We start from the raw sequence: 144179 nt of genomic DNA, 5'->3' as shown, positions 1-144179 counted from the left end.
AAAAACCCACCCAATACCCCCTTAAAAAAAACCTAACACTAACCACTTGAAGATCACCTTAGCAGGAGAAGTCTTCACCCAACTGGGCCGAAGTCCACAACAAATCCGGCAGAAGTGGTCCTCCAGATGGGCAGAAGTGGTCCTCCAGATGGGCAGAAGTCTTCATCCAGATGGCATCTTCTATCTTCATCCATCCGGCGCGGAGCGGGTCCATCTTCAAGACATCCGACACGGAGCATCCTCATCTTTCCACGGCGACTGAAGAATGAAGGTTCCTTTAAGTGACGTCATCCAAGATGGCGTCCCTTAGATTCCGATTGGCTGATAGAATTCTATCAGCCAATCGGAATTAAGGTAGGAAAAATCCTATTGGCTGATGCAATCAGGATGCTCCACGCCGGATGGATGAAGATAGAAGATGCCGTCTGGATGAAGACTTCTGCCCATCTGGAGGACCACTTCTGCCCGTCTGGAGGACCACTTCTGCCTGATTCGCTGAGGACTTCGGCCCGGTTGGGTTAAGACTTCTCCCGGTAAGGTGATCTTCAAGGGGTTAGTGTTAGGTTTTTTTAAGGGGGTAATGGGTGGGTTTTAGAGTAGGGTTGGTTGTGTGGGTGGTGAGTTTTAATGTTGGGGGGGATTTTTTATTTTCTTTACAGGTAAAAGAGCTGATTACTTTTAAGGCCCATTTAAGGGCTATTTGTAATTTAGTGTAGGGTAGGTTTTTTTATTTTGGGGGGGCTTTTTTATTTTGTTAGGGGGATTAGATTAGGTGTATTTAGTTAAAAAATCTTGTAATTTGTTTATTATTTTCTGTAATTTAGTGTTTTTTTTTTGTACTTTAGCTAATTTATATAATTGTATTTAATTGTATTTCATTTAGGGAATTAATTTAATTATAGCGTAGTGTATGGTGTTATTGTAACTTAGGTTAGGTTTTATTTTACAGGTATTTTTGTATTTATTTTAGCTAGGTAGTTTATTAAATAGTTAATAACTATTTAGTAACTATTATACCTAGTTAAAATAAATACAAAATTTACAGTAAAATAAAAATAAACCCTAAACTAGATACAATGTAACTATTAGTTATATTGTAGCTAGCTTAAGGTTTATTTTATAGGTAAGTATTTACTTTTAAATAGGAATAATTTAGTTAATTATAGTAATTTTATTTATATTTATTTAAATTATATTTAAGTTAGGGGGTGTTAGACTTAGGTTTAGGGGTTAATAAATTTAGAATAGTGGCGGCGACGTTGGGGGCGGCAGATTAGGGGTTAATAAATGTAGGTAGGTGGCGGTGATGTTAGGGACGGCAGATTAGGGGTTAATAATCTTTAACTAATGTTTGTGATGCAGGAGTGTGGCGGTTTAGGCGTTAATATGTTTATTATAGTGGCAGCGACGTTGGGGGCGTCAGATTAGGGGTTAAGGAGTGTAGGTAGGTTGCGGAGACATTGGGGAAGGCAGATTAGGGGTTAATAAATATAATGTAGGTGTCAGCGATGTTGGGGGCATCAGATTAGGGGTTCATAAGTATAATGTAGGTGGCGGCGGTGTCCGGAGCGGCAGATTAGGGGTTAATAATATAATGTAGGTTGCGGCGATGTCGGGAGTGGCAGATTAGGGGTTAATAAGTGTAAGATTAGGGGTGTTTAGACTCAGGGTTCATGTTAGGGTGTTAGGTGTAAACAAAAATTTTATTTCCCCATAGGAATCAATGGGGCTGCGTTAAGGAGTTTTACACTGCTTTTTTGCAGGTGTTAGACTTTTTTCAGCCGGCTCTCCCCGTTGATTCCTATGGGAAAATCGTGCACGAGCACGTTACACCAGCTCACCGCTAACGTAAGCAGCGCTGGTATTGGAGTGCGGCAATGAGCTAAATTTTGCTCAACGCTCACTTCTTGTCTGGGTTGTAAAAACCTGTAATACCAGCACTGTCTGTAAGCGAGCTTGTTAGCATCGCATAGCCTCTAACGCAAAACTCGTAATCTAGGTGTAATTAATCTAACCTAACTATTATAATAAAATTACATTAAGCTATATTAAAATAATAATTAACCTACCCTAACTGTTATAATAAAATTACATTAAACTATATTAAATTAATAATTAATCTAACCGGGTAGCGGCCATGTCAGCTGACAATATTAGAAGCTCTGTTTAAAGTCTGGATAATCCTTGTAAAAGCGGCATATTACATAAGAGCTAGATATCACTGAAGGAGGAGTTGCTTCAGATGGTGCTGTTGAAAATTTCTTGAGCTCAACTTTTTTTTTCTACAACACTAACCACCATATCTATATTCTCCGCAATGAATCCAGAGACAACTACTGGAAATAGATCTGACATAATGGTAGCTGTGCAGTTGTTGGAGCGGAGTATACAGAGTTTCAACATCTTGAGAGCAGACTTACATCAGTGCTGACTCTCCTACGCTGAGATTCACAGATGTTAGCTAGACACTGACTGCAGAGGTAGCTGAAACTCTTGACACCGCAAGTACAATCAGCGCTATTATGCTATATGCACAAGCGGATACACCATTCACACAGAATGTGCAACATAACTCCTTATGCAAAGCTCAACTATAGGAGACTGCCATAACTTTGACCGATCCTGAGCACTTGAGGATATGGAGCCATCCAATGCAATAAAAAGGAGATAAAAGAAGGCGCCAACATAGTGCGATTACCAGTGAGATGGGACACGCAGTGCAAGTAAAATCAAATACTCACAGGATAACAGACACTTGAGAAGTGTCACAAAAGCATCCTGGACCCTCTGAGTCGTCAGCTGGACGACTCAGAGGGTCCAGGATGCTTTTGTGACACTTCTCAAGTGTCTGTTATCCTGTGAGTATTTGATTTTACTTGCACTGCGTGTCCCATCTCACTGGTAATCGCACTATGTTGGCGCCTTCTTTTATCTCCTTTTCTGTTTAGTATCTACCCCCCCTGGGCCACCAACAGGGATCGTTTGAAGAAGTGCTTGCCTCATGTGATTTGGAGAATAAACCCATTACATTTATAACCTCAAGAACTTTGTTTTTTGGGACGATATCACTATATCATTGTGTCTATTAGTGACCATTGTTTTGCATTTTAATGTTAGTACCCCTTTTATGCTAAGGAGTATATTGATATGACCATATTAATCCACTAGCATTCAATGTTATCTGAGTGTTTACTTAGGAATCACTTTAAATTAATTTTATTTTATCAACCAACACTATTTTGATTGTTTTTTCACAAACACTTTACAATTCATTGTATTAGTGTCAGTAACTTCTTGACCGCTGGCGCACTAATTATATTTTTTATATATAGTTTTCAATGCAATAAAAACCTTGCACACCGATGTGAAGTAGGATCGGTCATACTCCGCTCCAACAACTCCACAGCTACCATTATGTCAGATCTATTTCCAGTAGTTGTCTCTGGATTCATTGCAGAGAATATAGTTATGTGGTTAGTGTTGTAGAAAAAAAAAAGTTGAGCTCAAGAAACAACTCCTCCTTCAGTGATATCTAGCACTTATGTAATATGCCGTTTTTACAAGGAGATAATTGGTGGATTATCCAGACTTTAAACAGAGCTTCTAATATTGTCAGCTGACATGGCCGCTACCCGGACACCCCCCCAGCTTTCTCTTTTTATAAATGCCCTTTTACAAAAAAAAAAATATTTAAAACTTTTGAGAGAGAGGTATAAATTCGTGGATACAATGTTACCATGCTGATGGTGCACAAACAAGTTGATCAGAGAGGACTGTGTAGTTAGGGAAATACAATAAGAATAAAACATTTCTCTCTAATCTCAGAGTATTAATTAAAGCACAGACCATCATATCGCTGCCTGCCCGGCACTCACTACTAGTGATGTCCCGAACTGTTCGCCCGCGAACGGTTCACAGCGAACATAGCTTGTTCGCGTTCGCATTTGTGGGCGAACACATGGCGATGTTCGATCCGCCCCTATGTGTCATCATTGTGGAAACTTTGACCCTTTATGTCACAGCCGCCTGACACATTAGAGCCAATCAACATCAGACACTCCCTCACAGACCCTCCCAGCTACTCGGAATCCGCCATTTTAGACTCATAACGACCTTGCTTTCTTAATGAGAGGACGTGTTGTGTTTTTGCTCCTGACATTAATAGGAAAAACATAGCTAGGCTAGTGTATTTACAGTCCAGAAGGACTCCACTCATCTCTGCTGCAAGCACAGCACCCCAAAAAGCCCTTTTTAGGGCTATATTTCGTGCCGTTTTTTTTTTTATTAGCATTTGCCTGGCTTTCAGCTGTGTGTTTAAGGCTCACAGCATATGCTGTGACTACTGCCACCACTGATATCTCCCTAACAACATTAGTTTAAATTTAACTAACCAAAAAAATTAATTATTTTTCTAGTGTAATTTTTTTTCAATTTCTATCAGGCCAGTGTCACACAGCATATACTCTGGTTCATTGCTCTGTGCCAGCCAGCAGCCACCAGTGTTAATATCCGTTTATAACATTATTTTAAATTAAAAAAAAAAAAAAAAAATATTTTGCTAGTGTAATCTAATTACATTTACTATCAGGCCTGTGTCTGTCAGGCTCACTCAGCATTAATATACCTAATTTTTTTTCAGTCTTTTGGTTTATTGGTCTGTGCCAGGCAGCCACCCAGCACTCATATCTATTCTTCTTCACCTTAATTTTAATATAAAAAAAAAAAGTTTAAATTTGTTTGCTAGTGTAATCTAATATAATTTTCTATCCGGCCTGTGTGTTTTGCTGACATACAGAGCCTACTGTGTTTACTTGCTGCCCTCCCTAGTCTATGAGCCACGACTCATATGTGTTTAACCTTTTTTTAATTCCCCCCCCCCAAAAAATAATTTCAATCATTTTTCTAGTGTAATCTAATAGTATTTTCTATCAGGCGTGTGTGTATCCGACTTACAGAGCCTACTGTTTTTAATAGCTGCCCTTCCAAGGCTATCAGCCACGACTCATATGTATGTGCTTAACCTTTTTCTTAAAATTTCCAAAAAAAAGTCTTTAAATCATTATGCTAGTGTAATCTAATTGTATTTTCTATCAGGCCTGTGTCTAACTGTCTATCTGACGTACACAGCATACTGTTGTTATAATTGCTGCCCTACGTAGAAGCCAGCCAGTGCGACCACTCATAGAGTCATATGTGCATTGCACTTCTTAACATAATTTTAATTTTAAAATCTAAAATTTTTAAATATTTTGCTAGTGTAATCTAACTTAATTTTCTATCAGGCCTGTGTTTTTGTCACTTACACAGCATACTGTGTTAAATTGCTGCCCTACCTACCATCCACGACTCATATCTGCCAGCCTGTGTGCCAGGCCCAACTAGCCAATTAGTGGCACCAATCACAATTCTTGTAACAGTAATTAAAAAAAAAAATCATAATTTTTTGGACTGCAAATATTCAGTCTCCTAGTGCCATTGAATTGCATTTACCTCCTGCCTGCCACTGCCAGCCTTTTGTGCCAGGCCGTCTAGCTAACTATTTACACCAATCATAATTGTTGTCACAGACAGTATAGTTACTAATTTAAATTAAAAAATTTTTTATTGTTGATCTTAATCCTCAGTTTGCTCGTGCCCTAGAATTGCACTTTTCTACTGCCTTCCAAGCCTGTGTGCCAGGCCTACTTGAAAAATATTTACACCAATCATATTTGTTGTGACAGTATTCTTAATAATTAAAATTGTTGGTAATAGTTGTTGAGAATCCTCAGTTTGCTGGTGCCATTGAATAGCACTTTCCTGCTGACTTGCAGCCTGCTGTGAGCCAGGCCCACCTAGCCAATTGTTGCCAGCAATCATATTTCTTTTAACAGTATTGCAAAAATTGTCAATCATCACTGTTTTGACTGTCAGTAATCAGTCACCTTGTGTCCTTGAATTGTATCTACCTCCTGCCTGCCAGCCTTTTGTGCCAGGCCGTCTTGCCAACTATTTACACCAATCCTAATATTTTGTCACAGTATAGTTACTAATTAAAATTAAAAAAATCTTGATTGTTGATGATCTTAATCCTCAGTTTGCTCGTGCCCTAGAATTGCACTTTTCTACAGCCTTCCAAGCCTGTGTGCCAGGCCTAGTTGAAAAATATTTACACCAATCATATTTGTTGTGACAGTATTCTTAGTAATTAAAAATTAAAATTTTTGTTAATAGTTGTTGTGAATCCTCAGTTTGCTGGTGCCAGTGAATAGCACTTTCCTCCTGCCTTGCAGCCTGCTGTGTGCCCGGCCCACCTAGCCAATTATTGCCAGCAATCATATTTGTTGTCACAGACAGTATAATTACTAATTTAAATTAAAAAATTTTTTATTGTTGATCTTAATCCTCAGTTTGCTCGTGCCCTAGAATTGCACTTTTCTACTGCCTTCCAAGCCTGTGTGCCAGGCCTACTTGAAAAATATTTACACCAATCATATATGTTGTGACAGTATTCTTAATAATTAAAAATTAAAATTGTTGGTAATAGTTGTTGAGAATCCTCAGTTTGCTGGTGCCATTGAATAGCACTTTCCTGCTGCCTTGCAGCCTGCTGTGAGCCAGGCCCACCTAGCCAATTGTTGCCAGCAATCATATTTCTTTTAACAGTATTGCAAAAATTGTCAATCATCACTGTTTAGACTGTCAGTAATCAGTCTCCTTGTGTCCTTGAATTGTATCTACCTCCTGCCTGCCAGCCTTTTGTGTCAGGCCGTCTTGCCAAATATTTACACCAATCCTAATTTTTTGTCACAGTATAGTTACTAATTAAAATTAAAAAATTCTTGATTGTTGATGATCTTCATCCTCAGTTTGCTCGTGCCCTAGAATTGCACTTTTCTACAGCCTTCCAAGCCTGTGTGCCAGGCCTACTTGAAAAATATTTACACCAATCATATTTGTTGTGACAGTATTCTTAATAAATAAAAATTAAAATTTTTGTTAATAGTTGTTGTGAATCCTCAGTTTGCTGGTGCCAGTGAATAGCACTTTCCTCCTGCCTTGCAGCCTGCTGTGTGCCCGGCCCACCTAGCCAATTATTGCCAGCAATCATATTTCTTTTAACAGTATTGCAAAAATTGTCAATCATCACTGTTTTGACTGTCAGTAATCAGTCTCCTAGTGTCCTTGAATTGCATTTACCTCCTGCCTGCCAGCCTTTTGTGCCAGGCCGTCTTGCCAACTATTTACACCAATCATAATTGTTGTCACAGTATAGTTCCTAATTAAAATTAAAAAATTCTTGATTGTTGATGATCTTAATCCTCAGTTTGCTCGTGCCCTAGAATTGCACTTTTTTACTTCCTTGCAAGACTGTGTGCCAGGCCTACTTGAAAAATATTTACACCAATCATATTTGTTGTGACAGTATTCTTAATAATTAAAAATTAAAATTTTTGTTAATAGTTGTTGTGAATCCTCAGTTTGCTGGTGCCATTGAATAGCACTTTCCTCCTGCCTTGCAGCCTGCTGTGAGCCAGGCCCACCTAGCCATTTGTTGCCAGCAATCATATTTCTTTTAACAGTATTGCAAAAATTGTCAATCATCACTGTTTTGACTGTCAGTAATCAGTCTCCTAGTGTCCTTGAATTGCATCTACCTCCTGCCTGCCATCCTTTTGTGCCTGGCCGTCTTGCCAACTATTTATACCAATCCTAATTTTTGGTCACAGTATAGTTACTAATTAAAATTAAAAAATTCTTGATTGTTGATGATCTTAATCCTCAGTTTGCTCGTGCCCTAGAATTGCACTTTTCTACAGCCTTCCAAGCCTGTGTGCCAGGCCTACTTGAAAAATATTTACACCAATCATATTTGTTGTGACAGTATTCTTAATAATTAAAAATTAAAATTTTTGTTAATAGTTGTTGTGAATCCTCAGTTTGCTGGTGCCATTGAATAGCACTTTCCTGCTGCCTTGCAGCCTGCTGTGAGCCAGACCCACCTAGCCAATTGTTGCCAGCAATCATATTTCTTTTAACAGTATTGCAAAAATTGTCATTCATCACTGTTTTGACTGTCAGTAATCAGTCTCCTAGTGTCCTTGAATTGCATCTACCTCCTGCCTGCCAGCCTTTTGTGCCAGGCCGTCTTGCCAACTATTTACACCAATCCTAATTTTTTGTCACAGTATAGTTACTAATTAAAATTTAAAAATTCTTGATTGTTGATGATCTTAATCCTCAGTTTGATCATGCCCTAGAATTGCACTTTTCTACTGCCTTCCAAGCCTGTGTGCCAGGCCTACTTGAAAAATATTTACACCAATCATATTTGTTGTGACAGTATTCTTAGCAATTAAAAATTAAAATTTTTGTTAATAGTTGTTGTGAATCCTCAGTTTGCTGGTGCCAGTGAATAGCACTTTCCTCCTGCCTTGCAGCCTGCTGTGTGCCCGGCCCACCTAGCCAATTATTGCCAGCAATCATATTTCTTTTAACAGTATTGCAAAAATTGTCAATCATCACTGTTTTGACTGTCAGTAATCAGTCTCCTTGTGTCCTTGAATTGTATCTACCTCCTGCCTGCCAGCCTTTTGTGCCTGGCCGTCTTGCCAACTATTTACACCAATCCTAATTTTTTGTCACAGTATAGTTACTAATTAAAATTAAAAAATTCTTGATTGTTGATGATCTTAATCCTCAGTTTGCTCGTGCCCTAGAATTGCACTTTTTTACTTCCTTGCAAGACTGTGTGCCAGGCCTACTTGAAAAATATTTACACCAATCATATTTGTTGTGACAGTATTCTTAATAAATAAAAATTAAAATTTTTGTTAATAGTTGTTGTGAATCCTCAGTTTGCTGGTGCCATTGAATAGCACTTTCCTCCTGCCTTGCAGCCTGCTGTGAGCCAGGCCCACCTAGCCATTTGTTGCCAGCAATCATATTTCTTTTAACAGTATTGCAAAAATTGTCAATCATCACTGTTTTGACTGTCAGTAATCAGTCTCCTAGTGTCCTTGAATTGCATCTACCTCCTGCCTGCCATCCTTTTGTGCCTGGCCGTCTTGCCAACTATTTATACCAATCCTAATTTTTGGTCACAGTATAGTTACAAATTAAAATTAAAAAATTCTTGATTGTTGATGATCTTAATCCTCAGTTTGCTCGTGCCCTAGAATTGCACTTTTCTACAGCCTTCCAAGCCTGTGTGCCAGGCCTACTTGAAAAATATTTACACCAATCATATTTGTTGTGACAGTATTCTTAATAATTAAAAATTAAATTTTTTGTTAATAGTTGTTGTGAATCCTCAGTTTGCTGGTGCCATTGAATAGCACTTTCCTGCTGCCTTGCAGCCTGCTGTGAGCCAGACCCACCTAGCCAATTGTTGCCAGCAATCATATTTCTTTTAACAGTATTGCAAAAATTGTCATTCATCACTGTTTTGACTGTCAGTAATCAGTCTCCTAGTGTCCTTGAATTGCATCTATCTCCTGCCTGCCAGCCTTTTGTGCCATACCGTCTTGCCAACTATTTACACCAATCCTAATTTTTTGTCACAGTATAGTTACTAATTAAAATTAAAAAATTCTTGATTGTTGATGATCTTAATCCTCAGTTTGCTCGTGCCCTAGAATTACACTTTTCTACTGCCTTCCAAGCCTGTGTGCCAGGCCTACTTGAAAAATATTTACACCAATCATATTTGTTGTGACAGTATTCTTAGCAATTAAAAATTAAAATTTTTGTTAATAGTTGTTGTGAATCCTCAGTTTGCTGGTGCCAGTGAATAGCACTTTCCTCCTGCCTTGCAGCCTGCTGTGTGCCCGGCCCACCTAGCCAATTATTGCCAGCAATCATATTTCTTTTAACAGTATTGCAAAAATTGTCAATCATCACTGTTTTGACTGTCAGTAATCAGTCTCCTTGTGTCCTTGAATTGTATCTACCTCCTGCCTGCCAGCCTTTTGTGCCAGGCCGTCTTGCCAACTATTTACACCAATCCTAATTTTTTGTCACAGTATAGTTACTAATTAAAATTAAAAAAATCTTGATTGTTGATGATCTTAATCCTCAGTTTGCTCGTGCACTAGAATTGCACTTTTCTACAGCCTTCCAAGCCTGTGTGCCAGGCCTACTTGAAAAATATTTACACCAATCATATTTGTTGTGACAGTATTTTTAATAAATAAAAATTAAAATTTTTGTTAATAGTTGTTGTGAATCCTCAGTTTGCTGGTGCCAGTGAATAGCACTTTCCTCCTGCCTTGCAGCCTGCTGTGTGCCCGGCCCACCTAGCCAATTATTGCCAGCAATCATATTTCTTTTAACAGTATTGCAAAAATTGTCAATCATCACTGTTTTGACTGTCAGTAATCAGTCTCCTAGTGTCCTTGAATTGCATTTACCTCCTGCCTGCCAGCCTTTTGTGCCAGGCCGTCTTGCCAACTATTTACACCAATCATAATTGTTGTCACAGTATAGTTCCTAATTAAAATTAAAAAATTCTTGATTGTTGATGATCTTAATCCTCAGTTTGCTCGTGCCCTAGAATTGCAATTTTTTACTTCCTTGCAAGACTGTGTGCCAGGCCTACTTGAAAAATATTTACACCAATCATATTTGTTGTGACAGTATTCTTAATAATTAAAAATTAAAATTTTTGTTAATAGTTGTTGTGAATCCTCAGTTTGCTGGTGCCATTGAATAGCACTTTCCTCCTGCCTTGCAGCCTGCTGTGAGCCAGGCCCACCTAGCCATTTGTTGCCAGCAATCATATTTCTTTTAACAGTATTGCAAAAATTGTCAATCATCACTGTTTTGACTGTCAGTAATCAGTCTCCTAGTGTCCTTGAATTGCATCTACCTCCTGCCTGCCATCCTTTTGTGCCAGGCCGTCTTGCCAACTATTTACACCAATCATAATTTTTGGTCACAGTATAGTTACTAATTAAAATTAAAAAATTCTTGATTGTTGATGATCTTAATCCTCAGTTTGCTCGTGCCCTAGAATTGCACTTTTCTACAGCCTTCCAAGCCTGTGTGCCAGGCCTACTTGAAAAATATTTACACCAATCATATTTGTTGTGACAGTATTCTTAATAATTAAAAATTAAAATTTTTGTTAATAGTTGTTGTGAATCCTCAGTTTGCTGGTGCCATTGAATAGCACTTTCCTCCTGCCTTGCAGCCTGCTGTGAACCAGGCCCACCTAGCCATTTGTTGCCAGCAATCATATTTCTTTTAACAGTATTGCAAAAATTGTCAATCATCACTGTTTTGACTGTCAGTAATCAGTCTCCTAGTGTCCTTGAATTGCATCTACCTCCTGCCTGCCATCCTTTTGTGCCAGGCCGTCTTGCCAACTATTTACACCAATCATAATTTTTGGTCACAGTATAGTTACTAATTAAAATTAAAAAATTCTTGATTGTTGATGATCTTAATCCTCAGTTTGCTTGTGCCCTAGAATTGCACTTTTCTACAGCCTTCCAAGCCTGTGTGCCAGGCCTACTTGAAAAATATTTACACCAATCATATTTGTTGTGACAGTATTCTTAATAATTAAAAATTAAATTTTTTGTTAATAGTTGTTGTGAATCCTCAGTTTGCTGGTGCCATTGAATAGCACTTTCCTCCTTCCTTGCAGCCTGCTGTGAGCCAGGCCCACCTAGCCATTTGTTGCCAGCAATCATATTTCTTTTAACAGTATTGCAAAAATTGTCAATCATCACTGTTTTGACTGTCAGTAATCAGTGTCCTAGTGTCCTTGAATTGCATCTACCTCCTGCCTGCCATCCTTTTGTGCCAGGCCGTCTTGCCAACTATTTACACCAATCATAATTTTTGGTCACAGTATAGTTACTAATTAAAATTAAAAAATTCTTGATTGTTGATGATCTTAATCCTCAGTTTGCTCGTGCCCTAGAATTGCACTTTTCTACAACCTTCCAAGCCTGTGTGCCAGGCCTACTTGAAAAATATTTACACCAATCATATTTGTTGTGACAGTATTCTTAATAATTAAAAATTTAATTTTTTGTTAATAGTTGTTGTGAATCCTCAGTTTGCTGGTGCCATTGAATAGCACTTTCCTGCTGCCTTGCAGCCTGCTGTGTGCCCGGCCCACCTAGCCATTTGTTGCCAGCAATCATATTTCTTTTAACAGTATTGCAAAAATTGTCAATCATCACTGTTTTGACTGTCAGTAATCAGTCTCCTAGTGTCCTTGAATTGCATCTACCTCCTGCCTGCCATCCTTTTGTGCCAGGCCGTCTTGCCAACTATTTACACCAATCATAATTGTTGTCACAGTATAGTTCCTAATTAAAATTAAAAAATTCTTGATTGTTGATGATCTTAATCCTCAGTTTGCTCGTGCCCTAGAATTGCACTTTTTTTACTTCCTTGCAAGACTGTGTGCCAGGCCTACTTGAAAAATATTTACACCAATCATATTTGTTGTGACAGTATTCTTAATAATTAAAAATTAAAATTTTTGTTAATAGTTGTTGTGAATCCTCAGTTTTCTGGTGCCATTGAATAGCACTTTCCTCCTGCCTTGCAGCCTGCTGTGAGCCAGGCCCACCTAGCCATTTGTTGCCAGCAATCATATTTCTTTTAACAGTATTGCAAAAATTGTCAATCATCACTGTTTTGACTGTCAGTAATCAGTCTCCTAGTGTCCTTGAATTGCATCTACCTCCTGCCTGCCATCCTTTTGTGCCAGGCCGTCTTGCCAACTATTTACACCAATCATAATTTTTGGTCACAGTATAGTTACTAATTAAAATTAAAAAATTCTTGATTGTTGATGATATTAATCCTCAGTTTGCTCGTGCCCTAGAATTGCACTTTTCTACAGCCTTCCAAGCCTGTGTGCCAGGCCTACTTGAAAAATATTTACACCAATCATATTTGTTGTGACAGTATTCTTAATAATTAAAAATTAAAATTTTTGTTAATAGTTGTTGTGAATCCTCAGTTTGCTGGTGCCATTGAATAGCACTTTCCTGCTGCCTTGCAGCCTGCTGTGAGCCAGGCCCACCTAGCCATTTGTTGCCAGCAATCATATTTCTTTTAACAGTATTGCAAAAATTGTCAATCATCACTGTTTTGACTGTCAGTAATCAGTCTCCTAGTGTCCTTGAATTGCATCTACCTCCTGCCTGCCATCCTTTTGTACCAGGCCGTCTTGCCAACTATTTACACCAATCATAATTTTTGGTCACAGTATAGTTACTAATTAAAATTAAAAAATTCTTGGATGTTGATGATCTTAATCCTCAGTTTGCTCGTGCCCTAGAATTGCACTTTTCTACAGCCTTCCAAGCCTGTGTGCCAGGCCTACTTGAAAAATATTTACACCAATCATATTTGTTGTGACAGTATTCTTAATAATTAAAAATTAAAATTTTTGTTAATAGTTGTTGTGAATCCTCAGTTTGCTGGTGCCATTGAATAGCACTTTCCTACTGCCTTGCAGCCTGCTGTGAGCCAGACCCACCTAGCCAATTGTTGCCAGCAATCATATTTCTTTTAACAGTATTGCAAAAATTGTCAATCATCACTGTTTTGACTGTCAGTAATCAGTCTCCTAGTGTCCTTGAATTGCATCTACCTCCTGCCTGCCAGCCTTTTGTGCCTGGCCGTCTTGCCAACTATTTATACCAATCCTAATTTTTGGTCACAGTATAGTTACTAATTAAAATTAAAAAAATCTTGATTGTTGATGATCTTAATCCTCAGTTTGCTCGTGCCCTAGAATTGAACTTTTCTACAGCCTTCCAAGCCTGTGTGCCAGGCCTACTTGAACAATATTTACACCAATCATATTTGTTGTGACAGTATTCTTAATAATTAAAAATTAAAATTTTTGTTAATAGTTGTTGTGAATCCTCAGTTTGCTGGTGCCATTGAATAGCACTTTCCTGCTGCCTTGCAGCCTGCTGTGAGCCAGACCCACCTAGCCAATTATTGCCAGCAATCATATTTCTTTTAACAGTATTGCAAAAATTGTCAATCATCACTGTTTTGACTGTCAGTAATCAGTCTCCTTGTGTCCTTGAATTGTATCTACCTCCTGCCTGCCAGCCTTTTTTTGCCAGGCCGTCTTGCCAACTATTTACACCAATCATAATTTTTGGTCACAGTATAGTTACTAATTAAAATTAAAAAATTCTTGATTGTTGATGATCTTAATCCTCAGTTTGCTCGTGCCCTAGAATTGCACTTTTTTACTTCCTTGCAAGACTGTGTGCCAGGCCTACTTGAAAAATATTTACACCAATCATATTTGTTGTGACAGTATTCTTAATAAATAAAAATTAAAAGTTTTGTTAATAGTTGTTGTGAATCCTCAGTTTGCTGGTGCCATTGAATAGCACTTTCCTGCTGCCTTGCAGCCTGCTGTGAGCCAGGCCCACCTAGCCATTTGTTGCCAGCAATCATATTTCTTTTAACAGTATTGCAAAAATTGTCAATCATCACTGTTTTGACTGTCAGTAATCAGTCTCCTTGTGTCCTTGAATTGTATCTACCTCCTGCCTGCCAGCCTTTTTTTGCCAGGCCGTCTTGCCAACTATTTACACCAATCATAATTGTTGTCACAGTATAGTTACTAATTAAAATTAAAAAATTCTTGATTGTTGATGATCTTAATCCTCAGTTTGCTCGTGCCCTAGAATTGCACTTTTTTACTTCCTTGCAAGACTGTGTGCCAGGCCTACTTGAAAAATATTTACACCAATCATATTTGTTGTGACAGTATTCTTAATAAATAAAAATTAAAAGTTTTGTTAATAGTTGTTGTGAATCCTCAGTTTGCTGGTGCCATTGAATAGCACTTTCCTGCTGCCTTGCAGCCTGCTGTGAGCCAGGCCCACCTAGCCATTTGTTGCCAGCAATCATATTTCTTTTAACAGTATTGCAAAAATTGTCAATCATCACTGTTTTGACTGTCAGTAATCAGTCTCCTAGTGTCCTTGAATTGCATCTACCTCCTGACTGCCATCCTTTTGTGCCAGTCCGTCTTGCCAACTAACAATCATAATTGTTGTCTACAGTATAGTTACTAATTAAAAATAAAAATTTTTGATTGTTGATCTTAATCCTCAGTTTGCTCGTGCCATTGAATTGCACTTTTCTACTGCCTGCCAGCCTGTGTGTCAGGCCCAACTATCCAATTAGTGCCAGCAATCATATTTCTTTTAACAGTATTGCAAAATTTGTCAATCATCACTGTTTTGACTGTCAATCTGCAGTCTACTAGTGCCCTTGAATTGCATTTTCCTCCTGCCTGCCTGCCTGTGTGCCAGTCCCAACTAGCCAATTAGTGCCACCAATCACATTTATTGTATCAGGATTGGAATTTTTGTTAATCATAACTGTTTTGACTGTGATTCTTCAGTCTCCTAGTACCATTGAATTGCAGTTTCCTTTCTCCCAGCATGTGTGCCAGACAGGCCCATTTGCCAACTAGTGCCAAACAATCATATTTGTTGTCACAGTACTTGTAATATTTTAAAAAATTAACAATTTGTGATTTTTAAAACATCTGTCTTTTTTGTTGTTGTCAGTCTCACAGTGTATACTGTGCCCACTTTCACAGTGCCACCACTCAATTGGTGTAATAGTATTGTTAGTGCCAATTTTAAAAAAAATGACAGGCAGAGGCAGGCCACCCCGCAGGTTCCGTGGTCGTGGTTGTGGTGCTGTGATTCCTTTAGACCCTACAAATATGCACATTGTTCAGACGCCGGGTGCCAGGGGGGACGCAAAATCTTCTGAGGAGGACCTAGCTGAATGGCTAACACAGGACACCCAATCTTCTTCAGCTTCCGCTGCTAGTCCTCCTAACCTTGACACACCATCTAAGTCCAGCTGTGCTTTGGGCAGGTCTCAAGTGGCCAGTGCAACTCCCCCGCCTGTCGCCACCACCAACACTAGCACCACAGCCACTTCACTTGATCTGTCACAGGAGTTATTGACACATCATTTGGAAGAAATGAGTGATGCGCAACCATCATTGACAGAGGATGTAGATAATAGTGATCAGTCTCAGTCAGGCAGCATTACCGACATGGAGGTATGGTGTGATGATGATGATGATGTTGTACCCGCTGCTGCTTCCTTTCTTGATGTTTCAGATACAAGTGAAGCGGTTGATGATGATGTGTCGGTGGATGTCACGTGGGTGCCTGCTAGAAGAGAAGAAGAGGGGGAAAGTTCAGATGGGGAGACAGAGAGGAGGAGGAGGAGGAGACGATTTGGAAGTACGGGGAGGTCGTCTCAAGGAGCTAGTGGCACAGTCAGACAGCATGCATCGTCACCAGGGATCAGCCAGACAGCACACCGACGCCCATCAACGCATGCTGTTGCCACCACCAGAATGCCGTCATTGCAGAGCTCAGCAGTGTGGCATTTTTTTTGTGTGTCTGCTTCTGACAACAGCGATGCCATTTGCAACCTGTGCCAAAAGAAACTGAGTCGTGGGAAGTCCACCAGCCACCTAGGTACAACTGCTTTGCGAAGGCACATGGTTTCCCATCACAAAGGCCGATGGGAAGAACACATGAGTAGAAGCAGCACACAAAGTGAAAGCCGCCCTCCTCCTCCTGCTCCAGCATCTTCAGCCACGTCAACCAGTGCTGTCCTCCTTGCCCCCTCTCAACCATCCTCCACTCAGTCTCTCTTACGTAGCAGTTCCTGGTCATCTACCCACAGTCAGGTGTCTGTCAAGGACATGTTTGAGCGTAAGAAGCCAATTTCTCAAAGTCACCCCCTTGCCCGGCATCTGACAACTGGCTTGTCTGAACTCTTAGCCCGCCAGCTTTTACCATACAAGCTGGTGGAGTCTGATGCTTTCAAAAAATTTGTATCTATTGGGACACCGCAGTGGAAGGTACCTGTCAGAAATTTCTTTTCACAAAAGGCAATCCCAAACCTGTACTCTGTTGTAAGAAAGGAAGTTATGGCATGTCTGGCACACAGCCTTGGGGCAAGGGTCCATATGACCACGGATAGCTGGTCTGCAAAGCATGGTCAGGGCAGGTATATCACCTACACTGCGCATTGGGTAAACCTGCTGAATTCTGACAAGCATGGAATGCGTGGATCTGCAGAAGAGTTGGTGACACCGCCACGACTTGCAGGCAGGCCTGCTGCTACCTCCTCTACTCCTCCTACTCCATCCTCTTCCATAACCTCTTCCTCGGCTGAGTCCTCTTCAACTTCTGCATCTTGCTCCACATCTATGGCACCCCCCCCAGCTCCCCAGGTACTATGCTACATCCCGGGTACGGCAGTGTCATGCCGTCTTGGGGTTGACTTGCCTGAAAGTGGAGAGTCACACCGCACCAGCACTCCTGACCGCCCTGAACGTACAGGTGGATCAGTGGTTGACTCCGCACCAACTGGAGATTGGCAAGGTTGTTTCTGACAATGGAAGTAATTTGGTGGCGGCATTGAAATTGGGCAAGTTGACACATGTGCCGTGCATGGCACATGTGTGTAATCTAATTGTACAACGATTTGTCCATAAGTACCCAGGCTTACAGGACGTCCTGAAGCAGGCCAGGAAGGTGTGTGGCCATTTCAGACGTTCCTACACGGCCATGGTGCACTTGTCCGATATCCAGCATCGAAACAACCTGCCAGTGAGGCGCTTGATTTGCAACAGCCCGACACGGTGGAATTCAACACTCCTAATGTTTGACCGCCTGCTCCAACAAGAAAAAGCTGTTAATGAGTATTTGTATGACCGGGGTGCTAGGCCAGCCTCTGGGGAGCTGGGGATATTTTTTCCAAATTAGTGGATGCTCATGCGCAATGCCTGTAGGCTCATGCGTCCTTTTGAGGAGGTGACACACCTTGTCAGTCGCACCGAAGGCACCATCAGCGACATCATACCATTTGTTTTCTTCCTGGAGCGTGCCCTGCGGAGAGTGCTGGATCAGGCAGTAGATGAGCTTGAAGAGGAAGCCGGAGAGTTGTGGTGTCCATCACCCCCGCAAACAGCCGAATCAGCATCGCTTGCTGGACCTGCGGCAACGCAGGAAGAGGATTGTGAGGAAGAGGAGTCAGAGGAGGAATGTGGCTTTGAGGAGGAGGAGGAAGACCGAGCACAACATTCATCTCAGGGTGCTCGTTATTGTCACCTCTCTGGTACCCGTGGTGTTGTACGTGGCTGGGGGGAAGTAGATACCATATGTGAGATCAGTGAGGAGGAGGAACGCGACATGATTAGCTCAGCATCCAACCTTGTTCAAATGGGTTCTTTCATGCTGTCGTGCCTGTTGAGGGACCCTCGTATAAAAAAGCTGAAGGAGAACGACCTGTACTGGGTGTCCACGCTCCTCGACCCCCGGTATAAGCATAAAGTGCCTGAAATGTTACCAAATTCCTGCAAGTCGGAAAGGATGGAGCATTTTCATAATAAATTAAAAACTATGCTTTACACAGCATATAAGGGTGATGTCACAGCACCACGGGAATGTAACAGGGGAAGAGATGAAATTAATCCTCCTCCTCCTCCTCCCACGACCACGGCGGCAAGGACCGGACGCTTTCCTGACGTCTTGTTGATGGAGGACATGCGTACCTTTTTAACTCCCATGCACCATCAGAGCCTTTCGGGATCCAGCCTTAGAGAAAGACTCAACCGATAGGTAGCAGACTACCTAGCTTTAACTGCGGATCTCGACACTCTCAGGAGCGATGGACCCCTTGACTACTGGGTGTGCAGGCTGGACTTGTGGCCTGAGCTATCCCAATTTGCAATGGAACTTCTGGCCTGCCCCGCTTCAAGTGTCCTGTCCGAAAGGACTTTTAGTGCAGCAGGAGGTTTTGTCACTGAGAAGAGAAGTCGCCTAGGTCAAAAAAGCCTTGACTATCTCACTTTTATAAAAATGAATGAGGGCTGGATCCCGAAGGGACTGACATTGGGCGATACATTTGAATAAAAAAGGCCTGATGATGAGATGAGCTGCCTTGGGCTACAACTGGTACTCAGGCTGGCCTTTTTTTTTTTTTATAAAGCCGGAGGACTTGCTTGACTTATCCGCCAACAACTAGTGTTCAAGCCACAAGCTTTTAGGGCACTTTATAAATGTTTTACAAACATCGATTTTTCTGGCCGCTGCTACAGCAGTTGCTACAACAATACCCCAATTTTTCAGTCATTTGTACATTCCGAATTTTAATGGCCTCTGCTGCAGCTCTGTGGGTACAAAACTCAAATAAAAAAAATAAGGCACATAACACTAGTGATTAAACTGTTACAAATTGTACAACTTAGCACACCACTCATATCTGGTGGACCATTAAATTGAACGCAAAATGCCACAAATTTGAAAGAGTAGGACCGACCAAGCATCTTTATCCGTCTCTTGGTTGCTCTAAATTATCTCCGTGTTCCATCTATGCCATACCTGTACTCTATTGTGCAAAAGGGTGGCATATGTGGTGTTTCATGCTGTTGTGCCTGTTGCGGGTCGTGGCCCATGGTATAAAAAGGCTGAAGGCGAACGACCTGTAATGGGTGCCCCATCAAATTTTTAGAAAAATGTTCCTGGTTCCTCTCAATTATCTCTGGGTTTCTAAAATGGATGCCATACCTGTACTCGCTTGTGCAAAAGGATGGCATATGTGGTGGTGTTTCCTGCAGTTGTTTCTGTTGTGGGTGCTGGACCCTCTTATAAAAAAGCTGAAGGAGAACGACCTGGAGTGGGAGTCCAAGCATGGTTTTTGGGGCTATTTCACTTTTCCAAACAATTATCTGTGGGTTTCTAAAATCAATGCCGTACCAGTACTCTATTGTTCAAAAGTATGCCATATGTTCTCTTTCCTTCTGGTATTTTGTTTGAGGGTCCTGGACCCTCTTATAAAAAGGCCTAAGGAGAAAGAGGTGTACTGGGTGTCCACTCATTTTTTTTTTCTATTTAACAATTGACCAAAATGATCTCTGGGTTTGTAAAATCAATGCTGTACCTGTACTCTATTGTTCAAAAGGATGCCATACGTCCTCTTTCCTGTTGGTGTTTTTTTTGAGGGTCCAGGACCCTCTTATAAAAAGGCCTAAGGAGAAAGAAGTGCACTGGGTGTCCATCGAATCATTTTTTTTATTCAAATTTCCATTTGCAAAAAATTATCTCTTGGTTTCTAAAATCAATGCCTTTCCTGTACTCTATTGTTCAAAAGGATGCCATATGTCCTCTTTCCTGCTAGTGTTTTGTTTGAGGGTCCTGGACCCTCTTATAAAAAGGCCTAAGGAGAAAGAGGTGTACTGGGTGTCCACTCATTTTTTTTTTTTCTATTTAACAATTGACCAAAATGATCTCTGGGTTTGTAAAATCAATGCTGTACCTGTACTCTATTGTTCAAAAGGATGCCATACGTCCTCTTTCCTGCTGGTGTTTTTTTGAGGGTCCAGGACCCTCTTATAAAAAGGCCTAAGGAGAAAGAAGTGCACTGGGTGTTCATCAAATCATTTTTTTTATTAAAATTTCCATTTGCAAAAAATTATCTCTGGGTTTGTAAAATCAATGCCTTTCCTGTACTCTATTGTTCAAAAGGATGCCATATGTCCTCTTTCCTGCTGGTGTTTTGTTTGAGGGTCCTGGACCCTCTTATAAAAAGGCCTAAGGAGAAAGAATTGTACTGGGTGTCCATCTAATCATTTTTTTTATTCAAATTCCCGGTTGCAACAAATTATCCCCGGGTTTCTAAAATCAATGCCTTTCCTATAATCTTTTTTTCAAAAGGATGCCATATGTCCTCTTTCCTTCTGCTGGTTTTGTTGAGTGTCCTGGAGCCTCTGCTAAAAAGGCCTAAGGATAAATAAGTGTACTGGGTGTCTATTCAATGTTTTTTTAAATTTCCCGGTTGTAACAAATTATCTCTATGTTTCTAAAATCAATGACTTTCCTGTAATCTATTTTTCAAAAGGATGCCATATGTCCTCTTTCATGCTGTTGTTTCTGTTGAGGCTCCGGGACCCTCTTATTAAAAAGGCCTAAGGATAAAGAAGTGTACTGGGTGTCCAATCAATGTTTTTTTCTATTTCCCGGGTCATATAAATGATCTCTGTGTTTCTAAAATCAATGCCTTTCCTGTAATCTAATTTACCAAAGTATGCCATATGTCCTCTTTCCTGCTGCTGGTTTTGTTGAGGGTCCTGGAGCCTCTGCTAAAAAGGCCTAAGGATAAAGAAGTGTACTGGGTGTCTAATCTATGTTTTTTTAGATTTCACGGTTGGAACAAATTATCCCCGGGTTTCTAAAATCAATGCCTTTCCTGTAATCTATTATTCACAAGGATGCCATATGTACTCTTTCATGCTGTTGTTTCTGTTGAGGCTCCGGGACCCTCTTATAAAAAGGCCTAAGGATAAAGAAGTGTACTGGGTGTCCAATCAATGTTTTTTTCTATTTCCCGGGTCATATAAATGATCTTTGTGTTTCTAAAATCAATGCCTTTCCTGTAATCTAATTTACAAAAGTATGCCATATGTCCTCTTTCCTGCTGCTGGTTTTGTTGAGGGTCCTGGAGCCTCTGCTAAAAAGGCCTAAGGATAAAGAAGTGTACTGGGTGTCTAATCTATGTTTTTTTAGATTTCACGGTTGCAAATAATTATCCACAGGTTTCTAAAATCAATGCCTTTTCTGTAATCTTTTATTCACAAGGATGCCATATGTACTCTTTCATGCTGTTGTTTCTGTTGAGGCTCTGGGAGCCTCTTATTAAAAAGGCCTAAGGATAAATAAGTGTCATGGGTGTCTAATCAATGTTTTTTTCTATTTCCCGGTTGCAACTAATGATCTCTGTGTTTCTGAAATCAATGCCTTTCCTATAATCTTTTTTTCAAAAGGATGCCATATGTCCTCTTTCCTGCTGCTGGTTTTGTTGAGGGTCCTGGAGCCTCTGCTGAGCATAATAAAAAATAAAAAAATTAATTTAACTTGACTTAATAACTGAAGCATGACTTCAGGAGTCAGGTGTGGTCGTAGGTAGTGGTTGTTAGCCGATTCTTTTTAATGCAAATTGCAATTGCCACAGCATGCATAAAATGTGCGTCACTAGTCACTCTCCAAATCTTACCTTTTTTTTTCATTCTGGATTATTTTGGTGACCAACGCCATATTGGAAAGGCAAAATACAGGTCTCCGTACCCGTTGATATAAGGGGTGACTAGTGCTTTTCCTTCTCTTTGTCAATAGTTGTGATTAACTAGTTGTCCAGTTACTATAGAACTGGTTTGATAACCCAGGGTCCTGGGGGGGTATATTGGCGTCAGCTTTGACAATGACAGCATTATCAGGCTAGAGAGGCCTCTCAGTGTCGCGGCTAGCTGTAACGCAGTCAGCTGAGGAACATAGGTAAGCCGATATGAGTAAGGTATCTCCAGGCTCCTCTTGGATAGCCCCAGAAAGTGTGACTATGAATCCCAAAAAGAAAATTAAATTAAGGTTGAAAACTAACTCCAAAGTAACTTGTAAGACCTGGAGCTCCTCAAACACACATTCTACCGCAACAGCTGTAGGCTCTGCCACCCACAAATCTTAAATTTTTAATGCCAATTAATATTGCCACAGCTGGAACAACAGTAAATAACATGTGCGTCACCACAGTCTCCGAAGCTGTTGTCGGATGTATACAAAAACACTGATAAAGTATTCCTTTCGGGGCGCAAAGAGATGGCTACCGGAACACTCCAGGAACTTCACAAGAGTCGCTGTCTTGTGTTTCTGGTGATGTTTGAGACATCTGGGTAGTGTACAGGGAGGCCCAAAATCCTCTCCATCTCTGTGCACCACAGGACAGGACGTCCTTGTCATCCATAAGCACATGAAATTGCTGGCATTTTCGTTGCTTCAAGAAGTTCAGCTTTTGTGGTGATAGTACAGAATTAAATAAACTTTGGTTTCCTACCATACTCAAGACAATCTTGTAGTTCAAGCTTCGGACTTGCTGTGGGAAACAGTGGCCTGTCTATACCAGGAAGATGATTTAGACAGAAGTAACGAGCTCTGCTTGCAGGTGACACATGTTTATCGTCAATCATCAAAGGGGTTGCGTGCAGAATATGGCTGATGGCCCCTTATTCACATGTTTGTCCAGAGCCACAACATTTGCAAACAGCCAGAAGAAAGGTCGGTTCTCACCAGCCTTAAGTTGAGCTTCATTTACCAAATGCTGATATTCAAAAAATAGACAAACATTGCCTTAAATAACATATTTGCAATATGGATTCACCAGAGCAAGGTCATTGCAAGTACTAAGTTCCAACGATAACAAAATTAAAATGCCACAACTACGCAATCTTCACCTTCACATTATTATTGTCACACTCCATTGTACTCCTATGCCCAGCTCCCTGCTCTTGTTTTTGTTGAGGGTCCTGGAGCCTCTGCTAAAAAGGCCTATGGATAAAGAAGTGTACTGGGTGTCTGTTCAATGTTTTTTTAGATTTCCCGGTTGCAACTAATTTTCTCTGTGTTTCTAAAATCAATGCCTTTCCTGTAATCTATTATTCCAAAGGATGACATATGTCCTCTTTCATGCTGTTGTTTCGGTTGAGGCTCCGGGACCATCTTATTAAAAAGGCCTGAGGATAAATAAGTGTACTGGGTGTCTAATCAATTTTTTTTTTCTATTTCCCGGGTCATATAAATGATCTCTGGGATTCTAAAATCAATGCCTTTTTCAAAAGGATGACATATCTCCTCTTTCATGCTGTTGTTTCGGTTGAGGCTCCGGGACCCTCTTATTAAAAAGGCCTGAGAATAAATAAGTGCACTGGGTGTCTAATCAATCTTTTTTTCTATTTCCCGGTTGAAAATAATGATCTGTGGGTTTCTAAAATCAATGCCTTTCTTGTAATCTATTATTCAAAAGGATGACATAGGTCCTCTTTCATGCTGTTGTTTCGGTTGAGGCTCAGGGACCCTCTTATTAAAAAGGCCTGAGGAAAAATAAGTCTACTGGGTGTCTAATAAATGTTTTTTTCTATTTCCCAGTTGCAAATAATGATCTGTGGGTTTCTAAAATCAATGCCTTTCTTCTAATCTATTATTGAAAAGGATGACATATATCCTCTTTCATGCTGTTGTTCGGTTGAGGCTCCGGGACCCTCTTATTAAAAAGGCCTGAGGAAAAATAAGTGTACTGGGTGTCTAATCAATGTTTTTTTCTATTTCCCAGTTGCAAATAATGATCTGTGGGTTTCTAAAATCAATGCCTTTCTTCTAATCTATTATTCAAAAGGATGACATATGTCCTCTTTCATGCTGTTGTTTCGGTTGAGGCTCCGGGACCCTCTTATTAAAAAGGCCTGAGGAAAAATAAGTGTACTGGGTGTCTAATCAATGTTTTTTTCTATTTCCCAGTTGCAAATAATGATCTGTGGGTTTCTAAAATCAATGCCTTTCTTGTAATCTATTATTCAAAAGGATGACATATGTCCTCTTTCATGCTGTTGTTTCGGTTGAGGCTCCGGGACCCTCTTATTAAAAAGGCCTGAAGAAAAATAAGTGTACTGGGTGTCTAATCAATGTTTATTTCTATTTCCCAGTTGCAAATAATGATCTGTGGGTTTCTAAAATCAATGCCTTTCTTCTAATCTATTATTCAAAAGGATGACATATGTCCTCTTTCATGCTGTTGTTTCGGTTGAGGCTCCGGGACCCTCTTATTAAAAAGGCCTGAGGAAAAATAAGTGTACTGGGTGTCTAATCAATGTTTTTTTCTATTTCCCAGTTGCAAATAATGATCTGTGGGTTTCTAAAATCAATGCCTTTCCTGTAATCTATTATTCAAAAGGATGACATATCTCCTCTTTCATGCTGTTGTTTCGGTTGAGGCTCCGGGACCCTCTTATTAAAAAGGCCTGAGGAAAAATAAGTGTACTGAGTGTCTAATCAATGTTTTTTTCTATTTCCCGGGTCATATAAATGATCTCTGGGATTCTAAAATCAATGCCTTTCCTGTAATCTATTATTCAAAAGGATGACATATCTCCTCTTTCATGCTGTTGTTTCGGTTGAGGCTCCGGGACCCTCTTATTAAAAAGGCCTGAGGAAAAATAAGTGTACTGAGTGTCTAATCAATGTTTTTTTCTATTTCCCGGGTCATATAAATGATCTCTGGGATTCTAAAATCAATGCCTTTCCTGTAATCTATTATTCAAAAGGATGACATATCTCCTCTTTCATGCTGTTGTTTCGGTTGAGGCTCCGGGACCCTCTTATTAAAAAGGCCTTAGGAAAAATAAGTGTACTGAGTGTCTAATCGATGTTTTTTTCTATTTCCCGGGTCATATAAATGATCTCTGGGATTCTAAAATCAATGCCTTTCCTATAATCTATTATTAAAAAGGATGACATATCTCCTCTTTCATGCTGTTGTTTCGGTTGAGGCTCCGGGACCCTCTTATTAAAAAGGCATGAGGATAAATAAGTGTACTGGGTGTCTAATCAAAGTTTTTTTCTATTTCCCGGGTCATATAAATGATCTCTGGGATTATAAAATAAATGCCTTAAGTGTAATCAATTGTTCACAAGGATGCCATATGTCCTCTTTCATGCTGTTGTTTCAGTTGAGGCTCCGGGAGCCTCTTATAAAAAGGCCGAAGGATAAAGAAGTGTTCTGGGTGTCCAATCAATGTTTTTTTTTATTTCACAGTTGCAAAAAAATTATCTATGGCTTTGTAAAATCTATGCCTTACCTGTCATCTATTGTTCAAAAGGATGCCATATGTCCTCTTTCCTGCTGTTGTTTTTGTTGGGAGTACTGAGTGTCTAATCAATGTTTTTTTCTATTTCCCGGGTCATATAAATGATCTCTGGGATTCTAAAATCAATGCCTTTCCTGTAATCTATTATTCAAAAGGATGACATATCTCCTCTTTCATGCTGTTGTTTCGGTTGAGGCTCCGGGACCCTCTTATTAAAAAGGCCTGAAGAAAAATAAGTGTACTGGGTGTCTAATCAATGTTTATTTCTATTTCCCAGTTGCAAATAATGATCTGTGGGTTTCTAAAATCAATGCCTTTCTTCTAATCTATTATTCAAAAGGATGACATATGTCCTCTTTCATGCTGTTGTTTCGGTTGAGGCTCCGGGACCCTCTTATTAAAAAGGCCTGAGGAAAAATAAGTGTACTGGGTGTCTAATCAATGTTTTTTTCTATTTCCCAGTTGCAAATAAGATCTGTGGGTTTCTAAAATCAATGCCTTTCCTGTAATCTATTATTCAAAAGGATGACATATCTCCTCTTTCATGCTGTTGTTTCGGTTGAGGCTCCGGGACCCTCTTATTAAAAAGGCCTGAGGAAAAATAAGTGTACTGAGTGTCTAATCAATGTTTTTTTCTATTTCCCGGGTCATATAAATGATCTCTGGGATTCTAAAATCAATGCCTTTCCTGTAATCTATTATTCAAAAGGATGACATATCTCCTCTTTCATGCTGTTGTTTCGGTTGAGGCTCCGGGACCCTCTTATTAAAAAGGCCTGAGGAAAAATAAGTGTACTGAGTGTCTAATCAATGTTTTTTTCTATTTCCCGGGTCATATAAATGATCTCTGGGATTCTAAAATCAATGCCTTTCCTGTAATCTATTATTCAAAAGGATGACATATCTCCTCTTTCATGCTGTTGTTTCGGTTGAGGCTCCGGGACCCTCTTATTAAAAAGGCCTGAGGAAAAATAAGTGTACTGAGTGTCTAATCGATGTTTTTTTCTATTTCCCGGGTCATATAAATGATCTCTGGGATTCTAAAATCAATGCCTTTCCTGTAATCTATTATTAAAAAGGATGACATATCTCCTCTTTCATGCTGTTGTTTCGGTTGAGGCTCCGGGACCCTCTTATTAAAAAGGCCTGAGGATAAATAAGTGTACTGGGTGTCTAATCAAAGTTTTTTTCTATTTCCCGGGTCATATAAATGATCTCTGGGATTATAAAATAAATGCCTTAAGTGTAATCAATTGTTCACAAGGATGCCATATGTCCTCTTTCATGCTGTTGTTTCAGTTGAGGCTCCGGGAGCCTCTTATAAAAAGGCCGAAGGATAAAGAAGTGTTCTGGGTGTCCAATCAATGTTTTTTTTTATTTCACAGTTGCAAAAAAATTATCTATGGCTTTGTAAAATCTATGCCTTACCTGTCATCTATTGTTCAAAAGGATGCCATATGTCCTCTTTCCTGCTGTTGTTTTTGTTGGGGGTCCGGAACACTATTCTAAAAAGGCCGAAGGAGAACGACCTGTACTGTACTTGGTGTCAAATCATGTTTTTGTTTTCAATTTCACGGTTCATAATAAATGTCGCTGTGTAACTAAAATCAATGCCATACCGGTACTCTGTTTTTCAAAAGGATGGCATATGTGGTGTTTCATTCTGTTGTGGTTGTTGAGGGTCGTGGCCGTGGGACAGCGTATAAAACGGCTGAAGGAGAACAACCTGTACAGCCTTGCTCCTCTTTTTAGGCAGGCCAGCTCTTTGCATACATGCCCACAGACTCTGTAACGCATGCCTCTTTTAGGGAGAGGTGCAGCCATAATGCAGGGTCAGAACCTCTGCCTGCAACTGTTATACTCGATTTTGCGAAAGGAAGTAACCTTACCATGGTTCCCTGCATGCACGTATTGTTGTTATATTTTTGGTGAGGGTAATCATGATGGCCATGTAGACCACCACCACTGAGAGTCCTGAAAGTAACAGGGATGAGATGAAAGAGCTAAGAATAGTAGAACTTGAAACAACAGAGTTAGCCATGGGTGTTAGTGCAAAACCGCTTGACTTTTTTTTTACTTTGGGTGCGGCTATTCATGCAGGCCATATAGAGCTGCCATCATTCGGTGTTGTATCAGCTATTAAACTAATAAGAACAGTACTACCAAAATACAGCCAATGAAGGGCCTTAGGAAGACTGAGCCAAGGTTGGATTGTAGTATTTGGTTAGGCTAATCATGATGGCCATTTAGACCACCACCGAGAGTCCTGGAAGTAACAGGGATGATGAGATGAAAGTGCTAAGAATAGTACTACTTGAAACAACAGATTTAGCCATGGGTGTTAATCCAAGACCGCTTGGATTTATTTTTGTATTGGGTGCGGCTAATCTTGCAGGCCATATAGAGCTGCCACCATTCGGTGTTGTATCAGCTATAAAAATAATAAGAACTGTACTATCAAAATACAGCCAATGAAGGGCCTATGAAGACTGAGCAAAGGTTGGATTGTAGTATTTTGTTCGGCTAATCATGATGGCCATGTAGACCACCCGTAACAGGGATGAAAGTGCTAAGAATAGTTCAAATTGAAACAACCGAGTTAGCCATGGGTGTTAGTCTAAGACCACTCGGCTTTTTTTTGGGTTTGGGTGCAGCTAATCATGAAGGCCAGATAGACCTGCCACCATTTGGTGTTGTAACAGGTATTAAACTGCAAAGAACAGTACTACTTAACACAACCTACTTACCATGGGTCACAGAGCATATGTTTGGTTATTATATTTTGTAAGGGTAATCATGCAGGCCATATAGACCTCCACCGATGGGGTGAGTATGAGTAACCGCTATTAAAATGCAAAGGACATTACTAATTAACACAACATAGTTACCATGGGTCGCAGACCAAGAGCAGATGTCTTATTATTATATTTTGTATGGGTAATAATCCAGGCCGTATAGACCTCACCAAATAGGAGGAGTTACAGAGATTAAAGTGCTAAGAATGGTAGTACTTAAAACACAACCTAGTTAAAATAGGTACCAGACCGCATGTCTTATTATTATATTTTTTCAGGGTAATCAGGCAGGCCATATAGAACACCCCCGATAGGGGGGGGGGGGAACAGGGATTAAAGTGCTAAGAAAAGTACTAATTAACACAAGCTAGTTGGGTCCAAGAACGCATGTTTAATTATTAGACTTTATTAGGGTAATTATATATCTAACAAATCTATTTCTCTTCTATCGATTCTATCTAACTATCAATCTATGTATATCAATCTATCCTATCTATCAATCTATCTTCTGTCCGGGATGTTTTGAGACAGCCACTTTGGGAATGTTAGTTGATTTAGGCCCATTATGGCTTAAAAGCAGACTCTGCATAAACTATGTAATTTTCCATGGGAGTTTTGCCAGGGATCCCCCTCCAGCATGCGACAGTCCAGGTGTTAGTCCCCTTGAAACAACTTTTCCATCACTATTGTGGCCAGAAAGAGTCCTTGTAGGTTTTAAAGTTCGCCTGCCTATTGAATTCAATGGCGTTTCGTGCGGTTCGCGGGTTCGCAAACAATACCGGAAGTTCGAGTCCGCCGTTCGCGAACCGAAAATTTTAGGTTCGCGACATCACTACTCACTACCTCTCATTCTCTGTAACACACACAGTGCACAGCATGGATGAGAGGCAGTGAGTGCCAGGTATGAACAGCTGTTAGCTGAAATTGCAGGAGCACGCATGGACGAGACTACTAGACTCGAGAAAAGGATCCTGTACTAGTGCAAGCTTTTGGAAGACATCAGAGAAGGAGGGGTCAGGCGGCCATTTCAAAACTGCAAGATGAGATCTAGTAAGTTTATTTTCTGCCAAAGTTTATTTAGATAGAAATTTGGCTACAGTTTACTGTAAAGATTGCTATTTAACTATTTAACTAATCTAAATAAGTTACAGTAATTTTTTGGGTTGACTGTCCCTTAAGTTACAAAAAAAAAAAGAAATTATCAAAGCTTTAATCTAATTACACCTATTCTAAGGGCCCTATGAAAATAAAAAAGCACCCCCCCAAAATAAAAAAACCCTAACCTACAATAAACTTTTGCGGGGCATTGCCCCAAAGAAATCAGCTCTTTTACCTGTAAAAGAAAATACAAACACCCCCTCCCCATAGTAAAACCCACCACCCACACAACCAACCCCCAAATTAAAAGCTATCTTAAAAAACTAAGCTCTCCATTGCCCTGAAAAGGGCATTTGGATGGGCATTGCCCTTAAAAGGGCATTTAGCTCTTTTGCAAGTCCTAATCTAAAACTAAAACCCACCCAATAAACTCTTAAAAAAATCCTAACACTAACCCCAAAAGATTTACTTACAGTTTTGAAGATCCGACATCCATCCTCCAAGAAGCCGGGAGAAGTCCTCATCAAAGCCGGCAGATGTCTTATCCAAGCGGCCAAAGTCTTCATCCAAGCTCGCAGAAGTCTTCATCCAGACAGCATCTTCTATCTTCATCAATCCGGCGCGGAGCGGCTCCATCTTCAAGACATCCGACGCGGAGCATCCTCTTCCTTCCGATGACTACCGACGAATGAAGGTTTCTTTAAATGACACCATCCAAGATGGCGTCCCTTAGATTCCGATTAGCAGAAGTCTTCATCCAGACGGCATCTTCTATCTTCATCCATCCCACGCAGAACGGCTCCATCTTCAAGACATCCGACGCGGAGCATCCTCTTCCGACGATTACCGACGAATGATGGTTCCTTTAAATGACGTCATCCAAGATGGCGTCCCTTAGATTCCGATTGGCTGATAGAATTCTATCAGCCAATCGGAATTAAGGTTGAAAAAATCCTATTGGCTGTTGCAATCAGCCAATAGGATTGAGCTCGCATTCTATTGGCTGATTGGAATAGCCAATAGAATGTGAGCTCAATCCTATTGGCTGATTGGATCAGCCAATAGGATGAAAGCTCAATCCTATTGGCTGATTGCAACAGCCAATAGGATTTTTTCAACCTTAATTCCGATTGGCTAATAGAATTCTATCAGCCAATCGGAATCTAAGGGACGCCATCTTGGATGAGGTCATTTAAAGGAACCATCATTCGTCGGTAGTCGTCGGAAGAGGATGCTCCGCGTCGGATGTCTTGAAGATGGAGCCGTTCCGCGTGGGATGGATGAACATAGAAGATGCCGTCTGGATGAAGACTTCTGCCGGCTTGGATGAAGACTTCGACCGCTTGGATGAAGACTTCTGCCGTCTTCGATGAAGACTTCTCCTGGCTTCTCGGAGGATGGATGTCGGATCTTCAAAACTGTAAGTAAATCTTCTGGGGTTAGTGTTAGGATTTTTTTAAGGGTTTATTGGGTGGGTTTTAGTTTTAGATTAGGACTTGGGCCTGCAAAAGAGCTAAATGCCCTTTTAAGGGCAATGCCCATCCAAATGCCATTTTCAGGGCAATGGGGAGCTTAGGTTTTTATAGATAGCTTTTTATTTGGGGGGTTGGTTGTGTGGGTGGTGGGCTTTACTATTGGGGGGGTTGTTTGTATTTTTTTTTATAGATAAAAGAGCTGATTTCTTTGGGGCAATGCCCCGCAAAAGGCCCTTTTAAGGGCTATTTGTAGTTTATTGTAGGTTAGGTTTTTTTATTTTGGGGGGCTTTTTTATTTTCATAGGGCCCTTAGATTAGGTGTAATTAGTTTAAAGCTTTGATAATTTATTTTTTATATTTTTGTAACTTAGTATTTATTTTTTGTGTAACTTAGTGTTTGTTATTTTTTGTAACTTAGTTTTTTGTAACTTTGTAATTTTTTATTGTAGAATTAAATTATTTGAGTAGGGTTAGGTGTTTAAATATATAATATAGTTATTTTAATTTGTAGTTTTATGTTATTTTAGTATAAAAGTTAGGTTAGATTAATTATTAATTTAATATAGTTTAATGTAATTTTATTATAACAGTTAGGTTAGATTAATTATTAATTTAATATAGTTTAATGTAATTTTATTATAATAGTTAGAATAGGTTAATTATTAGTTTAATATAGTTTAATTTAATTTTAAATTTATTATAAGATAGGAATGAGTTAATATTTAATATAAAGTTAACGGCTGTTAGGTTTAGGGCTTAAAAGGTTAATTTAGTTTATGGCAATGTGGGGGCTGGCGGATTAGGGGTTAATGCATTTATTCAATTCTGGTGGGCTCCGGGAGCGGCGGTTTAGAAGTTAATAAGTTTATTTAGTTGTGGCGGGGTCCGGGAGCGGCGGTTTAGGGGTTAATAAATTTATTTAGTTGTGGCGGGGTCCGATAGCGGCGGAATAGGGGTTAATACCTTTTATTTAGGTGGCGACGGTGTAGGGGGTGGCAGATTAGGGGTGTTTAGACTCGGGGTACATGTTAGGGTGTTAGGTGTAAACATAACTTTTATTCTCCCATAGGAATCAATGGGATATCGGGCAGCAGCGAACATGAGCTTTTGCTGCTTTCAGACTCCCATTGATTCCTATGGCATCCACGGCCTCCAGGGCGGCGGATTGAAAACCAGGTATGCTGGGCGGAATAGCTGCGAGCGTACCTGGTAGTTATTTGATAACTAGCAAATGTAGTCAGATAGTGCCGAATTTAAATTCGGAACATCTGTAGTGACGTAAGCATCGATCTATGTCAGACTGAGACCGGCGGATCGTATGTTATGTCACAAAATTCTACTTTTGCCAGCCTGTAGGCTTTGATAACTAAGGCAAATCAAGCTCTCCACAATTACGCTGCGGAATTCCAGCATATTTGCGATTGACGGCTTGATAAATAGGCCCCATAGTATTCAAATGTTTTCTATCTTTCATATGAAAAGCAGCATGTAATTGTGTTGAATGAAATTTATCTGAAAGAATATGATGTAAAAACTTTAACCACTACTATAGCATTCACTGTTTGACAATCACTTCATACTAATGCTGATTGGGTGTTTTCTACCTATCAGTTAATGGGCGTTACTAGGTTGAACCTATCCGTCAATGAGTATTAGTAGGAAATAGACAACTTATGCTGCAGTAGTTTCATTTCAAATGTAAACATATTTAAATAACATTATTCAGGTAGACTTTTGTTTTTTTAATCGTAGCTCTTTCATATGGATGATAAAATATTTTAGTACAATGTCCTTTTAAGTTAAATGTGCTTGTATTTAAGCCTATGCAGACTGCACCATTATCTCAGTTCTTTTGACAGAGTAACATTTTATCCAATCAGGTCTGTCTCATAAATACCTTAACAGGAGTGAGCACAATGTAAGCTATATGGCACACATGAACTAGCACTGTTTAGCTGGGACATGCACTGAGATAAGAGGCGGCCTTCAAGGGCTTAGAGATTAGCATATGATCTTACATAGGTTTAGCCTTCAGCCAAGAATACCATGAGAGCAAAGCAAATTTGATGATAAAAAATAAATTGGAAAGTTTAAAATTGCATGCCCTATTTGAATCAAGAAAGTTTTGAGTAGACTGTCCTTTATTATTGGGATTCAAAAAAGCTATACTGAGCCACCAAACTATTATTGTATAAAGGAAATACCCCTTTATTTGCAGGTTTTCCATCCATGATGCAGAAACTAATTTAGCACTTAAATCACATTTAATTTGTGATGCTTCTAATTTTCTGTATACACAAACAGGGTGTTGGGTCTCCATCTTCATAGAAATGTTACTACTTTCATCCTTGTTTTCACAAATTGAATTATTAAACATCATGCATTGCAGAATGATGTCTTATAAACTAGCACTTCTCAATTCCAGTCCTTGGGACCCCTATCATGATATAGTTACTAAACTACAGAGGTTTACAATGGCACTACTGTGGCAATCCCCACAGATATTTGGTCAGTTAACGTCCTACTTGTTGCGTTTTAATTCTGCCTCAAGTGGAGTGAATTCCATGTACAAAATGTGGGTTGGTGCTCAGCATTAATTAGAACTATAGCAAAAAGGAAGTGGATAGAGATCCACTGACAGAATGCAGGTAGCACTCTATGCCTAGGCTGAAAGGCGTACGATCCGGATATAGTTAAAACATAACTTTTATTAATAAATTGATTAAAATACGCACAAACATACATACATATATTAAAATAACCACTCTGTTGTAAGATTCTATATAAGGGTGATGGCTATATATTACTAATGTGGGCCTAAGGTGTTTAATGCCGTCACCTATAGAAATATAATAATGTAAATTTAGTAAATTGGGGGACTCATACTGGTCACCTAAAATCAGGTAAATATGGTATAGGGAGACAGAGTTTACCTACTAGTGTTACGTATATCAAATATATATTATGATAGTGCTAAGTCAGAACTCAGCTCCCCAACATGTATATGCCTGTTAGTAATATGGTATACACAATATCTCTCACAGTGGGTCTTACAGAAGAACCAATACTTAGTATTGTAATAGATTAAGTATTCCTGACTGGTAATTCTGTGAGTTTAGGATACCCTGGTATCAGACACCTTAAGTAAATGAGTGTATGTATTGGCACCTGTACCATTCAGTAAAGAGTAGATATTATGATCCACTGACAATTGTCGTGTATATTATGATTGTGTTAGCTTCCTAAGTGAATACATTCAATGGGTGACCATTTGGTTCATTTTAAATGGATAACGAATATTATTCCAGTTGTTAGGGGTTGTTAGGGTAAGATTAATTCAATATCTGTGGTGTTGTGTGTGTGAGAATCTGAGAAGATTGTATTTCAGTTGTACCTTCTAAATAAACGGTACTTAGTAATATGATGTCTCATCACATGCCAGAATTAAAATATAAGTCTTTGTTGCACAGAGTTGATTCTGCTTAATACCCACTCTTTTTCTTCGATCATATAATATATTCCTGTTTATGTACACAGGTTATAGGTTTTAAATCTTTATTGCACAGAGTTAATTCTGTTTAACATTCACTTAGATTCTTCGATCATATCATATTTTCCTGTTTATGAACACAGGTTATAGGTTTTACATCAATGAGTCAAATCCACTAACTGGGTTTGGTACTGACATGGAAAAAGTCCCTGTAATCTGTGTGCGCAGGTTATAGATTTTACATCAATAGTTCATATCTATTGACTGTGTTAGGTACCTACATAGGAGAGTCCCTGTTAATATAATCGTTCTCAGAGACACGGAACTAATAGTGTGCTTTATTTTGTGTAATCACAGTATCTGTCAGTATCAATCTGTCAGTTTCTATCATATAATTCGAACTCCTTAATGATATGCTATATCACAGTTCATGTTTTATTTTGGTAAGCACTTAATCTTTCTAAATAGCTATGTGTGAATAGGATTAACTAATCAGATGGTTTCTAGATAATCATATGTTTGTTATAGTTCTACAATATCTAGATAGAATCATATAACAGTGGTAGTTAGAGCGCTACAACTTCATGATACGATTAATGCCTAAATATTCACCTATTGCCATCTATAATCCGAATTCTATGTAGTGAGATAAAAATGCTTACAATATTGTCATAAACTTCTTAGTAAAAAAATATATATATATTACTTATGAATCAACTACGGTTTAGGATCACTTAAGTTCAACTATGTGGTTAGATAGATTAACTTTAAAGAGCGTCGGTATTTCTAAATGGGTATTGCAGATATCTGACAGTATTCTATCAGGTAAATGTAATATAGAATACCGTTCTATGTAGCTGAGAGACTAGTAGTTCTCCCCTTAGATAGAATATTGTATCCTGGTACTAACACAATGTTGAGTTCCAGTACTTTAGGAATGCTACGTCGACTAATAATGTCGTTTCTTTATAATATTGTGTACTTAGTTATATACCTATTTCAGTATATTAGAGATTGTCACGTCTCTCTGCCTAGCTAGACAATGTGTTACCGCTGATTGCGGTTCAGCGTTATGAGTAGCAGGCTGTAGTGACCGAGTAGTTTAACGAGTTACCCCAGCATGTTATATTAAACTAATACATTTAGAATTGTAGTTATCAATGAGTTTACTAAATTTTAACGGAGTGGTTCTAAAAGAGCGTCTTACTGCTGACGCGTTTCGCCCAAACTGGGCTTTTTCAAAGGCAGCGAGCCCCCGATAGTGACCTTATTTAAGGCGCCGTAAACCGGAAGTTCCGCCTTCTCGTAGAATCTATTGGTTATCCACTTGTCCATCATAAGGATTCCATCGTTAAGGTGGTGTATACCATTGTTAATGACGGTAACTCAACATTGTGTTAGTACCAGGATACAATATTCTATCTAAGGGGAGAACTACTAGTCTCTCAGCTACATAGAACGGTATTCTATATTACATTTACCTGATAGAATACCGTCAGATATCTGCAATACCCATTTAGAAATACCGACGCTCTTTAAAGTTAATCTATCTAACCACATAGTTGAACTTAAGTGATCCTAAACCGTAGTTGATTCATAAGTAATATATATATATATTTTTTACTAAGAAGTTTATGACAATATTGTAAGCATTTTTATCTCACTACATAGAATTCGGATTATAGATGGCAATAGGTGAATATTTAGGCATTAATCGTATCATGAAGTTGTAGCGCTCTAACTACCACTGTTATATGATTCTATCTAGATATTGTAGAACTATAACAAACATATGATTATCTAGAAACCATCTGATTAGTTAATCCTATTCACACATAGCTATTTAGAAAGATTAAGTGCTTACCAAAATAAAACATGAACTGTGATATAGCATATCATTAAGGAGTTCGAATTATATGATAGAAACTGACAGATTGATACTGACAGATACTGTGATTACACAAAATAAAGCACACTATTAGTTCCGTGTCTCTGAGAACGATTATATTAACAGGGACTCTCCTATGTAGGTACCTAACACAGTCAATAGATATGAACTATTGATGTAAAATCTATAACCTGCGCACACAGATTACAGGGACTTTTTCCATGTCAGTACCAAACCCAGTTAGTGGATTTGACTCATTGATGTAAAACCTATAACCTGTGTTCATAAACAGGAAAATATGATATGATCGAAGAATCTAAGTGAATGTTAAACAGAATTAACTCTGTGCAATAAAGATTTAAAACCTATAACCTGTGTACATAAACAGAAATATATTATATGATCGAAGAAAAAGAGTGGGTATTAAGCAGAATCAACTCTGTGCAACAAAGACTTATATTTTAATTCTGGCATGTGATGAGACATCATATTACTAAGTACCGTTTATTTAGAAGGTACAACTGAAATACAATCTTCTCAGATTCTCACACACACAACACCACAGATATTGAATTAATCTTACCCTAACAACCCCTAACAACTGGAATAATATTCGTTATCCATTTAAAATGAACCAAATGGTCACCCATTGAATGTATTCACTTAGGAAGCTAACACAATCATAATATACACGACAATTGTCAGTGGATCATAATATCTACTCTTTACTGAATGGTACAGGTGCCAATACATACACTCATTTACTTAAGGTGTCTGATACCAGGGTATCCTAAACTCACAGAATTACCAGTCAGGAATACTTAATCTATTACAATACTAAGTATTGGTTCTTCTGTAAGACCCACTGTGAGAGATATTGTGTATACCATATTACTAACAGGCATATACATGTTGGGGAGCTGAGTTCTGACTTAGCACTATCATAATATATATTTGATATACGTAACACTAGTAGGTAAACTCTGTCTCCCTATACCATATTTACCTGATTTTAGGTGACCAGTATGAGTCCCCCAATTTACTAAATTTACATTATTATATTTCTATAGGTGACGGCATTAAACACCTTAGGCCCACATTAGTAATATATAGCCATCACCCTTATATAGAATCTTACAACAGAGTGGTTATTTTAATATATGTATGTATGTTTGTGCGTATTTTAATCAATTTATTAATAAAAGTTATGTTTTAACTATATCCGGATCGTACGCCTTTCAGCCTAGGCATAGAGTGCTACCTGCATTCTGTCAGTGGATCTCTATCCACTTCCTTTTTGCTAATGATATAGTTACTAACCTGCTGTCACCCATCAGCTGACTATTTCACCTGTGCTCTAGTTCAGATATCATGAATAATGTAAGCTTATTAGAAACATAAAGGATTCTACACTGATGTAATAACATATATTTATGCTCAAATACTGTAAACGTAGTGAGTACAAGTATCGTATGGAAAATATTCTTAGAAGACTTACACACGCTATAGTAAATATACAATTAGATTATTATGGAGCGCAAAATAACTATAAGATGCCTTTTATGATACTATAAGGTGCTGGTTTAGTGGTATATAGTTATGTCCTCATTATGTTTTTTTGTATGTAGTAATGATTCCAAATCTAAACTTGTACATATTTTCAATTTACAGACCAGGACTTTCCACCACTTTTTGCCATTAAATACAACATCAGGGAATAATCATCTACCTTTTTACCTAAGGCAGTGATCAATCTCCCTGATGTCAAATCACGGGTACACGGTGGACTATATATGTTAATTCAGTTCATGGATTATGTTTCAATGCTCACAAATTATTTAGATATACACCCAATAATTGTTAAATTCATTCATACCATTGGGTATAACCGAGTTCAGATTGAAAATCCATTTGGTTTCCATTTTTAACAATCTTTGCTCGGTGTCCCCACCTCTTATCCCAGGTTTAAGTTTTTCAAGCCCCCAACATTTCATTGCATTGGTGTTCCCCTTATGAGACATTAGGAAATGTTTGGCTACACTAGTGATTTGTTTCTTCTTTTCTATATCTTTCTGGGCTGTCCTGATATTGCTAAGATGTTCAGTCATACGTGTGCCCAGGCATCGTGTGGTCATGCCAACGTAGAGTAAATCACAGCTGCAGGATATGCAATAAATCACATTAGTGCTTTGACAATTAATATGTTCTTTTATTGCCCATTTTTTACCAAACCTATCCATTGTATATTCTTTTTTAACCATATGTTGGCACACTTTGCAGTGTCCACATGCGACTGAGCCTTTGTGTATAGGGTCCCTTTTAGCATTCCTATCGTAATGACTAGTTACTAATTTGTCATTAAGGTTGCTAGCTCTCCTATAAGTCACCAGTGGTCTATCTGTTAACAATGGTTTCAATAATGTATCCTGGGTCAGAACATGCCAGTGTGTTTTCAGAATGTTGGTGATCTTATCACTCTGGGGTGAGTATGTCGTTATGAACCTGATAGGGTTATTACTTTCTCTTGATCTTGGAGTGAGTAACTCCTTTCTATCTTTCAGCAATGCATTATTGTATGCCTTAGCTAGTATCTTTCTTGAACAAGAAAGATACTAGCTAAGGCATACAATAATGCATTGCTGAAAGATAGAAAGGAGTTACTCACTCCAAGATCAAGAGAAAGTAATAACCCTATACATACGATACGAATGCTAAAAGGGACCCTATACACAAAGGCTCAGTCGCATGTGGACACTGCAAAGTGTGCCAACATATGGTTAAAAAAGAATATACAATGGATAGGTTTGGTAAAAAATGGGCAATAAAAGAACATATTAATTGTCAAAGCACTAATGTGATTTATTGCATATCCTGCAGCTGTGATTTACTCTACGTTGGCATGACCACACGATGCCTGGGCACACGTATGACTGAACATCTTAGCAATATCAGGACAGCCCAGAAAGATATAGAAAAGAAGAAACAAATCACTAGTGTAGCCAAACATTTCCTAATGTCTCATAAGGGGAACACCAATGCAATGAAATGTTGGGGGCTTGAAAAACTTAAACCTGGGATAAGAGGTGGGGACACCGAGCAAAGATTGTTAAAAATGGAAACCAAATGGATTTTCAATCTGAACTCGGTTATACCCAATGGTATGAATGAATTTAACAATTATTGGGTGTATATCTAAATAATTTGTGAGCATTGAAACATAATCCATGAACTGAATTAACATATATAGTCCACCGTGTACCCGTGATTTGACATCAGGGAGATTGATCACTGCCTTAGGTAAAAAGGTAGATGATTATTCCCTGATGTTGTATTTAATGGCAAAAAGTGGTGGAAAGTCCTGGTCTGTAAATTGAAAATATGTACAAGTTTAGATTTGGAATCATTACTACATACAAAAAAACATAATGAGGACATAACTATATACCACTAAACCAGCACCTTATAGTATCATAAAAGGCATCTTATAGTTATTTTGCGCTCCATAATAATCTAATTGTATATTTACTATAGCGTGTGTAAGTCTTCTAAGAATATTTTCCATACGATACTTGTACTCACTACGTTTACAGTATTTGAGCATAAATATATGTTATTACATCAGTGTAGAATCCTTTATGTTTCTAATAAGCTTACATTATATTATTCAATTCAAAGTGCAGGCATTTCATGGATAAGCTCAATACCACTCGATATTCCTCCAATCACATCACCACTTTTGATAGGAGTGTGCCGAAAAACGAGCTGATTGGTTGTTGCGGAGGTGGAGGTCCCGGAAGTGTACCGGATTGGTAGAGAGAAATTGTTCTATGAATATTTAAGTCCTGCACTCCGAAGCCTCTGCTTACTCATTTTTCTAAAGAAAGTGTAACATTGAGAAAGGCGATATTAGAGCCGAAACGCGTTTGTTCCGCACTTTTGATTATAGGTCGACCACTCACTCCAGCCACCTGAAGCCGATGTATCCAGCTCTCGGCCAGGAAACAGAGGAGTGTTTGGCGGCCATATTTTAGTTTTAGTTTAATACATGGTTGTGGGTAATTTAAAGGTTCCTAGGGATTTTTATCCCAGATTTTAAACACAAATAATAAAGTATGTATTTTAGTATATTCTTTTGACCGATATGAGTGAGAGTGAGTGCTATAGTAACCCCTTAGCTGCCTAATTCTTTTTAGTCCTTTAGTTATATTACAAGGGGTAGCACCGGAATTTATTCTATATTCCAGTCTCACCTAGTCTATGGTGTAGTGCCAGTTTTTCCTTTTTTTGTTCTAAGGCCAGATAATAGGCCAGTTAATGAAGTGATAGGGGATGGGTGGGGGGCCACTTGGGAATAATGTCTCAGGAGTTCCCAGGAGGCTAGGCATTCTCGGACCACCTGATTCTCAATGCCTAAGGTTTTTCGGCAGTGTGGAGGGGTCCAGATCAGGTCCCTCAGGGCAAGGTCGAAGGGTAGGGAGGCCTGTTCGATTGACCTCCATTTGCTATCAGAATCTTTTATACCCCATTGGGAAATGTGTGTGAGCATGGCGGCCTCATAGTATCTAAGTATGGACGGGGAGGCCACTCCTCCATGCATTCTGGGGTATTGCAGGAGTCTGTGGGCTACCCGTGGAGGTTTGTTTTGCCATATATACTTGGTACAGGCGCCCTGAAACTGAGTGAGCAGGGCTCTAGGTACTCTAATAGGGAGGCAGCGCATGATGTATGTTAATTTTGGAAGAAAGCTCATTTTAAGGGCTGTTATCCGACCTAGCCAAGATATGGAGCGGAAATTCCATTTATTGGACAAAGTGTGTAATTCTGTTAAAAGGGGCTTATAATTATTTGAGATGAGGTTGGGGATGGAGTTGGAGAGTTTAACTCCTAAGTGGGAGACATACGTATTGTTGATAACAAATTTGTATGTGTCTCTTAACGAATTAGTGACAGATTCCGGGAAACCCTGAGTGTAAAGTACGGTTTTATATTGATTTAGCTTATAAAAGGATAGGCTACTGAATGCATCTAGTGTAGATAAAAGTTTAGGAATCTCACTGAGGGGGTTTGCGGAGAGTATGGTGGTGTCATCTGCGAACAGAGCCACTTTGTGGACCGTTCCGTGTAAGATAACTCCAGATATCTCTTTGTCAGCTCTAATGGCAGCAGCGAGTGGTTCAATGACCAGTGCAAACAGGATGGGCGATAGGGGGCAACCCTGCCGGGTGCCATTTGAAATAGGAAAGGGGGAGGAATGGAATCCTAGGCCCTTAACTGAGGCCGTAGGGGCCGAGTACAAAGCTTGTATTGCTTGAATGATGGAGGCCGGGAAGCGAAAGACCTTTAGGACTTCCCATAGGAAGTCCCATCTGACCCGGTCAAATGCTTTCTCAGCATCGAGAGAAAGCACTGCAATTGGTTTGTTGAGTCTTTTGGCTTCTAGAAGAATATTAAGGATCCTTCTCGTATTGTCAGGACCTTCTCTTCCAGGGATGAAGCCAACCTGGTCGGGGTTAATGAGTGAGGGGAGGAGTCTTGCGAGTCTATTCGCGAAGATTTTAGCATATATTTTAACATCGGTATTAATCAAAGATATGGGCCTATAGCTAGTGCAGAGTGTTGGGTCTTTGTTGGGTTTGAGAATTGTGGTGATGGAGGCCTCTAGGAACTCTTTTTTAAATTGTCCTTCGTCTCTAGCCAGGTTGAAGAACCTGGTCAGGATGGGGACAATCTCCCGGAGGTATGTTTTATAGAATATTGCGGTAAAACCGTCTGGTCCAGGGGCTTTCAGGGACTTCAGATTTTTAATAACAAATTTAATCTCTTGGGACGTGACCGGGCCATCTAAGCTATCGGTGAAAGCTTCATCTAGTGTGGGTAATCCAAGGGAGCGTAGGAAAGGGCCTATAGCCTCTGATGGGGCTGGGTGGAGTGAGGCATCTTTCTGGATGTTATATAGTGTTGAGTAATACTTGTTAAACTGCTGGCCTATCTGTGACGGAAGTTTGTAGGATTGGGCGTCTTGTTTAATTTCATGAATGCGAGAGTTGCTAGTGCGGTGTCTTAATTTATTCGCTAAGATTGTGTCAGCTTTATTACCTTTAGTATAGAAAAGTTGTTTCAGTTTGAGCAAATTATTTTGGGTTTTGGTGTATTCTAGCTTGCATATATGTCTCCTTACATTTCTGATCTCCTCCATGACTTGTATGTTATCTGTTGTATGCTTCTGGGATTCGAGAACCCGGAGTTTATGATGGGCTTGAGACATAGAAAGGCCTGCCTGTTTCCTCAAATGGGCTTGTTTTTGAATAAAGAAGCCTCTAGTGGTGGCCTTAAAGGCTCCCCACAGAGTATCTTCCCGGATTCCGGGCGTGTCGTTAGTTCGCAGAGTGAAGTTTATCTCTTTCCTAAGCTCCTCTCTAAGGGGGATGTCGGAGAGAAGGGTGTGGGGTAGTCTCCAGTTGGGTCTGGACCTAATGGTGTTCTGTGACTCTATGTCCATTAAAACCATGTCATGATCTGACCATGGGCACGCACAGATCATTGTGCGAGAAATAATGTCTAAGGAGTCTGGGTGACAAAATATGTAATCTAATCTAGAGTGTGTGGAGTGGGGTATAGAATAGTGAGTATAATCTCTGTCCAGAGGATGTAGAGATCTCCAAACATCAAAAAAATTAAATTGTGACATGAGCTCTCGGAATCTGCGACTAACAGTCTCTGGGCAAGAGGGTCTTTTTTTAGATGGTTTTGTTTGTCTGTCAAGGCCACCATCCCACACCATGTTCAGGTCACCCGCCACTATCACTCTGCCCTGTCTCACTAGGTCAACTTTATGCAAGATTTTTTTCAGATATCTGGGCTGGAGGGTATTAGGTAAATATACAGATACTAAGGTGTAAGTGACATGGTCAAGATTGCATATCAGGATAAGGAATCTTGCTTGTGGATCTCTGAATTCATAAATCGGTTCGAAGGCCACTCCTTTGTTAATGAGGATAGCGACACCTCTGGCTTTCTTAGAGTAAGAGGCTGTTTTTACTACGGGATAATCCCGAAATGACGGGCTAGGGGAGACATCTCCTAAAAGGTGCGTTTCCTGAAGAAAGGCGACATCCGCCTTATGAAATTTTAGTGTTCTAATAAGCAAACTACGTTTACCAAAAGTGTTTAGACCCCTAACATTCAGTGTTAGAAACCTGAGGGGTGTCATTTGTGCGCTCTAAAGCTCATAAGGGTAGGGTAGATGGGGAAATCGGTAAAGGAGATAAGGAGTATGAAAGGGAAGGTAAAAGAAAAGGGACTGGTGGAAATAGTCCACCTAAGTGGGACCCAAGCGTGGGTTCCAAAGTCTGGGGGGGGAGCTAAACCAAATCAACAAAGTGGGCTATTGAACGTATAGCCCCGCTCTCCAAGAAAATGCAGGGAGGCTAGCCGGCTGCCCGGACCGCCACAACATGCATGGAAATTTTCCATGTGGGCGCTGGTCAATTTCAAATCTGGCGGTCCAACCAGAGGCCAGCCAACCCGCATTGTTCTGAACAAGTTAATACAAACATTTGTATATAGACAATAAGTGTTAGCAAAAACTGATTAGCATATGAGCATGAGTCCAGTGGGGTATCAGGTAGGTGAGGCTTGAGGCCTCGGGATGTGGTCAGGTGGATTAGGTTTTTGGCGTTTGGGTCTCTGCTCTTTAACAGACCAAATTGGGGCTGAGACACGAAGCTTGGATTGGGTAGCTGTCTGAGGTTCAGCCGCTGGTTGTAGTCCCCAGTTAGCTAGAAGTGCCCTGCCTAACGAAGGAGAGGAGACAACATGAGATTGATTGTCCTTTGTCACTATTAATTTAGTGGGGAATCCCCATCTATATTTGATGTTGGCCTTTCTAAGTTGTGCAGTGACAGGAGCATACAATTTGCGCTGTTGTAACGTATGCGATGAGAGATCAGGCAGGAGTTGAATATCTTTGAAATCATCGGGTAGGCTGGGTTTGCCATAAGATGCCTGCATCAATCGATCTTTGAATTTGAAGTTATGAAAGCAGACCACCACATCTCTCGGTTTGTCAGAAGACATTGATCTCGGCCTCAGGGCCCTGTGAGCTCGCTCCATGTTGTGACTATCCCCCTCCAGGGGGCCAAGCAAAGCAGTGAAGAGGTTTATGAGAAACTCATGCAGGTTCCCCGGCAAGACTGACTCGGGTATACCTCTGAATCGTATATTATTTCTTCTGGCCCTATCTTCTACATCTGCCAGCTTTAATTCGAGTTGGGAGATCTGTTCTGCAAGGTTTTCGGCATACGCAAGGATGTTGGAATTGTCTATGGCTAGGTCATCATGTTGTCTCTCTAAGGTGTCGATCCTGTCACCCATCTCCCCGATATCCTTCCTGAGTTCAGCTGAGCTCCTCTGAATTTCAGCTGTGATGGATTTGGTTTGGGCTGCTAGCATCTTTTGTAGTGTGCTCTCTGTAATGTAGTGATTTAAGTGGGCTCCAGAGTGGGAGCTTGACTGGGAGTCCTCGTCTTGGGATTCTGGGTCACTCATTTCCTTCTGCAAAGGGAGAGAGTCTTTAGGGGGTTGAGAGAAATGGTCGAGCACCGTTTTCTTGAGTGCAGCGGGAGTTCTAGGGTTTCTTTTAGATGCGTGAGGCATGGCTAGTGTTTCCTTGGGGAGTATTTGTTGTTTTGAATGATAGACCACCTTGACCACCTTGACCACTGTGGGACCTGAGAGAAAAGTTGCTAACACATAGAAACTGACTCGGAAGAGTTACAATCACAAAGGAATAGTGTTTCAATACTGTAATACATAGGTGAGATAGAGAGAGCGGGGCCAGGTACAACCCATAGGAGTTATTCACATTTAATACATGACAATGGTTGTCTAAACAAGCTGTTTAGAATAAATTGGCTCAGTAGCCTCCTAGAGGAGATGAAGAGGGGGGGGAAGGGGGAGGGCCCCAGGATCCCCCCACGCACCTCAGGGAATGGGATACGACCAGAAGGAAGGGGGAGGGGTATGGGAAATGACCAATCCAGACAAGCTGGATCGGAGCGGGTGAGGTGCGATAGGGGAGCCAGAAAAAAAAAAAACAGACCCTATCCCCCGCCCCCCCTGTATCAGTGTGCCTAAGTCAGTGGTTATAAATCTAATCAACTAATAATAGTACAGTGGCAACACAACGTTTTTATGTAGAGACAAATAAAGTCAGATAGTAAAATTTCTAACCTGTAAATTGCAGATAGTAAATGTACTGCTGTAGGTAGGGCCTATAGGAAAAAGTGGTGGTTAAACAGACAGTTAAATAGAATAACACTCCACTTTGAGCTAAAAGCCCAAAGGCACACAGGCTGGCGCAGCAGCAATAGTTTTGCACAATAGTGGGACAAGTTGTCACAGCAGGATGTATACTGAAGTCTCACTGAGGATATGTTGTTTAAAAGTATCTGCTGAGAAACCAACAAACAGTGGCAGCAGGGTCAGAGAGGCAGACTTTCTAGATATACGGTAAATACCAATCCAATATAGAAATTGCTTTAGGTATATATCAGCAACAGTAGGTCTGTGTGGGAGTTTTATGCAAAACAGTAATAAACGGCAAAATGTCCAGCAATATGTCCACCTTGATTATGTTGATGAGAGCAACTGTTTATTAGGAGATTTATTCAGGATACCCCTGTCTCTGAGTTGCTGACAACTGTAAAGTTCAATACATTTACCCAGCAATAAAGGGCTGTGGTTGCTGCAACATAAAGATAGATATGTGTCTGGGTGATATTAACTTTGTAGACACAGGTTTGCAAAGAGTGAGGGTGTTATGCTACCCAACGCTGCTATGCTTGAGATATTTGAGGAGTGTTAATCTTAAATTCTTTTATCAGCATTAATCCTCTTAGTTTAGTAGCGTGGAGCTGTGAGTGGGGCAGAGGTTGAGGAGTGCAGTCTTACTTATATAGTCAAATACATGTAGGTTGCATCACAATACAGCTTTTATAACTTTGAGGCACAACTCCTTCTAAGTGGTGGGAGGACAGTGAGAGGGATGCGTATCAACTTGTCCTCTGTGTGTGCAGGCTGTTACCGGGGCCCAATGTCATAGGTAACGTGATTTAAGGGGCTTGTGTAAAGGGGCCGCTTCTATAAAGTCTCCCTGGTTAAGGCTAGGCAGGGTATGGGCTCTTACCGGATCCAGGCAGTCTTCACCCGTGGCGAGTCCTTGTTCCTGGGCAGCTGTGAGCGCAAAGCTCCGTGAGGAAGAAGCCAGGAGGAAGGAAAGATGGCGGCTCTTCGCGCCAATTTGCATACACCGGGCTTTCTAAGGTGACCTCCTCAGCGAGGTCGCCCCGATGTAAATGTCCGCTCTGGTTGCCCTCCTGACTTCTTCGGCAGTTCGGCACGGGCAACGGCAGACACTTGAGGGACCTTAAGGGGTAAATCACTGACCCGCAGCTAGTGGTCGTCCCAGCGGGAACCTTGTAAGTGTGGCCTCAGGTGGGAGGTGTATTCCTCCACTCGATGCAGCCGGGTGTAGATAATGGAGCCCAGATATCCGTGGGCTCTGAGGGCTGCACTATGGATTCCGGCTGCCGACACCGGAGTCTTCTAGTTGGTTTGGTTGGGGACGCCTCTTGTCCGCACAAAGAGAGCTGGGAATTTGCCTCTGGCCAGATAATCACTCCGGAGCGGAGCCCCGACCCTCCGGAGTGAGGAAGCAGATGGCCGGTTTAGTATGGGGGGTTCCGGTGCAGGCAAGGACCAAGTTGTCAGGCAGGGAGGGCCACAGCGTCTCACCCCAAATTCAGGCTTCAAAAATAGGTCTGTCGACAGATAAGGTCTCCAGGTCGTTCAGGGGATCAATCTCGCCCTGATAGCAGGCGTTTTACAACAGATCTGTAGTAGAAAGTCAACGTTTTGTTGTTGAGAAGCACAGAGATCTTTCAACATGCGTCTGAACAGTATGGCGGTTAGCTCCGCCCCCCTGCAGGATCATTTTAGATCATCTCACCTGAGCTAAGAGCTTTAGATGATAAGAAGGTTTGTTAAAGATACTAGCACTCTTTACTCTAATTAGCTACCCCAAATGGTGAGTAGATCTCCTAACTACTAACCAATAAAGAAAAAAGTGAAAAATACAAGTATGGGGTAGCGCTAAAAAAGCATAGAGATAAGGAAAACTATTTAAATGCAATTATATGCAAATATAGTAGAATGCAAATGTTTTATACAAATACTAAAAAGAACTAGTTATTAAATGATGAGTGTAAACAGACACCTAATATTGTTAGTGTAATTTTAAATATCAGTGATAGGTGCTAAAATGGTGCTAAAAAAATCCTAGAGGAAACTAATAATTCAAATTCAATTAATGTAGAAATATAGTTCAATTAGTTCATACAGGAAACAAAATAACCAGTAATAAATGTCTACTAAAAACGTGAAATATAATTGTAAAAAGATATTGAATGCCAAGTGTAAACAACGATTTATGTAATTCGTGAAACTAAGTAATCAGTGATCAGTGCTAGAATTGCGCTCAAGGGGATGTCTAAAAGAAAAAATAGTCCTAAATATAAAATAATCCTAAAGAAAAAGCATCCTATAAAATCATGAAAGGAATAAATAAATTAAGTTCATATCTGAATACAGTGACTAAATCAAAAACACGTGTAATTTCCAATATAATATGTGATAGTATGGGCGGTGATGATTATTTAAAAAATAATTTGCGACAATGAATGTATAGAAATAAAATGAGTAACAGAAAATTAAATAGATAACTTTTATATGAACAATTAATTATATTAAAAAACAAAGTAAGATGCCGGCATCAGGTTAAATTAATTATATGACAATAATACATACAATTATGCAATAGTAGATAAAAACATTAATACGTGGATAAAGGGCTAAAAGTTGATGTAAAAAAATGAATGTCCGTAACTATGCTGGCACGGAGAACACAAGGAAATTGATTAGAAGTTCTATATGGGTGATTACAATGTTACCGTGATTCCAGCGTTACCGTTACTCCAGGTGTTAGCGGTCTCACCAAATAGGAATGTCTCTCTAGCGTTTTTTAGAAATGTACTAGTGGTTAGACTCATGGAGGACAATTTCCAATGTTGTAGGTATAGTAGGTAGATGATGGGACCGAGATATTTGTTGTGGCAATGTGATACCGATGCAAACTGTAGTTCTTGGTCCTACTACCTGTTCCGGTGTTAGAGGTCAGGATCTGAGTTTAGAATGTGGATCACACAAAATCCCAGTAAAGTGCAAATGCAGTTAAGTTTGAGATATGTCCTTCACGCTAATAGATCCTGGGTAAGGAATTAAGCATATGGAGCTTGCTTTAGAAAATTTAAGCGGCTCTATGCACCTTACCTACTATTAGCGAATTCAGTAAACTTTCAGTTAACTTTCAGTTAGAAATGACCAAATCTACGTGTTTCAGCCCTGTAGGCCTTTATCAAGATAATATTTTTCACTAAGAGCTTTAGATCTTTGGGTCCTTTGTGTTAAACCTAGAAAAGGACTGCTCTAGAGTGACTGCACTTTTATTCAGAGGTAGACGTGGCCAGTGATTGGTAGCTTTGCACAAGCGCCACTCCTGGTTGGCTCACCAGAAGCATAAATTATTTGCATTTTACTATTACACTATTTCATCACCATTATCTCTCTTTATATTCTATAAAAATATATAAAAAGAGAAAGATGTTCCATAATATTTAGGAAAACATATTAAAATAATAAGAATATGAACAGATTAGTTTAATCCTCTTGTATATGCAATACAATAAAAACTGCTGCTACTTTCAGCAATGAAAATATTTTATTCACATACAAACACAAGTGATATGATAACAATTAGCGTTTAGTTATACATCCACCTGATTTTTGGACAATGACTTTTTGGTACCTATAGGTCGTGGTAATAGCAATTTCAACATGACATCAGCAATCACAGCTGGTGCATAAGACAAAGGAAGCCAGAATAACTTTGCATCCCATCCAGCTCCATATCGTGTCTTGGGATATCTTGCTGTCAAAGCATGTTCCATGCAGTTTGTAACTTTAGATATATCCGCATCACAAAATGTGTTCATTGATAATCTCTGGACTTTTAAATCTAAGAGAGAAAAAACAAAAAATATGTCTGCAATGAAAGTTTTTTTAAAATACATAATTTACTTTAAAACACTATTTTCAGATATTTTGATATTTTTATTCATGGTTTGATATTAGGCAGTGGACCTTTCTAACTGAATCTCATATTTGTCCCCTACCAAATTTACTGTAATTAAACACCAATGATATTGTCAACTGTGAAGTTTGGCTTCAATTCAAAAATTCTTTATGGTGTCAGAATATCCAGTTTATACATCCTCATTACTTGGCACAGCACAAAAAAAATGTTTAAAGAGACATTGTAGTAAAAAATAAAATGCTCTTTTATTATATTGGATTTTTTATTAAAACTAAAGCCCTTGTCACGATGGACTTGATGTTAAAAGCATCCTGGTAACAGTGATATTTTAGAAATGGAACCATCTTGCAATTGCTACTGGTTGTGAAATGTTATAAAGGGATAAAATCATTTGCCTAGATTTAGAGTTCTGCGGCCAAAGGGGTGCGTTAGCTATGCATGCTTTTTTTCCCCCCGCACCTTTTAAATACCGCTGGTATTTAGAGTTCACAGAAGGGCTGCGTTAGGCTCCAAAAAGGGAGCGTAGAGCATAATTTACCACCACTGCAACTCTAAATACCAGCGGTGCTTACGGTATCGGCCAGCTTCAAAAACATGCTCGTGCACAATTCCCCCATAGGAAACAATGGGGCCGTTTGAGCTGAAAAAAAAAACCTGCAAAAAAGCAGCGTTCAGCTCCTAACGCAGCCCCATTGTTTCCTATGGGGAAACAGCTTCTAAGTCTGCACCTAACACCCTAATATGTACCCCGAGTCTAAACACCCCTAACCTTACACTTATTAACCCCTAATCTGCCGCCCCCGCTATCGCTGACCCCTGCATATTATTATTAACCCCTAATCTGCCCATCCGTACACCGCCGCAACCTACGTTATCCCTATGAACCCCTAATCTGCTGCCCCTAACACCGCCGACCCCTCTATTATATTTATTACCCCTTAATCTGCCCCCCCAACGTCGCCGCTACCTACCAACACTTATTAACCCCTAATCTGCCGACCGCAACCTACGTTATCCCTATGAACCCCTAATCTGCTGCCCCTAACCCCCGCCCACCCCTATATTATATTTATTAACCCCTAATCTGCCCCCCCAACGTCGCAGCTACCTACCTACAATTATTAACCCCTAATCTGCCGACCGGACCTCACCGCTACTCTAATAAATGTATTAACCCCTAAAGCTAAGTCTAACCCTAACCCTTACACCCCCCTAAGTTAAATATAATTTTTATCTAACAAGATAAAATAAATCTTATTAAATAAATTATTCCTATTTAAAGCTAAATACTTACCTGTAAAATAAACCCTAATATAGCTACAATATAAATAATAATTATATTGTAGCTATTTTAGGATTAATATTTATTTTACAGGCAACTTTGTATTTATTTTAACCAGGTACAATAGCTATTAAATAGTTAATAACTATATTACCTAGTTAAAATAATTACAAAAGTACCTGTAAAATAAGTCCTAACCTAAGTTACAATTAAACCTAACACTACACTATCAATAAATTAATTAAATAAACTACCTACAATTATCTACAATTAAACCTAACACTACACTATCAATAAATAAATTAAATACAAATACCTACAAATAAATACAAATAAAAACACTAACTAAAATACAAAAAATAAAAAAAGATCTAAGTTACAAAAAATAAAAAAAAGAACTGTTACAAAAAATAAAAATTTTTTTTACAAACATTATAAAAATATTACAACAATTTTAAGCGAATTACATCTACTCTAAGCCCCCGAATAAAATAACAAAGCCCCCCAAAATAAAAAAATGCACTACCCTATTATAAAATAAAAATTGAAAAGCTCTTTTACCTTACCAGCCCTTAAAAGGGCCTTTTGCGGGGCATGCCCCCAAAAATTCTGCTCTTTTGCCTGTAAAAAAACATACAATACCCCCCCCAACATTACAACCCACTACCCACATACCCCTAATCTAACCCAAACCCCCCTTAAATAAACCTAACACTAAGCCCCTGAAGATCTTCCTACCTTGTCTTCACCACGCCGGGTATCACCGATCCGTCCAAAAGAGGGTCCGAAGTCTTCCTCCTATCCGGGGCTGAAGAGGTCCATCATCCGGCTGAAGTCTTCATCCAAGCGGGGGCTTGTAACTTAGTTCTTTATTTATTTTTTGTAACTTAGATCTTTTTTTATTTTTTGTACTTTAGTTAGTGTATTTATTTGTAGGTATTTGTATTTAATTTATTTATTGATAGTGTAGTGTTAGGTTTAATTGTAACTTAGGTTAGGATTTATTTTACAGGTACTTTTGTATTTATTTTAACTAGGTAGCTATTAAATAGTTATTAACTATTTAATAGCTATTGTACCTGGCTAAAATAAATACAAAGTTGCCTGTAAATTAAATATTAATCCTAAAATAGCTACAATATAATTATTATTTATATTGTAGCTATATTAGGGTTTATTTTACAGGTAAGTATTTAGCTTTAAATATGAATAATTTATTTAATAAGATTTATTTTATTTCGTTAGATAAAAATTATATTTAACTTAGGGGGGGTGTTAGGGTTAGACTTAGCATTAGGGGTTAATACATTTATTAGAGTAGCGGTGAGGTCCGGTCGGCAGATTAGGGGTTAATAATTGTAGGTAGGTAGCAGCGACGTTGGGGGGGGCAGATTAGGGGTTAATAAATATAATATAGGGGTCGGCGGGGGTTAGGGGCAGCAGATTAGGGGTTCATAGGGATAACGTAGGTTGCGGCGGTGTGCGGTCTGCAGATTAGGGGTTAATAAGTGTAGGTAGGTAGCGGCGACATTGGGGGGGCAGATTAGGGGTTAATAAATATTATGTAGGTGTCGGCGGTGTTAGGGGCAGCAGATTAGGGGTACATAATGTACATACATAATGTAGGTTGCGGCGGTGTGCGGTCGGCAGATTAGGGGTTAAAAAATAATAATAGAGTGGCGGCGATGTGGGGGGGGCCTCAGTTTAGGGGTACATAGGTAGGTTATGGGTGTTAGTCGCGGCTGGAAAGTGAGCGTTAGACCCTTTCCTGACTGACTCTAAATACCAGTGGGCGGCCAAAACCAGCCTTAGGACCCCCTAACGCTGGTTTTGACGGCTAACGCAGAACTCTATATCTAGGCGTAAGTTTGAAGGCGGTCTCGCCAAGAGGCGTTTTACTATACTTCTCTATGGCAGGTGATGCGTCTCTGAAACTGATGGAATTTAAAACCAGCATCGCCAAATGCATTGAAAGTGTAATGTAAATTATTCCTTTACACAGTATTGAATAACAATACAAGTTACATGTATCAACAGAAACTCAACCCCATTTGTTACAATACAATAGCGAAACTACGACATGAATAATAAACCAATAGGAGCTAGTATATTGTACATGTTTATTATATATATGCATTATATGTATTATATACTATAACATTTATATAAAGTCTTTTTGTTATTTAAATAAATATGTTTTTAACTTTTGGTGAGTTCTTTTCTTTTTAGGAAGAAGATTTTGTGTACAGTATATTAATATTCCATAGAAGACAGTAGCTGCAGCTTTTTTTAATTTTACCAAGGGGCATTTTTTCAGTATGGAAAAGTGTTTTTTTTGTAATTGACTTTATTAACCCCTTAACGACCGAGGACGTGCAGGTTAACGCCTGAGGATGTACCCTGCAAGTCCTCGGTGTGGAAAGCAGCTGGAAGCGATCCTGCTCGCTTCCAGCTGCTTTCCGGTTATTGCAGTGATGCCTCAATATGGAGGCATCCTGCAATAACTCTAGATGGCCATCCGATGCAGAGGGATCGGGGGCGGGGCCGGTGGGTGTGCGCACGGGCGCGCGCGTGCACAGCAGGCTGCGGGCGGGCGCGTGCACGGGGCGGGAGTGGGTGGGAACCGCTACACTACAGAAAAGACTGTAAGCAAAAAGTGTAAGCAAAAAGTGTTTATTTAAAAGAACAAACAAAAAATTAAAGGTATCTAGGAGGGGGTGGGGGTTTGTTCTTTGGTGGGGGGGGAGCTACACTACAGAAAATGGGGAAAAAATAAAAAAGCACTGTTTTATTCTAAACTGGGTACTGGCAGACAGCTGCCAGTACCCAAGATGGCGGCCATTAAGGCAGAGGGGGAGGGTTAGAGAGCTGTTTGGTGGGGGATCAGTCAGGTTGGGGGCTAAGGGGGGCTCCTACACAGCAGCATATGTAAATATGCTTAAAAAACCCCAAAAAAGCTTAAATATATCTTTTATTTTAGTACTGGCAGGGTTGCTGCCAGTACTTAAGATGGCGGGGACAATTGTGGGGCGGGGGAGGGAAGAGAGCTGTTTGGGAGGGATCAGGGGGTCTGATATTTCAGGTGGGAGGCTGAGCTCTACACTAAAGCTAAAATTAACCCTGCAAGCTCCCTACAAGTTACCTAATTAACCCCTTCACTGCTAGCCATAATACACGTGTGATGCACAGCAGCATTTAGCGGCCTTCTAAGTACCAAAAAGCAATGCCAAAGCCATATATGTCTGCTATTTCTGAACAAAGGGGATCCCAGAGAAGCATTTACAACAATTTGTGCCAAAATTGCACAAGCTGTTTGTAAATGATTTAAGTGAGAAACCTAAAATTGTGAAAAATTAAAAAAAATTTTTAATTTGATCGCAATTGGCGGTGAAATGGTGACATGAAATATACCAAAATGGGCCTAGATCATTACTTGGGTTTGTCTACTACACTACACTAAAGCTAAAATTACCCCAAAAAGCTCCCTACATGCTTCCTAATTAACCCCTTTACTGCTGGCCATAATACACGTGTGGTGCACAGTGGCATTTAGCAGCCTTCTAATCAGTGGCGTCACTAGGGGGGGGGCGGGGGGGGCGGGCCGCACCCGGGTGACACTCTCCAGGGGGTGACACCAAAAAAAAAAAAAAAATTTTTTTTTTTTTTTTTTTTTTTTTTTAATTTTATTGAAATTCAAAGAAATACAATGTTGAGATGCATAGATTATTTTATTAGAGGCTGGCATTTGTGAACATTAGTGGGACTGGGGAAGTTGTAGACACACAATTTGTTTGCCCCTTGAGCCAGTGCTGCAATTTCAACAAATAGTTTTCCCGGCTGCTTTTGCTTGTTTGTACTTTGCTCCTCCCCTGCCCAATTTCACTATGAATGTTGTGGGTGTGCCGTGGGGCTTGTAAAGTTGCGCTGCTAGCCTAAACCTGCCTGCCTATCTGTGCTCACTGCTCAGTGACATGCGGCCCAGGGCTGTGCACTGACAGACTTGGAACAGAGTCAGAGTGCAGAATTTTCATAGTTTGCATGCCTAAACCTTTTCTTCAGTGATTTATTTTAGAGTGCTCTGTTTATCTTTCATTTGATGTTCTGCTGAGCCAGGGAGCAGCTCTAGGCATGAGCTTCTTAATTAATGCAGTGCAGTTTACATATTTTGTATGTGTGTGTCTGAGTTTTTGTGTGTCTCAGTGTTTTTGTGTGTGTGTTTTTGTGTGTGTGTCTGAGTGTGTTTCCAAGTGTTTGTGTGTGCATCTGAGTATGTTTTTAAGTGTGTCTGAGTGTTTGTATGTGTGTTTTCCTGTGTTTTTGTGTGTGTCTGCTTTCTGGGGGGGGGGGGTGACACCATGACTTACCGCACCGGGTGACACCAACCCTAGTGACGCCACTGCTTCTAATTACCAAAAAGCAACGCCAAAGCCATATATGTCTGCTATTTCTGAACAAAGGGGATCCCAAAGAAAAATTTACAATCATTTATGCCATAATTGCTCAAGCTGTTTGTAAATAATTTCAGTAAGAAACCAAAGGTTTGTGAAAAAATTTGTGAAAAAAGTGAACGATTTTTTGTATTTGATCGCATTTGGCGGTGAAATGGTGGCATGAAATATACCAAAATTGGCCTAGATCAATACTTTGGGATGTCTTCTAAAAAAAAAATATATACATGTCAATGGATATTCAGGGATTTCTGAAAGATATTAGTGTTCTAATGTAACTAGCGCTAATCTTGAAAAAAAAATGGTTTAGAAATAGCAAAGTGCTACTTGTATTTATTGCCCTATAACTTGCAAAAAAAGGAAAGAATCTGTAAACATTAGATATTTCTAAACTCAGGACAAAATTTAGAAACTATTTAGCATGGGTGTTTTTTGGTGATTGTAGATGTGTAACAGATTTTGGGGGTCAAAGTTAGAAAAAGTGTGTTTTTTTCCATTTTTTTCTCATATTTTATAATTTTTTTTATAGTAAATTATAAGATATGATGAAAATAATGGTATCCTTAGAAAGTCCATTTAATGGCGAGAAAAACGGTATATAATATGTGTGGGTACAGTAAATGAGTAAGAGGAAAATTACAGCTAAACACAAAGACCGCAAAAATGTAAAAATAGCCTTGGTCCCAAATGGACAGAAAATGGAAAAGTGCTGTGGTCATTAAAGGGTTAATGTTCTATTCGTATAATTGATGTAAGTTAAAGGGGCAGTCAACATCAGATTTGTTGTTGTTTAAAAAGAAAGATAATGCCTTTATTACCCATTCCCCAGTTTTGGATAACCAACACAATTACAATAATACACATAATTACCTTGTATCTAAGCTTCTGTTGACTGCCCCATTATTTCAGTTCTTTTGACAGACTTGCATTTTAGCCAATCAGTGCTCACTCCTAGGTCACTTCACGTGCATGAGCTCAATGTTATCTATATGAAACACATGAACTAATGCCCTCTAGAGGTCAAAATGCATTCACATTAGAGGCAGTCTTCAAGGTCTGAGAAATTAGCATATGAACCTCAACCTCCTAGGTTTAGCTTTCAACTAAGAATACCAAGAGAACAAAGCAACATTGGTGATACAAGTAAATTGGGAAGTTGTTTAAAATTACATGCCTTATTTAGATAATGAAAGTTTTTTTTGGACTTGACTGTCCCTTTAACACTGTACTGAACGTATTTTACTTCTAATATTGCGACTGCACTGTATTAACCATGTTCTATATTAATAATAACATGTTTTTTAAAGTGTAGCTGCAGTATTAGAAGTTCAGTATTGTGTGAACTTATATCACATTTAAAAATAGAATATTAAAAAAAGCTGTCAATTCCAAAAAATGTTTTACATAGTGCAAACCTGAAAACATGCACCATGGTAAAGCAAAAAAACTAATTTTTATTTAGATAATAAAGATACATTAAATAAATACTATAGTATTTAGCAGTAAAATACATAATATAATAAACTGAATACACATGTATAATATACGTACATCCCTCAAGCCCCTAAAGATTAATTATTAAGATTTGTTTTATGTTGTTCTTTTTTAACAATGTTGATTGCATATAGCAAATATATAGGGAATATCCGGAATTCTGCAGTGTAATTGTTGCGAGCTTGATCCGACCTAGTTATCAAAGCCTACAGACCAGCAAATGTTGAAATTTGTGACATAATATACGATCCGCCGGTCTCAATCCGCCGCAGATCGATGCTTACGTTATTACAGATGTTCCGAATACACATTCGGCTCTGACACTTTTTCCCATTTACCAAATAGTTAACAGGTACGCTCATGACTATTCCGGCCCAGCGTACCTGGTTTTCAAACCGCCACCCCGGAGGCCGCGGATGCCATAGAAATCGATGGGCGTCTGAAAGCACAGAAAGCTTATGTTCGATGCTGCCAGATAGTCCATTGATTTCTATGGTTGAAAACAAGTTACGTTTACACCTAACACCCTAACATAAACTCTGAGTCTAAACACCCCTAATCTGCCTCCCCGAGATTGCTGCAACCTAAATAAAGTTATTAAACCCTATCCCGCCACTCCCCGACATCGCCGCAACCTAAATAAATTTATTAACCCCTATCCCGCCACTCCCCGACCCTGCCGCCACTAAATAAACTTATTAACCCCTAAACATCTGGCCTCCTACATCACTACCACTAACTAAACCTATTAACCCCTAAACCGCCAGCCCCCCACATTGTCAAAAACTACATTAAGCTATTAACCCCTAAACCTAACAACCCCCTAACTTTAAATTAAAATTACAACATCCCTATCTTGAAATAAATTTAAACTTACCTGTAGAATTAAAATAAACTATATTAAACTATTAATTAACCTATCCTAACTATTATACTACAATTAAATTAAACTACCAATTAAATTAACTAAATTACATATTAAAAACTCCTAACCCTACTCAAATTTTTAAAATATACTATTAAACCTTATTAAAAGTACTACATTACCAAAAGAAAAAAAAAATAAGTTACAAAAACAAAACAAAACAGAATTACACCTAATCTAATAGCCCCATGAAAATAAAAAAAAAAACCAAAATAAAAGAAATCCTAGCCTACAATTAACTACCAATGGCCCTTTTTCGTTTGGTAATGTAGTACTTTCAATAAGGTTTAATAGTATATTTAAATAATTTGAGTAGGGTTAGGGTTTTTTAATATGTAATTTAGTTAATCTAATTGGTAGTTTAATTTAATTGTAGTATAATAGTTAGGGTAGGTTAATTAATAGTTTAATATAGTTTATTTTAATTCTACAGGTAAGTTTAAATTTATTTGAAGATAGGGATGTTGTCATTTTAATTTAAAGTTAGCAGGTTGTTAGGTTTAGGGGTTAATAGCTTAATTTATTGTTTGGCGATGTGGGGGACTGGCGGTTTAGGGGTTAATAGGTTTAGTTAGTGGTAGTGATGTGGGAGGCCAGTGGTTTAGGGGTTAATAAGTTTATTTAAGTTGCAGCTGGATAGAGGTTAATAAATTTATCTAGGTTGCGGCTGATTCAGGGATCGGCTGGATGGGGTAAATAAATGTATTTATGTTGCGGCGGGGTCAGGGAGTGGTGGGATAGGGGTTAATAACTTTATTTAGGTTGGGGCAGGGTCGGAGAGTGACCGGGTAGGGGTTAAACATTTTTGTATAGTGGCAGCGTTTAGTGACAGGGTATAAATAAAAGTTGGGAAAAACACGAATAGCAGCGTCATCGATGACTGTTAGTTTACAACAGTCCAATGTTCATCGCCCCATACTTGGTGCGTGTGTTTTTGACGGCTTTATTTATAAATATGGAGAGCGTATTGAGATACGCGGCCGCGATGTTTGGTGATGTTAGGCGAGCGTATTGGTGCCAGCGAATGCAACACAGTTGACGGCTTGATAGATATCCCCCGTAGTCTAGAGGCATTCCATGGAGGTTTCATAGGTGTTCCATGGTAGTAATCTGCATTTTAATTTTAAAATCACTATCCTCCATCTTAGGTGCACATTTTCACCCACACCAGTCTCACCAGCCTTTCAGTGGTGAGATTTTCAACTGTAAAAAGAAATCTACTAAATGTACAGTGAAGCTTAGTTTACATATATATTATATAAACTGTTACTACACAGAAACCAATTTGATATTTATTGAATGCAGGATATATTTTGTATTAACATGGTTTGAATACACTCCCACACCCTACTGCTGAGATCCCATATCACTGGCGATGTGGGCGGATTTTTGCTCAGAAAGCGATCCTTAATTTTCTATGGAAGGCGTACTGCTGCACTTTGGGACTGAGGGACAGAGAGGGTCAGCCCACTTTTTTATAAAATATCGCTGGACACATACGGCTAGATTTAGAGTTTGGCGGTAGCCATGAAAACCAGCGTTAGAGGCTCCTAACGCTGGTTTTAGGCTACCGCCGGTATTTGGAGTCAGTCAGGAAAGGGTCTAACGCTCACTTTTCAGCAGCGACTTTTCCATACCGCAGATCCCCTTACGTCATTTGCGTATCCTATCTTTTCAATGGGATCTTTCTAACTCCGGTATTTAGAGTCGTGTCTGAAGAGAGCGTTAGAATTCTAACGACAAAACTCCAGCCGCAGAAAGAAGTCAGTAGTTAAGAGCTTTCTGGGCTAACGCTTCATAAAGCTAACGGTTCATAAAGCTCTTAACTACTGTGCTCTAAAGTACACTAACACCCATAAACTACCTATGTACCCCTAAACCGAGGTCCCCCCACATCGCCGCCACTCGATTAAATTTTTTTAACCCCTAATCTGCCGACCGCCACCTACGTTATACTTATGTACCCCTAATCTGCTGCCCCTAACACCGCCGACCCCTATATTATATTTATTAACCCCTAATCTGCCCCCCTCAACGTCGCCTCCACCTGCCTACACTTATTAACCCCTAATCTGCCGACCGAATCTCGCCGCTACTGTAATAAATGGATTAACCCCTAAAGCTAAGTCTAACCCTAACCCTAACACCCCCCTAAGTTAAATATAATTTAAATCTAACGAAATAAATTAACTCTTATTAAATAAATTATTCCTATTTAAAGCTAAATACTTACCTGTAAAATAAACCCTAATATAGCTACAATATAAATTATAATTATATTATAGCTATTTTAGGATTTATATTTATTTTACAGGTAACTTTGTATTTATTTTAACCAGGTACAATAGCTATTAAATAGTTAAGAACTATTTAATAGCTACAATAGTTAAAATAATTACAAAATTACCTGTAAAATAAATCCTAACCTAAGTTACAATTAAACCTAACAGTAGACTATCAATAAATTAATTAAATACAATACCTACAATTATCTACAATTAAACCTAACACTACACTATCAATAAATGAATTAAATACAATATCTACAAATAAATACAATTAAATAAACTAACTAAAGTACAAAAAATAAAAAAGAACTAAGTTACAAAAAAATAAAATAATTTACAAACATTAGAAAAATATTACAACAATTTTAAACTAATTACACCTACTTTAAGCCCCCTAATAAAATAACAAAGCCCACCAAAATAAAAAATGCCCTACCCTATTCTAAATTACAAAAGTTCAAAGCTCTTTTACCTTACCAGCCCTGAACAGGGCCCTTTGCGGGGCATGCCCCAAGAAATTCAGCTCTTTTGCCTGTAAAAAAACACATACAATACACCCCCCCAACATTACAACCCACCACCCACATACCCCTAATCTAACCCAAACCCCCCTTAAATAAACCTAACACTAAGCCCCTGAAGATCTTCCTACCTTATCTTCTCCTCACCGGGTATCACTGATGCGTCCTGGCTCCAAAATCTTCATCCAAGCCCAAACGGGGGCTAGACATCCATCATCCGATGGCTGAAGAAGTCCAGAAGAGGGTCCAAAGTCTTCATCCTATCCGGGAAGAAGAGTAGATCCGGACCGGCAATCATCTTCTTCCAAGCGGCATCTTCTATCTTCATCCGATGAGGACCGGCTCCATCGTGAAGATCTCCAGCGCGGACCCATCTTCTTCCGACGACGTCCAACTGAAGAATGACGGTTCCTTTAAGGGACGTCATCCAAGATGGCGTCCCTCGAATTCCGATTGGCTGATAGGATTCTATCAGCCAATCGGAATTAAGGTAGGAAAATTCTGATTGGCTGATGGAATCAGCCAATCAGAATCAAGTTCAATCCAATTGGCGATCCGATCAGCCAATCAGATTGAGCTCGCATTCTATTGGCTGATCTGAACAATCGGATTGAACTTGATTCTGATTGGCTGATTCCATCAGCCAATCAGAATTTTCCTACCTTAATTCCGATTGGCTGATAGAATCCTATCAGCCAATCGGAATTCGAGGGACGCCATCTTGGATGACGTCCCTTAAAGGAGCCTTCATTCGTCGGTAGTCCATCGGGCCAGCAGGATGTTCCGCGTCGGAGGTCTGCAAGATGGATCCGGAAGAAAGGAGATTGAAGATGCCGTTGATAGAAGACTTCAGCCGGATCATGGACCTCTTCAGCTCCCGCTTGGATGAAGACTTCAGCCGGATCATGGACATCTTCAGCCCCCCGCTTGGGCTTGGATCAAGACATCGGAGGAGCTCTTCTGGATCGATCGGTGAACCTGGAATGGTGAAGATAAGGTAGGAAGATTTTCAGGGGCTTAGTATTAGGTTTATTTAAGGGGGGTTTGGGTTAGATTAGGGGTATGTGGGTGGTGGGTTGTAATGTTGGGGGGGGGTATTGTATGTGTTTTTTTTCCAGGCAAAAGAGCTGAATTCTTTGGGGCATGCCCCGCAAAGGGCCCTGTTCAGGGCTGGTAAGGTAAAAGAGCTTTGAACTTTAGTAATTTAGAATAGGGTAGGGCATTTTTTTATTTTGGGGGTCTTTGTTATTTTATTAGGGGGCTTAGAGTAGGTGTAATTAGTTTAAAATTGTTGTAATATTTTTCTGATGTTTGTAAATATTTTTTTATTTTTTGTAACTTAGTTCTTTTTTATTTTTTGTACTTTAGTTAGTTTATTTCATTGTATTTAATTGTAGGTATTGTATTTAATTAATTTATTGATAGTGTAGTGTTAGGTTTAATTGTAGGTAATTGTAGGTATTTTATTTAATTAATTTATTGATAGTGTAGTGTTAGGTTTAATTGTAACTTAGGTTAGGATTTATTTTACAGGTAATTTTGTAATTATTTTAACTATTTTAGCTATTGTACCTGGTTAAAATAAATACAAAGTTACCTGTAAAATAAATATAAATCCTAAAATAGCTATAATATAAATATAATTTATATTGTAGCTATATTAAGATTTATTTTACAGGTAAGTATTTAGCTTTAAATAGGAATAATTTATTTAATAAGAGTTAATTAATTTCGTTAGATTTAAATTATATTTAATTTAGGGGGGTGTTAGGGTTAGACTTAGCTTTAGGGGTTAATACATTTATTAGAATAGCGGTGAGCTCCAGTCGGCAGATTCAGGGTTAATGTTTGAAGTTAGGTGTTGGCGATGTAAGGGAGGGCAGATTAGGGGTTAAAACTATTTATTATAGGGTTAGTGAGGCGGATTAGGGGTTAATAACTTTATTATAATAGCGGTGCGGTCCGCTCGGCAGATTAGGGTTTAATAAGTGTAGGCAGGTGGAGGCGACGTTGTGGGGGGCAGATTAGGGGTTAATAAATATAATATAGGGGTCGGCGGTGCTAGGGGCAGCAGATTAGGGGTACATAGGGATAATGTAAGTAGCGGCGGTTTACGGAGCGGCAGATTAGGGGTTAAAAATAATATGCAGGGGTCAGCGATAGCAGGGGCGGCAGAATAGGGGTTAATAAGTGTAAGGTTAGGGGTGTTTAGACTCGGGGTACATGTTAGGGTGTTAGGTGCAGATGTAGGAAGTGTTTCCCCATAGACAACAATGGGGCTGCGTTAGGAGCTGAACGCGGCTTTTTTGCAGGTGTTAGGTTTTTTTTTCAGCTCAAACAGCCCCATTGTTTTCTATGGGGGAATCGTGCACGAGCACGTTTTTGAAGCTGGCCGCGTCCGTAAGCAACTCTGGTATCGAGAGTTGCAGTGGCGTTAAATTATGCTCTACGCTCCCTTTTTGGAGCCTAACGCAGCCATTCTGTGAACTCTCAATACCAGAGGTATTTAAAAGGTGCGGCCAGAAAAAAGCCAGCGTTAGCTACGCGGGTCGTTACCGACAAAACTCTAAATCTAGGCCATAGAATGGGAGACTGGTGAAACTAAAAAGCCTTTTCTTGTTGGCCTGATGATCCTTTTATCATCAGGGCCTTTAGGTTTAACCCCTGATTTGTTAATATATTATATATACTATATATGTACAGAGATGCACAGTGTTAGATACTCTAAATAACTGATAAACTAAGTTTAGCAATGATAATTCTACATTGACATTAAAGGGACAGTAAACCTTAAAAATAATGTTATATAATTCTGCACATAGTGCAGAATTATATAACATTATATTAGCCAAACATTATTTAAACGTAATTTCCCCTATTAATTTTTAAAAGAAAGCGCTGTTTCACAGACCCGCTCTCTGCTCTCTGCTGAGCGGGTCTGTTATATTTCCTCAGCGCATCGGGCCAGCTGTATAGTCACAGCCTGGCCCGACCGCGCCATAAGACTAACTGCAGCTTAATTTAAATTACGTTTAAATAATATTTGGCTAATATAATGTTATATAATTCTGCACTATGTGCAGAATTATATAACATTATTTTTAAGGTTTACTGTCCCTTTAAAGGGACATGAAACCCATTTTTTTCTTTCGTGATTTAGAAAGAGCATGTTTAAACAACTTTCTAATTTACTTCTATTATCTAATTTGCTTCATTCTCTTGATATCACTTGCTGAAAAGCATATCTAGATATGCTCAGTAGCTGCTGATTGGTTGCTGCACATAAAGGCCTTGTGTGATTGGCTCACACATGCACATTGCTATTTCTTCAACAAAGGATATCTAAAGAATTGAGCAAATTAGATAATAGAAGTAAATTGGAAAGTTGTTTAAAATTGCATGTCCTATCTGAATCATGAAAGTTTAATTTTGACTAGACTGTCCCTTTAAGGGATTGATCAAAATTCTCAGCATGCAGAATTTAAAGAACCACTACATACAGTAGAATTGCATCATGAACAAGTGCATAATAAAAATACAATGCAATAACCCTTACTCTGAATTTCAAATAAGCAGTAGATTTTTTTCTGACAAATTTACTTTTCCCCCCATTTGCTCCTTGTATCATGTGACAGCCATCAGCCAATCACAGACTAGTATAGTATACCCTGTGAACTGGTGCCTCAGAAAGTGTGAATATAAAAAGAAAGTACAACATTTGATAATAGAAGTAAATTTGAAAGTCTCTTAAAACTGCATGTTCTTCCTGAATCATGAACGTTTTATTTTGACTTTAGTGTTCCTTTAACAAAGAGATATAATTGCCCTGGTTAAGTATCTTGTCTTGCTATTTCAAAGTTGATAACATTTTACTTTTTGTTTGTTGCTTTTATTACTCTCCAGTTTTATTGCTGTATTTTTTCTGCTGTAATAAGTCTGTGTAATACTGGTTTGAGGGCACTTTCCTGATTCCAGTATCATTGACTGTGGAACTCATAAGGAATGGAACTTAAAGGGACAGTAAAGTCATAATTAGACATTCATGATTTAGACAGAGCATACAATTTTATGCAACTTTCCAATTTACTACTATTATTTCATTTGCTTACTTCTCTTGTTATCCTTTGTTGAAATGTTTATCTAGGTAAGCTCAGGAGCAGTAAAGAACATAGGTTCTAGCTGCTGATTGGTGCACTGCTGCTCCTTCAACAAATGATACAAAGAGAATGACGCAAATTTGATAATAGAAATAAACTGTAAAGGTATTTAAAATTGTATGTTCTACCTAAATCATAAAAGAAAATTTTTGGGTTTCAAGAATTCTGCCATTTTCGAGTGATGAAGTTGTGGTACGTTTTTTCAGAGAGATATCAGTTTTACAAACCAGTTTAGTTAAATCTAGGCCTTTGTCTGGTGGGGTTGAATTACAAAATGTTAAGTGAATAAGGAGTACAGAGAATGTTTTAAGTGGCATGCAGGGACACAAATCAATCCCTGGACCCTGAAGTGCATCTAGGTGCCAATGAAACAATAATGTGTATGTAGGCAATGGCATTCGATGGAGCTAAGTTTGTATTGTATATTACTGTATTGATTAGATATGGGCAATTTGGTTCGGTTCGATTCGGAAATTCTGAAAATTTGGAAAATTCGGTGATTCGGATCGAACCGAATTTCCGAATTAAAATACTGCCGAATTTCTTCGGATTTATTCTGTAAATTCGGATGGCCATGGATTACACTAGTATTGTACAGTATATTAGGTTATATCACTCTGCTATGGGTTACACCTAATATACAGTACATAATACTAGTCTAATCCTACCTAACACTTACCGAAATTCCGAATTTCCGAACCGAACCGAATCGAATCGAACTGAATTTCTTCGAATCCGAATGAATCCGAAACTAATCAATTAAAAATTTTCCGAATTCTAATCGATCCGAACCGAAGTTCGAAAAATTCCGAATCGAACCAAACCGAATTTTTTCGCCATGCACATGTCTAGTATTGATTGAGGAGATTATTTACTTGTCTTTGACAATACAGATTTGAACAAATCTTCACATAGGATGCTTAAGGTGACTGAATAGGCAAATGCAAGTGCAACCTATAAGTTCCAGAAACAATATACTTAGTGTGCAAATGGAGGAAACTTCAAATGGATATAGATTTCTGTAAATAATCACACAGAATTGGGTGCCAAAAATGAAATATTAATCACATGCATCTCTACATTTACTTACAGTTTGTAAAGTATTTATCTCCATATGAACATTTGACCTCTGGTGTTAGTCGATCCCAAAGTCGATGTAAATCCTTTTCAATGATTTCAAGGCTTGTTACTCCAGTCTTAAAGAAACCAGGCTCAATAATGCTGACTTTTACTCCAAAATGCTGCATGTCTCTCCTACAAATAATGTATGTAGATATTTATTAGTACAATACTACAATAAACTAAATATATACAGTCAGCTTAAAGGGACATAATACTCATATGCTAAATCACTTGAAACTGATGCAGTATAACTGTAAAAAGCTGACAGGAAAATATCACCTGAGCATCTCTATGTAAAAAAGGAAGATATTTTATCTCACAATCTCCGCAGCTCAGCAGAGTAAGTTCTGTGTAAAAAAGTTATACTCAACTGCTCCCAACTGCAGGTAAAAAAATAAATAAATGAAGAAATGAACAGCAGCCAATCAGCATCAGCAGTGCTGAGGTCATGAACTTTTACTGTGATCTCATGAGATTTGACTTGACTCTCATGAGATTTCATTGTAAACTTCCTTTACCTGATTGGTGAAATAATATGAGAGTGCACGAGGCTCATCCCTTCAGCTGTCCTAGGACAGACACACTAAAATGCTGCTTAGAAATCCTTTACAATGGGAGGTGGCTACTGAGGAACTTTTGAGGTAAAATATCTTTCTTTTTTACATAGAGATGTTCAGGTGATATTTTCTAGTCAGCTTTTTACAGCTATGCTGCATCTCTTTCAAGTGTTTAAACATTTGGGTATTATGGCCCTTTAATAATGCTATACATCTATAGCATAAAAATGTGTATCTTTGTCTGCTTAAAACAAAACAGTTGTACTATTTTTTGCTTAAATTTGATGACGCAATGTAAAATTACATGGAGAAATTGTCTGTTTTCAGGTCGCCAATGTGATCAAGGTACAAATTAGGGCTAGCAGCAGGGTTTGTGGTTTTGGATTGGGGAACATAGCTGTTAGGTTTAAGCTAAGAAAATTAAAGGGACAGTCTACCCCAGAATTGTTATTGTTTAAAAAGTTAGATAATCCCTTTATTACCCATTCCCCAGTTTTGCATAACCAACACAGTTATAATAATACACTTTTTACCTCAGTGATTACCTTGTATCTAAGCCTCTTTTGACAGCCCCCTGATAACATGACTTTTTTATTTAATATCTAAATAAGGGAGAGAGCACAATGTTATCAATATGGCAGACATGATTTAGCAGTCTCTTGTTGTGATTAAAAAGCATGTGCTAGGAGGCTGTATGTAGTGGCTTAGAAACAGGCAGAAATGTAGAGGTTTAAATGCTATAAAGTATATTAATGTAACAGTGTTGGTTGTGCAAAGCTGGGGAATGGGTAGTAAAGGCGTTATCTATGTTTTTAATTAGTAGTGTGGGAGACAGCACCTGTATATATCTGTCCTGTGGCACGGAGCAGGACTAGCCAAGTCCCAATGTAGTATTCAAATAAATGGATTTCCAGCCTCCAGGATATCATTTAAAATACCTTTATTTCTTTTCCACAGGGTCCATAAAGAAATTCCACAACATTTCAAACCACACACTGGTTCTTAGAGGAGGCTGGAAAGCCATCTATGTTTTTAAACAATAACAATTTTGCCGTAGACTGTCCCTTTAAAGAAGGAGATAAATGAAACGTACCTTGGCCCAACCCACTCCCTGTCTCTGAGAGCACTTTTGCCACCATTTCTAACCGTTCCCACCAAAACAAAATTAAAGGGAAATAAGAAACCTCTTGCCTTTGTGTAAAAATAAACAAAACAAAATATAATTATTTCATTTTCATTTTGAAAACATAAGTTGCAGGTTTTGCTTTTTGTCCTCTGTAGGAAGCACTGGATAAAATACATTTTAACACAAAAGCAAGAGGTGTTTATTCTGCAATATGATTTATTTAGTTTAATAATCTCATTCCTAATGTGAATGCCATGCTACTTTTTTTATATATAATACAAATATCTTTTTTTTCCGACATAAAGGTTTTGCTTTTTTTTACTATTTGGGGATCTATTTGTGTCTTCAGGATGCCATTCTCCTTTTTTCACCAAACAAGTAGCACTGAAATAATTTAATGAAATTTATATGTATTTCTGTCACATAGGAAATTATTTTCAGGAACATAGTAATGATTTATTATTTTTTCCAATAAATATTTCCAAAGAAAAATATACATATAGAAGAAATAGCAATAGGCTACATTACATGTGGTGTGCTGCTAATAATAGTGCAGGATGCGATAAGCAATATGCGACCACGCCAATGTGCATGTTATAAGTAAACAATTGCGCTCGAGTGCAACAAAAACTGTGCTTAAAGTGTTGGTGCAGCTTCAGATCTAGCATAAAGTGTAAGGGTTATTTTTTTTTTTAATATATATATATGTATGTGTATATATGTGTATTTATGTGTTAATATGTGCAAAAATGTATATACATACATAAACACATACAGTATATACATATGTATACACACGTATACACACACACACACACACATATATATATATATATATATATATATATATATATATATATATATGTATATATATATATACAGGGAGTGCAGAATTATTAGGCAAGTTGAATTTTTGAGGATTAATTTTATTATTGAACAACAACCATGTTCTCAATGAACCCAAAAAAACTCATTAATATCAAAGCTGAATATTTTTGGAAGTAGTTTTTAGTTTGTTTTTAGTTTTAGCTATTTTAGGGGGATATCTGTGTGTGCAGGTGACTATTACTGTGCATAATTATTAGGCAACTTAACAAAAAACAAATATATACCCATTTCAATTATTTATTTTTACCAGTGAAACCAATATAACATCTCAACATTCACAAATATACATTTCTGACATTCAAAAACAAAACAAAAACAAATCAGTGACCAATATAGCCACCTTTCTTTGCAAGGACACTCAAAAGCCTGCCATCCATGGATTCTGTCAGTGTTTTGATCTGTTCACCATCAACATTGCGTGCAGCAGCAACCACAGCCTCCCAGACACTGTTCAGAGAGGTGTACTGTTTTCCCTCCTTGTAAATCTCACATTTGATGATGGACCACAGGTTCTCAATGGGGTTCAGATCAGGTGAACAAGGAGGCCATGTCATTAGATTTTCTTCTTTTATACCCTTTCTTGCCAGCCACGCTGTGGAGTACTTGGACGCGTGTGATGGAGCATTGTCCTGCATGAAAATCATGTTTTTCTTGAAGGATGCAAACTTCTTCCTGTACCACTGCTTGAAGAAGGTGTCTTCCAGAAACTGGCAGTAGGACTGGGAGTTGAGCTTGACTCCATCCTCAACCCAAAAAGGCCCCACAAGCTCATCTTTGATGATACCAGCCCAAACCAGTACTCCACCTCCACCTTGCTGGCGTCTGAGTCGGACTGGAGCTCTCTGCCCTTTACCAATCCAGCCACGGGCCCATCCATCTGGCCCATCAAGACTCACTCTCATTTCATCAGTCCATAAAACCTTAGAAAAATCAGTCTTGAGATATTTCTTGGCCCAGTCTTGACATTTCAGCTTGTGTGTCTTGTTCAGTGGTGGTCGTCTTTCAGCCTCTCTTACCTTGGCCATGTCTCTGAGTATTGCACACCTTGTGCTTTTGGGCACTCCAGTGATGTTGCAGCTCTGAAATATGGCCAAACTGGTGGCAAGTGGCATCTTGGCAGCTGCACGCTTGACTTTTCTCAGTTCATGGGCAGTTATTTTGCGCCTTGGTTTTTCCACACGCTTCTTGCGACCCTGTTGACTATTTTGAATGAAACGCTTGATTGTTCGATGATCACGCTTCAGAAGCTTTGCAATTTTAAGAGTGCTGCATCCCTCTGCAAGATATCTCACTATTTTTGACTTTTCTGAGCCTGTCAAGTCCTTCTTTTGACCCAATTTACCAAAGGAAAGGAAGTTGCCTAATAATTATGGGTGTTGATGTCATTAGACCATACCCCTTCTCATTACAGAGATGCACATCACCTAATATGCTTAATTGGTAGTAGGCTTTCGAGCCTATACAGCTTGGAGTAAGACAACATGCATAAAGAGGATGATGTGGTCAAAATACTCATTTGCCTAATAATTCTGCACTCCCTGTATATATATATATATATATATATATATATATATATATATATATATATATATATATATATATGTGTGTGTACTTATGTGTTAATATGTGCAAAAATGTATATACATACATAAACACATACAGTATATACATATGTATACACATGTATACACACACACACACACACACATATATTTATATATATATATATATATATATATATATATATACACACACACTTTGGTGCCCTTTCCAATCAAATACCTTTAAACATGAAATATATTTTTTCTTTAATTTAAATATTTTTAAATGTGTTTTTAATAGAAATACTTTATATTCCAATGTTTTTCATTGGTCTATGTATTTTCATATATATATATATATATATATATATATATATATATATAAAATAGTTGTATCACTGGATTTGGATACATCAAGTGAAGTTTAATTTATGGTTAAACATCACTTTATTTATGCAAATCCAGCAACACTACTATATATATATATATTTGATTTATCCAAATCCAGCGAGGGCAGTCCCTGCTTATACTACTATTGAAGAATTTAACTTTGCACCCAGGTTGACCAGTAAGAATTGTGAGTGCAGACACTTGAGGATAGTAGGATAGTATATATATATATATATATATATATATATATATATATATATATTCATATAGGTATAGATACATATTTAAAAAAAAAGAAATTTTTCTTTCGAACATTGGATTGTAAAGTGTTCATAACTATCTTTTGGCTTTAGCGCTGTTGGTTTAATGTGATGTCAGGTTAGCGGGGCAGCGATAAGTGTTAGCTTTTAATAGCCAAAGTCCTGAAGTTAGCACGAATGATCTTTTGCTTGTGCACTAACTTTTTACTTTCAACTTTTAATATGAGCACTAAACTGCCCGCATTAAAATTTTACTTTGAGCGATGTTAGCGTTGCGAGCGTAAAAAAAACTTACTGTCCCTCTTGCAATCTGGTCCAATGTATATTTCTCTAATACTCTAACACAATAATGTAAATCTAATTCTTCAATATATTTTAACCTTGATGAATAAATGTCAAGTATGAAAAGCTACTCAAATATGTCAATTTGATCAGCTAAATAAAGAGCAGTCTATGTTGTATTTGTTGATAATTGAAGGTACATGGAAATAAAATTAGACTTTCTCGACTTAGAGTGTACATTTAAAAAAATATCTATGTCCCTTCAAATAAACTATATAATTGATAAAGAGTGTTTAATTTCTTTAAATGGTTACTTACCTTAAGCTATCTGAAAAGGACTCCACACCACATTTTGACAAGCAGTAACCACCACCCCCAAATGCCAGTCTTCCCATAACACTGGCCACATTGACTATACGTCCTTGGGCTTTTTTTATAAGAGGTAAAAATTTCAATGTGACTTCAATGAGGCCAATGAGATTGACATCAAGAACTCGATGGAAATCCTCCATGTCCAGCCAGTCAGTAGGTCCAATAGGGGTTGATCTTCCTGCATTATTGACCAGGCCATACAATCCTAAGTATAGGGGAAAGGTATATAGATATAAAAGTATCAGATGGAAACATCTAAGTTAACGCTTATATTTAAAGGGACATAAAAGTAATTTGTATGCTGAAGCTGTGCAAAAATTGGGTAAAAAATAAATAAAAGGAAGAATTCTAACCTACAAGGTCATTCCTTATTCATAAAGGTATTGCTTTTACTTATACTGAACTGCCTGTAATGAGATGTTTCATTGAATCCTGTTTAAAATGTTAATCTGTAAATTGCACAAATATTTGGCTTGTATGTGAGAACTGTATTTAATACTCCATAACTTTCACAATTATATAGTCAGAAAAATATAATCCATAATCTCTATAAACCCAGCTCTTAGTCATATGGATACTACAACCCCACCCTAAGCACCCACCAAGTGACACAAAAGGACCTCTTCAGTCCGATATTAACATTTTAATTTTACACAAATAATAATTTAAACCAGCAATATGCAAGTATTTCTAGCTTTCAAAATTATATAAATGGTATTATACAGTGCTTACAATATTTCAAAAGACAAAGTTTAAATAACATGGTCAAAAAAGGAAAGTCTTACGGCTAGATTACGAGTTGTGCGTTAAGGTAAAAAAGCAGCGTTAACAGGTCCTAATGCTGCTTTTTAACACCCGCTGCTATTACGAGTCTTGCAGGTATAGGTGTCCCGCACACTTTTTTGGCCTTACCGCAAACCGACTTACGTAAAGTTCGTGAACCCTTTTTTCTATGGGACTTCCATAGCACCGGTATTAGAAGCTTGGCCTGAGAGGCCAAAAAGTGAGCGGTACACCCTATACCGACAAGATCCGTAACGCAATCTAAAGTCAGTAGTTATGAGTTTTACACTACAACGCCGTAGCATAAAACTCATAACTAAAGTGCTAAAAAGTACACTAACACCCATAAACTACCTATTAACTCTTATACCGAGGCCCTCCCGCATCACAAACACTATAATAAAAATTTTAACCCCTAATTTGCCGCTCCGGACATCGCCGCCACTATAATAAACATATTAACCCCTAAACCGCCGCACTCCTGCCTCGCAAACACTAGTTAAATATTATTAACCCTAATCTGCCGCCCCTAACATCACCGCCACATTGTACTTATTAACCCCTAATCTTCCCCTCCAGACATCGCCGACACCTACATTATATTTATTAACCCCTAATCTGCCATCCCCAACGTCGCCACCACTATTCTAAATGTATTACCCCTTAAACCTAAGTCTAACCCTAAACCTAACACCCCCTAACTTAAATATAATTAAATTAAATAAATATAAATAAAATGAACTAAATTATTCCTATTTAAAACTAAATACTTACCTATAAAATAAACCCTAAGCTAGCTACAATATAACTAATAGTTACATTGTAGCCAGCTTAGGGTTTATTTTTATTTTACAGGCAAGTTTGTATTTATTTTAACTAGGTAGAATAGTTACTAAATAGTTATTAACTATTTAATAACTACCTAGTTAAAATAAATACAAATTTACCTGTAAAATAAAACCTAACCTAAGTTACAATAACACCTAACATTACAATTAAATAAATTCCCTACATTACACCCTGTTCCAAATTATTATGCCAATTATATCTTTCTCATTTACCTAAATAATTGATGTAAACAACAGTCAGCATAATTCTCATGTCATCAACTATTAAGAGTACAATTCAAATTTTATTGAACAAACCTCCTAATGATAACAGTATTTTTTTTCAAAATAAAAAACTTACAATGAACTGTTCCAAATTATTATGTACAGTAAGTTTCAAAACACTTTATAGGTTGTAAAGAACTGAAAATTGTCATTGGTTGTGTTTGCAGCATATTTACTGAAATCAAAAGCTATTTCAATCAAACTTTGAATAACATTTTAACTTTTTAAACATTTTAACAGGTCACGTTATATTTTAACATAGGACCCCTTATTCGATAGCAGCTTCACAAGTCTTTCATCCATTGAACTTGTGAGTTTTTGGACAGTTTCTGCTTGAATTTGTTTGCAAGATGTCAGAATAGCCTCCCAGAGCTGCTGTTTGGATGTAAACTGCCTCCCACCCTCATAGATCTTTTGTTTAAGGATGTTCCAAAGGTTCTCAATAGGTTTGATGTCAGGGGAGGATGGAGGCCACACCATGACTTTCTCTCCTTTTATCCCCATAGCAGCCATTGATACAGAGGTATTCTTTGCAGAATGAGATGGTGCATTGTCTTGCATGAAGATGATTTTATTACGGAAAGCATAGTTCTTCCTTCTGTACCAGGGAAGGAAGTGGTCAGTCAGGAACTCCACATACTTTGCAGAGGTCATCTTTACACCTAAAGGGGCCGACCAGCTCTCTTCCCATGATTCCGACCCAAAACATGACTCCACCACCGCCTTGCTGACGTCGCAGCCTTGTTGGAACAGTGTGGCCGTCCACCAACCATCCACTACTCCATCAATCTGGACCTTCCAGGGTTGCACAGCACTCATCAGTGAACAGGACTGTTTGAAAATTAGTCTTCATGTATTTTTCTGCCCAATGCAGCTGTTTCTACTTGTGAGCATTGGTTAGTGCGGGCCGAATGGAAGGTTTATGCACAGTTGCAAGACTCTAGAGGACTCTACACCTTGATGTCCGTGGGACTCCAGAGGCACCAGCAGCTTCAAATATCTGTTTGCTGCTATGTAATGGTATTTTAGCAGCTGCTCTCTTGATCCGATGCATGGATCTGGCAGAAATCTTCCTCAATGTGCCTTTATCTGCACGAACCCGTCTGTGCTCTGAATCAGCTACAAATCTCTTAATAGTGTGATGATCACGCTTAAGTTTTCGTGAAATATCTAATGTTTTCATACCTTGTCCAAGGCATTGAACTATTTCACTCTTTTCGGCAGCAGAGAGATCTTTTTTTCTTCCCCATATTGCTTGAAAATGGTGTTCTGCTTAATAATGTGGAACACCCTCCTTTAGTAGTTTTTCCTTTAATTGGGCTCACCTGGCAATCTAATTATCACAGGTGTCCGAGATTGTTTTCAGTGTTCAAAATAGCCCTGAGACACAATGCCATCCATGAGTTAAACTAAAAAAAAAAAATTTAATCTTTGTGACACTGAAATAGAATTTGCATAATAATTTGGAACAGGGTGTAAATACTATTACATAAATTAAATTAGCTAAATCACAACCCCCCCCACTAAATTACAGAAAATAAAAAACAAATTACAGATCTTTAAACTAATTACACCTAATCTAAGTGCCCTATCAAAATAAAAAAAAAAACCCAAAATAAAAAAGCCCTAGCATAAACTAAACTAACAATAGCCCTTAAAAGGGCCTTTTGCGGGGCATTGCCCCAAAGAAAGTAGCTCTTTTACCTGTAAAACAAAATACAAACAACCCCCCAAATAAAATACTAACTAAAAAAACCTAAGCTCCCCATTGCCCTGAAAAGGGCATTTGGATGGGCATTTCCCTTAAAAGGGCATTTAGCTCTATTGCTGCCCAAAGCCCTAACCTAAAAAATAAACCCACCCAATACAACCTTAAAAAATCCTAACACTAACCCCCCCAAGTTTCACTTACCGGGAGAAGTCTTCATCCAAGCGTCAAGATTTCCTCAACGAAGCCGGCAGAAGTGGTCCTCCATATGGGCAGAAGTGGTCCTCCAGTTGGGAAGAAGTCTTCATCCAGAAAGCATCTTCTATCTTCATCCTTCCTTCGCGGAGCGGCTCCATCTTCAAGACATCCGGCGCGGAGCATCCTCTTTAAACGATGGGAAGCTTAGTTTTTTTAATTAGGCTTTTATTTGGGGGGTTGGTTGTGTGGGTGGTAGGTTTTACTGTTGGGGGGGTTGTTTTTATTTTTATTTACAGGTAAAAGATCTGATTTCTTTGGGGCAATGCCCCGCAAAAGGCCTTTTTAAGGGCTATTGGTAGTTTAGTTTAGGCTAGGGTTTTTTTTATTTTGGGGGGGCTTTTTTATTTTGATAGAGCTCTTAGATTAGGTGTAATTAGTTTAAAGATCTGTAATTTTTTTTATTTTCTGAAAGTTTTTTTGTGATTTAGCTAATTTAATTTAATTTATTTAATTGTATTGTTAGGTGTAAGTGTAACTTAGGTTAGGTTTCATTTTACAAGTCAATTTGTATTTATTTTAGCTAGGTAGTTATTAAATAGTTAATAACTATTTAGTAACTATTCTACCTAGTTAAAATAAATGCAAACTTGCCTGTAAAACAAAAATAAACCCTAAGCTAGCTGCAATGTAACTATTAGTTATATTGTAGCTAGCTTAGGGTTTATTTTACAGGTAAGTATTTAGTTTTAAATAGGAATAATTTAGTTAATTATAGTAATTTTATTTTGATTTATTTAAATTATATTTAAGTTAGAGGGATTAGGGTTAGATTTAGGGGTTAATAACTTTAGTGGCGGCGACGTTGGGGCGGAAGATTAGGGGTTAATAAATGTAGGTAGGTGTCGGCGATGTTAGGGACGGCAGATTAGGGGTTAATAATATTTAATGTTTGCAAGGCGGGAGTGCGGTGGTTTAGGGGTAATGATAGTAATTTTATTTAGATTTATTTAAATTATATTTAAGTTAGGGGTGTTAGGGTTAGACTTAGATTTAGGGGTTAATACATTTAATATAGTGGCTGTGACATTGGGGGCGGCATATTAGGGGTTAATAAGTGTAGGTAGGTTGTGGCGACATTGGGAGCAGGAGATTAGGTGTCGGCAATGTTGGGGCAGCAGATTAGGGGTTAATAAGTATAATATAGGTGGTGGCGGTGTCCGGAGCGGCAGATTAGGAGTTAATAAGAATAATGCTGCTTTATTGCAGGTGTTAGACTTTTTCTCAGCCGGCTCTCCCCATTGATGTCTATGGGGAGATTGTGCACGAGCACGTACGACCAGCTCACCGCTGACTTAAGCAGCACTGGTATTGGAGTGCGGTATGGAGCTCAATTTTGCTCCACGCTCACTTCTTACCTTTTAATGCCGGGTTTGTAAAAACTCGTAATACCAGCGCTTTAGGTAAGTGAGCGGTGAGAGAAAAATGCTTGTTAGCACCGCACAGCTCATAACGAAAGACTCGTAATCTAGCCGATAGATCTTAATAAACATGGGGCAGCATAAATGTTAAACTAAATTATTTATATAAATCATTCAACATTTTTGGTTGTTTGAACTTTAACACAGAGATTTAGTTAATTTTGGGCCAGATTATGTGGAGTGGAGTGATATAATTTGTGCATGTTATATTGTGTTTTCTGGTTCATTTGCACGCAAGTTAAATTGCGCTCATATTACAAGTTGAAATTACATGCAAATGCATGAGCGCAATTACGATTTATGCTAGAATACGCCGGATAACTGTCCCACAAAATAAAAAAAAATTGGCACAAAACACATCAAAAGTACACTAAGTATACTTACACTCATAATAAGACCATCTAATAAAAAATATTTAAAAAATATTGCACAAAAAATGTATAAAGTTTCAAAGATATGAGATCAGGTGTTAGGAAAAAAAGGCAGGCAAAGGGCTTTAACATTGATACATACTTAGACGTCTAAATATCTATATATATGTGTATATATATATATATGTACACATATGTATTTATGTATTTATATGTGTATATATGTATTTACAGACATATATATATATATATATATATATATATACACACACACATATAAACACATAAAAACATATGTACACATATATAGGCATATACTATAAAGTGCATTGTAGCCATTTGCTGTTAAGTAGATGAAAACATGTAGAAGCATATTTATGCAATATTAATTTTTAATTAATATTTTAACTATGTATTTACTGTAAATATTTCACATTCCAATGTTCTTAACATAGAGGAATATGTTCTTTGTATTTTTAAATAGATATTCCTATATATATATATATATATATATATATATATATATCTGTATTTAACTATAACTATATATAAGGGGTGTCAAACTCATTTGAGTTGCGGGCCATTTTCCATACAAGTACAGCTCACGCAGGAGGCACACTACCTACATATCTTGCCATTGCTATGTTTGTTGTTTATGAACTTTATCGAGAGTCTTTTAAGGTTATATTCTTTGGCAACAATAATCGATTCTTTGCAAATAATGCCAGTTTGAGACCCTATGTATAATCATGTATATATATATATACACGTTGATTGGAGTAGCCATGTTAGTCCAGAGATTTAGATATCAAAATAACAAGAGTATTGCATTGAGCAATGATACTTTTTTTATTGGACTAACTATACATTTATAAGTTGACAAGCTTTCGGAAGAGTTCCTTCCTTTATCAAGTCTGAAGCAATACTGACCAATTCAATGGAATTTACAGATTGTATCTGTATGTATACTTTCGCTACATTGATGATATTTTCATCATATGGACAGAAGAAGGAGAAAAAAACCTTGAACATTTTCATAAATCATTTAATCTATTTCATGCATCAATCAAGCTTAAAATTAACTTTTCTAGAGACTGTGTCAGCTTCCTGGATACAACAATATCCATCACAAATGGAAAACTGCACTCATCTGTATACAGGAAACCAACAGATAGATGCAGCTACCTCCACAGCTCCAGCTCCCACCCCAATCACATTAAAAAATCCATAATCTACAGTCAGGCTACAAGATACCACAGAATTTGCTCAGATACCAAGGACGGTGACAAACACCTCATCACACTGTCCTAATCATTCAGAGAAAAAGGTTACAAAACAAGGATTATAAATAAAAAAATTAACTCTGCCCTCAATACTCCACGTGAACACTTACTACAATACAGGGAGAAGAAAAACATATCACGTATCCCACTAGTAGTCAAATACAACCCTGCTGTGGAAGGGATACGAAAAATCATAAAAGACTTACAGCCACTACTCTTAGAGGATCCCAGACTCAAAAAAATCTTTACAAAACCCCCAATCCTGGCATACAGACAACCACCAAACCTAAAGCAGAAACTGGTACATAGGAAGCTACCCCTTGAGAAAAAGAACACTCAGAATGGAACCAAGTGCTGCTATAAAGCACTCTGCTAACTGTGTCAACATTTTTGTGAAAGCAGCACAGCAAATCACAATAATAAATCTTATAACATTAAAGGGGCATATTCATGTATATCTGCAAATGTGGTATACATGATACATTGCACTGCATGTGAAATGGGATGCTATATTGGAGAAACAAGCCAAAAACTGCACCTTCGAATGAACTTACACAGACACTCAATCAAAAACCACTGTGAAACTAAATACTGCACCCCTGTTGGTCACCATTTCACCCAACCTGACCACTCCATCCAAAACCTCAAAATCAAAATTCTCAGAGGCAACTTCAAAAACACCATAGAAAGAAAAACCTTTGAAATGAAAATGATAATGCACTTCAACCTGTTTAATTCTGGACTAAATGTGGACTCTGGATTCTTAACACATTATCAAAAATTTTTGTAATGTACTTTCATTTAGTCAATTACATTGTATATTCCACATTCTTTATACATAGGTACACAGGTAAGCCTATGTCCACACTTTTGTCTTTTTTTAACTTTTGTATTCGCCCTGTATATACAATTTCACATCTTTATAGATATTGATTCAATGTTGATATATAACTTTATGTCAGTATATGCTCTATGTATAGCTATATATTCCCCTGTCTGTTCTCCTACACTGGACACTGTCTGCCTGTTACCTAAGCCCCCCTCATGATTTTTACGACACCTCCTCCTCTCCCTGCACTGTCTTCTTAGCTATTCTGTGTTTTAAGATATAATCTGTAAATTCCATTGAATTGGTCAGTATTGCTTCAGACTTGATAAAGGAAGGAACTCTTCCGAAAGCTTGTCAACTTATAAATGTATAGTTAGTCCAATAAAAAAAGTATCATTGCTCAATGCAATACTCTAGTTATTTTGATATATATTTATATATATATATATATATATATATATACACAGTCGGTATAGATATATATTGTACCAAAATAATTTTAGATATATGTAGAAATATGTATTTATAAATACATAGAACATTTTCTTCTATGTGAAGAACATTGGAATGTGAAATATTCATATTTTTATGTCGGGTTAGCACACTTGAGAATATGTGTTCGGGTTTGCACACGAGTAAGGTGTTAGTTTTTTTTCACTCCGTTGACTTCCATTCTAAGTTCGGCTTTTTGCCTGCATCGAGATAGCGAAATAGTTTTTCTTTAATCTTGTAATATGAGCACAACCTGATGCACGCAAACGTTTACTTCTAGCACAGTTAGCGCAAGATCAAAAGCGCTAAATAGTGCTCCACTCATAATCTGGCCCTTTGTTGGCATTTAACTTGGCTATAGTATATAAAGACCTTCAACATAAAACTAGCAACAAAGTGTCTTGCTTAAAATATTCTTCTACTTTGGATGATATTTAGTTATTGTAAATCACACCTGATTTTTTTCTCCTAGCCTTAGGTATGTTTAAGCAATTTTTTGTTAAGTTTACCTTTGCGACCAGTTTCCGTTGCGACAAATTCTACGGCACTCTCAATGCTTTTGGGGTTTGTTACATTCAATAAGACAGTCTTCAGTGAAGGGGATGTACACGCTTTCAGTTCTTCACTACCTTTTTCTGTTAAACAGGCTGCAATGACACCAAATCCTTTTCTATAAAGTCTTTGGGCCAGTAAGTTTCCAAAACCAGAATCACATCCGGTGATCAATATATGTTTTTCTTGAATGTCTTTGATTTTTAGGTTGTCTTTGATAGTCCAACATACAATTAAGAAGACAACTGATGTGACAGTTCCTATTAATGCAGGATTACCCATCCAGAACTGAAAAGAAATTACATTTGAAAGTAAGTTTTTTAAAAAGATCAACTTTTCAAGTATTTATTTATTATGCCTTTTTAAAGCATTTCACATTGTTACCTCTTTAAACTTTTCAAGAAAGTCTTCTTCTGGGGGTTCCTGAAAAAGTAATAAAACATTCTGTGAGCACTTATCATAACATTAATGTTGTGGAACTGGTAGCCACCCCATTTATTTAACTTTATTTGTGAGTTTTGGAGAACAGTAGTGAACTATTTTGTGTTACTGAGAACGACTCATTAAAATCCTGTACTTTTGTAATTGATCAAATTACATGTTTTCATTATTAAAGCTGTATTTATTTGAAAAAAATAAATAATATTCTGGTACTAGTATTCACAATGATTTACTCCAGCTGACAATATTCAATACATATTAAATGATTTACCCTCTTCAATTTAAAATACACATTTCTTTATGTATGGGCAACCAAAATGTGTAATAAAATCCCATTTTCACCAAACATTTCAAATAAATAATTGTAAAGCTCATAAAAAACACACACTTTGTGTGTTCAAGTGTTTCAGTTTTCAGAATGTATGGCATATATGGTAATATAGTTGTTTGCCTTTTTTGTTTCTTACAAAAGGGCAATTGTAGAAATACAAGGAATATTTTCTTACTATAGTTTGTAAATTTCAACAATAATGAGTAATACAAATGAATTATAATTGTACATTTCTATAATCACTAATTTTATTATGGACCTCTACTATAAGAAAAATGTTTTATAATATTTTTCAATTTAATACAAATGTTGTTAATATTAAATATCTGATAAGAACTTAAAAACTGTTGTTTGATTTTGTGTATATATATATATATATATATATATATATATGTTTTTGCCTCAAAAATAATTATAAAAATTAATTGGGAAGTTATTTAATTTCCAAAACCGTGTTTCAATATTTTAAATTACTAACTAATTGACCTACATTAAAAAAACAACAACAAAAAAAACAATATACTGCACATATAAATATAAAATTATGTTTTGATTTGATGTCTCCTTGAGAATTCCAGAAATAAAAGTCAGATGTGTGTACTTAAATTGATTTTAACAATCTGTTTAGTTGTAATAGGTGTTTTGTTTATAGCAATTAGAGCTTAAACACAGTAAAAACATTGCAATTTGAAATGTATTTTCTCATCCTAACTAGACCATATATTTTATGTTAAGTATTTCTGTGTACAAATCAGCTAAGTAAATAAAACACAAAATTACTATATGCACATACTCATTTTTTACTGTAGCTGCTATTATTTTCACAGACATGAATACAAATATGAACAACTAATAGAGCTGCCGCACTAATAATACTTACATTGAAGTCAGACATTTGATGATGCATCAGGCAGCGTGAGATAAAAAGAACAATTTTAAATCTCACCAGAAGTGGATTTTCCTGCTTGTCGCATTGTGTTTACCCCAACAATGTTCTTTAAAAATGTGTTCTTCATTCTAAGGCATTCTTTGAAAAAAACATCTTCAGGGTTTTGCAATCTAGGCCCATTATTTTTTCATTGGTCCAGGAATAAGCTAAGTGCTGCTGTAATTATTCAGATGTCACTTTGGTACTTTGTGTCTCCTTGCTCAGATTATTTTTGTAACGTAACAGTCTAATCCTTATTAGTGACGATTAAATCACAAATATCTCAGTGCATCTAGTACTGGAGAAACAAGTCTTTAATTATAAATGTGGTTATGCAAAGCTATCTAGGGAATTAACTTCAGCAGCCATCAGGCTTCCTCATTTGAGGTTTTCTAGGATTAACTAGAAACAGTAACACCTATGCCCTTTTTACACTTTCACTCTGCGTTCATAGGTCTCAGATTTGTGTTCAATTATGTCTGTCATTTTCTTCATGAGAGCTAGAAGTAATTTTAACTCATGTCAGTAGCAGATTTTATCTATCATGAATATGACGTTTAAATGTGTTGAAAATATTTTACCTGAAATTTTTTTAAAGGGACATTAAACACTACATATATTTTAGTGCAGTGTAACCTACGTTACATAATAGCTGCACTCATGATTAGAGGGAAGTGCATGAAATGTGTTTAGAGTTTAGTGTCCCTTTAAATAAAAGCTGTTTAAAATTAAATTGTACTAATGGGTAAATTAGACTTTTTCCTAGATGTTAAATTTTACTGGCACAAAGATTCTTTGGAGCATCAGAGGACATAGTTGGTGGCAATCTTGCCTGACGTGTCTTTTAAACCATTAACATTGCTTAGTCCAAAACCCTTTCCATTTTATAATCCTTGCATAAACATATTATAAACATAAACGCACATTCAAATTGTAACAATAGCTAAAATGTATCGATCACCCATAAAAAGCGAAAGTATGAATGTACAGCACGATAATGTAAATGTGATCAACCAATTTATTATTATTTATTATTATTATCAGGTATTTGTAGAGCGCCAACAGGTTCCGCAGCGCTATGAACATAGGTGGTATATAAAAATGATTACAGGTATCAAATGGGGAGAGAGGGTCCTGCTGAGAGTTGCACTGTTTTAGTCGGCTCTTATGAAGATGAACTACAAACAGCTGGGCTCATAGCAGTGGAGATAGGAAGGTTAGTGTAGGTTGTAAGCGTCCCTGAATAGTAGAGTCTTCAGGGAGCAATTGAAACTTTTAAAACTAGGGGAGATTCTTGTGGAGCGAGGCAGAGAGTTCCATAAGATGGGAGCCAATGTGGAGAAATCTTGAAGTCGGGAATGTGAGGAGATAACAAGAGAGGAGGAGAGGAGGAGATCATGAGCGGAGCGAAGGGGATGGGAGGGAGAGTATCTGGAGACAAGGTCTGAGATGTAGGGGGAGCAGTGCAATTGAGGGCTTTGTGTGTCAGAGTGAGAATTTTGTGTTTAATCCTGGAGGCAAGTGGAAGCCAGTGAAGGGATTGGCAGAGAGGTGCGGCAGATGAAGAGCGACGTGCAAGGAAGATGAGCCTGGCAGAGGCATTCATTATGGATTGTAAAGGAGCTAGGCGGCAGCTAGGGAGATCAGAGAGGATAGAGTTGCAGTAGTCGAGGTGGGAAAGGATGAGACAGCGGATTAAAATCTTTGTTGTGTCTTGTGTAAGGAAATGTCAAATTTTAGCGATGTTTTTAAGGTGGAAGCAGCAGGCTTTAGTCAAGGACTGAATGTGAGGAGTAAAAGAAAGATCTGAGTCCAGTGTGACCCCAAGACATCAGGCATGTGAGGTTGGGGTAATGATGGAGTTATCAACAGTTATAGAGACATGGGGGGTAGAGATTTTGGAAGAAGGGGGCAAAATAAGGAGCTCAGTTTTGGAGAGATTTAACTTGAGGTAGTGAGAGAACATCCAAGATGAGATATGAGAGAGACAGTTAGTGACACAGGTTAGCAAGGAAGGAGGTAGTTCTGGTGCAGAGAGGAAGATTTGGGTATCATCGTTGTAAAAATGATAATGAAACCCGTGGGACTTTATTAAGGAACCTAGTGAGGACGTGTAGATTGAGAAGAGAAGGGGACCGAGGAAAGAGCCTTGTGGTACCCCAACAGAAAGAGGTAACGGGGTAGAGGATGCCCCAGAGAAGGCTACACTAAAGGTATGGTTAGACAGATAGGAAGAGAACCAAGAGATAGCTGTGTCACAGATGCCAAAGGATTGGAGGGTGTGGAGCAAAAGAGGGTGGTCGACAGTATCAAAGGCTGCAGACAGATCAAGGAGGATAAGTAGAGAGAAGTGGCCTTTTGATTTTGCTGTAAGTAGGTCATTGGTAACCTTAACAATTGTTGTCTCTGTTGAGTGAAGGAGGCAAAATCCAGATTGCAGTGGGTCAAGGAAGGAGTTTAGTGTAAGGAAATGGGATAGACATGCATATACTAGCTTTTCAAGAAGCTTTGAGGCAAGAGGTAGTAAGGAAATAGGGCAGTAGTTGGATGGGGAGGTTGGTTCGAAAGAAGGTTTTTTGAGGAGAGGTGTGACTAATGCATGCTTAAGAGATGTGGGAACTATACCAGTGCTGAGAGAGAGTTTGAAGATGTGTGTGAGTATAGGGGTAAGAGATGGAGGGGAGTAGTTGTGAGGGGATGGGGTCAAGGGAACAGGTAGTGAGGTGAGAGGATAGTATAAGGGCAGAAACTTCATCCTCTGTAATGGGGCAAAAGAGCTAAATTTATGGCTATGTGGGTTTTGGATGATTGTGAGCTTTTGAGGAGGAGGGAGACCGGTAGTATGTTGAGAGATGATTTCATTTCTAATGGAGTCGATTTTGGTGTTGAAGTAGCTGGCAAAATCGTGGTCTGAGAGAAAAGTTGTGGTGGGAGATGGGGGTGGGCGGAGAATAGTATTGAATGTGGAGAACAGACGTTTTGGGTTTGAGGAAAGAGTAGAGATAAGAGTGGAGAAGTAGTGTTGCTTATATAGATTAAGGGCAGAATAGTAAGAGTTCAAGATGAACTTATAGTGAAGTAAGTCAGCAGAACTCCGAGATTTCCTCCAGTGTCACTCAGCAGTATGGGAACATCTGCATAGGTACCATGTCAGAGGATTATGCCAGGGCTAAGGATGAGTGTTTGTTTTCCGAGTTATGGTAGGTGGGGCCAGGTTATCAAGGACCGATGTAAGGGTGGAGTTATAGTGGCAGATGGATTCATCAGGACAGTAAAAGGAGGGGATGGAAGAGAGAAGAGGTTCGAGAGAGCTAGCGAGCTGTTGCTAATCTAATGACTTGATTCTTCTGTGAAGTTTAGTGTGAGGGGTAGAAGGAGGGAGAGTTGTAAGGAATGAGAACCAATTAGGAAATACTTCTAAATCCTGATTGGTGAATGACTAAGATTACGCTACTTACAAATGATAGGTAGTTCAAGCATTGACAGAAAGGAAAATCCTAAAATAAACAAATCACACAACCCCTATGAGCACCTATCAATGAAGGGATTTGTATACCAATAAATAACAAATGAACCGGCTGACGCGTACCCCTCTGAAGAATCGTTACGTGAAGCATGCGTCAGGGGCACATATATTTGGAACGAAGTCTCCTATTTTTTTAACCGCTTACTCTTGTGCTTTATGGAAAACTAATTGGTAGACAAAGCTAGTATAATGTTAATTATAGCTCCCACTATAGAAGGAGCTTAGCCACAGATAGATATTAGATAAAATATTCCATAATAGCTGCTCCTCTTAGCGGTGACAACAATAATTAAACAAGCATTACAAGTCTTTGGCTAGCATTGGATAATTATTTTTTGCACAAAGTGTTTAAGTATTTTTAACCTGGTATTTGTGTGTTGTGCCTATAGATACAAAAAAAGATGAATGAATGAGAATATAGTATGCAAATGTTTTCCTGTCTAGTACTTGCACTTTAAAATATTATAAAGAAAGGCACAGCAATCTTTTTTGGCACACAACTATGTGCTTTTAGGCTAATAAAATTGTATTTTATTGCTGGTAACCCTTTCAGAGAAATCACTCCATAACAAATAATTAGAAACAAGATATATTTCTCAAAACAATAAGTACAAAACCCATAAATATTTCATAAAAAAAGATTATTTAATAGACTCAGCATTAGTAACATGGTCTGGTGAGACAGTCACAGGCATAGATTTACAGGAACCCTGCTGGAGACTTGCTTCATTGATTTCTGAGGGCTTTGAAGATACAGTCCCAATCTTATCTTTACATTGGTGCAGAAAGTGCTCACACAGACCTCAGCCTTAGGTGCATCTAAAACATTGTTCAATATAGAATTATTCTTTGCTGCCACCCCAACAGAGGAGCCAGGGTCACAAACTGGAGCTGGGAACTCTTGAGCTGAACTATTAGGCGGTCTCACAGGACAGTAGGAGATGACATGACCAGAGCCCACATATTAAAGGCAGGGTCCTATAACTCTTCTTCTGGTTTTATTTTAGCAGCTTCATAGAATATTATGTTGTTCACTGCAAAAATGAAATGTATCACAATAAATAAAAGTTGAATGCAGTGAACAATATAATAATCTATGATGCTGCTAAAATAAAATCTATTTTGGTACAAGTACATACTTATATAAAGAATGCTAATGTAACATTAAGCACAGTATATCTTTAAATACTATATATCCTCCTCTACAAAAATATATCAATAAATGTTCAGTCAATAGGTAGATACATGATGTACGTATGCAACAGTATAGAACATAAAATGTAATACTCAATTGTAGCGTAAAACCTTCTACATATGCAACTAAAAAATAGTCAACTCAGCACTTTGTATGATTTGATAACATATGAAATCCTAAACGGAATGTAAACAAAGATTCAAATATTCATCAAATGATTACTGTTCAATATATTTGACTGACACTTTATGCAAATAATAGGATACAGCGCAGATCTTCCCTTCTAACCAATCGATACGACGAAGAACGACCTGTGAGTTAATAAAAGACCCAAACAAACGGCCAGCACTTATCCCCTCTAACAAAGCGTGATAGTGAAACACATGTCGGGGACCGGCCAGTGAGAACTCTGTCTCTCGTTTTTAAAACTGCTTGCTCTGCCTGCCTGCTAATAATTTGGATGCATGGTTGATATTTATTTAGTTTACCTTATTTGTGGTGTGTGAGATTGTGGATCTAGGTTATCACACCAAGATTTGTATCTGTGTTTAAGAAACAGGGAAAGATAATTGTAATACAACTCCCGCTATAGAAGGAGTTTAGTTGAGAACAATTTATTAGGGTTTCTGAATGGGTGTTATTTTAAAAGATCAGAACTTTATTAACAAAAATTACCTTACAATTGGACCCTATATTTCTACTCGACTATATCTATACCCAACCTGTAGTATTATTCTCAGAGACTAATCACACCGTACTAACCATTACCCAACTAGTCAATATTAGGCAGCAGAGTTCAAGTGTTTTTAAATTGTATGTTTGCATTCTGTTTAATAAAGTTAGGATCCCAATAGTAATATTCAATTCACTTTGTTTTTATAAAAGTATTCATCAGTTCTTACTATCTATTTTTTTAGGGGGTTAGCAATCTTTTTTGTTGCTACTTCTTTGCAACTTATGTATAAATCAGTCTCTTTAGTGCAATCAACCCCCTATAGATGCATACAGTAATTTGTAATAATATATTGCACCTACAGTAATAATTATTATTAAATTTGCCTTGTTACCCTCTTTATTCTAATGTATTGATTGATACATGATAGATTAGATAGAAGTATAGATAGACAGAAAGAGACAGACAGACAGAAACACAAATAGATTAGATAGATAGATAGATAGATAGATATATAGATAGATAGATAGATAGATAGATAGATAAAAACAATGTAGCAATAAATTGGGAATATTGGTTCCACCATTATACATCACAGCATTTTCCCACCTCTACCAAAGTTTAATTAAGTCTGCTGATGACTGAGATATTTGCTTGCCATTTTCCGAGTATCATTTTCAGCTCAGCTGGTAATATGTTTCAAATTCACTATGTTTACGTGTAAGAAAATGAAAAAAATATTAGCAAATTTCTGAAACGTGCATTAACATTTACCAGCCACTAGGTGGCAATAAATCTGTTTTATTAACAGTTATTTTACTACACTGTGACCATAACGTTTGCATAAATTGTTTTGTAGAAATTCTGAAGTAAAATAAAATTGGAGAGTATTTTTATACACACACACTTAACACACACATAAAAACACACACATAAGGTGTGTCTATAGACAACTGGTTTGTACATACTAGCAAAAGTAATGCTGGTTGCATAGCTATCAAAAGCTTGTAAAATAATATTACCCTTGTGCTTTTTACTAGAGATGTGCATTTGGGCTTCGGACAAATGCAAAGTCCTCTAAATTTTGCTGATTCATCATGTTGTTTGATATACTGTATGAACAGCCGAATACATTATAGGACGAAACGGATAAAAAACTGATTGCTTGCCAAAATTGATTAATTAATTTGTTCATGTTGTTTGGTGCCAAGAAAATGGTTCAGGAATAGGGGAAGGAGTTATATTGTTTGGTTAATAATCTCCTTTTTTGTAATGATGCACAGGGGTTCTGTCCAATCCTGCCATAGTATTACTAATGACTGATGGCCAGGCACTAAAAATGTTGGATTGTAGTGCCGGAGTTGGATGTTCCTTTAACATTGAAAAACAGGTTATTTTAATTGTTCAAATTCTATAATGTAGATTTTTGTTACTATTAATTGTCTCAAAATTAGCTGTTCCTTTTGGACAACATTCGTCCAACCCAAATGCCTGAATGGAAGATGGATGGAATTTGATTGAAACGAACGTCTGAAAAAAAACAGCAATTAATCTTTTGAAGGACACAAATTGTTCGGCAGTGCATATGTCTACTACTTACCAGCACAAATTTATGTTTATGGCTCAAATAAAATTCTTGAAATTGAATAGTTTTTTTGTAATGTTGAATATTATTATTATTATTATTCTTTATTTATAAAGCGCCAACAGATTCTGCAGCGCTGCCCATGGGTACAAGGATAAAAGTACAACGGAGAAACAATACAATAAAAGAGAAGGGCAGACAGAGAGAGCAGAAAAGACATAGAGAGCATTGTGTAGAAGTATAGTTATAAAGTTTACTTGTTAGTGGGACTGCATTTTCCACCTTTAGTTTCTAACTCCAGTGAGTAACTCTGCCACTTGGAATAGAGCGCCACAGCTCAAATGAGCCGTTGGCCTGCTGTATGTAGCAGTGAGAATAATGAACTGATTCTAGGCAGCTGTTACAAGCAGTCTAGCTAGCCAGGAGTTACACACTTGCAAATTAGAGGGGGGTGGCAGGATGCATTAGTTATACAGAGTTATACAGAGATGATTACAGGTAGACAAGAGGGAGGCATACCAGAGATTTCTATCAGGAATTAAAGGGATGTTTTAAGAGGAGCCAGGAGACACAAGCAGGGAGACATATCAGAGATTTCTAACAGGAATTAAAGGGACGTTTTAAGAGGAGCCAGGAGACACAAGCAGGGAGACATACCTGTAGATAGATGAGATGAAGTAGGATTAGAAGTAGTGTGGATGTAGACCCAGTGAGTAACTCTGCCACTTGGCACAGAGCCACTTAGAATCAGAGAGCCACGGCTCAAATTATTAGATTTAATACAGTTTCAATAATTATATTAAACTGACACAATTAAATTGTGTTCTTGAATTTCAGGGTAAGTTTTAGCAGCCATTAAACCATTCTAGATGGGACCTTTATGGTTTTCTGTAAAGAAGGGATCATCAAATGATGTCCTATATATTTTTACTCCTTGGGACTTTTAATATACATTTTCCTGAAGAGTGTTGCAAAACAATTATTAAAATAATGATGAGAACACTTTTAAATAATTTAAATAAAGCCACAGAGCACTTACCTGTATTCTGGCTGAATAATTAGCATTCTTAAACTCTTTCTATCAAACAACAGGTTTCTTCCTCATCTTCTGCTTTGCATTGTTTTTCTTCTTAGAGGTCTCTTCTATAGTAGTGTTTTCTATCAGTCATAAAAGTGCCAAGTGGGGTGTTGAAACTGAGTATGCCCACTCTTCTGCTGGTGGGGTGGATTTTGTGGGGAGCATATAAAATGGGGGTTTGGTTGGAGGCTCCCATTGATTTTAGGGGGACCTAGTAGGGGCTTCCTTTATGCATTGTTTCCAAAGAACGTATTAACATGGGGATAGCATCTAACTGTTAATTCTTAGGGCTCAATGATCTAAAGTTCTCTGGGATGGCGAGATTATTTACGAATGCTCGCTAGTCCTTCTATTTCCATGGTGGAATGATCTAAAGCCGCTAAGGGGCGTATACTACATTTTCATATAAAAAGTGCACAATAAAATACATTATAAATACAAAATGCAAAAAATGTTTTTTTGTAAAATGGGCTGAACATGGGTATTTCATGGGAGTATATGAAATTGTCTCTCTAATCCCAGTGTAATTCTGTAAAGATTTTCGCACTACATACAGTATCTCACAGTTTTTTCTCGCCAAATAAAAGTTGGCGAGATTTTCTCAAAACACTACAAATACTTAATACCCTAATAGAAAAACAACTGCTTGCGAAAATATAGGCAATTGTAAGATGCTATACGCAGAATGCAGCGTAATCCATAGAGCTCCATCACTTTCGATAGGAGCCATCTCGCCACTCGCAGGGGCTTCCCAATTGCACAGTCTAAAGATTCCTTGGGTTTTTGATTGACTCTTTCATCATCTTTCTCACCATATGTGGGGGCAATAGTCATATACGTCTTGGCAAATTTTTAACTGTCCTAGACTGTGCTTAGAGGTAGTTTAAACTGTTTATGTATTTTTTTTTAGATTCATCATATGATCAGTGTAGATCAACAAGCACCTTGTCACACACTGAACCTTTTCAGCAGTTCTTACCAGATGTTTGCTTTGTGTGGTGATTCTACAACTGATCACAGGAGATACCTTCAGTGGTCTTTAAACATTTCTCTTTCATACTCAGCTCTGGGCCTGTGTATAGAGTCAGTCTTTCTGTGTGTGATAAGTTTAGTGCATCAGTCCCTGTTACCTCCTGAAGTAGTTTTGGATCACATTGGTGTAGGACCCAGCTTGGTCCAACCTGGTTATCTGTAACTGTTTTACTCTGGATATAACACTTCTTGTATTTCCAGGCTGTGCTACTGGACATTGCTACATTTAACCTCTGTCTGCTTGAATACCTGTGCATTTGCCTGTTTAAAATGCTTTCTAAACTGTGCTCTCCGCAATCTGCAGCAGTTTGTTCCAGCATAGCAGCACCTCTTGTTTCAGATACTTGGTCATTTGCTGGACTAAGCTTATATAACAAGATTGATTCAGCCTTACAGTACCACCTGTCTTCATTTGGTATTTGTCGGACAGTGCTGGCATATCTAATTGACGTTTCACCTGCATCATAATATTGTTCATTTATATTGTGTCTAGCCTCCTTCACTTCTTAAAGGACGTTATACAGGAAATACACGCTAGACATAATGATTTATTCAAAACAAAGATTAGCCTTAGAATAATATGTAGATGTATTTTTACTATTATATTAATTGTTTAAATATTGATTAAAAAAGTGTTAAAGTTTCATTTCTACTGTACATTATATAAAGTAATGGGTGCCACCATGTTTGAACTAGTTTTCTATTTATCTATCTTCTGTGGAGAATATTTAGGGACAGGCCTGGTGCTTGCATATAGGCATTCTAAGCAGCCGCCTTATTGCCCAAGCAGGGGGGCGCAATCTTGAAGTGACAAGCCGGCAATAGCCAACCCACTGATATTTTTTTATTTATTTAGCCTGGCGCCACAACAGTAATATTAGTGCACATATTTTCTTTACAATTTCAAACTGCTAAATGATAGGGGCAGGGCTACGCCCGTCATGATCCACAAACACAGACATCACAACATGCTTTCCATAAAACACTGCTTCCATGACCGACCATGCCACGCCCACCGGTCACTTGAATAGATAGGCTGGATTAATTGTTGGGCAGGCTAATACGGTACCGGTAGCAGCATGGCTGACGAGAGCACCTGGAGTGTAAGTGAGAGTAATAAGAAAATGATTGAACAGTAGGAGCATATTTTTCTGTTTTCTTGAGTCTTGTGCCAGCTACAGAACTCCCTGTTTAAGGGTGGTGAGATAATTCCCCTGTTGTGCTGGCAATTAAATAGTGTTTCTAAAGGAGCAAGTAGCAACCCTGGTAACTGGACCACATTTTATCCATTGATCCTTACGTTAGAATTGTCAAATCACAATTGTGACATAATTATATTGAGCGTGTTCAGCTGATGGCTCAATGAATGCGGATCAATATGCCATGGAATACCGTCTTGGCAAATTCTCTGTGTCATGTTGCCATAGCAACTTGAAATTGGGCCTGCTGCTTAGATTTGTGGGCTCTAGTGATTTTGACAATGTTGGTCCATTGTAATAGCAGAAAACATATTGAGAGTCTTCTGTTCTTACTTTTACAACCACCAGAACAAACAGAATAAAACAGTAGATTTTGCATAGTTATATTTTTAAGCTAATTTTACAGTCTATTTGTAGTTATTTGCACTAGGAGCAGTCACATTTAACAAGCAAAGTTTTTCAGCTTTTGGTGAAGCAGCCACAAGCCTCTGATGATGACATAGGAGGGTGACAGTTCAACCAAGAACACAGCTTTTGGCTGCACAAGGCAAATTACTACACACACATTGCATTAGCATAAAACATCTTTCAAATCTTATTTTGTAAGGTATTTGACCCTATTGCCACTAGATAGTAACAAACTAGATTGCACATTTGTGACTACATAGTATAACAATACATTGCCTATTTAGTTATGCCAATCTGATAGGATTACTTATGCTGCCGTGACTATACAGTACAGTACTATACAGTGTCAAGTTACCTGGTGTCACATTACTGTATGTCAGTAAATTGTGTTACTGTATGAGATCTAGTTTTTTGTGTTACTTCCACCAAATGTGTTAAGTAACGTGGTGTCATGTTACAATACATCACAGAGTTGTGTTATCTGTCTCACTACATGGTTCCTTGGGTGTTACCTTCCTGTGTGCCACTGTGTGTATTTACTTTACTTGTATTACTGTGTCACTGTGTGGTCTAGCTCCTTTGATATTACTGTGTATGTCAGTGTGTTACTGCCACTATGCAGTGTCACACTGTGGTTAAAGGAGCTGTGTCACCGTAGGTAGTGTAGTTAATTATGTTGCTAACTGTGACAATATGCAGGGTCTAATTGATTTGATGTCACAGTTTTGTTGTCCCTATAGGAGTCAAGTTACTGTACATCACTATATGGGGTAAAGATGACTTGTGTTACTGTCACTATACATTATCACTATACATTATCATGTTACTGTGTGCCACTGTGTGAGGTCGATACTTGTGCTACTGTCTGAATCATGATAGAAAAAATGTGGGTTTCATATCCCTTCAACTAGCAATGGGATGGTATGTAATCGGGGGGGGGGGGGGGGGGGGGGGGGCAAAATGTATCCTCTCCTGTGTGGCCAAAAATCCAAGCACCGGCCCTGTTTAGGGAAAGATATGGAAACCCACACAGCCTTGTATTATTAGTCTATTTTATTCCCTGCTTTATATGTGTTCCTAATTGTTTGCAGCAGGACAATGAGATAAGGTTAAAAATTAAAGGGACATGAAATGAAAAATTCTTCTTTCATTATTCAGGTAGAGAATACAATTTAAAAAAATGTTTACAAATTACTTACTAATATCAAAATTGCTTTGTTTAGCATGCACATGCCTGAAGTACTACACGACAGGAAATAGTGCTGCCATATAGTGCTCTTGCTTATGTATAACATTGTTGAAAAACTGCTGCCATATAGTGCACACAAAGGATAACAAAAAACTAAAGAAAACTTGATAATAGGAGTAAATTGGAAAGCTGCTTAAAATTGCATGCTTTATCTGAATCATAAAAAAGAAACACACTCACCTAGATTATGAGTTATGGCCCATAACGCTTCATTTTCCCTAACTGCTATTACAAGTCTTGTAGGTATAGGTGTACCGCACACCTTTTTAGCCTGTAACGCAACGTCAGTACCGCACTTTTAAGAAAGTCATTTTTCAATGGGACTCCCATAGTGCCGGTATTATGAGTTTGCCAAAAACTGAGCGGTACAGCCTATAACCACAAGATCCGTAACGCCATCTAAAGTCAGCAGTTATGAGTTTTACACTACAAAGCTGTAACATAAAACTCATAACTAAAGTGTTACAAAGTACACTAACACCCATAAACTACCTATTAACCCCTAAACCGAGGCCCTCCCGCATCACAAACACTATAATAAATGTATTAACCCCTAATCAGCCGCTTTGGACATCGCCACCACTATTAAAATGTATTAACCCCTATTCCGCTGCTCCCCGACATCGTCGCCACTATAATAAAGTTATTAACCCCTAAAACGCCGCCCTCCCACATCAAAAACACTATTTAAATATTATTAACCCCTAATCTGCCGTCCGCCTACACCACTGCTATAATAAACCTATTAATTCCTAAACCGCAAGCCCCCACAACGAGATATACTAAAATATACTATTAACCCCTACACCTAACGACCCCCCTAACTTTATATTAAAATTACAATTTCTCTATCTTAAATTAAATTAAAACTTACCTGTCAAATTAAATTAAATAATTTTAAACTAACAATTAAACTATTATAATTATTAAACTAAAATTAAACTAACTACCAATTAAATTAAACTAAACTACACTTTTACATGCCCAGACCCTAAAGTACAAATAAAACCCACCCAAAAACCCTTAAAAAAACCTAACACTAACCCCTGACGATCCACTTACAGTTCTTGAAGTCATGCTTGAAGGATCCATCCAGCCAGCAAAGTCATTATCCATGCGGCAAGAAGTCTTCATCTAGACAACCTCTTCGATCTTCATCCAGCCAGCGAAGTCCTCATCCAGGCTGCAAGAAGTCTTCATCCAGACGGCATTTTTTATCTTTATCCATCCGGTGCAGAGTGGGTCCATCCTGAAGACATCCAGCGCGGAGCATCCTCTTCATACGGTCGCAGCTGTAAATTAGAAATTCAATGCAAGTGACGCAATCCAAGATGGCGTCCCTCGCATTCCTATTGACTGAAAGATTTAAATCAGCCAATAGGAATTAGAGCTGCTAAAATCCTATTGGCTGATTCAATCAGCCAATAGGATTGAGCTCTCATTCTATTGGCTGATTGGAACAGTCAATAGGATGAGAGCTCCAATAGGAATGCAAGGGACACCATCTTGGATGGTGTCACTTGCATTGAAGTTCCAGTTTACGGCGACCGTATGAAGAGGATGCTCGACGCCGGATGTCTTCAGGATGGACCCGCTCTGCACCGGATGAATAAAGTTAAAAAATGCCGTCTGGATGAAGACTTCTTGATGCCTGGATGAGGACTTCTCGGGCTGGATGAAGATCGAAGAGGCCGCCTGGATCAAGACTTCTTGCCGCATGGATGATGACTTCGCCGGCTGGATGGATCCTTCAAGTGGGACTTCAAGAACTGTAAGTGGATTGTCGGGGGTTAGTGTTAGGTTTTTTAAGGTTTTTTTGGGTGGGTTTTATTTTTAGTTTAGGGTCTGGGCATGTAAAAGAGCTAAATGCCCTTTTAAGGGCAATGCCCATATAAATGCCCTTTTCAGGGCAATGGTTTGCTTAGTTTTTTTTAGATAGTTATTTTATTTAGGGGGGTTGGTTGTGGGGGTGGTGGGTTTTACTGTTGGGGGGTGTTTGTATTTTTTTACAGGTAAAAGAGCTGATATCTTTGGGCCAATTCCCCGTAAAAGGCCCTTTTAAGGGCCATTGGTAGTTTATTGTAGGCTTGGGTTTTTTATTTTTTTTTGGGGGGGGGGGCTTTTTTATTTTGATAGGGCTATTAGATTAGGTGCAATAATTTTTTTTGATAATTTGTTTCTTATCTTTTGTAATTAAGTGTTTTTTATGTAATTTAGTTATTTTTATTTTTAGTGTTTATTTTTTTTTGTAATGTTAGGTTTTAGTGTAAGGCAGGTTAGGTTTTATTTCACAGGTAAGTTTGTATTTATTTTAACTAGGTAGTTAGTAAATAGTTAATCACTATTTACTAACTAGTCTACCTAGTTAAAATAAATACAAACTTACCTGTGAAAAAAAATAAAACCTAAGCTTGCTACAATATAACTATTAGTTATATTGTAGCTAGCTTATGTTTTATTTCACAGGTAAGTTTGTATTTATTTTAACTAGGTAGACTAGTTTATTTAGTTTAAAGTAGGTATTATTTAGTTAATAATTGTAACTTTAGTTTAGCTGTATTTTAATTATGTTAAAGTTAGGGGATGTTAGGCTTAGGGTTACATTAGGGTTTGTGTTAGGTTTAGGGGTTAATGGATTTATTTAGTGGTAGTGATGTGGGAGGCAAGAGGTTTAGGGGTTAATAACTTTAGTATAGTGGCGGCGACATCAGGAGTGGCAGATTAGGGGTTAATAGTTTTATGTAGGTAGCAGCGATGTTGGGCCGGCAGATTAGGGGTTAATAACATTATGTAGGGGCAGCAGATTAGGGGTTAATAATTGTATGTAGGTGGCGGCGATGTTGGTGGCGGCGATGTTGGGGGTGGAAGATTAGGGGTGTTTAGACTCTGGGTTTATGATAGGGTGTTAGGTTTAAACATTAGTTTTATTTTCTCCATAGACATCAATAGGGCTGCGTTACGGAGCTTTCCATTCTTTGATCACAGGTGTAAAGACATTTTTTTTCCTGCTCTCCCCATTGATGTCTATAGGGAACTCTTGATTTCAGTGAGGTATGGAGCTCAATGCAACCATATCGCCCGCACAAGCCTGCTTTTTTAAAACTCGTAATACCAGCGCTATAGGGAGGTGAAATAACGCTGCTTTTGTGGTGGTCTTTATAATCCCTATATCGCTCAAAACTTGTTATCTAGCTGACTGGGTATTATGTCCCTTTAAGTTTAGACAAGTTTAGTCCATTACTTTATAGAAACTCAGTGGAATTTAAAAATAAATAAATAAATAAATAATTAAAGTATATCACAAAGTTTTTTTAAATACACATAATTAAGCATTTTATATTACAATGGGTATAATAAAAATATAAAACAGGTGCAGTGTGACTTTCAGCTGAAAGCTATTAGGTTTTTATCCATGTTTATGGATGATTAAATGATTTTTGTATGTGTGAAACCTCATATACATCCAACAATTTAGTTTGATTTAATATAATATTTACAGTGCCAATACCTTTGTGTTTAGTGTAAAATGTATTGTTTTAAAATGAACATATATGTCTACTCCTTATATTTATGTACTGTCTATGGAATATGGGCTTTGATAAAAATAACGTTAAATATAACACTGAGAAAACATGGGGATCAATATTGGGCAGGACGCTCAAATGAGCACAGTATAAATGTTACGTAAGAAAACCTGGCAGAGGACTTTGCTCTTTTTAGTGAGTTGACCTATTTTACCAGTACTTTTACTGAGCTATCTTCAAATAATAACACTGCAAACTGAAGCTAATAATAAAAAGCAATGAGGAGTATTAAAGGGGAGCAGAATACAGTTTTTTTTTTAAAAAAAAGGAAATATACATTTACGTATAGGCCTATGTATTCATATAGTGCAATGTGTAGTTGCAAACTGTTGTGTAATCATTTTTCTAAGGTTCTTGTTGTTTCTTATCTCAGGTCTCACTTGAGCACCTAGTTGCCATAAAGAGGGACTGGAGTATCTGCACTGATGTCTCATATATACAGTAACTGATACTTACCTCCCAAAATGTGTGGCTGAGAATGAGGGAAGCACGAGGTTGATAGGAACGGTCACCATTTTGTGGGTGTGTCAGTACAGTTTGGGGGGTGGGGCTAAGGGAAAATCTGTAAAGAGGGACATATAACTGTCTCAGAGCGAGAGAGGGATAGAGCTCAGAATCAGGGACTGTCCCTCTCAAATAGGAACAGTTGGGAGGTCTGGTCACTCTGTAGCTGAATGCATTTGCTATGATTAGGGAATATAGCTGCCAACATTACTATATATAGTCTACAAAAAGATGTAGGTACAGTGCTGAATTTATGATTTTTGTCTTTCAGAAAGTGCACACAAAGTTGAGAGCACAGCCAAACCTTCAATATATCCAGTACATCAGTGCTTTCCAAACTGTGTGTCGTGACACATTAGTGTGTCGGCAGCAGTGTGTAGGTGTGTCCCTGCTTCAGCACAAATTTTTTTAAATTATTTTTTTTTTTTACATTGTTTTTTGGGTTTCTGACTTTCCACCTGCCTGCTACGCATATCACATGGTTGACACGTGATTGATACCTAATGGGTCACAGATCATCTTAACCAATTGGCACAGCTCAGTGGGAACTGAAACTATTACCATTGGTGGATTTGGCAGCACATTGGCTCCTGACTGCAAGTGTAGTCTCCTTAATTGGCAAGTGTAGCCAGTGAGTGGGACAGCAGTGTGATTGCAGCGCGGGCAGTAGTCAGTCGGACTCACAGAGCTCTGAGGGTGGCAGCTTAAACGCTGAGCTGAAGTCAGAGGGATTTTTTGCAGCTAGCTCCCAGTAGTGCATTGTTGCTCCTACTCTTATATGGATAGGAAGTGGAAGCTTAAAAATTCTTGATGATGAAATGTGAGTGTCTTTATCTAATATTACATCAAATATTCCGAAACTGTGTTCATCCCATCAACCTCATCCATCCCATTAAAATAGTAAGTAGCTATTGGTGTTATTAACCCCTTAATGACCGAGGACGTACGCCATACGTCCTCAGAAAAAATACAGTTAACGCCTGAGGACGTATGGCGTACGTCCTCGGTTTGGAAAGCAGCTGGAAGCGATCCTGATCGCTTCCAGCTGCTTTCCAGTTATTGCAGTATGCCTCGATATTGAGGCATCCTGCAATAACAATTTGTACCCCTCCGGTGCAGAGAGAGCCACTCTGTGGCCCTCTCTACACCGGACATCGATGGCCGCATTCGTTGGTGGGTGGGAGCTGCAGTGGGAGGTGGGTGGGCGGCCATCGATGGGTTCTAAGACACAGAGGGGGGCGGGATCGGGGGCGGGACAGTCGGGCGCGCGCGTGCACGGGGGGGCGGCGGGCGGACGCGTGCACGGGGAGGGAGCGGGTGGGAACCGCTACACTACAGAAAATGATCAAGTATAAGTGGGAGGAAGGGGGGAAGAAATGCCCCAAAAAAGTAATCTAAGGGATCTGGGAGGGGGTGAGGGTTGGTCTTGGGCTACACTACAGCTACACTACAGAAAAAAATAAAATAAATAAAAAAGAGACTATATAGTGTAAACTGGGTTAGAGAGCTGTTTGGGGGGGGGCAGGGAGGTTTGGGGGCTAAGGGGGGATCCTACACAGCAGCATATGTAAATATGCAAAGGGGGAAAAAAAAGAAAAAAAGGATGCCTTTTATTTTAGTACTGGCAGACTTTCTGCCAGTACTTAAGATGGTGGGGACAATTGTGGGGTGGGGGAGGTAAGAGAGCTGTTTGGGAGGGATCTGGAGGGGGTGATGTGTCAGGTGGGAGGCTGATCTCTACACTAAAGCTAAAATTAACCCTGCAAGCTACCTAATTAACCCCTTCACTGCTAGCCATAATACACGTGTGATGCGCAGCGGCATTTAGCGGCCTTCTAAATACCAAAAAGCAACGCCAAAGCCATATATGTCTGCTATTTCTGAACAAAGGGGATCCCAGAGAAGCATTTACAACCATTTATGCCATAATTACACAAGCTGTTTGTAAATGATTTCAGTGAGAAACCTAAAATTTGGAAAAATTTAACGTTTTTTTTTTAATTTTATCGCATATGGCGGTGAAATGGTGGTATGAAATATACCAAAATGGGCCTAGATCAATACTTTGGGTTGTCTACTACATTACACTAAAGCTAAAATTACCCCAAAAAGCTCCCTACATGCTCCCTAATTAACCCCTTCACTGCTGGGCATAATACATGTGTGGTGCGCAATGGCATTTTGCGGCCTTCTAATTACTAAAAAGCAACTCCAAAGCCATATATGTCTGCTATTTCTGAACAAAGGGGATCCCAGAGAAAAAATTACAACCATTTATGCCATAATTGCACAAGCTGTTTGTAAATAATTTCAGTGAGAAACCTAAAGTTTGTAAAAAAAAATGTGTAAAAGTGAACTTTTTTTTTTATTTGATAGCATTTGGCGGTGAAATGGTGGCATGAAATTTACCAAAATTGGCCTAGATCAATACTTTGGGATGTCTTCTAAAAAAATATATATACATGTCATGGGATATTCAGGGATTCCTGAAAGATATCAGTGTTCCAATGTAACTAGCGCTAATTTAAAAAAAAAAAAAAGTGGTTTGGAAATAGCAAAGTGCTACTTGTATTTATGGCCCTATAACTTGCAAAAAAAGCAAAGAACATGTAAACATTGGGTATTTCTAAACTCAGGACAAAATTTAGAAACTATTTAGCATGGGTGTTTTTTGTTGGTTGTATATGTGTAACAGATTTTGGGGGTCAAAGTTAGAAAAAGTGTGTTTTTTTCCATTTTTTCCCTCATATTTTATAATTTTTTTATAGTAAATTATACGATATGATGAAAATAATGGTATCTTTATAAGTCCATTTAATGGCGAGAAAAACGGTATATAATATGTGTGGGTACAGTAAAAGAGTAAGAGGAAAATTACAGCTAAACACAAACACCGCAAAAATTTAAAAATAGCCTTGGTCCCAAACGAACAGAAAATGGAAAAGTGCTGTGGTCATTAAGGGGTTAAACTTTTTTTTAATTCTTGCACATACATACTGTTACTTGCAAATGCATTTTGTTATTATATAATTTATGTATGTGTCTGTATCTTTTAAAACAAATTAGTTTAACCTCCTTTTTGCTAGTACAACTGAATGACTGTGTCGCGAAATAATGTAGGTCTAAAAAGTTTGTCACCAACATGAAAAGTTTGTAAAGCTGTGCAGTACATAGTCCACTTCTGAGCACTTTTACCAATAAAGGGCCAGATTATGAGTGGCGCGCTAACAGTTATGCACGAGCCATATTAGGTTTATCATGCCTGTTTGAACATATTGGATGTAGCATGCATATTGCAAGTTGAAAGTAAACGCGATTGCTTGACCGCAATTTAATTTAACGCACATCGGGTTAACGCAACCTCAAAGCTCTGGTGAACTGTTAAGATGAAATAATCAAAAGTGTCCCAAAACACATGAAAATACATTTAAAATTACAGTTATACTCATAAAAAACACTATATAACTGGACTGGTCTGTGTACCCTTGTGTGGTTTCAATCAAACAAACTGGCAACTAGACATGTGCAATTTGTTTTTTGGGCGATTTGGAGATTCAAATGAAACTGAATTTCCGAATTGGCATCATAACTAAAATCCCCAAAAATTCAGAAAATGAATAAATCAGTTTCTGAATTTTCTGATCCATTCTTTATTCATATTCAGAATTTTTCATTTTTATAATCTAAGCCGCAGTACCCCGACATCGCTGACACTAACAAAATCACTAAATACAGCTATTAACCCCTAAACCGCCATTCCCTGACACTAACTAAACCTATTTACCCCCACAGTTCCCCGACATCGCCAACACTAACTAAATGACTAAATAAAGCTATTAACCCCTAAACCGCCATTCCCTGACATCGCTGACACTAACTAAACCTATTAACCACTAAACCGCAGTTCCCTAACATCGCCAACACTAGCTAAACCTATTAACCCCTAATCTGCAGTTCCCCAACACTAACTAAACATTTTAAACAACATTGCCGACACTAACTGAAACATTAACTAAACCTATTAACCCCTAAACCGCCGTTCCCAACTATCGCCAACACTAACTAAACCGATTAACCCCAAAACCGCCGTTTCCAAACATCGCCAACACTAACTAAACCTATTAACCCCTAAACCGCTGCCCCCCACATCGCAACAACCTAAATTAAACTATATTAACCCCTAAACCTAACACCCCCTAAGTTTAAAATAATTAAAATAGACCTAAATTAAAGTTACAATTATTAACTAACTACCTATTCAAAAATAAATACAAACTTAACTGTGAAATAAACATAAAACTTAAGATAGCTACAATATAACTATTTACTAACTACCTAGTTAACATAAATACAAACTTACCTGTAAAATAAAAATAAAACCTAAGCTTAAACTAATAAAATTTAACATTACTAAAAATAAAAAACCTAACATTACTAAAATTAAAAAGCCTTAATAGGTTTAGTTAGTGTTGGCGATGTTTGGGAACAGCGGTTTAGGGGTTAATAGGTTTAGTTAGTGTTGGCGATGTTTGGGAATGGCGGTTTAGGGGTTAATAAGTTTAGTTAGTGTCGGCGATGTCAGGGAACTGCGGTTTAGGGGTTAATAGGTTTAGTTAGTGTTGGCGATGTTTGGGAATGGCGGTTTAGGGGTTAATAAGTTTAGTTAGTGTCGGCGATGTCAGGGAACTGCGGTTTAGGGGTTAATAGGTTTAGTTATTGTTGGCAATGTTTGGGAATGGTGGTTTAGGGGTTAATAGGTTTAGTTAGTGTTGGCGATGTCGGGGAACGACGGTTTGGGAAATAAGGCCTGTGCACCCTTGTGTGGTTGTAGTTTGTGTGATTAAAAGCATTTATTGTTTGGCTGTGGATAGAGACCCAGGAGGGAAGAGATCTTGACCTGGTGCCTGGCCTTGACCCATTTGGCGACACGCAGTAACTAATTCTTCCATTTTCGCTTTTAATCTTAGCTGTCTATTTGCAAGAGAGTACCAGACTTTCTCTGTGTGTGGTGTTGATTAATTTGTTTTGTAATCTTCCCTATGGTCTTTGCACCCAGACTTGTCGGGTGTTAACTGCCTGGATCTCTGAAGGCTGTCTCTTTTTTCTGTGTGCTTTATGTAAATTCTCAGTATAGTATAATCCATTAAAATGAATAAATAAATGAATAACTAACTAACACCTAGATTACAAGTTTTGTGTTCCGGTTTTAATGCTTAAAAAATGTCCATTTCAGTGTAAAAACCGTAGCACAGCCATTACGAGCCTTATCAGTATAGCTATACCGCAAGCATTTTAGCCTGTAATGCAACGTCAATCCCGCACTCAAAAAAATTATGATTTTGCGTATTATTTCCATAGCGCCAGTATTATATGCTTTTTTACGCCTTCTGGTATTACAAGTCTTGCAGGTTTAGGGTCACCGCACACTTTTTTGGCCTTACCGCAAAACGACTTACGTAAACTTCGTAAAGTCTTTTTTCTATGGGACTTTTCATACCGCTGGTATTACGAGTCTGTCCTGGGAGGCCAAAAAGTGAGCGGTACACCCTTCAAGATTTCTACCGCATTTGAAAGTCAGTAGTTATGTACAAGTCGATCTTCAGCTGGGAGTTAGTGTTAGGTTTTTTAAGGGTGTAATGGGTGGGTTTTATTTTTTTAGATTAGGGTTTGGGCTGCAAAAGAGCTAACTGCCCTTTTAAGGGCAATGCCTATCCAAATGCCCTTTTCAGGGCAATGGGGAGCTTAGGTTTTTTTAGTTAGTATTTTATTTGGGGGTTGGTTGTGTGGGTGGTGGGTTTAACTGTTGGGGGGGGTTGTTTGTATTTTTTTGACAGGTAAAAGAGCTGATTACTTTGGGGCAATGCCCCGCAAAAGGCCCTTTTAAGGGCTATTGGTAGTTTAGTTTAGGCTAGGGTTTTTTTTTATTTTGGGGGGCATTTTTTTTTTGATAGGGCTCTTAGATTAGGTGTAATTAGTTTAAATATCTGTAATTTGTTTTTTATTTTCTGTAATTTAGTGTTTGTTTTTTTGTACTTTAGATAATTTAATTTAATTTATTTAATAATATTTAATTTAGTTAATTTATTTAATTATAGTGTAGTGTTAGGTGTTAGTGTTACTTAGGTTAGGTTTTATTTTACAGGTAGTTTTGTATTTATTTTAGCTAGGTAGTTATTAAATAGTTAATAACTATTTAATAACTATTCTACCTAGTTAAAATAAATACAAACTTAGCTGTGAAATAAAAATAAAACCTAAGATAGATACAATGGCCTCTAGTTATCAAGCCGTCAACAGCAAATACGCTGGAATTCCGCAGCGTATTTGTGGCGAGGCTGATTCGCCATAGTTATCAAAGGCTAGAGACCGGCAAAAGTAGAATATAGTGACGTAAGCTACGATCTGCCGGTCTCAGTCCGACACAGATCGATTCTTACGTCACTCCAGATGTGCCGAACGCAAGTTCGGCATAATCTGACTACTTTTGTTAGTTATCAAATAACTAGCAGGTACGTTCGGCACTATTCCGTCCCAGCGTACCTGGTTTTCAATCCGTCGCCCTGGAGGCAGCGGATCCCATAGGAATTAATGGGAGTCTGACAGCAGCGAAAGCTTATGTTCGCTGCTGCCCGATATCCCATTGATTTCTATGGGAGATGTCTGCACCTAACACCCTAACATGTACCCTGAGTCTAAACACCCCTAATCTGTACCCCCTACACCGCCGCCTACTTTATACTTATTAACCCCTAAACCACTGCTCCCGGACCCCGCTGCCACTATAATAAATATATGAACCCCTAAACCGCCGCTCCTGGACCCCACTGCCACCTACATTATACCTATTAACCCCTAATCTGTCGCCCCCTATACCACCGCCACCTATATTAAAGTTATTAACCCCTATCCTGCGGATCCCGGACCCCGCCGCAACTAAATAAATTGTTTAACCCCTAAACCGCCGCTCCCGGACCCTGCCGCAACTAAATTAAATGTTTAACCCCTAAACCGCCGCTCCCGGACCCCGCCGCCACCTATATTAAACTTATTAACCCCTTAAACTAAGTCTAACACTAACACTAACACCCCCCTAACTTAAATATTATTTAAATAAATCTAAATAAATATTACAATTATTAACTAAATTATTCCAATTCAAAACTAAATACTTACCTGTAAAATAAACCCTAAAATAGCTACAATATAACTAATAGTTACATTATAGCTATTTTAGGATTTATTTTTATTTTACAGGCAACTTTGTATTTATTTTAACTAGGTACAATAGCTATTAAATAGTTATTAACTATTTAATAGCTACCTAGTTAAAATAACTACAAAATTACCTGTAAAATAAAACCTAACCTAAGTTACAAATACACCTAACACTACATTATCATTAAATTAATTTAAAAAAATAACTACAATTACCTAAAATTAAATACAATTAAATAAACTAAACTATAGTACAAAACCCCCCCACTAAATTACAGAAATTAAAAAAATTACAAGAACTTTAAACTAATTACACTTAATCTAAGCCCCCTAATAAAATAAAAAAGCCCCCCAAAATAATAAAATGCCCTACCCTATACTAAATTACAAAGTAATCAGCTCTTTTACCAATAGAATGCGAGGTCAATTCTATTGGCTGATCCAATCAGCAAGTCGGATTGAACTTCAATCCGATTGGGTGATTACATCAACCAATCGGATTTTTCTTACCTTAATTCCGATTGGCTGATAGAATTCTGTGTTAGCATTCGGTGTTCGGAGGTCGTTGGAAGAAGATGGCTCCGCGTTGGCTGGATGGAAGATGGCTCCGCTCCGCTCCGGATGATTGAAGATAGAAGACGCCACTTGGATGAAGACTTCGGCCGGATGGAGGACCTCTTCTGCCCCGCATGGATGAAGAATTCGGCCCGGCTGGGTGAACACGGCTTAAGGTATGGTGATCTTCAGGGGGTTAGTGTTAGGTTTTTTTAAAGGGAGGTTTGGGTGGGTTTTAGAGTAGGGGTGTGTGGGTTGTAATGTTGGGGGGGTTGTATTTTTTTTTACAGGTAAAAGAGCTGATTACTTTGGGGCAATGCCCCGCAAAAAGCCCTTTTAAGGGCTGGTAAAAGAGCTGATTACTTTGTAATTTAGTATAGGGTAGGGCATTTTATTATTTTGGGGGGCTTTTTTATTTTATTAGGGGGCTTAGATTAGGTGTAATTAGTTTAAAGTTCTTGTAAAAAAAATTATTTTCTGTAATTTAGTGTTTTTTTTGTACTATAGTTTAGTTTATTTAATTGTATTTAATTTTAGTTAATTGTAGTTATTTTTTTTTATTAATTTAATGACAGTGTAGTGTTAGGTATATTTGTAACTTAGGTTAGGTTTTATTTTACAGGTAATTTTGTAGTTATTTTAAGTAGGTATCTATTAAATAGTTAATAACTATTTGATAGCTATTGTACCTAGTTAAAATAAATACAAAGTTGCCTGTAAAATAAAAATAAATCCTAAAATAGCTATAATGTAAATATTAGTTATATTGTAGCTATCTTAGGGTTTATTTTACAGGTAAGTATTTAGTTTTAAATAGCAATAATTTAGTTAATAATTGTAATATGTATTTAGATTTATTTAAATAATATTTAATTTAGGGGGGTGTTAGACTTAGGTTTAGGGGTTAATAAGTTTAATATAGGTGGCGGCGGGGTCCAGGAGCGGCGTTTAGAGGTTAAACATTTAATTTAGTTGCGGCGGGGTCCAGGAGCAGCGGTTTAGGGGTTAAACATTTAATTTAGTTGCGGCAGGATCCGGGAGCGGCGGTTTAGGGGTTAAACAATTTATTTAGTTGCGGCGGGGTCCGGGATCCGCAGGATAGGGGTTAATAACTTTAATTTAGGTGGTGGCGGTATAGGGGGCGACAGATTAGAGGTTAATAGGTATAATGTAGGTGGCGGCGGGTCCGGGAGCGGCGGTTTAGGGGTTCATATATTTATTATAGTTGTGGCGTGGTCCGGGAGCAGCGTTTTAGGGGGTAATAACTTTATTTAGGTGCGGGGGGCTCCGGGAGCGGCGGTTTAGGGGGTAAAACTGTATAGTATAGTGTGGGTGCTTAGTGACAGGGTAGCAAGAAAGCTGCCAAGAAGCTGATGAGCAGCGAGATCGATGACTGTCAGTTAACAACAGTCTGCTGCTCATCGCTCCGTACTTGGTGCGCGGCCTCTTGATAGCTTTCTTGATAACTTTGGCGAACGTATTCAGGTCCGCGGTGGCGATGGTAGGCGAGCTTAGGCGAGCGTATTGGGCCGGCAAATGCAGGTAAGTAGACGGCTTGATACATAGAGGCCAATGTAACTATTAGTTATATTGTAGCTAGCTTAGGGTTTATTTTATAGTAATATTTAGTTTTAAATAGGAATTATTTAGTTAATGATAGCAATATTTATTTAGATTTATTTTAATTATATTTAGGTTAGGGGGTGTTAGGGTTAGACTTATGTGTAGGGGTTAATACATTTAATATAGTGGCAGCGACATTGGGGGCAGCATATTAGGGGTTAATAAATGTAGGTAGGTGGCGGCAATGTTAGGGACGGCAGATTAGGGGTTAATAATATTTAACTAATGTTTGTGAGGCGGGAGTGCGGCAGTTTAGGGGTTAATATGTTTATTATAGTTGAGGCAACGTGGGGGTGGCAGATTAGGGGTTAATAAGTGTAGGTAGGTTGCGGCGACATTGGGGCGGCAGATTAGGGGTTAATAAATATAATGTAGGTGTTGGCGATGTTGGGGGCAGCAGATTAGGGGTTAATAAGTATAATGTAGGTGGTGGCGGTGTCCGTAGCGGCAGATTAGGGGTTAATAAGAATAATGCAGGTGTCGGCAATGTTGGGGGAGGCAGATTAGGGGTTAATAAGTGTAATATTAGGGGTGTTTAGACTTGGGGTTCATGTTAGGGTGTTAGGTGTAAACATAAAATGTGTTTCCCCATAGGAGTCAATGGGGCTGCGTTACTGAGTTATACGCTGCTTTTTTGCAGGTGTTAGACTTTTTTTCAGCCGGCTCTCCCCTTTGATTCCTATGGGGAAATCATGCACGAGCACGTTCCACCAGCTCACCGCTGACTTAAGCAGCGCTGGTATTGGACTGAGATTTGGAGCAAAATTTTGCTCTACGCTCACTTTTTTTCTTTTAACGCCGGGTTTCTGAAAACTCGTAATACCAGCGCTGCATGAAAGTGAGCGGTGAGAGTAACGTGCAAGTTAATACCTCACCCCTGTTACCTCAAAACTCGTAATCTAGGCGTAAATAAAGTAAATTACACATTTTAAAAAAAAAACTAACACTACTAAAAAAAAATCTTAAATTACAAAAAATAACAAATACTACATTACAAAAAAATAACAAACACTAAATTACGAAAAATAACAAACAAAATTATCCAAAATAAAAACAATTACACCTAATCTAATAGTTCTATAAAAATAAAAAAGCCCCCCCCAAATAAAAAAAAAAACCTAGCCTACAATAAACTACAAATAGCCTTTAAAAGGGGCTTTTCTAGGGCATTGCCCTAAAGAAATCAGCTCTTTTCCCTGTTAAAAAAATACAAAGACCCCCCAACAGTAAAACCCACCACCCAACCAACCCCCCAAAATAAAAAACCTAACTCTAACAAAAACCTAAGCTACCCATTGCCATGAAAAGGGCATTTGTATGGGCATTTCCCTTAAAAGGGCATTTAGCTCTTTTAAGAAAGCCCAAACCTTAATCTAAAAAAAAAAAAAACCTAACACTAACCCCTGACGATCCACTTACAGTTTCTGAAGTCCGGACATCCAGATGGTGAGAAGTCTTCATCCAGGCTGCGAGGTCTTCATTTATCCAGGCGGCGTCTTCTATCCTCATCCAGACGGCATCTTCTATCTTCATCTGGCGGAGTCTTCTATCTTTATCCCAGTGGCGCAGAGTGGGTCCATCCTTGAAGACATCCGGCGCGGAGCATCCTCTTCATTCCTATTGGCTGTTTTGATTTTTAAAATTTATATTAGCCAATAGGATGAGAGCTACTGAAATCCTATTGGCTGTTCAAATCAGCCAATAGGATGAGAGCTACTGAAATTCTATTGGTTGATTTGAATAGGGATATTTTAATTTTAATTTAAAGTTAGAGAGTTGTTAGGTTTAGGGGTTAATAACTTTATTTAGTGGCTGGGATGTCAGGGAGTAGCAGAATAGGGGTTAATAGCTTTATTATAGTGTGGGCGATGTTGGGGTGCGGGGGAATAGGGGTTAATAACTTTTTTACAGTGGCGGCTATATCAGGAGTGGCAGATTAGGGGCTAATAAGTTTATTTCTGTGTCAGCGATGTCGGGGGCGGCAGATTAGGGGTGTTTAGACTTGGGGATTATGTTAGGGTGTTAGGTTTAAAAGTAACTTTTTTCCCCATAGACATCCATGGGGTTGCTCTACGGCGATCGCCATTCCGCGCTTCAGGTGTTTTTTTTTAACACCTTCTCCCCATTGATATCTATGGGAAAGCGTACATGAGCACGTCAAAGCAGCTCTTGAATTTTGTGCAGTATGGAGCTCATCACCACCATATCGCACGCACAAGGCGGATTTTCAAAAACTTGTAATGTCAGCGCTATGGAGGGTGAAATAATGCAACTTTTGTTGCGTTCGTTTCGCACCCTTTATAGTGCAACACTTGTAATCTAGGTGTTTATAAATAAATAAATCCATTGTTATCCATTTTACAAAGCCCTTGTTGCAGGAAAGGAACAAATAATTTATTGACCCTTTAAGGTTTTTTAACAGAATAAAAAAACATAAAACTTTAGAATGGTTACATAAAAAAAATTAGCCTCAAAATATGAGTGGAAAGATGCTCTTCTGATCACATAGGCTAGATTACAAGTGGAGCGCTAGTTTAACGTGCACCCATAAACCGTCAAATTTCCCTGTTTACGGGCGCACGTTAAATAACCAGCCATTATAAGTGGCTGGTTAATGCTACTGTGAGCTCACAGGAGCAATATGTGCTCCAAAAATTAACCAGAACTCAGACCTCTGGTTAACTTTAAAAATGTCCACCGAATTTCCCCCAAAATAAAGAGTATTGTTATGTTTTTTATAATAAAATATTTGTGTGTTGTTTTTTTTTTAATATAACTGCACAAAGCAGTTTTAAGGTCTTAAAGTGTGTGGATGTGGAAAAGTAGAAAGATACGGTATAGGAATGCCAAATGGCTTAAGTATACGTAGCAGGGTAAGTTTAAAGTGCTAGACAAATGAGCTCTTTAAACTTACTCTGCTACGTATACTTAAGCCATTTGGCGCTCCTATACCGTATCTTTCTGCATTTCTTCTAAAGACCTACAGCTAGATTACGAGTCTTGCGTTAGGTTAAAAATGCTTTTTAACGCCCGCTGGTATTACGAGTCTTGCAGGTACAGGTGTATGGCTCACTTTTTTGGCCAGACTCGGAAATACCGCAAATCCACTTACGTCACTTGCGTATCCTATATTTTCAATGGGACTTGCATAGCGCCGCTATTACGAGTCTGACAAAAAGTGGGCGGTAGACCTTCTCCTGTCAAGACTGGTACCGCATTTAAAAGTCAGTAGTTAAGAGTTTTCAGGGCCGTCTTTAATATTGACTGGGCCCTGGGCAAACATTCCCCTGCCCCCCCCCCCCCCGCCGATGCAATTTTGCTCTCCACCCCAACACCCCAAAAAACAACTAAATCAATTTATTTTATATATTATTTTATTTTAAATGATTAGCCCAGCAGTGGATCATCCACTGTTGAGCTAATCATGTTCAAAAAAATATGAAATAAATTGCAATATGTGAAACTGGACCTAAGCAGTACTAATAAGTAGATAAATATATAAATTCCTCCACTGCTGATTAATTTAAAATATTTACTTATTAATTAATTAAATGTTGTTTTTTAATTTGCACAGTAAAAATAAGTGTTGGACCTAATGTCTACAGGGCCCGGTGCAAGAATTTATTTTGGGCCCCCCTAAAAGCATCTCACCAGTTTTGGGATATTCACTACATATTTATTGTTTAGACAGCCACTGTACAGCAAAATTACCACTTTCATGAATACCAAGGGAATGCTACCAAACTCCCCTAACCCATATACACACACACTGTCCAGAGCATACACATATACATGTACACACACACACTCTCCAGAGCATACACATATACATGTACACACACACACTCTCCAGAGCATACACATACACATGTACACACACACACTCTCCAGAGCATACACATATACATGTACACACACACTCTCCAGAGCATACACATACACATATACACACACACTCCTCTCCAGAGCATACACATATACATGTACACACACACACTCTCCAGAGCATACACATATACATGTACACACACACTCTCCAGAGCATACACATACACATGTACACACACACACTCTCCAGAGCATACACATATACATGTACACACACACTCTCCAGAGCATACACATACACATATACACACACACTCCTCTCCAGAGCATACACATATACATGTACACACACACACTCTCCAGAGCATACATATATACATGTACACACACTACAGAGCACACACAAATTTATGTACACACTCTATATAATCCAATATTAAAAATACAATGTATGTGCGCCTCAAGACGGAATCGAGCAGTGTCTGCAGCTGCACAGATGTTCAAATCCTCACGTGCCTGCCGCTCCAGCTTTCTGCTGCATGCGCCTACAGTCAGCCCTACCCTGAACAATCCCCACCACCAGAGCAGTTACCTGGTAACAGTGGTAACCCCAGCAGGACATTTGCTTATACAGTATGATTGGTTGGATGCCAAGTTAGGGCTTAGCATTCAGTGCTGCACAGTGCACACCTAAAACAGCACATGGCACTAGCTTGGCATGTCACATGATCCCAGCACGGTCTGGCACAGTTTCTCACAAATAAATATAAGCAGAGAACTTTTGACTGTGACAGTATTAGGAATGACATCAAGCAGTGTGGCATGAACCAAAAAATAATAATAATTTTTTTTAGGACTCTTGGGCCCCACCTCAAAGACTGGGCCCTGGGCAGCTGCCCCTTTTGCCCTGTGTTAAAGACGGCCCTGAGAGTTTTACACAACAACGCCGTAGCATAAAACTCTTAACTAAAGTGCTAAAAAGTACACTAACACCCATAAACTACCTATTAACCCCTAAACCGAGGCCCTCCTGCATTGCAAACACTAAAATAAATATTTTAACACCTAATCTGCCGAACTGGACATCGCTGCCACTATAATAAACATATTAACCCCTAAACTGCTGCACTCCCGCATTACAAACACTAGTTAAATATTATTAACCCCTAATCTGCCGGCCCTAACATCGCCAGCACCAACCCACATTTATTAACCCCTAATCTGCCGCCCCCAATGTCGCTGCCACTATAATAAAGTTATTAACCCCTAAACCTAAGTCTAACCCTAACCCTAACCCCACCTAACTTAAATATAATTTAAATAAATCTAAATAAAATTGCTACAATTAACTAAATAATTCCTATTTAAAACTAAATACTTACCTATAAAATAAACCCTAAGCTAGCTACAATATAACTAATAGTTACATTGTAGCTAGCTTAGGGTTTATTTTTATTTTACAGGGAACTTTGTATTTATTTTAACTAGGTACAATAGTTATTAAATAGTTACAATTACACCTAACACTACACTACAATTAAATTAATTACCTAAATTAAATACAATTAATTACAATTAAATAACATTATCTAAAGTACAAACCCCCCCCACTAAATTACAGAAAATAATAAACAAATTGCAAGATTTTTAAACTAATTACACCTAATCTAATCCCCGTAACAAAATAAAAAAGCCCCTTTTGCGGGGCATTGCCCAAAAGTAATCAGCTCTTTTACCTGAAAAAAAAATTACAATCCCCCCCCAACAATAAAACCCACCAGCCACACAACAAACCCTACTCTAAAACCCACCCAATCCCCCTTAAAAAAACCTAACACTAACCCCCTGAAGATCACCTTACTGGGAGACGTCTTCACCCAACCGGGCCGAAGTCCTCAACGAAGCCGGCAGAAGTCTTCATCCAAGCCAGGCGAAATGGTCCTCCAGATGGGCAGAAGTCTTCATCCAGACGGCATCTTCTATCTTCATCCATCCGGCGCGGAGCGGGTCCATCTTCAAGACATCCGACGCGGAGCATCCTCTTCTTTAAACAGCTAAACACCATGTATGTCACACTAAGCCTTTGTGTGGAGGCTTTAGTCATCTGCTAATGCAGAGAGGTTCATAAATACCAACTCACTTCCTACAAACAAACATGGATAGAAATCCTGTTGCCTACATTACCACATTGTTGCCAATACCACTATGTTTACATGGATACCACCTTTAACATCAATCAACTTGGACCAACCACCAATAAGAAACATGGATTACCCTTTAAAAGAGGGCTGGGACTGCAGCAACTTCATCTTGAAAAAGCCCTGCAAAGGGAGAAACGTGTTGATGTTTACTAGTTGCAGCTTTTGATTATTCCCACTTGGATGAGGATATATCGTTTGTCTTTGAGACAGAGTCTGTCGTGGTATGCTGAAACAGTCTTACATCTGTATACCTAATACACAAATATAGAGGTGCAGACACTCGGCACCACTGACCGCAGAAATCACTGCTGAATATCGTTGGAAAGATCTACATTGCACCTGGCTAAATAGATCCTCCTGTCAAGATATTACTTCTAACAGACCACAGGTATCCTGCGTGCCACTTGCACTAAAGAGTGGATACACATTCTATTCACATTGAAATCGGCTGAGAAACTTCCCTGTTTGAGAGTACGGTCCTGACCAATAGGACTGCAATGACAGGACAGCGCCCACACCTGTGACGTCAACAGTGACGTATGTGTGCTTCTACGGAGCTGTAAGCCATTGGGACTGGAATGATGTCCGGACTGATAAGGTAATAGACACCTGGTTACTCTGAAACCCTGAGTTTTTGTGGCTGATTACTATGACTTGGGAACTGTAATGATCGATACACACTTTGTTGTTCTATACATTTTTGCTTTGTGGTGGCAACCTTTTTTTAGTTTTTTAGTTCTTTTATGTATAACGGAGACATCCGATTTTATAGAAATTAACTTGTTATTAGCACTTATTTGTCAAGTAACTTGACATTTTACTTTGAATAAAATTGGCATAGCCATTTCTTTTATTGGTATGTCCTTTATATGCACCTTTAGCTTAAGCGCTCCTATATACGTTTTCTGTCTGATTTTCTATTTTGCCTATTGTGAGGGACACTTAGGTTTTTGAGGAGTTTGGTGTTTACTCAGCGCACACTACTTCACATATGTGTTTATGGAGCAGCGGTCTTTAGAGCGCTGCTTCATAACTGCTGTTTCTGGCGAGCCTGAAGACTCGCTAGAAACACGGGCCCACAAGCTCCATGCGGAGCTTGATAAATGGGCCTCTATGTGTGTGTACATATATATTAATGTTTTAATATGTGTATATATGACTGTAAATACATATAAACTGTACACATAAAAATACATTAATATATATGTAAACATATATGTATATATATAAATAAATATACACATCTTTAGCAATGTATATGTATGTGTCTCAATGCTAAAGTCCTTTGCCTGCCTTTTCTTCTAACACCGGGGATCTCATCTTTGAGTCCCTATACCTTTCATGTGCAATATTTTTATAAAATATTTTTTAGAAGACAGTGTTAATACGAGTGTAACTGTACTTTGTAATGCTTTTTTGAAGTATTTTGTGCAAATTTTTTGTTTCAGAAAACAGTTAACCACAGCTCTGAGATCGCAGTAAGGATTGAAGCATAGCTGGTGATTGCTGTAGCGAAATCGGGGTTGCACTAGCGAAATTGTGATTTTGCTCAACCTGTAATATCAGCGCAATGAAAAAGGTTTGCGAAAACATGATGTCGCTTGCGCAAAACCGTTTGCGCCTCACTTGTATTCTAGCACTTCATGTTTTGCTCATTCAAAGTAAGTAAGGATTTGACAATATAAGGACAATTATATGAAACTGCAAAATTAGTGTGTGACAATAGTGTATGCAGCAAATATGGTTCTTGCACAGAATTTTATACAGATTTGTAAATGGGTCTGTAGCATTGATCAACTGAAGATAATATAGGCATTAAATGTTTAAATTCCTCCTACTGTTTTGTTCCTCCTGCTAAGTCAATTATTTTATGACTATTAATTGATGCAACACGATTTTTATTGTTTCAAGATTATACCAAGTCAACAAGCTACTGAACTCTTAGTATCTCTGATTATAAAGGGTCATTGTCCTACAAGGTGTTCTATATTTCCTGGTAATTACAGAGATAAAAATAAAAAAAATTAGTGTCATGTGCTAATTTCTTACACCTAGATTTAGAGTTCTGCGGCCAAAGGGGTGCGTTAGCTACGCATGCTTTTTTTCCCACGCACCTTTTAAATACCGCTGGTATTTAGACTTAACAGAATGGCTGGGTTTTCAGTGCGTTAGGCTCCAAAAAGGGAGCGTAGAGCATAATTTAACGCCACTGCAACTCTAGATACCAGCGGTGCTTACGGAAGCGGCCAGCTTCAAAAACGTGCTCGTGCACGATATCCCCATAGAAAACAATGGGGCTGTTTGAGCTGAAAAAAAACCTAACACCTGCAAAAAAGCCGCGTTCAGCTCCTAACGCAGCCCCATTGTTTTCTATGGGGAAACACTTCCTACGTCTGCACCTAACACTCTAACATGTACCCCGAGTCTAAACACCCCTAATCTTACACTTATTAACCCCTATTCTGCCGCCCCCGCTATCGCTGACACCTGCATATTTTTTTTAACCCCTAATCTGCCGCTCCGTAAACCGCCGCTACTTACATTATCCCTATGTACCCCTAATCTGCTGCCCCTAACACCGCCGACCCCTATATTATATTTATTAACCCCTAATCTGCCCCCCACAACGTTGCCTCCACCTGCCTACACTTATTAACCCCTAATCTCCCGAGCGGACCGCACCGCTATTATAATAAAGTTATTAACCCCTAATCCGCCTCACTCCCGCCTCAATAACCCTATAATAAATAGTATTAACCCCTAATCTGCCCTCCCTAACATCGCCGACACCTAACTTCAAACATTAACCCCTAATCTGCCGCCTGGGGCTCACCGCTATTCTAATAAATGTATTAACCCCTAAAGCTAAGTCTAACCCTAACCCTAACACCCCCCTAAATTAAATATAATTTAAATCTAACGAAATAAATTAACTCTTATTAAATAAATTATTCCTATTTAAAGCTAAATACTTACCTGTAAAATAAACCCTAATATAGCTACAATATAAATTATAATTATATTATAGCTATTTTAGGATTAATATTTATTTTACAGGTAACTTTGTATTTATTTTAACCAGGTACAATAGCTATTAAATAGTTAAGAACTATTTAATAGCTAAAATAGTTAAAATAATTACAAAATTACCTGTAAAATAAATCCTAACCTAAGTTACAATTAAACCTAACACTACACTATCAATAAATAAATTAAATAAAATACCTACAATTACCTACAATTAAACCTAACACTACACTATCAATACATTAATTAAATACAATACCTACAAATAACTACAATTAAATAAACTAACTAAAGTACAAAAAATAAAAAAGAACTAAGTTACAAAAAATAAAAATATATTTACAAACATTAGAAAAATATTACAACAATTTTAAACTAATTACACCTACTCTAAGCCCCCTAATAAAATTACAAAGCCCCCCAAAATAAAAAAATGCCCTACCCTATTCTAAATTAAAAAAGTTCAAAGCTCTTTTACCTTACCAGCCCTTAAAAGGACCTTTTGTGGGGCATGCCCCAAGAAATTCAGCTCTTTTGCCTGTAAAAAAAAACATACAATACCCCCCCAACATTACAACCCACCATCCACATACCCCTAATCTAACCCAAACCCCCCTTAAATAAACCTAACACTAAGCCCCTGAAGATCTTCCTACCTTATCTTCACCTTGCCGGGTAATCACACCGATCCGTCCTGGCTCCGAAATCTTCATCCAAGCCCAAGGGGGGGCTGGCAATCCATAATCCGGCAGCTGAAAAGGTCCAGAAGAGGCTCCAAAGTCTTCATCCTATCCGGGAAGAAGAGGCGATCCAGACCGGCAACCATCTTGATCCAAGCGGCATCTTCTATCTTCATCCAATGAGGAACGGCTCCATCGTGAAGACCTCCAGCGCGGATCAATCTTCTTCCGACGACTTTCAACTGAAGAATGACGGTTCCTTTAAGGGACGTCATCCAAGATGGCGTCAATCGAATTTCCGATTGGCTGATAGGATTCTATCAGCCAATCGGAATTAAGGTAGGAAAATTCTGATTGGCTGATGGAATCAGCCAATCAGAATCAAGTTCAATCCGATTGGCTGATCCGATCAGCCAATCAGATTGAGCTTGCATTCTATTGGCTGTTCCGATCAGCCAATAGAATGCGAGCTCAATCTGATTGGCTAATCGGATCAGCCAATCGGATTGAACTTGATTCTGATTGGCTGATTCCATCAGCCAATCAGAATTTTCCTACCTTAATTCCGATTGGCTGATAGAATCCTATCAGCCAATCGGAATTCGAGGGACGCCATCTTGGATGACGTCCCTTAAAGGAACCGTCATTCTTCAGTTGGAAGTCGTCGGAAGAAGATTGATCCGCGCTGGAGGTCTTCGCAATGGAGCCGTTCCTCATCGGATGAAGATAGAAGATGCCGCTTGGATCAAGATGGTTGCCGGTCCGGATCGCCTCTTCTTCCCGGATAGGATGAAGACTTTGGAGCCTCTTCTGGACCTCTTCAGCCGCCGGATTATGGATCGCCAGCCCCCCCTTGGGCTTGGATGAAGATTTCGGAGCCAGGACGGATCGGTGTGATTACCCGGCGAGGTGAAGATAAGGTAGGAAGATCTTCAGGGGCTTAGTGTTAGGTTTATTTAAGGGGGGTTTGGGTTAGATTAAGTTTATGTGGGTGGTGGGTTGTAACGTGGGGGGGTATTGTATGTTTTTTTTTACAGGCAAAAGAGCTGAATTTCTTGGGGCATGCCCCACAAAAGGTCCTTTTAAGGGCTGGTAAGGTAAAAGAGCTTTGAACTTTTTTAATTTAGAATAGGGTAGGGCATTTTTTTATTTTGGGGGGCTTTGTAATTTTATTAGGGGGCTTAGAGTAGGTGTAATTAGTTTAAAATTGTTGTAATATTTTTCTTATGTTTGTAAATATTTTTTTAATTTTTTGTAACTTAGTTCTTTTTTATTTTTTGTACTTTAGTTAGTTTATTTAATTGTAGTTATTTGTAGGTATTGTATTTAATTAATGTATTGATAGTGTAGTGTTAGGTTTAATTGTAGGTAATTGTAGGTATTTTATTTAATTTAAATATAAAATATAAAAGAAAGATAGAAAAAAATACCAGGGTATATAAGATTACCCTAGAACAGCAAGGGAATAAACGGCACACATAGAAGACTTTCAAAAATTTATTTATAATAATTTCCCAAAAATACACTTAAGTATATAGCGATATCTTATCTGTCAATATCAGTTACCACTAAAGACAGCAAAATCTAAAACATTTTAAGTGCACTTAGACCTAATACTTTCCCTATGCTATAAATTACAAAAAGACATCATAAACAATAAGGGGTTAACCAGAAAACTCATGTTTATAACGAATGTTACATAGAATCTAATGTTTATAGGACATTTATAGTAAGTAGGCAAAATACATGTTAAACATATGGCTGCAGTCCAAACAGAGGTGAACTATATTATGTATCAAAAAGCGCTTGTTTTTCCTCTTTATATATACCAGGGAATCTTCTCTTAAGGCAAATAAATGTGCCGCAAGTAGTACTGCTGGATAAAGAGTCTCTAGCAAGTGTAATAATTCAGTTGGAAAACACAGCATATACTTAGCTTAAGTCCTCCGGTTTTTGTTGTTTCCACTTGTCTTCTGCTTGCAAGCACCTGTGATGATTACTTGGCGTGTGACATCAGCAATAGTGGGAGTGGTCTCTCGTCACCAGGGACTATGAGTGGCTATAGACAGAAGGATCCATTTGAATCAATTTTGCATTGTAAGTTTTGCCAAGAACTTTGACAAATGACTGTATCGCAAAGTTATGTATATGTTCACCTATCGTATAGGCACATCTTCCATTGCACTCCAATAGCACACTCCTCAAAACCACTTACTCCACTGTCGGAGTCACACCTGAAAGATTCGTAGCTCACTTTAAAGGTACAGCTGCATGTATAGAGCCAAAAATGTCTCTGAAGAAACAAAAGATTCAGGGAATAGGCCTGGACAGGTGCACTAGAAATCCTGGCCCACGGTACATTCGACAGGTACCTGGGTTCTCATAAACACATAGTGCCAACGCACGTTTCTCCCCCACCTCCAGTATGTGTTACAGGGGATCATCAGGGCATGTAGAGTCCTCAGTGGACTTCCTCTTTTATGCAGATACCTAATTGCTTACAGGTGTTTTTTCCCAAGTATCCTTGCAACACCTTAAAGCTGTATCACTTTTAACCCTGTATTTCAAAAAAGCCTCTCAAAACTCAAAATTGTGTTAGAAAGTAATAGGTAAATATGTTTTGGTTCAACCTAATTCCTGGTTACCCCCAATACTTTCAAATACACAACAGAAGAGATAGAAATTACCCTCTTAAACTGGCGCACACTTCAAACAGATGTTTATTATATTTAAAAAAAATGAAAATTTATAAAAAGTGGACAAATTCAAGCTTATCGTTTAAACCTTTTGGGAATCTAGTTCCCAGTCTGTAGATCCATTTCGCCTCTTTTTGCAGGAGGACCCTATCATTATTTCCACCACGTCCATTTGTGATGCCTTTATCTATTATGATAAATTTCAATGAATCTACATTTTTATTGTGTACATTACAAAAATGCCTGGCAACATTAGTTTCTCTGGAGTGGAGAATATCGTCCCTGTGCTCCTGTACTCGGTCCTTCACCAATCTTTTCGTTTTTCCAACATAGAAAGCCGGACAGGAGCACCGCAGAAGATATATCACCCCCTCCGATTTGCAGTTAAAGAAGAATCTTATATCAAAGATCTTTCCATCCTGGACAGAGAATTGTTTAGTGCTATCCATGTGGGCACAGTATACACAGTGCCCACATGGAAAGCTACCCTTAATACCTCTGTCCTTTCTCAGCCAATCAGAGGCCGAAGGGCCCCTTGAGAATTGGCTCCTCACCAGTTTGTCCTTTAAACTTTGTGCTTTTCTAGCTGTTAGCAAAGGTGTATCCCCCATCACACTGTTCACTTTTTCATCAAGGGATAGGATGTGCCAATTTTTCTTGAAAACTGACCTTAGACTCTCCCATTGATTATTAAAATTAGAGATAAATCTAATTTTATTAGTTTCATTTTTAGAATTATTGCGATATAGTAAGTCATCCCTGGACATATTTCTTGCTTTCCAGAGAGATTTCTTGAGGCACTTGTTAGAATAACCTCTTTTTAGGAATCTCTCTTTCATTAGGGCTGCATGAGTGTCAAACTTGGAGAGAGAAGAGCAATTTCTCCTCAGACGGAGGAATTGGCCATACGGGATCCCTTTTTTAAGGTGGTTCGGATGGCTACTATCTGCATGTAATATATTGTTAGTTGCGGTCTTTTTCCTGTAATTTTCCGTCACTATTCTTACTCCCTCTTTTTTCAAAGTCACATCTAGAAAATTTAGTTCTACTGTATTGGTTTCTGACGTCAGGATGATGTTCTTGTCGTTGTGGTTAAGGACCGCAACGAATTCATTGAATTCTTCTGCCGTCCCATCCCACAGGACAAGAACATCATCCACATATCTAATCCATAGTAGCACTTTGTCCTCAAAGATCCTTGAATAGTACTCAAAGATCTCTGATTCCCAAAGGCCCAGATGTAGACATGCATATGTGGGGGCACAAACTGCCCCCATCGCTGTCCCACACAGTTGGCGAAATATCTGTCCGTCAAATGAAAAAATATTATTTTTCAAGACAAACTCTAACAGGGAGTAGACAAATTCAGTATGTTCAGCATATGTTGGTCCTCTGGTCTCTAAGAACCTCCTTATTGCTGTTAAGCCTATTTTATGTGGTATGGAGGAGTAAAGACCCTCTACATCAAGAGATGCCAGAATGGTCTTTTCATTTACTACTACTCCATCCAACTTTCTCAAAAGATCGGCTGTGTCTTTAACATATGATGTTAAGGTTAGTAAAAAGGGTCGCAGGTATTTATCAACATACTCCCCAATTTTTTCAGTTGCACTCCCTATTCCCGAGACTATAGGCCTTCCCGGGGGGCACTGCATGTTTTTATGCAGCTTTGGCAATACATAAAAGACAGGCATAACTGGATGCTCAGGATATAGGAATTTGAACTCATTTTGGGTAATTACCCCTTTGCTTCTTGCATAATTCAAAAGTTTAAAAAGGGAATTTTGGACATGGACCAGAGGGTTGCCACCAATTTTTTCATATTGCTTTTTGTTATTTAGCTGCCGTTTGACTTCATTCACATAAAAATGCTCATCAAGTAAAACCAAATTACCGCCCTTGTCGGCAGGCTTTATCACCAAACCTTTGGCCATACTTAGTTCTTTTAGTGCTATTCTTTCCCTAGGTTTTAGGTTATCAAAAGTTTGTTGGCTCGATATATCTTCTATATCTTTCTCCATTTGTTTTACAAAAAGATTAACCGCTGGAACCAGGGAAAGTGAAGGCATATATGTTGATTTTGGTTTAAAGGCATACTTTCTATCCACCAAAGATTCTCTCTGTGTGTCATTATCAAAAACAGCTTGGTTTTCAGCAAGAAGTAACTCTAAATCATTAAGGGCCACTTGATCAGTTGCATCTAACATATAGTTGTTATCTGATTTAGATTTCATAATGACAGACAGGACAATCTTTCTTGCAAAAAGATGTAGGTCTTTTATGACCTCAAACTTGTCAATTGGTGTATTGGGGCAGAAGGACATACCTTTTTTAAGGAGTTCGATATGAGCTAGGTTTAGAGGAAAAGAGGAGAGGTTTACTATCTGTAGTTCCTCATCCATTGGGGTTTTTAAAAGCCCCTGCGTAATCCCCTCCCTCTGTACCTCCCCCTGCTCTGTGGAGCCTGGTCCCCTCTCCCTCTCTTTTCTCTGGTAGGATATCTCTTTTCCTTCCCTTGCCCCCCATAAGGGTCTCTTCCTTTTTCCCCTTCTGTTTTTCCTCCTCCTTCTATTTGTGTGTTTGCTAGGGAGTTTTTTGAGGGTCCTGATTCTGAGTCTGACATATCAGTCCCGGAGTCATAGGTCCCTTTCTGAGATTTATATGTGTAAACCCTGCCATTTTTATAATCATCCTGATCTCTCCTTAGTTTCCTACATTTTCTTGATTTAATGTCAATTTTCAACTTTGAGATATTTGAGCTTGTTTCTCCATTCAATTTCTCAAATTTAGGGTCACATTCGAAAGAGTTAACCTTGATCATTGCTATTTCTGCTTCCCCCTTTACTTTCTCTAACCTTTTATTGTTTCTTTTGATCATCATTTCCATTAGATCAAGGGAGGTTGAGGAGAGTTTCTCATTCCATTCTTCTATGAAAGAGTCTCCCTCCTCATCCTCCCTTGTATTGGCACCTGGATCAAGTGACAATCTTAGTCCCCTAGGGATTATTTTCTTTTCAATATAGTTTGCCAGACTAGCATTTTCTGCCTTAATTTTCAATTGTCTACTCAAAAGGTATCTATATTTTCTGAAAGCACTGAAAATAGTTACCACTTCTTCATCATTTTCATCATTCCCCCCACTAATATCATTAGCCAGAGAATCTTTGAGTTCTGCCTCCCATAAATCATCTGAGAGAGTGTACGCCATGGTAGTGGCAGCTGAACAAAGACAGACAAGATTGTGGGAAAATGTAGGAGTTTTGAAACTAAGAACTCCTTAAGCAATCTACTCCAATCTCACCAGAAAAGGACAATTGAATCCTCAAATTATTATCCTCAAAAAGTAAAGACTAAATATAGGGGGTGTGAGAGAGTAGGTAATATTGCTAATTTGCTTTAAATGGTGCCACCCTTATAGTAAATATAAAATATAAAAGAAAGATAGAAAAAAATACCAGGGTATATAAGATTACCCTAGAACAGCAAGGGAATAAACGGCACACATAGAAGACTTTCAAAAATTTATTTATAATAATTTCCCAAAAATACACTTAAGTATATAGCGATATCTTATCTGTCAATATCAGTTACCACTAAAGACAGCAAAATCTAAAACATTTTAAGTGCACTTAGACCTAATACTTTCCCTATGCTATAAATTACAAAAAGACATCATAAACAATAAGGGGTTAACCAGAAAACTCATGTTTATAACGAATGTTACATAGAATCTAATGTTTATAGGACATTTATAGTAAGTAGGCAAAATACATGTTAAACATATGGCTGCAGTCCAAACAGAGGTGAACTATATTATGTATCAAAAAGCGCTTGTTTTTCCTCTTTATATATACCAGGGAATCTTCTCTTAAGGCAAATAAATGTGCCGCAAGTAGTACTGCTGGATAAAGAGTCTCTAGCAAGTGTAATAATTCAGTTGGAAAACACAGCATATACTTAGCTTAAGTCCTCCGGTTTTTGTTGTTTCCACTTGTCTTCTGCTTGCAAGCACCTGTGATGATTACTTGGCGTGTGACATCAGCAATAGTGGGAGTGGTCTCTCGTCACCAGGGACTATGAGTGGCTATAGACAGAAGGATCCATTTGAATCAATTTTGCATTGTAAGTTTTGCCAAGAACTTTGACAAATGACTGTATCGCAAAGTTATGTATATGTTCACCTATCGTATAGGCACATCTTCCATTGCACTCCAATAGCACACTCCTCAAAACCACTTACTCCACTGTCGGAGTCACACCTGAAAGATTCGTAGCTCACTTTAAAGGTACAGCTGCATGTATAGAGCCAAAAATGTCTCTGAAGAAACAAAAGATTCAGGGAATAGGCCTGGACAGGTGCACTAGAAATCCTGGCCCACGGTACATTCGACAGGTACCTGGGTTCTCATAAACACATAGTGCCAACGCACGTTTCTCCCCCACCTCCAGTATGTGTTACAGGGGATCATCAGGGCATGTAGAGTCCTCAGTGGACTTCCTCTTTTATGCAGATACCTAATTGCTTACAGGTGTTTTTTCCCAAGTATCCTTGCAACACCTTAAAGCTGTATCACTTTTAACCCTGTATTTCAAAAAAGCCTCTCAAAACTCAAAATTGTGTTAGAAAGTAATAGGTAAATATGTTTTGGTTCAACCTAATTCCTGGTTACCCCCAATACTTTCAAATACACAACAGAAGAGATAGAAATTACCCTCTTAAACTGGCGCACACTTCAAACAGATGTTTATTATATTTAAAAAAAATGAAAATTTATAAAAAGTGGACAAATTCAAGCTTATCGTTTAAACCTTTTGGGAATCTAGTTCCCAGTCTGTAGATCCATTTCGCCTCTTTTTGCAGGAGGACCCTATCATTATTTCCACCACGTCCATTTGTGATGCCTTTATCTATTATGATAAATTTCAATGAATCTACATTTTTATTGTGTACATTACAAAAATGCCTGGCAACATTAGTTTCTCTGGAGTGGAGAATATCGTCCCTGTGCTCCTGTACTCGGTCCTTCACCAATCTTTTCGTTTTTCCAACATAGAAAGCCGGACAGGAGCACCGCAGAAGATATATCACCCCCTCCGATTTGCAGTTAAAGAAGAATCTTATATCAAAGATCTTTCCATCCTGGACAGAGAATTGTTTAGTGCTATCCATGTGGGCACAGTATACACAGTGCCCACATGGAAAGCTACCCTTAATACCTCTGTCCTTTCTCAGCCAATCAGAGGCCGAAGGGCCCCTTGAGAATTGGCTCCTCACCAGTTTGTCCTTTAAACTTTGTGCTTTTCTAGCTGTTAGCAAAGGTGTATCCCCCATCACACTGTTCACTTTTTCATCAAGGGATAGGATGTGCCAATTTTTCTTGAAAACTGACCTTAGACTCTCCCATTGATTATTAAAATTAGAGATAAATCTAATTTTATTAGTTTCATTTTTAGAATTATTGCGATATAGTAAGTCATCCCTGGACATATTTCTTGCTTTCCAGAGAGATTTCTTGAGGCACTTGTTAGAATAACCTCTTTTTAGGAATCTCTCTTTCATTAGGGCTGCATGAGTGTCAAACTTGGAGAGAGAAGAGCAATTTCTCCTCAGACGGAGGAATTGGCCATACGGGATCCCTTTTTTAAGGTGGTTCGGATGGCTACTATCTGCATGTAATATATTGTTAGTTGCGGTCTTTTTCCTGTAATTTTCCGTCACTATTCTTACTCCCTCTTTTTTCAAAGTCACATCTAGAAAATTTAGTTCTACTGTATTGGTTTCTGACGTCAGGATGATGTTCTTGTCGTTGTGGTTAAGGACCGCAACGAATTCATTGAATTCTTCTGCCGTCCCATCCCACAGGACAAGAACATCATCCACATATCTAATCCATAGTAGCACTTTGTCCTCAAAGATCCTTGAATAGTACTCAAAGATCTCTGATTCCCAAAGGCCCAGATGTAGACATGCATATGTGGGGGCACAAACTGCCCCCATCGCTGTCCCACACAGTTGGCGAAATATCTGTCCGTCAAATGAAAAAATATTATTTTTCAAGACAAACTCTAACAGGGAGTAGACAAATTCAGTATGTTCAGCATATGTTGGTCCTCTGGTCTCTAAGAACCTCCTTATTGCTGTTAAGCCTATTTTATGTGGTATGGAGGAGTAAAGACCCTCTACATCAAGAGATGCCAGAATGGTCTTTTCATTTACTACTACTCCATCCAACTTTCTCAAAAGATCGGCTGTGTCTTTAACATATGATGTTAAGGTTAGTAAAAAGGGTCGCAGGTATTTATCAACATACTCCCCAATTTTTTCAGTTGCACTCCCTATTCCCGAGACTATAGGCCTTCCCGGGGGGCACTGCATGTTTTTATGCAGCTTTGGCAATACATAAAAGACAGGCATAACTGGATGCTCAGGATATAGGAATTTGAACTCATTTTGGGTAATTACCCCTTTGCTTCTTGCATAATTCAAAAGTTTAAAAAGGGAATTTTGGACATGGACCAGAGGGTTGCCACCAATTTTTTCATATTGCTTTTTGTTATTTAGCTGCCGTTTGACTTCATTCACATAAAAATGCTCATCAAGTAAAACCAAATTACCGCCCTTGTCGGCAGGCTTTATCACCAAACCTTTGGCCATACTTAGTTCTTTTAGTGCTATTCTTTCCCTAGGTTTTAGGTTATCAAAAGTTTGTTGGCTCGATATATCTTCTATATCTTTCTCCATTTGTTTTACAAAAAGATTAACCGCTGGAACCAGGGAAAGTGAAGGCATATATGTTGATTTTGGTTTAAAGGCATACTTTCTATCCACCAAAGATTCTCTCTGTGTGTCATTATCAAAAACAGCTTGGTTTTCAGCAAGAAGTAACTCTAAATCATTAAGGGCCACTTGATCAGTTGCATCTAACATATAGTTGTTATCTGATTTAGATTTCATAATGACAGACAGGACAATCTTTCTTGCAAAAAGATGTAGGTCTTTTATGACCTCAAACTTGTCAATTGGTGTATTGGGGCAGAAGGACATACCTTTTTTAAGGAGTTCGATATGAGCTAGGTTTAGAGGAAAAGAGGAGAGGTTTACTATCTGTAGTTCCTCATCCATTGGGGTTTTTAAAAGCCCCTGCGTAATCCCCTCCCTCTGTACCTCCCCCTGCTCTGTGGAGCCTGGTCCCCTCTCCCTCTCTTTTCTCTGGTAGGATATCTCTTTTCCTTCCCTTGCCCCCCATAAGGGTCTCTTCCTTTTTCCCCTTCTGTTTTTCCTCCTCCTTCTATTTGTGTGTTTGCTAGGGAGTTTTTTGAGGGTCCTGATTCTGAGTCTGACATATCAGTCCCGGAGTCATAGGTCCCTTTCTGAGATTTATATGTGTAAACCCTGCCATTTTTATAATCATCCTGATCTCTCCTTAGTTTCCTACATTTTCTTGATTTAATGTCAATTTTCAACTTTGAGATATTTGACTCCGGGACTGATATGTCAGACTCAGAATCAGGACCCTCAAAAAACTCCCTAGCAAACACACAAATAGAAGGAGGAGGAAAAACAGAAGGGGAAAAAGGAAGAGACCCTTATGGGGGGCAAGGGAAGGAAAAGAGATATCCTACCAGAGAAAAGAGAGGGAGAGGGGACCAGGCTCCACAGAGCAGGGGGAGGTACAGAGGGAGGGGATTACGCAGGGGCTTTTAAAAACCCCAATGGATGAGGAACTACAGATAGTAAACCTCTCCTCTTTTCCTCTAAACCTAGCTCATATCGAACTCCTTAAAAAAGGTATGTCCTTCTGCCCCAATACACCAATTGACAAGTTTGAGGTCATAAAAGACCTACATCTTTTTGCAAGAAAGATTGTCCTGTCTGTCATTATGAAATCTAAATCAGATAACAACTATATGTTAGATGCAACTGATCAAGTGGCCCTTAATGATTTAGAGTTACTTCTTGCTGAAAACCAAGCTGTTTTTGATAATGACACACAGAGAGAATCTTTGGTGGATAGAAAGTATGCCTTTAAACCAAAATCAACATATATGCCTTCACTTTCCCTGGTTCCAGCGGTTAATCTTTTTGTAAAACAAATGGAGAAAGATATAGAAGATATATCGAGCCAACAAACTTTTGATAACCTAAAACCTAGGGAAAGAATAGCACTAAAAGAACTAAGTATGGCCAAAGGTTTGGTGATAAAGCCTGCCGACAAGGGCGGTAATTTGGTTTTACTTGATGAGCATTTTTATGTGAATGAAGTCAAACGGCAGCTAAATAACAAAAAGCAATATGAAAAAATTGGTGGCAACCCTCTGGTCCATGTCCAAAATTCCCTTTTTAAACTTTTGAATTATGCAAGAAGCAAAGGGGTAATTACCCAAAATGAGTTCAAATTCCTATATCCTGAGCATCCAGTTATGCCTGTCTTTTATGTATTGCCAAAGCTGCATAAAAACATGCAGTGCCCCCCGGGAAGGCCTATAGTCTCGGGAATAGGGAGTGCAACTGAAAAAATTGGGGAGTATGTTGATAAATACCTGCGACCCTTTTTACTAACCTTAACATCATATGTTAAAGACACAGCCGATCTTTTGAGAAAGTTGGATGGAGTAGTAGTAAATGAAAAGACCATTCTGGCATCTCTTGATGTAGAGGGTCTTTACTCCTCCATACCACATAAAATAGGCTTAACAGCAATAAGGAGGTTCTTAGAGACCAGAGGACCAACATATGCTGAACATACTGAATTTGTCTACTCCCTGTTAGAGTTTGTCTTGAAAAATAATATTTTTTCATTTGACGGACAGATATTTCGCCAACTGTGTGGGACAGCGATGGGGGCAGTTTGTGCCCCCACATATGCATGTCTACATCTGGGCCTTTGGGAATCAGAGATCTTTGAGTACTATTCAAGGATCTTTGAGGACAAAGTGCTACTATGGATTAGATATGTGGATGATGTTCTTGTCCTGTGGGATGGGACGGCAGAAGAATTCAATGAATTCGTTGCGGTCCTTAACCACAACGACAAGAACATCATCCTGACGTCAGAAACCAATACAGTAGAACTAAATTTTCTAGATGTGACTTTGAAAAAAGAGGGAGTAAGAATAGTGACGGAAAATTACAGGAAAAAGACCGCAACTAACAATATATTACATGCAGATAGTAGCCATCCGAACCACCTTAAAAAAGGGATCCCGTATGGCCAATTCCTCCGTCTGAGGAGAAATTGCTCTTCTCTCTCCAAGTTTGACACTCATGCAGCCCTAATGAAAGAGAGATTCCTAAAAAGAGGTTATTCTAACAAGTGCCTCAAGAAATCTCTCTGGAAAGCAAGAAATATGTCCAGGGATGACTTACTATATCGCAATAATTCTAAAAATGAAACTAATAAAATTAGATTTATCTCTAATTTTAATAATCAATGGGAGAGTCTAAGGTCAGTTTTCAAGAAAAATTGGCACATCCTATCCCTTGATGAAAAAGTGAACAGTGTGATGGGGGATACACCTTTGCTAACAGCTAGAAAAGCACAAAGTTTAAAGGACAAACTGGTGAGGAGCCAATTCTCAAGGGGCCCTTCGGCCTCTGATCGGCTGAGAAAGGACAGAGGTATTAAGGGTAGCTTTCCATGTGGGCACTGTGTATACTGTGCCCACATGGATAGCACTAAACAATTCTCTGTCCAGGATGGAAAGATCTTTGATATAAGATTCTTCTTTAACTGCAAATCGGAGGGGGTGATATATCTTCTGCGGTGCTCCTGTCCGGCTTTCTATGTTGGAAAAACGAAAAGATTGGTGAAGGACCGAGTACAGGAGCACAGGGACGATATTCTCCACTCCAGAGAAACTAATGTTGCCAGGCATTTTTGTAATGTACACAATAAAAATGTAGATTCATTGAAATTTATCATAATAGATAAAGGCATCACAAATGGACGTGGTGGAAATAATGATAGGGTCCTCCTGCAAAAAGAGGCGAAATGGATCTACAGACTGGGAACTAGATTCCCAAAAGGTTTAAACGATAAGCTTGAATTTGTCCACTTTTTATAAATTTTCATTTTTTTTAAATATAATAAACATCTGTTTGAAGTGTGCGCCAGTTTAAGAGGGTAATTTCTATCTCTTCTGTTGTGTATTTGAAAGTATTGGGGGTAACCAGGAATTAGGTTGAACCAAAACATATTTACCTATTACTTTCTAACACAATTTTGAGTTTTGAGAGGCTTTTTTGAAATACAGGGTTAAAAGTGATACAGCTTTAAGGTGTTGCAAGGATACTTGGGAAAAAACACCTGTAAGCAATTAGGTATCTGCATAAAAGAGGAAGTCCACTGAGGACTCTACATGCCCTGATGATCCCCTGTAACACATACTGGAGGTGGGGGAGAAACGTGCGTTGGCACTATGTGTTTATGAGAACCCAGGTACCTGTCGAATGTACCGTGGGCCAGGATTTCTAGTGCACCTGTCCAGGCCTATTCCCTGAATCTTTTGTTTCTTCAGAGACATTTTTGGCTCTATACATGCAGCTGTACCTTTAAAGTGAGCTACGAATCTTTCAGGTGTGACTCCGACAGTGGAGTAAGTGGTTTTGAGGAGTGTGCTATTGGAGTGCAATGGAAGATGTGCCTATACGATAGGTGAACATATACATAACTTTGCGATACAGTCATTTGTCAAAGTTCTTGGCAAAACTTACAATGCAAAATTGATTCAAATGGATCCTTCTGTCTATAGCCACTCATAGTCCCTGGTGACGAGAGACCACTCCCACTATTGCTGATGTCACACGCCAAGTAATCATCACAGGTGCTTGCAAGCAGAAGACAAGTGGAAACAACAAAAACCGGAGGACTTAAGCTAAGTATATGCTGTGTTTTCCAACTGAATTATTACACTTGCTAGAGACTCTTTATCCAGCAGTACTACTTGCGGCACATTTATTTGCCTTAAGAGAAGATTCCCTGGTATATATAAAGAGGAAAAACAAGCGCTTTTTGATACATAATATAGTTCACCTCTGTTTGGACTGCAGCCATATGTTTAACATGTATTTTGCCTACTTACTATAAATGTCCTATAAACATTAGATTCTATGTAACATTCGTTATAAACATGAGTTTTCTGGTTAACCCCTTATTGTTTATGATGTCTTTTTGTAATTTATAGCATAGGGAAAGTATTAGGTCTAAGTGCACTTAAAATGTTTTAGATTTTGCTGTCTTTAGTGGTAACTGATATTGACAGATAAGATATCGCTATATACTTAAGTGTATTTTTGGGAAATTATTATAAATAAATTTTTGAAAGTCTTCTATGTGTGCCGTTTATTCCCTTGCTGTTCTAGGGTAATCTTATATACCCTGGTATTTTTTTCTATCTTTCTTTTATATTTTATATTTACTATAAGGGTGGCACCATTTAAAGCAAATTAGCAATATTACCTACTCTCTCACACCCCCTATATTTAGTCTTTACTTTTTGAGGATAATAATTTGAGGATTCAATTGTCCTTTTCTGGTGAGATTGGAGTAGATTGCTTAAGGAGTTCTTAGTTTCAAAACTCCTACATTTTCCCACAATCTTGTCTGTCTTTGTTCAGCTGCCACTACCATGGCGTACACTCTCTCAGATGATTTATGGGAGGCAGAACTCAAAGATTCTCTGGCTAATGATATTAGTGGGGGGAATGATGAAAATGATGAAGAAGTGGTAACTATTTTCAGTGCTTTCAGAAAATATAGATACCTTTTGAGTAGACAATTGAAAATTAAGGCAGAAAATGCTAGTCTGGCAAACTATATTGAAAAGAAAATAATCCCTAGGGGACTAAGATTGTCACTTGATCCAGGTGCCAATACAAGGGAGGATGAGGAGGGAGACTCTTTCATAGAAGAATGGAATGAGAAACTCTCCTCAACCTCCCTTGATCTAATGGAAATGATGATCAAAAGAAACAATAAAAGGTTAGAGAAAGTAAAGGGGGAAGCAGAAATAGCAATGATCAAGGTTAACTCTTTCGAATGTGACCCTAAATTTGAGAAATTGAATGGAGAAACAAGCTCAAATATCTCAAAGTTGAAAATTGACATTAAATCAAGAAAATGTAGGAAACTAAGGAGAGATCAGGATGATTATAAAAATGGCAGGGTTTACACATATAAATCTCAGAAAGGGACCTATGACTCCGGGACTGATATGTCAGACTCAGAATCAGGACCCTCAAAAAACTCCCTAGCAAACACACAAATAGAAGGAGGAGGAAAAACAGAAGGGGAAAAAGGAAGAGACCCTTATGGGGGGCAAGGGAAGGAAAAGAGATATCCTACCAGAGAAAAGAGAGGGAGAGGGGACCAGGCTCCACAGAGCAGGGGGAGGTACAGAGGGAGGGGATTACGCAGGGGCTTTTAAAAACCCCAATGGATGAGGAACTACAGATAGTAAACCTCTCCTCTTTTCCTCTAAACCTAGCTCATATCGAACTCCTTAAAAAAGGTATGTCCTTCTGCCCCAATACACCAATTGACAAGTTTGAGGTCATAAAAGACCTACATCTTTTTGCAAGAAAGATTGTCCTGTCTGTCATTATGAAATCTAAATCAGATAACAACTATATGTTAGATGCAACTGATCAAGTGGCCCTTAATGATTTAGAGTTACTTCTTGCTGAAAACCAAGCTGTTTTTGATAATGACACACAGAGAGAATCTTTGGTGGATAGAAAGTATGCCTTTAAACCAAAATCAACATATATGCCTTCACTTTCCCTGGTTCCAGCGGTTAATCTTTTTGTAAAACAAATGGAGAAAGATATAGAAGATATATCGAGCCAACAAACTTTTGATAACCTAAAACCTAGGGAAAGAATAGCACTAAAAGAACTAAGTATGGCCAAAGGTTTGGTGATAAAGCCTGCCGACAAGGGCGGTAATTTGGTTTTACTTGATGAGCATTTTTTTATGTGAATGAAGTCAAACGGCAGCTAAATAACAAAAAGCAATATGAAAAAATTGGTGGCAACCCTCTGGTCCATGTCCAAAATTCCCTTTTTAAACTTTTGAATTATGCAAGAAGCAAAGGGGTAATTACCCAAAATGAGTTCAAATTCCTATATCCTGAGCATCCAGTTATGCCTGTCTTTTATGTATTGCCAAAGCTGCATAAAAACATGCAGTGCCCCCCGGGAAGGCCTATAGTCTCGGGAATAGGGAGTGCAACTGAAAAAATTGGGGAGTATGTTGATAAATACCTGCGACCCTTTTTACTAACCTTAACATCATATGTTAAAGACACAGCCGATCTTTTGAGAAAGTTGGATGGAGTAGTAGTAAATGAAAAGACCATTCTGGCATCTCTTGATGTAGAGGGTCTTTACTCCTCCATACCACATAAAATAGGCTTAACAGCAATAAGGAGGTTCTTAGAGACCAGAGGACCAACATATGCTGAACATACTGAATTTGTCTACTCCCTGTTAGAGTTTGTCTTGAAAAATAATATTTTTTCATTTGACGGACAGATATTTCGCCAACTGTGTGGGACAGCGATGGGGGCAGTTTGTGCCCCCACATATGCATGTCTACATCTGGGCCTTTGGGAATCAGAGATCTTTGAGTACTATTCAAGGATCTTTGAGGACAAAGTGCTACTATGGATTAGATATGTGGATGATGTTCTTGTCCTGTGGGATGGGACGGCAGAAGAATTCAATGAATTCGTTGCGGTCCTTAACCACAACGACAAGAACATCATCCTGACGTCAGAAACCAATACAGTAGAACTAAATTTTCTAGATGTGACTTTGAAAAAAGAGGGAGTAAGAATAGTGACGGAAAATTACAGGAAAAAGACCGCAACTAACAATATATTACATGCAGATAGTAGCCATCCGAACCACCTTAAAAAAGGGATCCCGTATGGCCAATTCCTCCGTCTGAGGAGAAATTGCTCTTCTCTCTCCAAGTTTGACACTCATGCAGCCCTAATGAAAGAGAGATTCCTAAAAAGAGGTTATTCTAACAAGTGCCTCAAGAAATCTCTCTGGAAAGCAAGAAATATGTCCAGGGATGACTTACTATATCGCAATAATTCTAAAAATGAAACTAATAAAATTAGATTTATCTCTAATTTTAATAATCAATGGGAGAGTCTAAGGTCAGTTTTCAAGAAAAATTGGCACATCCTATCCCTTGATGAAAAAGTGAACAGTGTGATGGGGGATACACCTTTGCTAACAGCTAGAAAAGCACAAAGTTTAAAGGACAAACTGGTGAGGAGCCAATTCTCAAGGGGCCCTTCGGCCTCTGATTGGCTGAGAAAGGACAGAGGTATTAAGGGTAGCTTTCCATGTGGGCACTGTGTATACTGTGCCCACATGGATAGCACTAAACAATTCTCTGTCCAGGATGGAAAGATCTTTGATATAAGATTCTTCTTTAACTGCAAATCGGAGGGGGTGATATATCTTCTGCGGTGCTCCTGTCCGGCTTTCTATGTTGGAAAAACGAAAAGATTGGTGAAGGACCGAGTACAGGAGCACAGGGACGATATTCTCCACTCCAGAGAAACTAATGTTGCCAGGCATTTTTGTAATGTACACAATAAAAATGTAGATTCATTGAAATTTATCATAATAGATAAAGGCATCACAAATGGACGTGGTGGAAATAATGATAGGGTCCTCCTGCAAAAAGAGGCGAAATGGATCTACAGACTGGGAACTAGATTCCCAAAAGGTTTAAACGATAAGCTTGAATTTGTCCACTTTTTATAAATTTTCATTTTTTTTAAATATAATAAACATCTGTTTGAAGTGTGCGCCAGTTTAAGAGGGTAATTTCTATCTCTTCTGTTGTGTATTTGAAAGTATTGGGGGTAACCAGGAATTAGGTTGAACCAAAACATATTTACCTATTACTTTCTAACACAATTTTGAGTTTTGAGAGGCTTTTTTGAAATACAGGGTTAAAAGTGATACAGCTTTAAGGTGTTGCAAGGATACTTGGGAAAAAACACCTGTAAGCAATTAGGTATCTGCATAAAAGAGGAAGTCCACTGAGGACTCTACATGCCCTGATGATCCCCTGTAACACATACTGGAGGTGGGGGAGAAACGTGCGTTGGCACTATGTGTTTATGAGAACCCAGGTACCTGTCGAATGTACCGTGGGCCAGGATTTCTAGTGCACCTGTCCAGGCCTATTCCCTGAATCTTTTGTTTCTTCAGAGACATTTTTGGCTCTATACATGCAGCTGTACCTTTAAAGTGAGCTACGAATCTTTCAGGTGTGACTCCGACAGTGGAGTAAGTGGTTTTGAGGAGTGTGCTATTGGAGTGCAATGGAAGATGTGCCTATACGATAGGTGAACATATACATAACTTTGCGATACAGTCATTTGTCAAAGTTCTTGGCAAAACTTACAATGCAAAATTGATTCAAATGGATCCTTCTGTCTATAGCCACTCATAGTCCCTGGTGACGAGAGACCACTCCCACTATTGCTGATGTCACACGCCAAGTAATCATCACAGGTGCTTGCAAGCAGAAGACAAGTGGAAACAACAAAAACCGGAGGACTTAAGCTAAGTATATGCTGTGTTTTCCAACTGAATTATTACACTTGCTAGAGACTCTTTATCCAGCAGTACTACTTGCGGCACATTTATTTGCCTTAAGAGAAGATTCCCTGGTATATATAAAGAGGAAAAACAAGCGCTTTTTGATACATAATATAGTTCACCTCTGTTTGGACTGCAGCCATATGTTTAACATGTATTTTGCCTACTTACTATAAATGTCCTATAAACATTAGATTCTATGTAACATTCGTTATAAACATGAGTTTTCTGGTTAACCCCTTATTGTTTATGATGTCTTTTTGTAATTTATAGCATAGGGAAAGTATTAGGTCTAAGTGCACTTAAAATGTTTTAGATTTTGCTGTCTTTAGTGTCAACTGATATTGACAGATAAGATATCGCTATATACTTAAGTGTATTTTTGGGAAATTATTATAAATAAATTTTTGAAAGTCTTCTATGTGTGCCGTTTATTCCCTTGCTGTTCTAGGGTAATCTTATATACCCTGGTATTTTTTTCTATCTTTCTTTTATATTTTATATTTACTATAAGGGTGGCACCATTTAAAGCAAATTAGCAATATTACCTACTCTCTCACACCCCCTATATTTAGATTTTATTTAATTTATTTATTGATAGTGTAGTGTTAGGTTTAATTGTAACTTAGGTTAGGATTTATTTTACAGGTAATTTTGTAATTATTTTAACTATTTTAGCTATTAAATAGTTCTTAACTATTTAATAGCTATTGTACCTGGTTAAAATAAATACAAAGTTACCTGTAAAATAAATATAAATCCTAAAATAGCTATAATATAATTATAATTTATATTGTAGCTATATTAGGGTTTATTTTACAGGTAAGTATTTAGCTTTAAATAGGAATCATTTATTTAATAAGAGTTAATTTATTTCGTTAGATTTAAATTATATTTAATTTAGGGGGGTGTTAGGGTTAGGGTTAGACTTAGCTTTAGGGGTTAATCCATTTATTACAGTAGCAGCGAGATTCGGTCGGCAGATTAGGGGTTAATAATTGAAGTTAGGTGTCGGCGATGTTAGGGAGGGCAGATTAGGGGTTAATACTATTTATTATAGGGTTATTGAGGCGGGAGTGAGGCGGATTAGGGGTTAATAACTTTATTATAGTAGCGGTGCGGTCCGCTCTGCAGATTAGGGGTTAATAAGTGTAGGTAGGTGGAGGCGACGTTGAGGGGGGCAGATTAGGGGTTAATAAATATAATATAGGGGTCGGCGGTGTTAGGGGCAGCAGATTAGGGGTACATAGGGATAACGTAGTTGGCGGCAGTGTACGGAGCGGAAGATTAGGGGTTAAAAAATTTAAATATAGTGGCGGCGATGTGGGGGGACCTCGGTTTAGGGGTACATAGGTAGTTTATGGGTGTTAGTGTACTTTAGAGCACAGTAGTTAAGAGCTTTATAAACCGGCGTTAGCCCAGAAAGCTCTTAACTACTGACTTTTTTCTGCGGCTGGAGTTTTGTCGTTAGATTTCTAACGCTCACTTCAGACACGACTCTAAATACCGGCGTTAGAAAGATCCCATTGAAAAGATAGGATACGCAATTGACGTAAGGGGATCTTCGGTATGGAAAAGTCGCGGCTGCAAAGTGAGCGTTAGACCCTTTCCTGACTGACTCCAAATACCGGCGGTAGCCTAAAACCAGCGTTAGGAGCCTCTAACGCTGGTTTTGACGGCTACCGCCCAACTCTAAATCTAGGCCTAACAAAGCTAAAAATATTCTCAAAATGTCCTTACTCCCTCTAAATTGCTTAAAAAAAAAAAAAAAGAAAACTGCTAGGGGAAAATGTCATTTCAAATTAAGGCAATTTAAAATGCACTACTTAAAAAACATGACTAATATATATATAAAATATTTTTTCAGCAGAAGTGGCTGTAGCAAATACAGTAAGAACTGAAGAATGTCAAGTTATGCGTAATGCTATCCTACAGATCAATTAGGGTGAGAGAAAAATAGCTTGCTAATTGCTTTTGAGCTTTTATTTCAAGAAATACTCACATTGTTACAATAACTATCGGCTAGATTACGAGTTTTGCGTTAGGGTTAAAAAGCAGCGTTGAGAGGTCTTGCAGGTACAGGTGTACCGCTCACTTTTTTTCCACAACTCGAACATACCACAAATTAACTTACGTAAATTGCGTATCCCATATTTTCAATGGGACTTGCATAACGCCGGTATTACGAGTCTTGGAAAAAGTGAGCGGTAGACCCTCTCCTGTCAAGACTCGTACCGCATTTAAAAGTCAGTAGTTAAGAGTTTTATGGGCTAACGCTGTAACATAAAACTCTTAACTAAAGTGCTAAAAAGTACACTAACACCCATAAACTACCTATTAACCCATAAACCGAGCCCCCCCACATCGCAAACACTTAAATAAATTTTTTAACCCCTAATCTGCCAACCGGACATCGCCGCCACTTTAATAAATATATTAACCCCTAAACCGCCGCACTCCCGCCTCGCAAACATTAGTTACATTTTATTAACCCCTAATCTGCCGTCCCTAACATCACCGACACCTACCTACATTTATTAACCCCTAATCTGATGCCCCCAACGTTGCCACAACTATATTAAATGTATTAACCCCTAAACCTAAGTCTAACCCTAACCCTAACACCCCCTAACTTAAATATAATTTAAAATAATCTAAATAAAATAACTTTAATTAACTAAATTATTCCTATTTAAAACTAAATACTTACCTATAAAATCAACCCTAAAATAGCTACAATATAACTAATAGTTACATTGTATCTAGCTTAGGGTTTATTTTTATTTTACAGGCAACGTTTTATTTATTTTAACTAGGTAAAATAGTTATTAAATAGTTATTAACTATTTAATAGCTGCCTAGCTAAAATAAAGACAAATTTACCTGTAAAATAAAAATAAACCTAAGTTACAATTACACCTAACACTACACTATAATTAAATTAATTCCCTAAACTAACTACAATTAAATACAATTAAATACAATTATCTAAATTACGAAAAAAACAAACACTAGGATTGAAGTTCAATCCTCAGCCAATAGGATTGAACTTCAATCCTATTGGCTGATTGCATCAGCCAATAGGATTTTTTCTACCTTAATTCCGATTGGCTGATAGAATTCTATCAGCGAATCGGAATTGAAGGGACGCCATCTTGGATGACGTCACTTAAAGGTACCGTCATTTAGTGTTAGTCGTAGGAAGGAAGAGGATGCTCCGCGTCAGATGTCTTGTAGATGGACCCGCTCCGCTCCGGATGGATGAAGATAGAAGATACCGTCTGGATGAAGACTTCTGGCCGTCTGGAGGACCTCTTCTGCCCAGATAGGATGAAGACTTCTGCCCGTCTGGAGGACCACTTCTGCCCGGTTGGGTGAAGACGTCTCAAGGTAGGGTGATCTTCAAGGGGTTAGTGTTAGGTTTTATTAAGGGGGGATTGGGTGGGTTTTAGAGTGGGGTTGGGTTTGTGGGTGGTGGGTTTTAATGTTGGGAGGGGTATTGTATTTTTTTTTTACAGGTAAAAGAGCTGATTACTTTGGGGCAATGCTCCACAAAAGGCCCTTTTAAGGGCTATTTGTAATTTAGTATAGGGTAGGGATTTTTATTATTTTGGGGAGGATTTTTTATTTTATTAGGGGGGTTAGATTAGGTCTAATTAGTTTTAAAAAATTGTAATTATTTTATTATTTTCTGTAATTTAGTGTTTGTTTTTTTTCAGTAATTTAGATAATTATATTTAATTGTATTTAACTGTAGTTAGTTTAAGGAATTAATTTAATTATAGTATAGTGTTAGGTGTAATTGTAACTTAGGTTTATTTTTATTTTACAGGTAAATTTGTCTTTATTTTAACTAGGTAGCTATTAAATAGTTAATAACTATTTAATAACTATAGTACCTAGTTAAAATAAATACAAAGTTGCCTGTAAAATAAAAATAAACCCTAAGCTATATACAATGTAACTATTAGTTATATTGTAGCTAGCTTAGGGTTTATTTTATAGGTAAGTATTTAGTTTTAAATATGAATAATTTAGTTAATTAAAGTTATTTTATTTAGATTATTTTAAATTATATTTAATTTAGGGGGGTGTTAGGGTTAGACTCAGGTTTAGGGGTTAATATATTTATTATAGTGGCGGCAGATAAGCGTAGTTAGGTGGCGGCGACATAGGGGCGGCTGATTAGGGGTTAATAAATATAATGTAGGGTTTGGCGATGTTGGGGGCAGCAGATTAGGGGTTCATAAGTATAATGTAGGTGGCGGCAGTGTCCGGAGCAGCAGATTAGGGGTTAATAATATAAAGCAGGTGTCGGCGATGTCGGGGACGGCAGATTAAGGGTTAATAAGTGTAATATTAGGGGTGTTTAGACCCAGGGTTCATGTTAGGGTGTTAGGTGTAGACATAAAAAGTATTTCCCCATAGGAATCTATGGGGCTGCGTTAGGAGCTGAACGCTGCTTTTTTGTTTTTTTCTCAAAAACACATCAAGGATTCAGTGAAAGACCTGTAAACCATAAATATAGAGAAAAATGCAGAAACTTGCAAGTATCATTCTCCTGAATGTTCTTGTTAGTAAAGGCAAAAGGTGGTTGATTTTTCGATTTAGAGAGCTAGGTGGTAGAATTGCCAGAGAATATTAAGAGGCCTATTTAATAAAGGTCTGGCGGACCTGATCTGACAGGGCAGATCAGGTCCGCCAGACCTCGCTGAATGCGGAGAGCAATACGCTCTCCGTATTCAGCATTGCACCAGCAGCTCTTGTGAGCTGCTGGTGCAATGCCGCCCCCTGCAGACTCGCGGCCAATCGGCCACCAGCAGGTGGTTGTCAATCAACCCGATCGTACTTGATCGGGTTGAATTGTGGCAATATCTGTCCGCCTCCTCAGAGCAGGCGGACAGGTTATGGAGAAGCGGTCTTGAGACCGCTGCTCCATAACTTGTGTTTCTGGTGAGTCTGAAGGCTCACCAGAAACATGGGGTGTCAAGCTCCATATGGAGGTTGATAGATATGCCCCATAGTCTGGTCAACATCTCTTCAGTGCACCCTATACTTAAAATTGATAGCTTGGCCATCGCTCATATTACAAGTTATGAGTTATGTGTTGTGCATACATACACACATACAGTAATGCACAAACATAAGGAAATAAAATTAACATTTTCTTGTAAGTGAAGAATAAAGATATTTATACTGTTTCTTAACACACCTTTGAACACTTAGGGGCTGATTTATCAACCCCCCGTATTCATCTGTTTCCGCGCAAGCCTTCAGGCTCGCCAGAAACAGGAGTTAAAAGGACACCAAACCCAAATTTTTTTCTTTTGTGATTCAGATAGAGCATGCAATTTTGAGCAACTTTCAAATTTACTCTTATTATCAAATTTTCTTCATTCTCTTGGTATTTTTATTTAAAAGGCAATAATGTAAGTTTAGACGCCAGACCATTTTTGGTGAACAAACTGGGTTGTAATTGCTGATTGGACAGCACCAATAAACAAGTGCTGTCCATGGTTCTAAACCACAAATTGGCTGGCTCCTTAGCTTAGATGCCTTCTTTTCAAATAAAAATAGCAAGAGAACGAAGGAAAATTGATATGCTCTATCTGAATAACAAAAGAAAAAAATTGGGTTAAGTGTCCCTTTAAGAATCACCGGTCTTAAGACCACTGCTCCTTAATTCGCCGCCACTTTTGAGGTGGCGGACAGTAATCTGCCTGATCAGATATGATCGGGTTGATTGACACCCACTGCTAGTGGCCGATTGAACTGCGAATCTGCAGGGGGCGGCATTGCACAAGCATTTTACTAGAAATGCTTGTGCAATGATAAATTCTGATAGCGTATGCTGTCGGCATTTATCGTTGTGAGGCGGACATGATCCTCTACAGTGGATTATGTCTGCTCGCACTATGATAAATCGGCCTCCAAGGCTTAGCACATCTTAGTGCTCAAGCAAAAGAAGAACAGGGATAGTGAGGCTGTGCTATCAGACTTTTGGATATTAGTGCTCCTGAGGCTTTCGCTCAAATGTTAACTTTTAACTTTAAAGGGACATGAAACCCCAATTTTTTTTTTCATGATTCAGATAGAGAATGCAATTTTAAACAACATTTAAAATACTTCTATTATCTAATTTGCTTCATTCTTTAGATATCTTTGTGGACAAAATAGCAGTGCAGATGGGTGAGTCAATCACAAAAGGCATCTATGTGCAGCAACCAATCAGCAGCTACTGAGCCTATCTAGATATGCTTTTCAACAAAGGATTTCAAGAGAATGAAGCAAATAAGATAATAGAAGTAAACTGGAAAGTTGTTTAAAATTATATGCTCTTTCTAAATCATGAAAGAAAAAATTTGGGGTTCATGTCCCTTTAAACTTGTAATCTAAGTGCAAGAATAAGAATGCTATTAATTTATCGAGTATAGTTAGTGCTCAAAAGTGCTAATATTTTTGCACTCCACTTGTAATCTAGGTCTTAGCTGGGTAATAGACTGTTTAGAGCTTTGTAGCTTAGGGCAATCATTCAGAGTTTAATTTGGTGTCATATAGACTTTGTTAGAAGTGCCCTACTACTCACCATCCTCTATAATGGTTGGGGCTGGTGATGGTTTTCATAATTTTTACTTGCCTCTTAGAAAGAAATGTCATTAACCATTTGAAATAGTAGACTCCACTCTTTCAAATGAGGAGGTAGCATTTTCCTTTTCATGTGTGGAATCTTAAATATTGATTCAGTAAGCAATGAGGAAGTGTCATTAGGTACCATCCTCTTGCATGAGACATCATTGTGTATGAGTGAACACCCATCTAGTTGGCACAGGGTGGAAGATAAATAGGTTTAACTGAGAGCATTAATCTTGTGTCTATCTAACCAAGGCTAGGGGATAGGTGGACTTATGTAATAGCAAACATACTGTAGTGTATGTTTAGCTTTTGTCATATGTAAAACAAATCTTCACCAACTTACTCCAACAGGAAAAGGGGATCCCAAAACACCAAGTTTGGGATGATTTAACCCTACTCGCTAATGCATGTACATAAAACAAATCATATCTAGGTGCAGGGGCTAAGTCATATTAAGAGCAACTGCCTGTCTCCAGGTGATCTACCTGAGTTGAGGAATGAGGAATACATATTTGCCAACTAACAAAATAAAAAAAATGAGAGAAAACTGAGAGAACTGAAAATTATTTAGCAAAATATAGTTATTGTAGAAAAAAGACTTTGGGGTATTAGAGTTATTGTATGGGAGGGGTGTGAATTAGTTTTTGTGGATTAGAGTCAGTGAAGAGGCAGAACAAGCAGCTGATTATGATAGGAAGTAAAAAGTATAAAGATAAGATAACAGATAGGAGAGATATAAGTTGGCTGAGATGGTGGAATACATTACCTGGCTTCTGGAAAAAATCAACAATATAAAGAATGTTCAATAACTGGCACATAGAGCAGCGAATTTCCTCAATTAATACAACTACTTTTATACGTGATAGTTAGTCAAGATTCCATAGAAAGAATGATATTTAACTGAAGTAAGTTAGGACTGGTTGCCTTCTATCCTTGGATATATAAGAGTAGACCTTGCGGTTTGTATTACTATGTTAGAATGGTTTTAATTTATTTTAGTATATTTATCAGATGTCTTTATATTGTCTTTAAATAAGCATTAACATTAATACATGCATTTAACTCAATTATTAGATTTTGTTTCACTATTAGAGGCCTATTTATGAAATGTCTGTTGGACCTGATCCGACAGTGCAGATCAGGTCCAACAGACATCGCTGAATGCGGAGAGCAATACGCTCTCCGTATTCAGCATTGCACCAGCAGCTCTTGTGAGCTGCTAGTGCAACACCACCCCCTGCAGACTCGCGGCCAATCGGCTGCCAACAGGGGGTGTCAATCAAACCGATCGTACTCAATCGGGTTGAATTCCGGCGATTCCTGTCCGCCTCATCAGAGCAGGCGGACAAGGTTATGGAGCAGCGGTCGTGTCAAGCTCTATTCGGAGCTTGATAGAGAGGCCCCATTGTCTTTAGTTCCCTCCATAAATCACTTTAGTGAAAATGTTATAAAAACTGACCTAAGTACAGAGATATTTGTAGGGTAATAAGCAACCACTTATATACTCATGACTAATAAAGATTTTACAATGAAAATGTACCAGTATTTTATACGCATGGTATTTTACAAATACAAATAGTGATAAATAATCTCTGTTTGTTTCTTTTCTTGCTATTTGATTTTCTGATACAGTTTTCAGAACAGCTCTGTGAATTTGACATTTGGAAGAAATAGCACTCAGGGGATTTGTGCAGGATTGTATATTGTTCCAGGCTATAAAAAATTGGATTACATTTCCTATTCAACAAAATCTTTACCTGCATTTAGAATTGCTTGTGAATTTGAGCTATTTTATATGTATACATTTTTTTGTATAAAACAAAATTCTCTTTCCTGTATATACACAGCAAATGCACTGCTATTGTTTTTCTAGTGCAACACAATATTTTTCTTATGTTCATCTATATAAAATCGTATGCTTTGCCCGTACAGATAATCAATGCTGTTTTGCGATGTTTGCCTGTTCTGCTAAACTGCCTTATAACCATGAGTTCGAGTCATGAACCACATTCAAATTGCCTGACTCAAAATTACTATGAGTTACTATGAGACATTACACAATGTAACATTGTGCCAGGTATGCAGTGTTAATGATTGATAACATAAAACATATAGATTAAATTGCAGAATCCTTTGAGGTTTAAACAAAACTCCAATGATATTTAACAAACTGTAATATTGATCTCACCTGAGACGTATGTACATTATTTCAAATAGTTTTGAGA

At 38.3% G+C, this 144179-nt stretch overlaps 1 protein-coding gene across 1 annotated transcript; it reads right to left on the bottom strand.

Annotated features, from left to right (window-relative positions):
* Window positions 1-49341: 49341 nt before the first annotated feature.
* LOC128658343 (retinol dehydrogenase 16-like) lies at window positions 49342-92335 on the bottom strand. The gene is made up of 7 exons (XM_053712834.1): window positions 92311-92335; window positions 91017-91423; window positions 80514-80552; window positions 80087-80417; window positions 71270-71528; window positions 65876-66039; window positions 49342-49592 (listed from the first exon to the last, which is right to left on the bottom strand). The coding sequence occupies exons 1-7, from the start codon at window positions 92333-92335 to the stop codon at window positions 49342-49344; spliced, it is 1476 nt and encodes a 491-aa protein (XP_053568809.1).
* Window positions 92336-144179: the final 51844 nt, after the last annotated feature.

This window comes from Bombina bombina, chromosome 1 (genome assembly GCF_027579735.1).
Source record: "Bombina bombina isolate aBomBom1 chromosome 1, aBomBom1.pri, whole genome shotgun sequence".
In the NCBI taxonomy this organism is placed as follows: Eukaryota; Metazoa; Chordata; class Amphibia; order Anura; family Bombinatoridae; genus Bombina; species Bombina bombina.
The sequence above is the reverse complement of the archived record's forward strand: the minus strand, read 5'-3'. Positions and strand labels throughout refer to the sequence as shown.

Coding starts and splice junctions, on each gene's coding strand:
- LOC128658343 (XM_053712834.1), bottom strand. CDS start 92,335: ATGACACAGAGAATTTGCCAAGACG. Junction 66,040..71,269: donor TCCTTTTCAGATAGCTTAAG/GTAAGTAACCAT, acceptor CATTATTTGTAG/GAGAGACATGCAGCATTTTG. Junction 49,593..65,875: donor AGATAAATACTTTACAAACT/GTAAGTAAATGT, acceptor TTTCTCTCTTAG/ATTTAAAAGTCCAGAGATTA.